Consider the following 144,179-nt stretch of genomic DNA (forward strand, 5'->3'; position numbering starts at 1 on the left):
TCACTTATCAAAACATGTGTAAGTAAATTGCATCCTTTTTGATCAAAATGTAACCAAACCTTTCAAAAATAATTAATTATTTATGTCTTCTAAAATATATCAAAAACAAACAGAAACTGAAATCATTTAGAGTTAGATGTCTTGCTTCTCCTCAATTATATATCCGATTTATATGAATTAAAGTTGTCAGAATATTAGGAACACCTTTCAGTATAACCAAGTACAGTTCGCACAACAGCACCACAAATTACAGCCTCCAAAACTGATTAAAAATAACTCAACAACTCTGTCAAACAATTTCAATAAAAACTGAACATTATAATCCTCATGAAGGGAGGATTTATTGAAGATTTATCGCACTGTTGTACTATACCACTTTAGGTTTATCTAGGTGTTCCTAATGAATTGGCAAGTGAGTGTTAAATAATTTAATCACAGCGTGTCATAGTAACCCTTTCCCTTAATTGGGGAGTCAGTATTTTTACTGAAGAACTTCACTAAAAACTTAAATGGGTATGACATGGATTTATGTCATCACTGGAATAATATGCAGTTTATATATATATATAATATAAAGCTATGGTGCCTTCTAATTAACTAATTAATGAGAAACAATAGAGAACAAAACCATCGAAATGTTTAAAGTAACATTAGTTTCAGACAAACATGCTAACCTATGAGTAACTTACCAACTTAATGATGAAGAATGACATATAATGTCCATCATGTTTATTCATGCACAAAGAAAGAATGTGCGGTGTTGAAGGAAAAGTGTGTGTTCATTTTCAACTTATTCACTGAAAGAAATGAATGCTTACACTAAAGACAATGTCACTCATTGAAAAGGAGGTTTTTTTTATCAATAATAAGTGAAAATAGCAGCAGCAATAAAAAAAAACATAAAAATACTAATACTAATATACTAATATTAGGTTTACATTACATAGCCCTAACGCTCATATCATCCAGTATGTCATAGTAAGAAAAGCACAGGTGTAAATAATGAGATTAATGATGGCTGAATTTCATTTAGCTACATCAGTTTTAGGGTCCTGGTTTTGTGCATGTTGGGTGATTGTCACACTGTCACATGGCTTAAATGAATATACCCATGTAGTGAGGGCATATACCCTATTTTTACATTCCACTGAGAGATAAGGTAGGTGAATAAAGTTTACAGACTCCCTGGACCCACCAAATGGCCTTCTTACCTTCTAAAATAAAACTTTTTAGACACGCTTAGGATTTTTCAAATGCCCTTCCTATCCTCAATAGAAGTGTCAGAATAAACATTAGCCAGACATGGAACCACCTTTCTTCAACCCAAAGAGGCCGATCTTCTGATATGATAACAAAATTAACAGCAGGACGTGAAATTACTTTACGACGTTTTGATGTTTTGGCCCTGTTGATACCTGCTATTAACATGCATCTTGGGTGATCCGATTACTATTGGACAGCCCTAAGCATGGGTGTGAATGCACCCAAGACGCATTGAGGATGCATTGAGATCTAATCGCTCAGACCACATTCAGATGTGATCTGAATTCTTTTAGGAGTGTGAACGCAAATGTGCCCTTGCCTACTCAACTGACATCCTCTGCGTAAGTGGATTTATGTACTCATTTGCAAACAAATAAGTTTTACAAATTGTGTAAGCTGGCTATGTCCAAAACGTCTTAAAATTTAGAAAATCCCATAGAAATATATTACGAGTGTGTCAAATATCTTGGGTGATTTGGTTTATCTGGAACACGCCAAAGAATAGACCCAGTGTACATTGTTTTGATTTCTTCTTCTTTTAATTTCTAGTAGACCACGCATGGGAAGTGCATTGCTGCCTCCATTAGTTTAAATAAAAACAATGCTTTTGGTATTTGCAAACAGAATTGATGTACGTATTTATTTGCATATGGAGTGGAGAAGTGAGATCTGATCACATATGGTCCCTCAAGTTACATGTGGAGACGCTTTCTAATGCCGGGTGTGAACTTAGAGCTGTCCATTTCTGATCGGAACGCCCAAGACGCACGTTAATGCCAGGTATGAACAGAGCCTTTGGCTTTTAAAAAAGGGAGACACAAAATAAAATGCCCAAGGAGCATAGACAAATGCTTCATTCAACAAACGGGAAATCCTCACTAATTAAATCATATAATAATCAGCAGTCTCTCCCTCTCTCCCTCTCTGTCTTACATACCATGAGTGCATTCCGGAACTGACATACCACTGAAATTCTCTCCTTGGCTAAGTCCATGTCTGAATTAACACGAATCGGCTGTTCAGCTATTCAGTAATCCAGTTAATATTACTCAGCAATTTTTTTTTTTTTTTAATGAAAATTAGTCCAACTCTCATGATTTTTGTGACGTGAAATGGCCGAGTTACGAAATACAAAATGTAATGCGTATCATGTGACCAAACCACCACTCAGTGAGTATGGATAGGTATGTCTCTGTAACCCTTCTGTCACCTCTAATGTGCAGTAGAGCTGTGTAATTTTGGTAATTTGGAATGCATAGATATTATACTGGACAGCAGGACTTTATTATACTGTTGTTGTCGTCTAATTCTTGCTAATCTATCAGCAGTATGGAAACTCATCTTGACAGTTAATCAGTCCTATATATCACTTAAATATTTCCTTAATGTGCTGCACTGTGAGTATTGTCAAACCATATGCTTTTAATCATATTCTACGCAATATGCTCTTACAGTACATAGCCTACAATTTATATTTAGAATCACTGTTGATTGAACATCGTGAATAAGCTGAAGTGTGTGATGTTTGCGCGTAAAACCTCAATTAAATTAATCACCCTGGAGTAAAGAAATTTCCAAATCGACTGCTCCTCCCCGTCTCTTGAAACAAAGAAGTGAATGCTCATTGGATGCGAGTTACAGTTCGGGTAAAAAAGGCTAGTTCTCCACCCAGAATACACGGTTGATAAAATGAGACATGCCCTTTGTTCAGGGCACCTTGACACCTTTGTTACTTTAACTCTCCTACTTTTTTCAGTTCGGCCCTCATTTTACTTCACTTTTGGATTTTCTTCAGTTTTTCACCTTTTAATTTTTGTCCCCTCAAGATTTTTTGTAACTGCTCATCAAGCCTCTTCTCCAGTCTTATTTCACCTCATTTAGACTGGCATTCCTGTTAAGCCTTTGTTAAGCTGCACAAATTTTGATCTTTATCTGAAACGAGCCTCAGTTTGTAGCTCAATACCAAACTGAATGGAACAAGCCATTCAGCAGTCCCACTATCAGACCCTGCTTGACTGCCATTGCGTCTCAGAGAGCACCGCCTCGCTGGGGAGCTGTGAGTGAAGTCAGCACCGAACCACTTCAGATCCAGCTGAAAGGGGCCAATTCTGAGACGACTCTGCAAAAAGTACGCTAAACATTACTTCTGCTGTCTGTGATAAGAGTTGATGTTGGATAGTGCTCTGAATAATCAATTTTAAGTCTTATACAAGTTGATTGTTCCCCTAGCGATCGTCGTTCTCTCTTAACCCTGATCCATATTTCATTTTACTATTTCTAAGCTAAGTGATCCTTCATTTTGCCATTCAAAGATCAACTTTATTCATCTGTTGAAATTCGACCTCTTTATGAGTTCATTATTAATGCCTCATTTATTCAGTTACTTACAGACTTTTAGCTATAATACATATCCCTCCATTTATCGTCAAGTTGTGGTTGTGCATTCCCTCAAAGTAGAGACAGAGATGCCTAAATTGAGAGTTTACTGCTTCTGATTATAAGACTGATTCATTTGGTTGATCTGTTTCCCTTCAACAGAATGTTGTGCCCCAATTTCCAATTACTGCAAAATTTAAATCCAGAGTGTAGTGTCTGCTCCACCAGAGCCACTGGTAATGTTATCACTTGTACTTTTTCTGCTATGACAAGTCAACATGTCTGCTGCAAAAAGACCTACATAGGCTTCATATAATGCGAACATCGAATGTTCCTTTCCATGCTGACTTTGAATCCACTCAAATTAATTTTTGAAAACATTGAACCTCCCACACAAATCACATTGGCTGTTCTCATTTAGGTCAACATTTTAGTATAAAATAGCTTCTTCAAAGCTTTATCACAAAATAGTGGATGTTGACCAGAATTTATTCACTCAGGTTCCAAGAAAACAAAAAAGTTACAATGTAGATCAGTACATTAAAATGCAAAGCAGAGCCTACACATTTTCAAAAAACAAGAAACATCAGAACACTTTGATTATATAAATACATGTAGATAAAGATTATACATACCTTGAGGCTGTAGCTGTCATGCCAAATCCATCATCTGGCAGATGTCAGCAAGACAAACCAAATCCTGTCAAAAACATCAGAGAATGGGGAAAAAATAAAGATTATGGTGTTTCTACACTGTATGCAGTGACTGCTCATACATTTTCCATAACTTATGGATGGAACTAAATCTGACTTTTATAAAGGTAATCGGAAAAAAAATTGGACGCTGACTATTTTACACAGCTGATCACCCATTCCTGCATTCCCTGACATTGGTTTTGTGAAGACAACCATCCCAAGTTGCAAGGAACCTTTTGAAGAAAAGGAACTGGAATAGTTGAGCAATTTTTAACTGTTACAAATTCTTTAAAAACAGATTAAATAAAACAAAATAAATACACACAATTCAAGCAAAGTAAGAACCAAAAGAAGCACAGAAGAGGTAAAGGACAATTCAAAGAAAGATTGTTAGCATAAAAAATCTGTCAGTGTTACATATTTTATATTTAATAACTCACACAGCCTAAGTAGATTGATCTAGCAGCCCTGATGGTAAAAGCTCACCATGGCCTAGGATACTATTTCAACATTTATTGTGTCATTAAAATTTATTTGCTCAGAGGAAGGTCGCTCCTTTTTAAAATTCTTCAGGATGGGTCATGAAAACGTCTAACTGAAGGTAGGGTCATTAAAATTCAATCAAGTCTCAATTAATACAGGTATTGCAAACATTTTATTAACAACCCCATACCCTCAGATGTTTTATATATCACAAATAGCAGCAAATAGCTTAAGGTAATGTGATGCGGTGATGTAACTGATTCAAACCATATATACTGTATCTGTTGTGAAGGGAGACTCCTCATTTCTGTATGTCGTTCACAAACATGAGCCTGGTGCAGGGCTGTGCCTCTATAATGAGCCTATCATCAGCAGAAAAAATTACAGCATTGCTTGTTCATCCAAATGCTTTAAATTAAAAGCAGCCTTTTGCATTCTTATGAGTAATTGCTCTCATTAGCAATGATGGAAGAAGCATGACATTGTTACACTGATAAATTCCTAGGGAGGAGGTTGGAGTGGATGGTTGGGGGCACAAGGTGTGTGGCTTTGACTCTAGAGACCCTGGTTTATGTCTTGTCAAATAAAGTATGTACAGTCAGTGTTGATTTAACTCACCATAAACATGATTTTTCTCTAACCTAACTGAGCAGTTTTATTTTCCAACTTTGCAGTGCTGGCAGGAAGTGCACAGTGGGTCTATCAGAGCTTTTTCACTAAAAACAGATGTCTACTGCAGCTGACAATTATGGTGATTAGAGCGGTGACAACGAACCCATAAAGAGGGTTGTAGATTGTAAACCAAAACAATGAGCTAAAAGATGCTAAAACGCTCTCTGCAGCTGACAGAAACTGTAGACTCTGGGGATAATTCTCTGTGGGTTTATTGCTACAAGTGAACTCTTTCACATCACACTAAGTCATTTGATCCATTATGTTATAAAATACGGGTCAGAGCAGCTTCAGCCAATCCTTAACCATAAGCTAACAGGTCAGAAAACGATCCTATGAGTCATTTTCACAACAGTCAATTAGGTTGTACTACAACAACCTACTACTAAAATCAACCTTCTTTGTTGTTTAGATATGAGGACTAACTATAGCAGAATCTAGGCCACAATGTTAATTAATAGTTTTAGTTGATACACAGGACAAATCATCTTCATCTAAGTTTATATGATAATATTACATTTAACTGTCTGTATTTACCTGTATAAACATATACACAGTACAGTGTAGACTCATATTTAAATGTGTATACCTGTGTATATAAAAATCTGGGACTTGCAATCAGTATGTGTCACAATATTGACTTTGGAAGACAAATTCGAAAAAGCTCAAAGCAGAAATTTTGTGCTGCTGGTCAGAGTAAATATTAACTGTCTGCCTGATATGCACAAGTGAGGCTTGAGCTCACTTTTGTATGTTTTTTCTCAGGTCTAATTGGTTTAATTAATCTCACTGCAGATCCAGAGCATAATAAGATTAAACATTATCAATGGTAGTGGACTTTTCCAGCCCATCAGATTTACAATCCAGTCCCAGGGGATCTGTTTATTTTCAATTAGGTCTGAAAATGATCTGGCAGAGTGCGGAGGAGGAGCAGCACCTCTCTGAAAGTCTGCCATGGCCTGCTGCTCATGTTCACACTCATCTTCTGTGGCAACTCCTACTTCCTAAACCTTTCTCCCAAATACAAGCACCTACATGATCAGCCACAAAAATAAAGCCAGTTATCGGTTTTAATGTTGTGGCTGATCAGTATATAGTGACAAAGTCCGTGTTAGGAAGAGGTTAGGTTGGATGGATTGATGGGTTCAACCACAACTTTAACTGTGTGTTTATTATTGTAACAATGCCAACAAAAGTCCTCTAACTTTAATGAATTACTTATTTTTACCCAAAACAAAATCTTTTCCTAAACGCAACCAAGTTTTTTTTGTGCATAAACCTAACAAAACTGTGAATTTTTCATAAGCTTAACCACATGTTTGTTATTGTAAGTATGAGGACAATGGTCAGGTGTGCAGCTGCTGTAGGGGTGTTCTTTTCAGGAAACTCTCCAGTTGGTCGTACGGGGTTGGGTAGAGGGTAGGGAATGAATTGCTGGGTATTTCTAAATCTTCGTGCCCCTAAAATGTACTATTTGGAAGGAAAAATCTATTCCAACCTGTGATAAGCAGTCAAAAGCAACTGTCTTGTGAGGGGTTGCAAGCTAAAAAGGTTAGGAAACACTGTTTTATACAAAAAATTATACTAAACATTGGACTCTAGAGAATCTGGCTCAAAAACAAAAAAAAATAGCACAAAACGACGGCATTTCTTGAGTACTATTATCTTTTTTTGTTTGTTTAATATTTACAATTAAAATCTAAAATAAATGAAAATACCACAACCATTGGTGCTTACGCATCAGATGTGTTACCTTTTGTTAATATGGCTCTACCTCACAAGACTTATCTCGCTTGTGAGACAATCCACCTTAATATAATTGACATTCTGCTTCAGTAGAAATACTGAAGATGATTGAATGTATCGCACCCCAACATTCAAACCCACAGTCTGCCAGTTGCCAGTCTTTGGTCTTTTGTGCAAAGGGTTTAGCCCCACTATATCCAGCTGCCTTTTTAGATGTTTTATGTTTATGGTGTGTAAATCTTTATTATTTGCCACGATTTCTGAGATGTAGTAAGTCCTCATCAGAAGAAAATTGAACACACAAACACACACTATTCAGTTCTAGTCCATACTTAACAGGTTCAATACAAGCGCAAACTCAATACACCAATCTAAACTGAATGGGTGTATATGACAGGGAGAGTGCAGAGTAAATGGGGACCTCCGCTGATTTATCGCTTCTGTTCTCACAATGAGTGGCCAGGTGTTTGGATGGCGGTAATCCTTGTCTCTCTGTCTCTCTATCAGCCAAAAGCAGAGGAGCTCTGCTGCAAAGATGGCCTCTTAGCCCCAGTAGGCCTCCATTGGATTACTGTTGCTTTTAAAAAGAATTACTGGTGTTATTGGGCCCTGTGCCTGCATTGGTTAGTAATTCATTTTCTTGTACCTGTGACAACTGAAGTTTTATCCTTTGTCTTACCAGAAACTCTGAACTGAAATAGACTTTCTTCATGGAATTCAGTTCTTTTTAAAGTGTTGGTTGACACATAAAATACACCCTGGCAATTTACATAGAACAGAATGAAGTCCATACCAGGGGTGACCCTGAATAGACGACTATTCAGTGAGTCGATCTAAGGACTCCAATTCAACTGCCAATCTCACAGACAAATTGTTGCAAAATGTGGTTATGAAGCAAGGATCCATTCTTGCTATATGAGGGTGCTGAATGTCTGATACATAGAATTGCTTGGTTTCTCCAAATAAATCATCATTTATAGACTATTTTGGTGTCAATATCAGCCTATTAATAATACTGTTAATAAATATTTGAAAATAATTCATGTGCATGAATAAATCACCATAGTAGACTAAGTTGCACCATCCAATTTTGCAGGACCAATGGTGTAGTACTTTAGCTGGGCTTTAAATCTTAGCTACCTAATTGTACACGATGTCTGGGAAAAAAAACTTCAAAAGTGTGGGAGCACTTTGACCAGGCCAAAGATGATCCAAAAAAGTCAAATGCAGATTGTGGCAACAGCTTCCACCATACCACTCAACAACAAGTAATGCGGCCTACCAAAAATGGGAAAGTAGCCCATAGGTTTGCCGAGAAGATCATTGGGCTAAAAAAAGACTGTTTGTTGCTCTCTTGTTATTGTTAATGTAGGCATATCATATGATGTAGTGTCTCATAGGATACATTATTCTTTCTAGATGCACTCGCAGTATCGGCTTATCAAGTACAGCGACGGCCCCAATATTAACTAAGAAGAAACTTGATGTGAGACCACCACTCTCTGTGAAGAGGAAAAGAGAAATTACCGACAAATTGCTGAGTTGGTTGCACTTGACATGAGGCCAGTGAACATTGTTGAAGGTGAAGGTTTTAAAGAATTTATGTGGGCACTTGAGCCAGGGTACACCATTCCCAAAAGAGAGACGGTCATGCATGCGGTGAATGCAAAATACACGTCCACAAGGGCAGAGATTTACGACTTAATAAAGAAATGTGAAGCAGTCAGCTTTACCACAGATATCTGGACCTCGCTGCAAATGGAGGCATATCTAACAGTTACAGCACACCTCATTACTGGAGACTGGCAACTGGAAAGTTTTGTATTATAAAGAAAAAAAAATTGCACCAATCAACTGGCCTAGGACCCATCATGGTGAAACACTGTGGGGGGGCACCCTCTGCAGCTGTGCATTAACAGTGTGTGAAAGCAAGATCCTGTGTGTTGCACTGTGCTACTGCAAGGTGCATTGTTTCTCACTCTCAAAAAGGGCAAAGGCCACCACAGCACTTGCAGTAAAACAGAGTAGTACCATCAATAGAAACTGATCTCAGTGAAACCTTTATGGAGGCCCACCCTTTCAATAGATGAACTACTTTACACCGATCAGCCACGACATTAAAACCGGTTCCTGGTTTTAATATATTAATGTTGTGGCTGAACAGTGTATATTTATTATTTCGGATTCAAATTCAACTCATACTCATAGAACTCTCTTTGGTTTAGACTTTAAGAGTAAACAAAAGATCCAAATCTTGCAACCCACTAATGCAAATGCAATGTAAAAAGGTTTAAGACAGTATCATTTATGGCTGTTCTGAAAGAAAACAATGTTTATGCAAAAATGTAATCAATATATTTGCAAAGGCAAAGTCAGTAATCCTGTCAAATGCTGATTGGTTTGGATGCATTTGAATGACAGCGATCACCTCATCAGGTATAAGTTCATGTTTGTGTGCACTCCACTCGTGTCTGAGTTACATTCTAACAAAAGCTTGATGCTCACATTAGCATCCCCTGTGGAGCCCAGGCAGAGACATCCTGGTCATTTGCATGCAGCACTCACACTTGCCTCCCTGTGCTCAAACTGACTGACAAATATAAACAGCAAGTAATTTTCCATTGACACAACAATGTATACAGATTTACTTCCAATGTCTTCAGTAACTCTATCTTTAGGTAACACACAGCACTCAGAGCCATTAGCTGGAGCAGTTTAATAAACTACTGCAAACTAGTGTCCTGCAATTAAAAAAAACAAAAAAATTTCACAAAATAGAAACTTATATCGATGTAAGTGCCTAGCAAGGCAGTGCTTCTGACGGCATCATCACTGTCACAAACATTTATTAATGTTTCTTAAGCAATGAAAAAAAAGACAATTACTACTGAAAGTCATGCACCGACCAAACACAGGCCCACACACACATATGCACATGTAATTGCATAAGTTGCTAGCTAGCATCTGTACAGTGCATCGGTTGTTTGGAGGATAAAAACACAGACTCCAAAAACCGTCAAGTGGTTAAATTCACACAAATAATATGAAGGGAAAATTCACTCACCAACGGCAGCTCACAATAACCTCCTGTTTAACAAGGGGTGATGTCATCATCCTTGGTGTTGGCAATAATTTTGTTCACTGAGTTGAGGACAACTTTGATCTTTGATCTCTTCTCTCCACATTCTTTATTTGTCTTTGAACATCATGAACATGATGTAATTTGTTATTTATATATACATATACATATTCATACTCAGCAGTCAAGGTTTCATGATTAATTGAAAATAAGGAATACGGTTACGCTGTATGACTATTTCACTCTTAACTGGGGCTCATTAACCAGTTAATTAGTACAGAGTGCATTGCACGGGGGCTTTACTTGTGTTTGGATTTGTGGTCAGTGTGTTGTAATCATTATTCCTGTTAGCCTTTAACTGTTATCTATTATGTTTTCTACAAAATTATCAAGGCTTGTGCAATATCTTTGGATGTAAGGAAGCAAATTTAATGGAAACTGTTTATTAGTGATTTGATTATGTTGCTTTATATCTATAATATCTTGGAGCTCATAGTTGCTCAGCACTGTAATAGACTAATTGATGACTGTGTTTAACTATGGTTAATGTAGCTTTATACTAAGGAGACAGTGGGCCAAATTGGGCACTGGGTAATGATAAATAGTTTCAGTTGTATAAGGATTGAAATTGCACTGTAACTTGGCCTTGTTAGGTTAATTCACATATTTTCTTACAGACCACATAAATATGTTGCATTTTACTCACATTTGCATTTTTCACTTGGGTGTCATCTTTGACCCAATTCTCTGACTAGAATCACATCTGTTGACACATGTTGACACAGAACTGTTATATTTCTAAAGTTTTGTAGTCCTTAATATACTGTCAAGTGGACCGATTTTCCCTTACTATAAAACAACAATGTATGGTTTTAGGGCAACAACGACAGAAATTGCTACTGCTCTTGAACACTTGTCACTGTTAATTACTTGTAAATGAGTTGTCATCACTATTGATAAATACATTTAGGACCCTAAGTATTTGGACAGTGACACGATTTTTGTAATTTTGCCTCTGTACACCACCACGAGGAATTGAATGAAAGCCATCAACATATGTGTAGACTTTCAACCGTTTAAGAATTACAACCCATTATAGTGCCCTGAGATAACCTCTGTTATGATATGGTGCTATATAAATAAAATTGAATTTAATTGAATTGACAGCCATTTTTATACACAGTCCCTCATTTTCAGAGGCTCAAATTAATTGGACAATTGACAGCTGATCAGTTTCATGGGGGTGGCCTGTTCCCTCGTTATTTCATAACAAATTAAGCAGATAGAAGGTCTGGACTTGATTCCAAATGTTTAATTTTTATTTGGTAGCTGCTCATTGAAACTCTCAATATGTGGTCCAAAGAGGTGTCAATGCAAATGAAGGAGGCCATCATTAGGCTGAAAAAATAAAACAAACCTATCAGACAGATAGTAGAAACTTTAGGATTGGTTCCAATCAACAATTTGGTACATTCTTAAAAAGAAGGAATGCACCGGTGAGCTCAACAACACAAAAAGGCCTGGAAGACCACAGAAGACAACTAAAGTGGATGATCACAGAATTTTTTTCTTTGTGAAGAAAAGCCCCTTCAGAACATCTAGCCAGGTCAAGAACACTCTCGACAAGGTAGGCGTATCACTGTCGAAGTCTCCAATCAAGAGAAGCCTTCATGAATGTAAATACAGAGGGTTTATTACAAGGTGCAAACCACTGGTAACACTTGAGAACAGAAAGACCAGATCAGAAAAAACATCTAAAAAAAAGCCTGCCCAGTGCTGGAACAAGATTCTTTGGACACATGAAACCAAGATTAACTTGTAACGGAATGATAGGAAGAGAAGAGTATGGAGAAGGAAAGGAACGGCTCATGATCCAAAGCGTACCACATCATCTGTCAAACATGGTGGAGGCAGCGTTTTGGCATGGGCATGTATGGCTGCCAATGAAACTGGGTCACTGGTGTTTATTGATGATGTGACTGCTTATTGAAGTAGCAGGATGAATTCCAAAGTGTATAGGGCTATACAATCTGTTCAGATTCAGCCAAATGCTGCAAAATTGATAGGACGGTACTTCACAGTACAGGTAGATAATGACTCAAAACATAATGTGAAAGCAACCTAAGAGCTTCTCAAGGCAAAGAAATGGAATATTCTTCAATGGCCAAGTCAGTCACCTGACCTGAGTTTAGCATGCTTATCACTTACTGGCGAAGAAACTGAGAGCAGAAAAACCCACAAACAAACAGCAACTGAAAGCGGCCACTATAAAGGCCTGGCAAAGCATCTCAAGGGAGGAAACTCAGCATTTAGTGATGTACATTGGTTCCAGACTTCAGCCAGTCATTGACTGTAAAGGATTTTCATCCAAGTATTAAAAGTAATCCTTATATTTATAATTGTGTTGGTTTGTCCAGTTACTTTTGAACCTCTGAAAATGAGGGACTGTGTATAAAAATGACAGTAATTCCTAAAACGCTAAAGTGATATTTTAATTAAACTTCTTGAATTAAAGTTGAAACTCAATATTCTAATCACATCTGGATGGCCTCGTTTCATGTCCATTGTGCTGGTGTACAGATGCAAAATTACTAAAATTGTGTCACTGTCCAAATACTCATGGACCTATGCCATCATTTTATTATATATGTAAGCAATAGGGGTATATAATATTAATATTCATTTTTACAAAAAACATTATAGACATTATGCATATTGTATACAAAAATATTCTTTTCTATATATGTAACATGAACTGTATATTTTGATCAGTTTTTCATCCAGATACAGAGTTAGATTGTGTCTCTTGCATCACCAAATATACGTCTTTGGAAACAAATAAGTAAAAGTAAATTGCCATCAGTCTTCTCATCTAACTGTCTGCTAATAAACCTATTTCCAAAAATGTTAAACTATTTATTTAAAAATGAGAGGGAGATGCTGAAATTGGCTTGTAAAAATGCCCAACCAGAGCAGACTATTTCCAAAAACAATTGAGTATTTATTTGCTCAAATAAACTACAACGTGTGATACATTAAATGTAAATTTAAAAAAAAAAGTATAATGTATATGCAGCACACTCACTGAGCAATTTAATAGGAACACCTGTACACCTGCTTATTCGTGCAAATATCCAATCAGCCAGTCATGTGGCAGCAGCAGTGGAACTGACAAAAAGGCTATGGTAACCTCATATAACTACTGTTTACAACTGTGGTGAGCAGAAAAATATCTCAGAATGCACAACTGGTTGAGACCGATGGGCTACAACAGCAGATGACCATGTCAGGTCCCACTCCTGTCAGCAAAGAACAGAAATCTGAAGCTGCAGTGGCCACAGGCTCACCAAAACTGGACAGTTGAAGACTAGAGAAGCTGAGCCCATTCTGATAAATCTGGGTTTCTGTGGAGGCAGCAGATGGCTGGGTCAGAATTTGGCATCAACAGCATGAATCCATGGACCTAACCTGCCTTATGTCATCAGTCCAGGCTGGTGGTGGTGGTGTAATGGTGTGGGGAATGTTTCTTGGCAAACTTTGGGCCCCTTAATACCAATCAATGAATCAATGTTTGAATGCCATAGCCTATCTGAGTACTGTTTGTCACCATGTGCATCCCTTTATGCCCACAATTTACCATCTTCTAATGGTTACTTCCAGCATGATAATGCACTATGTCAGAAAGCAAAAGTTGTCTCAAACTGATTTCATGAACATGACAATGAGTTGTTTCTGTGGTAGAATTTATCTGTAAAGATTGGGGAAATAACTAAATATGTGTGTATGATACTTTATTTAAAAAATGTTCATGTTTGATAATTATACCATTATGTACAGATTGTATTGCAAGCCTCTGGGAGTTGGCTTCTGAGACAGTCTAGTACATGAATAAATATAACTATTGACATTTGTAACAATGTTAGTGTATGTTAATGCACTTACATGACACAGAAGATGTCATTAGCATATAGATGTTCCTAACACTTTAGATTGCTAACACATTCACCACAAGAGAAAGGCACTTGAAATTAATCAAAATGTTCTTTATTACTGCTCAGATGAAAAACTGAATGCATTATCCTCTGCACCAAAAGGCTTCCAACATAAACAAGAGCAAACAGCTGAGAGGCTCCCTCATCCTCACTTCTTTACCTACATACATTATAGAATATGGAAATAATCAGCAATTAGCATGACAAGATCACAATTATACATTACATCATTTGACCTGTGTGAATATACTGTTTGTATCTTTTTGTAGTCACATTTTATTTGTAATTTTTAGTTTATCTGTAACATTTAAAAGTAGTAGTAGTTCATGCAGATGGTCCATTTAGTGTTGGCTTCCCATAATATAAACAGATTAATAGCATAATATTGTAAGCAATATGTGGTTATTTAAAGAATAGAATGAAGAATATTTCGGTTCCAACTAAGTAAGTCAAACGTCCAATTAAGATATTTTGTCATAGTATTGCCTAAATGACTAAATTTCTGGTTTCGCTACATATATATAACATAAAAAACTACAGGGTTGCTTTTTAGAAGTATGACCAAAGTAATAGTAAAACTACAGCGGGAATGCCTGGGATGGAAATAGCAAAAATGGACATAAATTGATCAAACTACAAATTATAAAAGTGATAAAAAGTGATTTGTTGTCTGGTTAATTATGTTGTGTTGTTAAAGGTGTGTGGGCAGGTAGGCACAAAGAAGCAGCTGCCTCTTTGTAGACATTTTGTGCGTTTCCCTCTGCAAAATGCTGGGCAGTGGAATAGATTTTTCTTTCCTGGAACTTTTTGCAGGGTTTTTGGAAAGAGCTGGAAATGTTAATTGGAAAAATTGGTTGAGGTGGAAGGTACCAAAAAAAGCAGCACCACCAAGTTCCATGGAGGTATTAAAGCTTAACACTGGCATAATTTTGCTTTTGGCTCATTGCCATTGTTGGCTTACAACAACTGAAAAACACTGGTAACTTTCACATACACACCTGCACTCAACACCTTCTGCATGTGTTGCTCCTTGCTGAGACACTGTTGTTGTATGAGATGCATATTCCATTACAGCAAAAAAGAGGCAAATTCCTTTTATTATTGAAATTGGAACTATTTACAGGTACTATTGGCAACAGTGCTCTCCACTTATGTTCGGTTTTAGATGATTAACAAAATTGATCTATATGTTTATGTGTAACTGTTTTAACTTAGAGGAACATATACAGACATCACTACCAGCCCCTCCTCTATCAACAACCCCCCCCCCCCCCTTAAATTAATCCACTGAGCTTGTGCATGACCTGAATCACAACATTGTACAACGTGCCTTTATTAAACAGCTTGTTACTCAGTCAAAACAATTAGGGCTGAGCATTACAGAAGTGGTATCCAGGCAACTGGGTATGGCAATGCAGAAATAGAAAGAGACAGAGAGAGAGAGAGGCCTCTACATGCTGCCATAACTGATCTGTTCAATTTGACTTCATGATTGTTGATCTACTTGTTTATTTTTTATTGATATTGTCTGCAATAAGATAAGGATGTAGTAAGTTTGTGGTGAGACTGAGACTGATGGTTTGTCCAAGTTGCAAGCAAAGCCACTGGACTCAACTGTGAGTCCAACCCACAGGCTCTTGATAGAGCCAAGCTGTGCTACAGGGACTTGCTACAGAAGATAATTTTGAGAGTGGCTGGAGGGCTTTTCACTACTGTTATTTAGTATTCCCACCACACACACACACACACACACACACACGTGTGCATGTGAATGTGCACTCCCTACTTTTTTCTATTTCTCTCTTTCCCACACAAACACACACACACACACACACACACACACACACACACACACACACACACACACACACACACACACACACACACACACACACAAACAAATCCTTGTTTCGCTAAATTCATGGAGATCCTTCGTTGACATAATGCATTCCCTAGCCCCTTACCCTAACCCTAACGTAAACCTATCTCCAACCCTAAACCGAACCCTAAAACCAAGTCTTAACCCTCAAACAGCCATTTAAACTTGTTGGGTCCAGCATTTTAATCCCCACAAAGCTGCTAACCTTAACCATAACTACTACCTGCCTAACACTAACCCTAACCTTAACCTAAATCTAACCATATCCTCACCTTAAATTCACCTTACATTTAATGATGTTATGGGGACTTGCTTTTTGTCCCCATAAGGTGACTGTGTAAATAGATTTAGGTCCCCACAACATAAGCAATACTGGACCACACACACACATACACACAAAAACACTTACAGACACACATGCATCTGTGCAAATAACACACAGACTCAAAGTGACACACCACCTATCATCTCTCTGTGCTTTCCAGGAGAAGAGATTTGTTTCTTTTTGATCTGGAGTGTGCCCCTGACAATGAAGTGCAATTAGGCTGCACACTTTACACTACCATTTGGATTTTGCTGTGTAGCTAGAGGTTTAGAAAACACATTTGCTTGCAGATTACAATAGAACATAGACACGCGCAAAAAAAATCTTTTTGGAAATAATTTGGTAACTGACAAGAAGAAACACTACATCTAGTTCAAGACACAGGAAATGGAGAGCAACTGCACCAATCTTTTGACTGCCTACTGTTACACTTCACAATCAGAGAACTTTTAAAAATCTTAACATCTCATGAAACATACAAAACACTTACTCCTTTAGGCTAAAGAACTCTGTTTGTTCACCATGACCTTGTAATCTAATATGATATATAAATGGGTGGCATGTTCATGAAATGGAAGAAGAAATGCATGCTAAACAACATTATTTGGCCATTATTTAGATTATTCTTGTGTTCTGACCTTTACCAAAGGGTTAAAATAGATTAAATTTATATTAGTAGGTTAATGGACAATGTCTTTATTGCTAAACTAAATGAAAACACATTAAAAACAACACCCACATATGTAATGGTGCACAAGCACTCAACATGTGCACGCACACACATATAAACTCACATACACGCCACTTTTAGGTACACATCATTAGCCACAGCAGGTTTTAAAGTGGCAGTTTAGGATGACTTGTCACTCACTCTACTGCCTCCACCTTGCTACACTCAAGGCTGGAAGGCCAGTAACAACAGGAGCGCCGGCACCCAGCACACTATGCCAACAGCTAAGCAGAACATAAGGTGACATTGACACAGTCATTGCACGAGCACTGGTTCTACCCATGACGTCAGTGTCCTTCAACAGGGAGCGCACAGGATGTGGGCTAGCTGAATCATGTGATTAGCCATCCCTTCCTCTATTTGTCAGAGTCTCAGCTGTAGCGCTCCTACCTGTATACTGGGGGGGGTTGATGCAGGAGAGCTGCTTACGACAAGTACCGTCCTGAGAGAGAATGAGAGACACAGACAGACAGACGGAAAGAGAGGGAGAGAGCTGTTGTCTAGTTGGAGCACCTGGAAAAGAGTACTGAGGCTTTATGCCATCAGCCATGAAGCATCCATAAAGCATGCAGAGATAAGGTTAAACAGCATTTAAAGCACATGGTTATAAATGGTTGACCATGACCTTAAAGTCTCAAGGGAAGAGAGGGAAAAAACAAAAAGGGGGAAGTAGGGAGAAAGAAATGAGAAGTAGAAAGCTGACGCAATGAATATTAAAAGATATAAAGGACAAGAAAAGGACAGAAATGAGAGAATGTAAAAGTGTGATATAAAAGGATGTTAAAGACATACTGTCCAGAGTGAGGTTCAGTGATAAACAGAGAGTGTCAAATTGATGATACCATATATAAAGAGTTTGATAGAGCAAGGATAGGAAAAGGTAAATGAAAAGGCTGTTGACTATGTATCTTTGCTTTGTTGTTGGGTTACTTGTCTTGTATTTCCTCTACAAAGGATTATTTTAGGATGATATCGAATGAATATAAAAAGAATGTGACTCTTTGGCCTTAAACTTCTCATCTATTAAACAAAATCATGTACATCATTGAAATAATCAAAGTAAAAATTATGGATATCATATGATGCTTTGCAGAAAAGAATAGGGAAATGATCCTCTAAAAAACTTTGAGCCTTGAGAACTTCCTCTGCTCTCTTGTGCCTGTTAAGGTTATAAGCAAGAGCAATTATTTTTAATGTACGTTACCATATAAAATTTTATTTGTGTCATTTTGTTAACATTCTTTTTACACCTCAATTATGATTCATTACAAACAAACGAATTGATCAGCATTGCAGCATATTACTGTTCCCCATTTTTACCTGTATGTGTTGTCACGGACTCAAATACAATGTCAAATCTAATTGAGTCGCAAAGCTGTTTTCACAAACAGTTACAACTGGGGGCGAAGGCTGAGCTGCTACCGTGCTTGTCAATAAAACCCCATTAAAATGAACACATCATAATTACTGCCTCTATTATCCTTCAAGATCTAGGACAGAGGCGCCTGCTTGTAATTGGCTGACTAACTACCCCATATGTGCATGGCCAATAGAAATAATTGTCCTTGTGTGTAGCAATGACATGTTAACAGAGTCATATCAGAGTTTGTGACTAAAACAATCAATTTGAAGGTGCTCCCGACCAACACATTCCTATTGGCAATTATTGGTTGAGTCCACAGAATGGTGCAAAGATCATTAACAAATCGCCGCATTATAGAAACAACACAGCCATTTTTATAGATTTACTCCAGCTAAGATGGGTTTAAAGACTGAAATAAAAATAGCCTCTCAGGATTCATTTTATTTATTTATTTTATTTTATTTTATTCTCTTTGATTTGGTAAAAGCAAGAAGTCGCACCTGTTGTTTGCCATGTGTGTAAGAAGGTTTATCATTACACTAACAGCCTAGAATTCAGTAAACAATGGCAGTTGTTTGGGTTGTTCAAAACAAATTATGTACAATATCTATAAAACCAGATCCTTGATGGGACACACACTTGATAAACAAGCAAAGTGGACTCTTTCAGATATGGCATGCGCTGCAATCTTTCCACATCTATAAGCTGCTTGAGCGGATTTGATTTATTCACCATCTTAACTTGTGAGCGGTTGTGGCTTAGTTGCACCACTCCTCTTGCTACACAAAAAAAAAAGAAGAGATTAAGAGACTAATGCTTTTAGAACAAAGTGGAGCTGCCAGTCTGTTGTGAGCTTTGACACTATGCTGTTTTAAATCTGCAGAAATGAAGAGCTTACAGAGGTATGGATGTAGTAATGCTCTCATCTCCTAAAGGAATTATCAGTCCTCATGATGAAGGGGAAAATGAATCTTTGATTAATAGTTAGGATAGGGGTATGCACAGATGTAGATAGCATCTTTCTAATCTCTTCTTCTGATGTGTTACCACATACACAAACACACACACACTTTTTCCTTCGAATGTGTACAGAATAGCATGAAGAGGCAAGATGGATTGTCTGGTGTTTGAGGATAGATTGTTTTGGAGGCCAGCTGTGAAACTGGGATGATGTCCTGCATAAGTTACATACTAAGATCAGACCCCAAAGCCTGCCAAAAATATGTGGTCCAATCCAACTTCTTTTGCTTCCAAAAGGATCAGATTAGGGTTTCTTGATATTGAGTGCTCTTTCTTTTCTTTGCTTTAAACAAAATCTTACTTTAATGTTTTATCTTCAGACATTGACCTTTCAACCGCAGATTTTTCTTGTTATTCATTATCACTCGCATTGACCTAGCCTTTGTCATCAGTGTTTTCAGACGTTAATGTGACATAAATGTTAAAACTTTGTTCAGCATTCCTTCCACCTATACATGCTTTGGATAATCTTTTGATAGAATCAAATAAAAAGGAATCTGACATTTCAGGGAAAAAAAAAACACAATTTCCTTTTCAAACAGACTTTCAAATGCACAGAAGTATTTGCAAGAATTTCTCGTCGTGCTGAGGAATTACTATAATTGTGTCACACTGGTGCCAGCCAAAGGAGGTTCCAGTTGTCTGCTTTAAACTTTAATTTTGTTCAGTTATGATGCTCCACTTTCCTGAAAATTTCCACAATGTAGCAAGGACTGAAAATGTTTTCTTACTCCTCGCTGCTATTTTAATTATTGATTAGGCTTAGTTTGATTAAACATGGTTTGAAGGGTGGCCAAACTGGTGTAAACAGAAAGACTCATCAATAGTCACTCATCATCAATAACTTAATAACTCTCAAAGGCTGCATGGTTGATGCATTCTATGCTTCCTACACTTCTTTTGTTATTCACTGTGCTCTCTCTCTCTCTCTCTCACCCTCTAGGCACTATTCAGTACACAAATACTGCGCAGACTGTAGATATTATGCTGTGAGCAGCTAAACACTCCCGTAAGTTAGGTTTTGGGTAATGATCAAATTAATTGGCTAAAAAAAACAAAAACATCACAATTATTTGCAGATAAAAATGTGGAAAGCACAATATTTCTGCTATATGCGGTTGTCTGTTGGTTTCTGGTGAAGGTCATTCGTTTGCAGGTACATTTGCTGTACATTTACTATTGATCATCCAGACACCGGCTTAAACTGAATGTTTTCAACACTCTGTGTGCTGTTTATAATTGGTGTTCAAAGAAAAGGCAGAGTAAGGCCGTGCATGTGTTTGTCTATGTTTGTGTAAGTGTGTACATACTGCAGTTCGGTAAATGGGTGGCCGGGTGATGGAAACTCATCAACTGAGTGATAATCTAATTACTGCTCCAGACTAAGATAGATGGGGCCACGTAGCAAAACACACATCTTTGTGAGATTTAATTTGTGCTGTAAAAGCTACACAAATAATTTAGGGCCGTACGAGAGATATGAATTTTGATGCATGTATATTAGTTATCACAGCTCTCAAATGGGGTCTGTTACATAATTCACAGCATGCCAGCTTGTCGAGACAAACTGTGAGTCTGTCGAAACAAACTGAGAGACAAATTGAATGCCGTTACTGCAGGATCTGATTAAAAGCAAAGGAGAGCAACATTTTGAGAGTTATTGATGAGCGGTGACGGATGTGATGGCTGCCAGTGACAGATACCACTCCCCAACCTCTGCTTTTGTGGTTGACTTAAGTTAATTTGTTATCCAGTCTCCTTCTATTCAAAAAGGATGGAACATTAGACAGAGATTTCACAATGACTAAGGGAGATGAATATCGTATTCATATGGCAAGTAGCATGAGTGCATACTGTATGAGCAAATCAATGAAGATTTCGGAGATGCATACAAATGATGATGTTTTCTTCCAGAGCTGACAGTATTTTCATAACATCTGGCCCCTGAAAAGAGATGGCTGTGTGTCTCTTCTCCCAGATATGCATTGCCGAATCGCAATCTGTCAGCTGAAGGCCTCAATGGTCTAGTAATTGGATTTTTTTAAAAATAAATTGTAACCCAGTGAGGTCATTTTAATCAATCCTTGTAATTACAAATTACAAATCGTTGTGTGCCAAGGGAGCTTTGTGACATGGCTGCTGTAAAACGGTTCCAAGGCACTAGATCAGCTCACACACTTTCTCACCATGGAGGAAAAGAAATCCTTTAGAACAGTTTTGAGTCTTGTAATTTATGGACTTCACTTCTTTCCTATTCTTTCTGCCTTCTTTCCTTCTTCCCAGGTCCTTTTGCTCTGATTAATTAAATTAGATGTGGCTTAAATGAGATTGTTAATATGTTGTAATATTCTGATACCATAGTCTTCAGGTCTGAGAGAAGAAGAAAAAGTACAATATAAATGTAATGGTCAAAAGTCTGTTTAACAAGCCCCGACATATCTGAAGCCTTTGATGTAGCAAAACCTTTTTTTATTGCACTGTTATACTCTGTTATTCATGCACTTTTATCTCTGCACTCACTTCTATCTCAAATAAACATGTTTTCACATAATTATTACCAGACAATTTATTTGAAATAAGTCATAATCTCTATTAGATATCACCTTATTATATTAAAAGTCTAATCTTAGGAAAGGTATGAAAACAAAGTTTAAACCTTTACAGTAGAATGTCACTTTAGTATATAGATGTGATCTGTTTTAATGAATTATTAAGAAAATGGAGAGCATAAAGTATATTTAAATTGTAGATGTAATACGTGGATATTTATTTAAAAAACAATTCCACCTTTTAAACAGTTTTCCATATGACTATTGCATATTGTAATGTAGTATTAATTATACAATTGTGCAGATATGAAAAGTTACATAATAACTCCCTCGTACATAGTAAATTATGTATCTGGATACTAAAATGTTACATAATATCTCATGTAGTCCAGTGTACACAAACGCCATTAGGAGTCTTCATGATCAATGAAGTAAAACAAGAAGAAATAAGGCAAATAAAAGAGCAGACTACACTTAAAGTTGTGTTTACAAGTCATACAGACTGGAAAATGGGGTAGTTGCTTTTCAGTACTTTTCAAATGATTTCTGCAGTGCGCAAGATAAAGGTTTAAAAGAGGTCTTGTACAACACCAAGTTTTAGTGAGAGGTACATAGAACCAAAATTCTGTAGACTGAACAGAAGCAAGGAATTGTGCGCACTGTCGATCACTCGTAGTCCTTTTCCTTTCAGTTAGCAGTGCACTGGATAAAAAGAGGCAGTAGCTGTATGTTTGGCTTGTACCCATACACTTTGCAACCTGACCCAGACTGGAGTGTCTCTGTGTTAGAAGAAAACTTGTAAAAAAATGTTTTGTTGCTAGCAAGCATAATTCCGGCTATTGTAGTTTGTGTGTATTGTAGACTACAAGTAGATAGTGACATAACTAAGCACAAAAGGACTGATGTATAGACAGATGGGTAGATAAAAATAATGGATTTTCAGTTTTCAGTTTACATTGGATACATTTTGTCTCATGGTCTGATGCAGAGCAACCAGAAATCTGAAAAGGCTTAAGTTGCTCCCACAAGGTGATTAAAATGGTAAACGCAAACGTTAGTTGAGTCTGGGAGTGAAAGCAGAGTTCAAGGCCAATAGAAATCCATCTTCCAGCTGATTTTCAGTGCGCTCACTCCCTCTGTCTCAGTCTGCAACGGCAGCTGTTATTTCTCCTGTAACAGCTTTTTTCCTCAAATTTTCTTTTTTTTACACTTTGTTTCTCAATTGGCCACCTCCCCGCTGTTTTAATCCTGCCATTGGAATCCACTGTACTCTCCAAGTGTCTCCCTGACAGGCTCAGGGAATATGAATCTGCTGTGGAGACAACTGGTCATCCGCTGTCCTTCGCGTATCCGCTACTCATCTCCCTCTCCCCCTTCTCTTGCTGCTCCATCCCCTCCATTTCTGTGTTGACAGAAGCCCGTGTTAGATGGAGTGTCCTTTTGCGTCACGTACCTTTCTCATCAGTGAGAACGAGTTTTTTTCACATATCCTACAAGGCCCTCTCAACCTCAGATTTATTGTCAGTGTGGGGGCTGAAGTTGACTGCTTCCTCTCTGTGATGTATTTTCATTGATGCCCTGACATTCCGGAGTGTAGAGATGAGCTTTTACCATCAATAAAACACACTTTTGTTGCTGTGGACATAGAGGTCCATGAGTGTGTGAAACAAGATGTTGTTTTGAGATTTGAGTAAAGCGGTAGTGCGGAGCTATATTATTTAAATCTGGAAAGACAGTTTCAGTATTCCTTCCTTCTCATGCAATAGAAGTACATCTGTGATTTACTCTATGGAGTGTGTGTTGTCTACCTTTCAGTTCCACCTGAATGCTTTCCGCACGTTTCTTCTTTTAATATTTTAATACTTTTCTTTCAGTTCCATTTTTTGTCATCTACCACAGATCATCTCCTCCCTCCCCTCCAGCGCCACCCCATCTCTCATCATCTCCTCTACCTCTTCCTCCCAGCCTCCTCGTATCCATTTGATGTCTGTGTCCTTCACCTTGCCCTCATCCGGGGAGCAAATCAATAGAAGTTGAACAAGGCCAAGCATCACGCTTTCAATGATTTTATCCTTCCTTTGGATTTGGTTGCATGTACATGTATAGATTCATGCACACTGAAATATAATATTTGTCTAGCACTGTTCAATGAGCTAATTCAGGCTCAAAACAGTTATTTTTCTGAGTAAAGAAATATTCTGAATTACTGTGATATAATATTGCCATCTTTAAAAAGCAATCACATTCAGTATGAAGTCTTTTTTCTTTCTTTCTATTTTCCATCTAGTTGTGGACTATTTTCATGCTTTGCTTCAGCAGAAACTTTTAATAGAAACTGAACTAAGATTGAAACTAGCTCATAGATCTGCCACGGAAGGGTGTCTGAAACACACTCCAGTGACTCACATCTATTAAGCTCTGTTTTATAGTTTGTTTAGGTAATTATGCAATTTAAATGACTGAATTATCTCTCTGAAAAATGTGTTTGTTATTATTCCTGATAAATGGCCCTGAGTGCTGACATGAGGTCAGACATAGTGTTTCATAACACGTAATGCATGCTACCAAAGGCTAAGCTCTAATCAATTTTAACTAGTGACAGTCCGGCCAAGCTCTTCTGACACAATGCCTCCTGAGTGAACACAATTTATATAGTTATTTTGGACCTCTCAGATGAGTCATTTTGAAACAAGACGAATCCAGTTTACACAAGAAGTGAACTCTACAGCAGCAAGCGGCCACAAAGTAAACTGGCTTTACTAAAATACTGTTAAAATATTCATGAAATGAATTTGTTAGGCTGTTAAGTTACTGTGATATGCAGTGTAGCCTTGTAAAGCCAGGCTACATTTCACAAGTTTAGTTCCTGCTAGATTTAGGTCTGAAAATCAATCACTGAAAACTGATCAAGTGCGGTCAGATACACACTAGACCCATCAGTAAAATATGGTAACTTCGGAACCTTAGGATCAAGTATTACACCAGCCTTGGCGTGACAGATATTATAAAATGAAGCATGACTCAGCTACTGCATGGCCTATTTCTCAAATACACTCAGAAACTGATTTTGGTGGCTAATTTATTTCCAATTCAGTCAGAAGCAAGTCGAGTGAGTGGTGCATTTGTCCATGACCAGAGGAGCAAAACTGTGTGATGGTAAATGTAAGCTTTGTCTGACTGATGTTGGAGCTTTTTACATATCTCTCTTATGCAGAGTAATCCCAAATTTGATCACAACCCTAAAATAGCCCAGGTGTTACATCAGTTTAACTTTAACGTGAAGTGCCAAATATAACCAAGCTGATAATGAGGCTGATATATTAATGTCTACATAAATAATTATTTTATTGCTAATGCTGTGGGTTTATCTCTGAGCGGTAAGCTCGCTCATGGCTTGCAATGTTGAACCAATAGTGTACTAAAATTTCTAGAACAGCTCTGTGTTGATCTTTATTCAAGTTATATATATTCATCATGACACCCATAGACTTTAACCTCTCAGCTGTATAACCTACAGTATGAAGCTCAGTTGAAGTTTATGTTCCTTGTTTCTGTGTGGTATATTATAGTATAGCATGGTATGGTATAGTATAGTATATAGGCAGTGTATGTGGTCAGTGTTTCTCTGTAAATAAACCATTTCCTGCCAAACATTAGTGGATATATATTTGCAAACACTCACATGGTAGCCCTCTTTTCAAAGGGGGTTGTTAGTGTGCTTCTCTGTCAGCTACAACATTAAAATCAGTTTTAACATTGTTGCTGATTGGTGTGTATACTACGTCACCCGACTTCCTCCTTCCCTCCAATATATGTAGCAGACTGTGAAGTATCAGTTATTTTAGTTTAGGTTTAGAACATATCGGAAATATTTTGGTTTGGCTCAGTCAGTGCTGAAACTTTTGTGTATGTATCGTGTATGTTTTTTGCAGAATATGACCATTACAATGTCTTTGGCACTAACCTGAAGGTTTTCCTGTGATTGCTTTTGAGACCATCTGTGCAGAGTATTCCTGGATTTGTGCTCAAAAGCACATGGTACCTCTGGTTCAAGTAGCAGGAAACTTTCACGGAAAAAGGTACCTTAGAGAAATCTTTTTCAACCAGATCTCTGCCTGAATCAGTACTAGAGTTTTATTCAATGAACAGACGCTTTCACACTGATTACCTGGGCCCAACCCAACTTTTCTTCTTTATGGAGATGCCGTTTCTAAAATAAACACAAATTTCCTGTGATGTTTAGGTCGCCTAGTCTTTTCAGGAATATTAATCTGAATAGATAAAAGGAGAAGACAAGGCATAATGAATACAGCGTGGGACTGATGAGCAATAACCCAACACTTGTAGCCAGAGACTCTGACGGACTGACTCACTCTAATGGGAAGTGCCCTTTAATGAGAACTGCTAGTGATTGTAGGTGGTAGTATTAAAAAAGGCAAAGGAGGATTACAAAGTCAAAGGTCACAGTCACTCACCTCCTTGGGCTTTGTTCTCCATTAGCACGGAGGTATACAGTAGTCATGGCACTGCTTGCATTATGCTGCAGCATCAAAGAGAAGACTAATTTTCTGCCTCTTCAGTGGAAGACCTGCGGAAACAGAGATGCTGGGGTGGGAGTATGAGGGGATGGTGCTGTCGAGGGATAATGTGTGGATGTGTGTTTTTGGTTGCTAAGGAACTGTCTGGCAGACCATCAAATTAGTCGCAAGCAGAGAGAAAGATCAACATTTTTTGAAAAAGAAAAACGTTTTAGGATTTTTGCAAAGTCAACGAGGATTCTTAAAACTCCACAAGAGTCTGGTTGCACATGAAAGAAGGGAGTGGGAATGTATTCTCTTACTCTGAAGTTTGTTATTTGAGTTTAATTTTTAGTCTAATTGAAATTCTGAGCAATCACCAAAAATATAAGCTTTTCCAAACTAGATGTAGACATTTTTATGGATTTTTCAAAAAAATAAAAATAATAAAAGTTATATAAGGATCACCAGCAGCATGTGATGATTACATAACTTGTTATTATTATTATCATTATTAGCCCAAAATCGACTAATATTTTCGCACATCAAATTCTTTTCTCCAGAAATGATGTTGACTATTGATTATCAGGAACGCATTTCTCATAATTCTACCTTCTGTTGTAAAGTGGATGTAACTGTTTTTGCACCTTCCTCATTCTGTCATCTGCATTTATTTTGAAGACTAAGAAGTGAGAGGACTGAAAAACCCTGATTACAGCGAACAAGTATTTGAACCAAACGCAAACCACACAAAGTTGAAAATATCCTGTTAGGATCTGGACTTAAAGGTTTGACAATTTCTGTTATTTTTTTCTTTTAAACAATCTCGCTTTTTGCTTTAAAATTGCTACTCTGCTTCTATTGCTAATATTGCTACCTTGAACAGTGCTGCTGTAGGTGTGATAACATGTTATAACAATTCAAGGGGCTTACATCCACAGTGGACCCACAAAAATCCCAGTTAGACTGTTTTCCTAAAAAATGGTGACTCAGAATAATACTCACACAAGCATTTGAACTGCACTATAACATACCGTAGCAAAGCCATTGTATACTGTTGCTACAGTATGTTATAGTACACTTCAAATGCTTGTGTGGGAGCCTTTGTTGTGGGTTCATTGTTGAAAATGAGGGGTTTAACCTTCAGGGCTTGGGTTCATTCTTAAATTTAGGTCTTATAGCACTGAGCCATACAGAAACCTCCAAACCTCCTATTCTCTTTTGTTCTCCCCTCAATTTTCATACTTCCTCAGTACAGCTGGTACAATATCAATTAACATCTTACGTTATTAATGTCACCTTATCACCGGTATTCATCATGACACCAAGATTTATTCAACAGCCAGGGAACAGAAACTCAGATGCATGTTTTTATTTTTCCTGTGGTGGCTAACCGAAAATTAAACAAGTATCTAAAAAAGATTTTTTGACCAATTATATACCCTGACCTCTGCTTTAAGATTTGTTATTGAATTGCCAAAACATAAACACTACAACCAAGAAAGCTACTTAACTACTGTAACTTGTTCTCAGGAATCAGTCAGTCTCTGGCAGAAGCAGGTATGAGAGGTGAACTTAAGACTCAGCAACCAGAAAACACTAACAGTAGTATATCTGTTTTAGGCAACAGGTCAGGACAATGATTAGACATGATAAGTTACTGGCTGGAATTTCCCGCTGGCAACAACCCACTAGTGTGGGCATGGGTGAGAAAGCAGCCAGGATGGCCCCCTAGCCAGTCCCAGCCTCAAGATCAGCATCATAGAGAGTGCTACATTGCGCAGCCTTAATATGATGTCACTGTAAACTTACTGTTAGGCTGTAAACCAAACAGAGAGGATGGCATAATATTAGTATAATAAATAAAATTTGACAAATAGATACATAAATAACCATGGTGAATCATACAGTTTGGTTTATGAAATGTAGGTGTCACTCTAAGCTAGTGTTGAGTATGAAATCATGTATTTTCTTCAGTCAGGTGAATTCCCTTTATCCACCAAGTCTTCCCTGAGTCATTTTGTAAGTTTGAGACCAAGAATTGGTATTAGTGCAATGCGTCAGTGCATTGCGTGGGTATGATGGCTAATACTGAATTTATTTAAACCCACTTGGAGCTACTTCAAAGGTGGTGGTTTTCCCGTTTCTGTCGCATTTGTGATGCAGTTGAAAAAAAAAGTATTTGATGGGTTTCTAATCCAGCAAAACATGTGACTTATTCTCCCTGCTTCATGTGGAAGTAAATAAATAAATAAATAATCAAGGCAGAAGCTACAGCATAATTGATTTATATTGATATGCAGCCACAACATTCAAACCAGTAACTGGTTTGAATGTTATGGCTGATTGGTGTACATTTTCTTTCTTTTTCTCTATCGCTTTGTTGCATACTGTTTCCACGTGGGTCCATAATAAGACCCCAAAAAATATCATGCTGTGATTTCATGCCTCCCTCTTCCTTGTGTCCTAGCAAAAGACTACAATTACATGCAGTGTCCATAAATTACTATGTTTACTCATGCTTCTATCATGACCTTCACCACAGGTGAAGAGCACTGGGGCTGGGAAAAAGGTAGACTAAAAGAAATTTTCAAACACATTTTATATATAAAAATGTTATTCTATCAAAGAAGTTCTCATTCAGTAAGTGCTAATTCAGTGCTAATTCAGTAACATAAACCTTGACCCAATTTCCTATGAATTAAATATTCATTCATATTCAGCCATTTTGTATTAGCAATAATATTTTGGGGGTACATTATGGACGTGGCTGTTAGGGGTTGTAGTCGAAAGGTCGTCGGCACCTGTGGTGGCAGCAGCCTGAGAACCCGCTGGGGGACAGCGTTGGTGAGGAAAGCCGCCAAGCTGAAGAAGGAGGTCTTTCGGACCTGGCTGGCACAGGGGTCTTCTGGTACCGGCAGGTCAGAAGGGCTGCAGCTGTGGTGGTAATGGACGCAACAACCGGGTGTGGGAGGAGTTTGAGGAGGCCATATAGAAGGTCTTTTCTTTTGCTTCTAGGAAGTTCTGGCAAACCATCCAGCATCTCAAAAAGGGACAGCAGTGTTTGGCTCGGGCTGTTTTGACCAGGGGAGGAGAACTACTGACTCAAATATTATTGGGTGGTGTAAGAAGCACTTTGAGGAACTCCTTATCCAGACCAAAATGGCCTCACTTATATCTCTGGTTGAGGTCTCTGAGGTAGTTAAGAAGTTCCTCCGCGACAAGGCACCAGGAGGGGAAGAGATTCGCCCTGAGATGCTGAAGGCTTCAGTGTTGCATGGAGGTCGGGCACAGTGTCTGTGGACTGGCAGACCGGGGTGGTGGTTCCCATTTTTAAAAAGGGGGACCGGAGGGTGTGCTTGAATTATCGGGGTATCACACTGCTCAGCCTCCTGGGAAATGCCAGAGTGCTGGGAAGGAGGCTCCGACTAATTATCAAACCTCAGGTTCAGGAGGACCAATCCGAATTCCTTCCTGGCTTTAGAGCAGTGGACCAGCTCTTTCCCATTTCAAGGCTCCTTGAGGGGTAATGGGAGTTTGACTATCCAGTCTACGTATGCTTTGTGTACTTGGCCTATGACCAGGTTCCTCGGGGGATCTTGTCAGGGGTACTGTGGGAATAAGTGGGTTCTGGGGCTGTTGCTACGAGCTATTCTGTCCCTGTATAACTGGAGTGAGAGTTATGTCTTGATTCTTGGCAGGAAGTTAAACACGTTTTCAATGGTTGTTCGCCAGGGTTGTCCCTTGTCACCAATCCTGTTTGTGATCTTCATGGACAGGATTTCAAGGCACAGCTGGTTTAAGGAGACTGTCTGGTTCGCAGGACTCTGAATTACTTCTCTGCAATTTGCAGATGATGCGTATGTGTTGGCTTCATCAGACTATGAGCCTCAGCATGCACTGGGGTGGTTTGCAGCTGAGTGTGAAGCGGCTGGGATGAGGGTCAGCACCTCCAAGTCTGAGGCCAACGTCCTCTGCCGGAAAAAGTGGATTGCTCCCTTCCTGTTGGAACAAAGTTTCTGCCCCAAGTGAGGGAGTTTAAGTATCTTGGGGTCTTGTTCATGAGTGAGGGTAGGATTGAGTGGGAGATTGATTGGTCATGCTGGAGAGATATATATCTCATCTGGCCTGGGAATGCCTCAGGATCCCCAGGAGGAGCTGGAAAATGCTGCTGGGGAGAGGGACGTCTGGGCTATCTTGCTTAACCTGCTGCAACTGTGACCTGATTTGGGATAAGTGGCAGAAAATGGATGGATGGATAGATTTTGCCGCTGAATTATATTTGTATTGAACAAAACAGTAACTGCATTCGAGTTCACATTCAGTACAACTAAATGTGATCATCATCTGGTGTCTAGAGTCTTTTTCTGGTTTAGAGGTTCACCATGTCTTTGCAACCACATTATTAATACCTTTTAAAAAATGTACAATAAAAAATATGTCTATTTTCATTTTGTATATTAGAAATATGAAGAAAGAGAGAGGAGAAACGCAACTATAGAGGTGGAGGTTAAATGAGACAAATGATGACAAAAGATTTAAAGATGTGATGAAAAATTGGCATTAAAGTTACGAAGAGAAAAAGGGTCAACAAAGACTTCTGATGCAGGCAGCAGCAGAAACTCATAAAGAGAGCATCAACTGATTCCATCAATACAGTCGGTGAGGTCATTCTACTAGTCCACTAAAGCAGCCCCCCACTTCTCCCTCTTCCTAAAATTAACATTACCTGAGAAACCTTGGCCTTGTGAATTAACTCAGTTACATAGCACAAGTTGTTTTAAGTTATCCAGCGTCAAAATAACCAGCAACAACAAGACTATCTCCACGAGTCAAGCTTAGAAAAAGAAATTTGTGTAATGCATTATTTAACCTTTACAAAATGTGTAGTTTTTGCAGGAAAATCTTTAGGCAGCTGTAACACAATACCAGCTTTACCAAAATTATTTAGAGCAGCAACCACAAAAGTTTTTTGCTGATAGTGCAGAAGTGTAACTGTTACAATTAGATTTTCAGCTATAACATAACAGTTACTGGCCTGATTAAAACTAATGTGTTACAAATAAACTCTGAACAGAATGATACCAAGACACAGAGACTGGTGTCAATACTGTAGGCTATCTGTCAAAGAAAAGTTTTTCCTTGGGCTGATTGCACAGAAAACACGTATCCACAGGGGTAAAAAGGGTAAATGAAGGACAAACCTTGATAAGTGAAAATGCTGTTATTATTTTTGAATATACGTCCTGCTTGGATAAGAATATTACAGTAAATTGTAACTTAAATCCTGAGAGCAGCAAGTGCATCTCACACGACATAAAAAAGAGTGGAAGACACTGTCCCACTTCTACAAATACCATACCACCACTGTATATCGTTGACATTTGGTGGCCATTATTTTTATTTGAGGAAAATATTTAAACAATCAAATGTTTAGGTACTTATTCATCTTAAGCTGATGTACAGTATATAATTATCTGATATCTTGAATAATATCAGTAATATGGATTATCCTTGTAAATACAACTGTACACACATTTTCCTCAAAGTTACCAAGCTTCAAAAAAACTGTAGCATCAGTCTTATCATTATGCATTCAACAAGTGTAAATCTTCCATACAATTAGAATCATATCACAATAATTAGCTCTGTTCTGCAAATAAATGGCAAATTATTATTTCAATGTTGACTTATGATCATTTAAATTTGACATGAAGTCTCCTACATTAATTAATAGGTACTTATTTGGCTGTGTTAATTCTTCAAACATTGAAAGTGCAATTAAATGTGGATGCCAGAAGATCAAATACATTTCAGAAGACAGTGGTTTAACATTAGCCTAGACCGCTTCAATATTTACCTTGCTGAATTTCAGTCTACCGCTACCAATGCTGCTCTCACAGCTTCACAACCAAATTATAACTTGGACCTCTCAAATGGAATTAGACTCCCATGTTAGACATGGAAACAAACATCCACACCATTATGAGCGACACAAATCAGAAAGTCCCTACACACCACAGGGTGAGAATACAGTGGCATGTGCACAGAAAGGCTGGTAATGTGCACTGATGCCATTGATTTAGATTGTTTGGAGATGGGTTCGTGACTTTCATGAGCAAGGCTTATTAGTGGTCTCTAAATGCTCCGGCAAAGGGGCTGATCTGTTATTACAACATGAAGCACTTTCACTTTCAAACAGGTAAAGGGGGATTTTAAAAATCTATCTATCAATCCACAAATGTAGATAGATAGATATTTGAATTAATTTTAAAATACTGTACATTCTTTAATCATGTCAAATATGATAGCATATAAACTCATGTGTTCAGGTTTTTAAAACACTGCAGTTATTAGCCCACACATGTAAAAAAACAAAATAAGAACATGTGACATCGTGTTAAGGGACAGAAAGGTTTGTCTAAACTTTCCACTAGATGGTGCTAATGTGTTTCACACACTATTCCTATTGGCAGATGGGTGGTCTGTTTGTAATGCTTGAACAATGTAAGGTTAAACAAAGAAATGGACATTCATTTAAAAAGTCTTAGATGAATTTCCTACTGTACTAAAAAAGAAGAAAAAGATATTTAAAAGGTTCAGCTTAGTATGAGCTGTGCGCATCTTCTACAAGGACTGGAGAGACAGAGAAAAAGAGTGTGTGGTTGCCAAGGACAACCAGACATTAAAGTATGTAATAAAGTATAGAGAATATTTTAAAATTGATGAGGACTGTGAGGACATAGAAATCACTGGGAATGGATAATGGAAACAGTGTATAATGAACACAACATATCACTGTTAATAAGTTATTACTCCTCAGGCATCTTGGAGTGTAAAAGCAGCTATGGCTCTGTTATTTTGAATGTTAAACATCATTGTGTGTAACACCTGTAGGTACTTCACAGAGTCCGGAGGTCGTCTCTTGCTTTTCTGTACATCTACTGACGATGAACACAGCCCATATGCATACTTCAAGGCCTGGAGAGTCTACAAAGACTTGCAGCAGCTCTGAGGGAATCAGGTGCTGCACTTTTACTTTAGCATGATACACATATAAGTGCAGGCACCGCACCGCTCCATGGGATGGGTTGGAGTCTTTGTTTTGCATTCAACCCCTTTGGTACCGCTTGGTGGGAAGGTGGTGACAGAGAAAGAGAGAGCAAAGGAGACAAGGTGGGTGCAGGGCGGGAGATTGATGGGAGGCAAGAAATTTGCTTCCTGCTCCCCTGTTTCGTTTCTGCTGTCCAGGTTCAGAGCACGGAGCCACTGTGGATTACTCAGTACATGTGTTAGCTTGCTATTATTTACATACTGTTCTGTGAATAAGAAACATAGGAGGGTGGCATTATGAATGAAAAGAAAACACAGCCTCACAACATAATAACCTTGAGACCTTGTAATAACATATTTTGAAATGTGATCCTGATGCCTGTATCACAGTAGTTAGCTGTGTATGCTTTTGCTTCAATCTACAGTACCTATTTTTCCATTTGCTACATTGTCACGATGTTGTAAATGTATTACATGCAATGGACCATGCTATATGGCTTTTAAGCTGCTTTAATCGATATTTTTTTATAGTAACAATGGATCAAATGACAATGTGTAATGTGGAGGGGGTCGCTTGTAGTGGTGAACCCACAAACAATGATCACCCTCAGTTTTTAGTGGCTATGTTCACTCTCATCACACTCACCAGCCTTGTTTTAGATGCAGCTAGCAGGTGGCTGTTTTCAGGCAAAAAGCTCACATAAACCCACTGTGTGCTACCACCAAACAGCAGACTAGCTTGTAAACACATTGAGGTATTTAGCAGCTAAATATCCAGATATTTCCCCAAACAGTTGGTGGAGACCAGACCAGAGCTGGCCACAAAACACAGCTCCAAATGAATGCCAATGTTGCCGCATATTTGCTTTGTTTGTAAATAAGCAGTTGTTCGCTAACAAGTTTGCCTTGTGATTTCAGTGAATGCAGGTTTAATTTCAAAATCGTGAAGTTGCCCACCTGATTTGATAAGCAGAAATAAATTCTGCTTTTAAAAATCATTACCTCTTATCCTACTACCATGCTTTATTGTTCAGATCTGTTGTTTAGGACGATTTCAGCTTTGAGTTGATACGTATTAAAGCTTTACCTATTTATACCTGCGATACAATGGGGAATACTTTCTGAGAGTGAACCGAGAATGCAGTCGTTTAGCTGTATATGTAATGGACTTCTCTCTGATTCCTCTTGAGAGCACAGCAGCTTGATGTGTTGAAGGAACCAAGCTGAGTCACTCTGCATTAATCTCCATACAAGTTCACTGAGAAAAAAAAAGAAAAAAAAGAAATGTTCCCCAGATCTGGGAAGCTGGTCACCATGGTACCACACTGCAGTGTCACTCCCATCACCTTTAATGGGTGGGGGAAGGTCACTGTGTTCGGCTGTTTGTCTGTCTGTGTGTCTACACCTTGACATACAAGCTGACCGAAGTGACTGTGGACCAGATGGACCTTGATGTGGATGGCTTGATCAAGTGGAGCGTTATCAGACCACCCACTCTGGCTGACATAAGCTGCGAGGGCTAAGCGTATTAGGAGGCAGGGGGTCCAAGGGGACTATGGAGACACTTCAGAGTAATAAACTCATCAGGAGAGAGACAGATACACCTGTTCACTACGGGGTGACTGAGACAGAGGGCACAGAGAGTGAAGGAGACCGAGAAGATAGAAGGAGGAGTGGTTGTATAGTGCACAGACAGAAAGAAGGAGACAATCACGCGGCGGGGATGGGGTTGGTGGTGGTGGTGGTGGTGTGGGGGGTGCAGAGGGGAAGAGATAGAGATGCTCAGCTACAGAGAGTGAGACTGTAACCATCCCTATAGCCTTAGATAAGACTAACTGAGCTGGCCTAGTTGAGTCCAAGTTATGCCAAACACCAAAGAGGAAATGTCAAATCCTGTTTTAAAATCTGCAGTCTTTTGAAATCAAAATGACAATGCTACTCAGAAGTCTTGTTGAGTAAAATGGAACGAGTTCGTTTTGGGATTCATTGAGATTGATTGTTTGATATCAGACATGGCTGAAAGTCATTATTACCAAAAACAAGACATTATTACTATTATTTTTGATATTATGTCAAAAAATGAGACAAGTGAATGGCCTTCAAAATGCAAATTTACAATTTTTTTGTAGCAGTCTGGCCTTGACAGGCATGGGTAGCTAACACAGACAGGCAGCCATGTGGAGGGAGAGCAAAGACAATAATGTCCTGATAAAGTGAGATGAGATGTGAAATAGAGTAAGAGAGATACAAATCCACTCCCTCCACATACAGTAAGCCCAATGCAAGACAAATATAGACCCTCTAGTAGGTCACCTCTTTAAAATCGGTTGGTAATTTTCAACAATTCTACAACACTCGATCTTTCTGATTTTCCAGAAATAATGCAGTGACCCATATGATTCTATCTCTTCTGTAGAAAATCACTTTGACCTATTTTGATGTTAAGTAGTCCATGTTCTTATTTCTGTCTTTTATCAAATAAGCCAATGAAATCCATGGAACAGAAGAGCATGCTTTGAGGTATGCTTGTACAATATATACATTGTTCAGAGTCATTCCCCAAAATACTATATTCATCTCACTGAAAGCAAGAGTCTGGTGAACCGATACCCTCCTAAAGCATTTTTATTTTTATCATGTATTATGTTAGACTTGGTGGTTAAACGGTGCCTTAAACATAAGACAACTTTGTGTTGCATCTTTATACGTGAAAAGACAGCAGTGTTAAATCATTCGGTCTATGTTTCAGAACAATTTATCAGTCAAGTTATACAAATAACAGGGCACAAGCTGGTTTGTTTGTGGTGTAGTTGCAGGTCGTCTGTTTATTCAGTGATATTGAAAACAGGTGTGCATCACTGTAGCCTAGCAGGCAGTCACAAGTGGTGGAAGTAAGGATAAAATTGTTCTACAGTAGATTACAATTTATTAATGTAGGTCATGTGAGCAGGGGTGCTCACACATAGTTGAGTTTAGATGGCAACAAAACCTATCTTAAGTCCATCTTAAATGACTATTTTGTTTATTATTTAGTATTTTCGGAATGCTTGCAAGCGTTGATCTCACCCCTGTTCTGGTCTGAGAAGATGTAGGTTACAGATTGAGAAGTTATAATGCCTGTCACTTGTCTGTAGTAAGGAATAAGGTCTGTCAGGCTGTGGGTTTCAATAGTGGAGTTTACCTCAGCTTGAATATGTCTTTGTTAAACTTCTCATCATTTGATGACTTCTTTCCGTGATAAAACTCTACCCACATCTGTTGCATTGTTCGTCATCACATTCAAAGGTTTTCAGTGCCAAACAATGCGTTTTGCCCATTGTATGGGCTACCAGCATGACATACAAACATAATTAAATGTCCTTTATTTTTAAGTATGGTGAATTTGGAAACAAGTAAGAGAACATACAAAATAAAGTGAGAATATGGTCAAAAATACACTCATATCTTTCAGATGCTTACTCAGAACTAAAATGGGTCTTTGCACAGCTTCAGCTTTTGACTAGTTTAAGCCAATATCACCTTCTTAAGTCAACACCTTGTAAAATTTCAGGAATTGTTATTTTTGAGACGTTCTCATTCAGTAGATCACGGGTGCAAACATTTGAATCAGGTGTGTTTATATCACTATCAGTATCTTTATTGTTATGCTCAAGAAATTGTGTAAAGCAATAACTTGGTGTGCATAACTCAAATTGCACAATGAACATGGGAAAATGAACTGTTATTAGACTGAGTAGTTTTACATTGCCAGGCTAATAGGAAAAAAAAGACATAATATCCTGCTAATAAGTCTTGATGAAAAGCTATTGCCTGTGTATTGTTTCTCAGGGGGGCTCCTCTGTCACTTTGGTAAGCCCTTTATGCTGCCTAATAAACACTTCTGTTTGTTTCTTAAATTAATCTCTCTAATATCAATAAACAAAGCAAATGCATTGCCGGGGAAGGCATAAATGTTTGATTCTAATACCACTGGCTGCCCAGTTTGATTTCTTCAACAGGTTTTAAAACCGTATGAAAAATAAAATGTTTTGGAACTTTCTGTGAGGCTTTCGTTGGGCTAACATTTGAAAGCCCACCTATACCAAGGGGAGATGTTGGTCTCATTGCTTTGTCTCAGAATGATGCTTGGCTCTGCAGCTGAGAGGAGAAGTAGTTATTTGGACCTCAAGATGAAAAAAGGGGTATTGTAGGTATAACCATAGGCATGCCTCTCATTACCGCGCCAATTTCCTGTGACCTGTCTGAGATGGCCAAATGAGATTTGGCTCTTTATGAGCACTAGGTGATGCTAAGAAGCTATAGGAGGTGATTGCAATTCATCTCTCGCTCGTGTTCTGTCAGAGGAGAAGAGTGTTATTTCACTAAGCGCATGCTGAGAGCACTAATGTATGCTTCCAAGTCAACGACTCCATTTGAGGCATCTAGAAGTACAGGCTGTCTGTGCAATTTGCTTGTGGAAAAACCATGCCTTACAATAATTATTCTTATTTACACTGTAGTATACAAGCCGATCAACTTCAATCAATCTCACAAAAATAAAGCCTTTTCGCAGGGGGAACCCATGATCACGCCCTCCACCTGCAGAAGCTAATTTTGACTCACAATCCATCAGCGAAGAATGTGACGAGGCAGAATCAGTTACACAGTGAGCACTGATCAGGAAATATTTCTTGGAACGTGCGAACAGTGAACATTTGGTTGACACAAACACACACAGGCAAACAAACAGAAGCAAGCATGCAAACAGATGAGGTTGTGCTTGACCATTAAACGCATTCATCCTGTCCAATAAACTCTGAAAAAGAGGCATTAATTACCTGCAGCCCATGTAAGGATAAATTAGAAATCTACACAGAGACACATTTAAAAAGACACGTAGACACATAGCTGGAAGAAAAGAAGAGAGAGGTTAGTTCATTTCAAGCATACTGAAACCTTTATTTACTACTGGAAAAGTGTGAAAATTTGCATTAATAGAGAGACGGCAAGAGAAGAGAGCCAAATGAGCAAGCAACAGAGAGTAAATGGGTGAAAGACAAACTGAAATAAAGCTAAAAGTTAACTTTATTTGGGTCTTTTTTTATGTAATGCCAGTCTTTGCAATTCAGTTTAATTCTGTGGTTTGGCATTGAATTGTGGGAACTACAGCTTTAACAGTCTCTTTTAGATGCTCAGTGATCAACCTGTAAAATATACAGTATATGGGGTCAAATTCGGGGTGGAACTAACTTTCAGTAAAACGTGCGGGCGGTGGGTCTTCCAAGAATGAAAGAGACACATCTCCTTAAAAATATCATCAGTGCTCCTGTCTCAGCTTTTATACTATCATGGGCAAAGACAAAGAGGGAAACTGTGTAGGGAACCAGCTTTTCTCTGAACTACAGCAAAGTGAAGTAAACAATAAGATGCTACACCCCCTCTCCCTCTAACATAGCGAACAGCTGAACAGTGTAAAGAAGAAGAGAGGCACAGATTCAGACAGCAACATAGAAAAATTTATGTGGGAGACAAACAACAGGCAGGTAAAAAGAAGCGCTGAAAGAGATGAAAGTTTTCTGCTGGAAAAGCTCTCCATGTGTAAAAGTCAGCCCTAATTTTTTTTCTTTTTTTTCTGACAAGAGGTTGTAGAAAAAACGCTCACTCTCACATGGTCCACCTTCTTGGCATAAATTTCTTTATGGTGGCAGAGTGTAAGATCTGTGAAAAGGAAGTGAAATCAAAGAGAGTAAGAAAAGGAAGACAAGAGAATACAAAAATGCGATAAATAGTGTAGACAGGAAGAGGCATTCGCTCTCTCATTACCACCTGAAGAAAGGCCATTGCCATTAGATTGAAATTTAATTTACGAAATAGTGTTTTAATGCAGCTGTTCAGCAGCAGTCCATTCCAAATACGCTTTCTGTCAGTGCATTTCCTGAGGGCCTTTAATTGGGCTAATGAAGAAAGCTGCTAATGGCTGGGTTTATCTCTGGCAGCACTGGTGACATTTTATCAAGGCAGGTGATTTTCCAGGTATTGTTTATGCTCAGTGCGTAGCATTTTCATAGTTGGAGAGGGAAAAAAGCAAATGAGTTATTTGGGCAAATTATAAAAACCTGTGGCTGGAACTATGTGGTCTTGACGAAAATGGATAATTCAACTACACCCGAAGGCAGATTGAATTATTTTCAAATTATTTTCCGCGCATGCTGCTAATCATATTTAGAAAATCACCTTAAAAAGACAAACAAACAAAAAACACCAAAAAAAACCAGGTGGACCATTGCAACTCATTACTTTGTCTTGGGCTCTATAATTCCGGGAATGCCCACACAACACTGAGTATATGCATCACATTTTAATAGACACCCAAAGGTACACACACTATGCAGATATAGACAGTGATGTGGCATTTACCTTCATCACTTATCAACATCTTGACATTAGTAGATCAAACCTGCTGTTTCGTAATGAGCTTTAGTCGCCATCTGACTAATGAAGGATTCTGACACTCTTGTCATTCCCTCCTGTCAGAGAAAGGTCAGCAGCAAAGTCAAAGAGGTTGAGACCCATGTTTATACATGGATGGACTACAAGATTAAACTGAACAAGGCTGACATGTTGAAATGGCAATACCAAATGAAGGGCATGGTTAAGCTCTAACAAAACTGCAGCTCTATGACAAAGTAACAGTCAAGTTAAAATCTAGGGCATTGATCCGATATTTTTACGGATATGGAATGAGTCATATTTTTAAATGCTAAATAATACAAATATGGATAACATGGTGTCTCAGTGATTAGCAATACTGTTACAGCAAGAAGGTTAGAAAGCTTTTTAATTGTTTGCTTGTTTTCTTTATTCCTCTGATGAGCCTGATGCACTGGACATCTGTCAAATGTAGTTACGGCTGCCATTGAAAATGATTTTCATTATTGAATAATCTGTTCAGCATTTTCTCTTTTATTTGTGTGATCTATAAAGTGCATGAAAAGGGTTATGAGATCTCAGATGGCAATTTCCTAAGGTCCAAGGTGATGGCTTCAAATTCTCTGTTTTGTTTAACACACAGTTCAAAACACAAAGGTATTAGATTTTCCATAGGGCAAAGAAAAGCAACAAAACCTCACCACTGAGAAACTAGAAATGGGAAATGTTTGGGTGGGGTTTTGTGTTGGGAAAATGAGTAGATTACCAAGACAGTTGCCAAATAATTTTTTGTCCATCCACTAATCATTTCAGCTCCACTTCCAGCGCTGGGAAGAAACTTTTTAATGGACAGTTCTTTTGGTGCTTCTCTTTAGAACCGGAGCTATAATAGACAGACGAGAGGAAATGAAGTTTCCAAACTTTAATTGTGATGAGACTGAAAAAGACGATGAGCTGGGATCTCATTGCCGCTTCAAATACCTGTTGCAAGCAACAGTTCCAAATCTCTCATAATGTTCCATCATATCATTTCCCAGAGATGTAACACTTACAAAATTACATACAATAACGTTTAACGCAACTACTGCTGTTTCTCGAGTGGCGTACCAGACCTGCATAATAAATATAGGGTAGCTTCACAGATCCTGTATCTAGGCACTGGTGCGGGGAATTTTTCTTACTGTAAAACTTTAAAGTTGAGTTCAAATTCCAGTCTGAAGCACACTCCGATTGAGGAATGAAACTGGCAACTCGAGGGACGTGTGGTACATAAAACCATACACTGTTATAATCCTAACGTTAAAGTTCTAAAGTAGGAACAGATATATGTCGAGGAGAACTTTTTACTGTGTGCTCCTCTTTCCTTTGGGCTACTTTTGCCTGAGCTCTGAGTAAAGGGATTTCAGAATAAAAGGTGGAGGACGCACTTTCTGCTAATTAAAGTGAATCCACTTCCGCTGGATTCAAATCTTTTTGTCCGTCTTTTGAAAAACGGCTCAACTGAAATTTCGGGGCCACTTCAGCCCGGCTCCTCCTGTCTCCTGGCAAGCGTGCTCAACGCACCGTTTCCTTTTTTGTAAACAACAATGAAGTGTGAATTTCGAAAAAAAACAGATGCGCCACCGGTGAACTACGAGCCACCAATCATTTGTAGTCTGCATCCAAAGCGGCTTCTGGATCCCTCCTTCTCCTCCCACCTCTTCAAATTCATTGGCTGCCGGAGGAGTAGCGACATTGTTTAATGCACCATGCGGTGTCCGGAGTTCAGTCAGTGAGAGGAAGCGCTCAATGTGCTTAGGCTTGTGTTACGTGCGGAAAATACTAAGTAACGACTGTGCGTATATATTGAAGAAAATCAGCCTTTTCCTGACAGCTACAGAGAGACTTGTGCCAGAATGCGGCGTTTTTGTTGACCAGCTCCTCGGCAGCTGTCTCTCTGTGTGGACTTGGACGGGGACGGCGGACAAGGACAAAATGCCACCACGGGAAACAGTCACTCAGCGATGTTTCGGACACTGATGGCTCTCTAAATGTCCACTCCGGATCTACCTTGCTGCACATCTGGATCCCCCCCCCCCTCCTCGTAGAGTAGCCTGTTCCCTCCGAACAGTTTTCCTTCCTGAAGAACGGTGACTCACTGCGGGCAGAAGGCGAGCCGCTGCATCCTAATCAGACAGCGGAGAGGACTTCAGCTCATTGACATTACAGTCATACTTTTCTGAAGCACTTTTTTTATTTCCACTGCGCTGCACTGTAGCCTGCGTGTGCATCGGAAGCTTGTGGATTTTTTTTCCCCCCTGCACAGAAAAGGGGAAGGAGGATACGGGTGGTACCCACTGAAGTGGTTAGGGGATGAAACTCTCCCTAAACCCTGTTGGAACTGACTGTTTTGATTTTTACAGTTATATTTTCTTGGACTATTACAGCAGTTTCTTTTGGTAAGTTTACATTTTTTTCTTTTGTTCTTTAGGTCTCTTTGTGTGTGTGTGTGTGTCTGTCTGTAATTTCACCACTGGAAGCCCTGTCTGTTGCTCATTTCCAAACGATTCTTATATCTCAACCACCCCAATGCTTGCGGATGCAACAGATTCTTTCAAGGACTGCTGAATGTTGCAGAGAGAAAGAGAGACAGACGGCATCAGTGGAGAGAATTACGCGGCTGTGCTGAGATGTTGGCAGCTCATTTCTGAATTTTTATAAGGCTCATTTTAAATATCCGGATTATGCGGATTTGTTAATGCTTGTAAGAGGCTCATTTTATACACATTTATTCAAATAGCCCCCACAATAGTCCATCTTCAGTTGTACGCCTGCAGTGTTACCATATTATTAAAGTTGCCCTATTACAGTTTCAATCAGCCTTCTGATAATGTGTGAATGGGCCAATTTCATGCCTGGGTCAGGTCGTGCATTGCACATCAGAGATAGATAAAAAACTGCATTCTGAATCTTGTGTTTATAATAATACATGTAGTAAATAAGCTACAGGGGGAGTAATTATTTCCCTGTGTATCAGGGCTGTGCCTAGTGTTTTCCCAAGGTTAACTAATTGACAACCTTCCCTCATAATTATGGAGATGAATTACACATGAGCCCTGTTTCATTCTTTGGCTCAGCGGTGGATCTGATTTCTTCCTGGCAGAATAGCTAGTGTAGCTTAGTCTTTTTTTATTTGGGTGACTAATTGACATGTATACATTATAACAAATATATTTTTTTCTGTTTTCTTTTTAGGTGGTATGAGTGAACACTTACAATGACTATTCTGTTTGGAGACTAGATCGCGACTACTGCTCAGATGGGTCTGGGCACTCAGTTGAATATAAATTAGGTATTCAGCACCACAGATTGCTGGTAGAGGCAGAGGAAGCGAGAGACAGAGCAAAGACAATCCACAAAGACAAATGCCAAGGCCTCACATGATGAACAGAACTCTTTTTTTGATCCCGAATAATAGAAATACCAAATTTGAAAAAAATATCAACAGGTCAAAGGAAGCGTAAACACAACACAGATTATAGCAGCTTTTACAGAGTGGGGATGTATCTTTCTATTTTCTTTTTCCTCCTCTTATGGGCTCAAGCCCTGACATTGAAAAACTTGAATTACTCTGTCCCAGAGGAACAGGGTCCGGGGACAGTGATTGGGAACATTGCCAAAGATGCCAGACTCGGACTCGAACAGATTGGGCAGGGAGGACAGGGGAAGAAAGCCAACTTCAGGGTGCTGGAGAACTCAGCCCCGTATCTCATTGACGTGGATCCCCAAAGTGGACTGCTGTACACAAAGCAGCGCATTGACAGGGAAACATTGTGTAAGAGAAACCCCAAGTGCCAGCTCTCCATGGAGGTGTTTGCCAATGACAAGGAGATCTGCATGATCAAAATAGATATTCAGGACATTAACGACAATTCACCCATTTTCCCCTCAGATCAGATTGATATTGACATTTCTGAAAATGCTGTGCCAGGGACACGCTTTCCCCTGACCAGTGCACATGACCCAGATGCAGGAGAAAATGGCCTGAAAACCTATCAAATAACGCGCGACGACTACAATCTCTTTTCCTTGGAAGTGAAATCCCGTGGGGACGGGACAAAATTCCCAGAACTAGTTATTCAACGACCGTTGGACCGAGAAGAACGAAGCCATCACACCCTTATTTTGTCAGCCAGTGATGGGGGGGAATATCCTAGGTCAGGTACCATGCAGATAAATGTTAAAGTTATTGATTCTAATGATAACAGCCCTGTGTTTGATCAGCCCTCATATATTGTGGAAATTCCTGAAAATTCACCTCCTGGTAAAGTCCTTATTGATTTAAATGCCACTGATCCCGATGAGGGCAACAATGGACAAGTAGTCTATTCTTTTAGTGGCTATGCCCCGGAGAGAATCCGAGAGCTCTTCTCCATAGATTCCAGAACAGGGGTCATAAAGATTCAGGGCGAAATTGACTACGAAGAGAGCCCAGTTATTGAGATTGATGTCCAGGCAAAGGATCTAGGTCCCAATCCAATTCCAGGCCATTGTAAAGTCACTGTTAAAGTGCTTGACAGGAATGATAACTGGCCATCTATAGGCTTTGTGTCTGTGAGACAGGGAGCCATCAGCGAGGCAGCACCTCCAGGAACTGTTATTGCTTTGGTCCGTGTCACGGACAAGGACTCAGGTAGGAATGGGCAGCTTCAGTGCAGGGTGCTGGGCAATGTCCCTTTCAAACTGGAGGAGAACTATGATAACTTCTATACGGTGGTGACAGATAGGCCCTTGGACAGAGAGGTGCAGGATGAGTACAATGTCACCATTGTCGCCAAAGACAATGGCATTCCTCCTCTAAACTCTACCAAATCCTTCACTGTAAAGATTCTGGATGAGAATGACAATGTTCCTCGCTTTACCAAGTCAGTTTACCTTCTTCAGATACCTGAGAACAACATCCCTGGGGAGTACTTAGGTTCAGTTCTGGCACATGACCCAGACCTTGGCCAGAATGGCACAGTGTACTACAGCATAATAAACTCCAACGTGAGCGGGGGTGATGTCAACACCTATGTTAATGTGAACGCTGCTAATGGAGCCATCTACGCTGTGAGATCTTTTAACTATGAGCAAATAAAGTACTTTGACTTTAAGGTTCTTGCTAAAGATGCAGGATCTCCACACCTGGAGAGCAACGCTACAGTGCGCATCAGTGTTCTGGATGTCAATGACAACATCCCGGTCATAGTTCTGCCGCTACTCCAAAATGACACAGCTGAAATCCATGTGCCGCGTAATGTTGGTGTTGGCTACATTGTCACCACAGTGAGAGCGGTGGATAATGACTATGGTGAGAGTGGGAGGCTCACTTATGAGATCTCAGATGGCAATGAGGAGCACCTCTTTGAGGTTGATCCGGTGACTGGGGAAGTGCGAACAGCCCACCCATTCTGGGACGATGTGAGCCCCGTGGTGGAGCTGATCATTCGAGTGTCGGACCACGGCAAGCCAACTCTCACTGCTGCCGCCAGACTCATCATCAAGGCCTCCAACGGACGTCCTCCTGATGGACTGCCACACACAAAGGACAGTCAGAACTGGGACATGTCCCTGCCTCTTATTGTAACTCTAAGCATTGTATCCATAATGCTTTTGGCTGCCATGGTGACCATAGCAATCAAGTGCAAGCGGGAAAACAAGGAGATCCGTACCTATAATTGTCGCATTGCAGAGTACTCGCACCCTCAGCTGGGGAAAGGCAAGAAGAAGAAGATTAACAAGAACGACATCATGCTGGTGCAGAGCGAGGTGGAGGAGCGGGATGCCATGAATGTGATGAATGTGGTAAGCAGCCCTTCCTTGGCCACCTCTCCCATGTACTTTGACTACCAGACACGCCTGCCACTCAGCTCACCAAGGTCAGAGGTCATGTACCTCAAACCCACTGCCAATAACCTCAGCGTGCCCCAAGGCCACGTGGGATGCCACACCAGCTTCACAGGCCCAGTCACCAGCACCACAGACACACCTACTAACCGCATGTCCATCATACAGGTAAGAGAAATTGCACTCTTCTCCTTCACTGTTGTGCCACCGTTTTCACGTCACAGCCTTCAGAAAGCTCCCATTTTCTTTATCAATGTTTGCCCCGTGGTTTGTAAAATGAAAGAAAAAGAAGACAAGGGCAGGGAGAGGCAGAGAAGCCCAGGAGCACAGAGAGAAAAGAATGAAGGGAGGGGTGAGCATTAGAAGGATTAAACAGTCATTCTGGTGCTCTCACAGAACACTGCCAGTGACATAAACACAAATCAGTTCTTAAAATATGTCACGACAGGCTTTGAAATCAGTTTTCCCGTAGAAATCTTTCATAAATCACTCAATCACTGTCATTCCATTCGCCGGAGAGAAAGAGTTCAGCCTGTGGCTGAGTTTTAAGCACTTCCATTTTACACAATTATGCATGCTTAAATCTAATAACTAAATTTTTTAGAAAATATACTTATATGCATAATATATTAATATACCTGTAAATAGTAATAGTTGCAGTTATATGGTCATATCATGACAGTAAAGTTACTCCAAACAATGACAGGTTCTTGTTGTTCTTGTTTCAAGCCACTGTTTATAACATTATATCAGTCACCAAATTCTATAGCTCTTTGTGGTTAATACTAGCGATTTTAATTCCTAGAGATTAGCAGATTGTACTTATTTCCACGGCTACTTTATACGTCTTTGTGTGGAGTACTTGGGTGTATAAGCCTCTAACGTGATAGCTTCTCTGTTTCTTTGGCTTTAAGCCCATTAAAAGACTGTCGTGTCAGACGAGGATTAAGGCCTGGTTAAGATGGTGGTATGTAACACTGGGGATAATGGGCAGTTGTAGCAAAGTAAACTCTTTTTCTGATGTTTACCTATTGTTAACAAATAAAAATCTTATGTTCCTCATCTAATTTGATAAAAATAAGAGGGAGTCCTGAGTGAGTTTTATTGTTTTTATTATTACTTTCTGCCAATGGCCTTGTACATTTTGGTACAATTTGAGAATTCTTTCAGTTACATTCTGATGGACTGTAGCTGCTAGTCTCTCGATTAGGCTCTCTGCTGTCTTCTCTGTCCCACTGTTTGCACTGGACGTGGATGTGACGATGATTGTGATCAGATGTGACGTGTTCCCACCAGGGAGGAAGGCCACTGTCTGTTGTTCCCACTCTCAGTCTCAGCCCTGCTTCTATTATGAGCCAGCTGCATAGGGCAAGGGTCAGCACAAAGACCGTTAAGGCTTCCTAATCAGAGGGACAGAATAATTGCCGGTCCATTCTGCAGGCTGTTTCTCTGCTAATGTAGTGATGATAAATTAGACTGTGTTAGGCTGTTGCACACCCATTTTGTGCACTTCTTTTCTCTCCCCCTTCAGTCTGTCAACGGGAAAACAAGCAGAAGCAGCAACAACGCATTCTTTAGTGTCTTGTTTACAGAGGGTCCCCTGGACGCATCAGGCGTGCAGGGTGCTCTATTGTATTATTCAACAGAAACCTGTGTAGAGGGAGATGGCCTGAGGCATTAAGTTTCCTCAGAAGCTGTACAGAAGCGTATCACTTTCTTCCCTCCTCCCTGCTTCTGCCTCTCCGTTCGTGTGGACAGTAAGTAACCTGAGTCAGAAGAGAGTGGCTATGGGAAAAATGTCAGGAAACAAAGACAGAATTCCCTTTCCATCGATCCAAAGGCCTCTCAATCCATCTGTCACTACAGTTGCCACGGAAGGAGAGGTTGAATAGGAAAAATAAAGGAAGAGATGGATAAAGCAGGAGAGCATTGCCTGCTTAGTCACTTTCACAAGGGCACCTTAGTACTGTCTCTTCATCTTTACCTAGTAGGGCTACTGTAACTGCCTGCAACTCCCAGTCTCTTTCCACACTGCTGCTGGCCTCTAATGATGTTTTATAGTGGTGCACTGGCAGATAGACTGGGCCTAGTCTCTAGCTGGGAGAGGGGAGTTATGTGCACATATCAGCGGAGCTCTGCTGGCCTTATCATTGTCACCACTGTGCCAGCACCCGGCCCAGTGGAGAGCTTCATTTCATTTGTAAAGAGAATTCCTGGGATAAGGAGATGGATGATACGTAATGATGCCTAATTCCGCTTAAGGCGTCGAAGGGAATTACTTAGTGTGGAATCAAGGTTAAAACCAATCTGCTGCAAAATTCCTCAAAGCTGAGGAAGAAGGGATTTCAGTAATTCGCTCCAAAGAGTGAGCCTGCGCCCACTCTGTCTTGAATACATTTAGGATTTTGTCCCATATTATGTTTAGCTTCAGCAGCTGTGCCAGACTATGGCCCACTGATTGGTTCATAAGTTTCTCTGCTGCTTTCTTGTTACCTTTTATGAAAAGCTGTCTTCTTTGTTACCAAACATTCAAAGACTCCTGTGTCATTACTTTTAAATGGCCCATAATTTATCATATTGATTTGTTTTGAGTGTTGTAATTTGATTCACCATGAAACTCTAATTAATCAGAATCTTGTCTCGATGGGACACCATCCATGTCAGTAAGGTGCAGATGGTACAGAGGCAAAGGGGGAGCCGGAAAGGCTATAAAAGTTGCCTTTAGGTGGCGGCATTCTGCCTTGTGAAGGGTGGCATTGAGATGAGGGTGTCAAGGAGAAAAGGGGCTCTGGTCTCTGCTGACTTGACATTGTCACTTGTCACTTGATAAGAAGAATCCTACCGATCTAATGAAAAATGTCAGACATAAATATGTGATAAACACGTGGAATAGAGAATATTTCTCTGGAATCGCCTGCCTGGCAGCGTTTTGTTACATGTTGTTTCGAACGGCAATCAGTGAATTTACCAAGCAAGTACTGACTTCATGATATTTTAAATTTGCTCACAGTTTGACTGCATATAAAGTAGAAAAAACTGTCAGATTTCTCTTGTAAAAATGACTGACAGCCATTAACCTACTCAGTGAATTTAACAATTGTTAAAAGAAAAACAGTTAAGAGGTGCGAGTGTGATCATTTAAGCAGCGTGTATACAATATAGGAGATAAAATGTTCCCTCCTTTGATCTGTTTAGGTTGAGCATATGCATGCCAACAATGTGGCTGGAGCAGATGTTGAAACTGGATGCTTCCAGGAACAGTCTTACTCTGCATAATTTAGGGAGATTGTGTGCGTGTGCGTCTGTGTGTGTGTGTGTGTGTGTGTGTGCGCGCGCGTGTGGGTGGGTGTAACGTCATTGTGTATTCTAGGCATGTGATTTAAGCCTTGAGCTGGCAGGCTCCGTGACAGAGCCCCCTCTTTTATGAGCGTGACAATCTTGCATTTGTCCGAACCTTGAAACACCCTTCCTCCAAGAAACACACGCGCTCATGCACACAAACACACAGATGCATATGCAACTGGGCTTGGGCTGTTTTTACGGATTCTACCGAAAAGTCTTATCAAAGCCTCCACTGTTTATTGTATTGAAATTGCTCCCACACTTCAGTGGCCACTGAGGCAATGAATAGAAAAGCGCTCTTTATTTCATTTCTCTCCCTCTCCCTTCATCTTTAGATAACTTTCCTCTGGAGCTTTATATGGAATGAGTTTGGCAAACCTTTATGTACTGAAGCCCGCTTGCTTACAGGATTGAGCAGCTCAGACGCGAGAACCACAGTCATTTATCGGAATGAGAGACAGTTCAAGAAGCCGTTTGTAATTTGTGTACTTTTGTCCCCCAGTTGAATTCTCCTTGACCACTAGGCCAGATTTGTTTTATTTGAGCTTGTCTGTACATAAAAAAAATTAGCAGCTCGCCTTAGGGTGTATCTTCTTATTTCCTCAAATAAACCTGCTGCTACTGTACATAACACTAGATGGTGAAATTCTGAATTATTAAAAGGCGGTTTTATTTTTCTTCATCTCCCCCGAGCTCATATGATAGATACAACTGAGAGGAAGTGAAGTCAGACCACAGAATGTTGCTCTAGGGAACAACAGTAAATTAAGTCCTCTATATAACCAAAACATAGATATTTTGTCACTGAAAGTTTCATTTATTAGCTGCCATTACTGGTATTTTAGCTGTGTTTGCAGAGGTAGTTCTTGCAGTACCTACTTGTCGGTATGTTTTGAAGCTGTAGCAGCAGTGTAACACCGCACAAAACAGCAGCTATATTTGCATCCTCTTTCATTAATAAATCATAACGTCTAACAAATCAGTGGAAAGCAGAAGATGTCACGATAAACATCAGAGGTCTCTGGTTACATATTTGTGAACATGGGGGAAGCGGAGGGTAGAACACAGGGCAAGTGGGAAACAGAAGCCGCTTATTTTCTGATATAAGCAGAATCTGAGCATTCATTTACTTTTCTTGGGTCTGTTTACAATGTGAGGCAGCATGAGGAAAAGCAGAAATTACTGTAGTAATCTCTCAAATAGCCTATTTTCCTCCACTCTCAACACCTTAGTGGCAATGAAATATTCGAGTTTTAGAAAGAAAGACTGAGGAAATCAGCTCTGGTAGTCATACTCACCACCAATGTCTTTATGTCTTTTTCTTTGGCCGCTATTTCCATGAAAAACATTACACAGTCTCAGGCTGAAAACTCTTCAAATTCTTCAAAGATTTACACAATTAATAGCTCATGTGCAGATATATATTATTAGTGCCCAGAAAATTAGCTTGAGATTGGAGGCAGCTGTAGAAGTCAATGTATTGCAAGTTCTCAAAAATCTAAGTCCCCCTGCTAAATGTAATTGAATATAAACGTAGGCCCCTGACTATGCCCACGAGTGGACACAATTTCCCCTTTATTTATAACAACTCCAGTAAAGTCAAACTGTAGACAGAAGTAGATAGATATACATAGATGGATAAATAATGTATGCATGCAGTATATTGTCCTCTTGGTCAGCCACTTGAAATCCTTTCACCAAGCAGTTGTGCATTCATGTGGACACGGCACTTAACTGTGCTGGATAATTTTATTCTTTTAACAGACCTCCCAACCTGGCAGTGCAGGGCAACAAAGGAATTTAGTTTTTTGCAAGTGTAGAGAAAGAGACAGGATATGAGAACACAAGTTGACCTCCGTGATGGCCAGATTGGCCGGACACATTAAACCAATTTGCTTGGTTCAATAGGAAGCAGTCTATTGGAGATGACATGGGCACGATAATAAGACTGCGGATTGTCAGTGGACATTCACTCTTGACCTATCGTGCGTGTTTGTGTGGTTGAGAGAGTGTGTGTGTGTGCGTGTGAGATAAAGGGAAAGCGACACCCCTCCTGCCTAATTCGCTGACACTGGAGCTTAAAAATATCTTGTCATTTCGTCATGTCATTCTGTTGAGTAGCAAGTGCCATTGTTTAGCTTCGTTTACCTTCCATAGGCAGACTGGCATTTTAAGTAGTTTCAGATCAAGTCCTATCAGACTTAGTAATTAATTTTCAATTCTGTTGTTACAATGCTACCGAGAGCAAGACTGCTGTTGCTTTTGTTTCCAGTCATTTTTATTTATTATGGCTGTTTTCATGTGTGGCAGTGTGTCTTGTTTTCCTGACCCTGCTGATACTGTGAGTTGCCCATATTTCTGTTGCATTGCGAGTGTACGCCTACACCAGATGGATCTGAGCATTTTCTACCTAACAATCCTTTAACTGTAATGTGTTTTCTTTTTATTACATGGTATTTTATATACGAAAACGGAGATTGTGACAAAAAAAGATTCTGAAACATTTACTCCTGTGCCGCTGGCAACAACTCAGACACAAGGAGCCAACCCTAGCATCATCAGAGGTCACAATAACAAGAGAACAAAACATAACCTTCACAGTGGACGAATCTAAGATTCAGCTGTCATGTGTCTATTTGTCTGTGTATGTACGTGCACAGGCACACATGCACCTGTGCCACCACCAGCTGTGCTGTGAAGCACCGGGCTTGCTGGTTCCCCATCAGATTGGAATGGGCTTCCCTGAAGGGGCCGTCTGCCCCCTGAGGGCTCCTAGATCCCTCCTGGGGTCTTTAGACTTAACGTTTCGAGCAGCAGGGTGCTGGAGCTGCAGCAATAGATGGCTATAGATAGGAGTGACCTCACAGTAGTGTGCACTGAGACGCACAGCGCACAGAAGGCTACATAGGCGCACATGGCATGGTGATGTATTCTTTTGAACTGCCAGCAGCTGGGTCTCCTTGCTGTAAATCAAACACTTTCAAAGTCAAACAAAGTGGAACTCACTCTGCTGTGTCTTGGCACCAGTTCAACTTGAAAGACCTTTTATTTCTGCCACATCTTCCTTCACTGTGCCCCCTAGGCATGCGCTGTAGAAACAACACACAGCTCAGAGAATGAGTTATGTGAATCTGTTCTCACCTTCTATCTCATTAGTATAAGAGGAATGATTTATCCCTCTCTCCCGGAATCTCTCTCTCCTTGTCCTTGCCTTCTACTGTTCAGCACTTCTTCAGCTTCATCAGTAATGTAATTAATTGATTGGAGAGATATACCATTAATGCCATCTCATTTGCGCTAATTTCACCTAACTACATGTCAAAACATGCTGCCATAAAATGGGCTTCTTCTCCCTCATACAACCACCAGAGTATATTACAGTTGCCCATCCAGAAACGAGAATTGTAATCCTGCCCGTGATGTCTGCATGTTTATGTCTGTGGTATGAGTGTGTCTGACAAAGTCCAACCCTCTAATAGGAGAGATCCCACTGTCTCTTCTGTTGCTGCTCATATCTGTAGCACAGTTTGAAATCTGACTCCCATGTCTAAAGCCCTGTGTGTGTCTGAAGGGATTGACAGCCACTGTGTTTTGCAGCGGCTGATATGTGTTTGTGGCAACAGAGGCGAATGAGTCGGCACTCTCAGATGTTATTGCCTAAACAAAAGGCCCACTAAGAGTCGGGCACACAAGATTTGTCGTCAAACGTTTGACTGTGTCTGCTCTTCAGGGTTGCAGGGGCGATGCCGAGTGCTAATGGCGCACTGAAAAAGGTATATTTGGCCGCTCTCATCTTTTTCCATTGTACGACACAGTTGTACTCAATAGGCCCCTCACTGGGTTTATGTCGGAGAGAGAAATCTTTTTGGGGCGTGTAGCATTCAGATCAATTGCTGGTTTGCGCCGTTTCTTATTGATTTTTGCTCTGTTTGGTATTGAAATACTGTATTTCATTTTCTATCGCTCTGTGCATTATTTAGCGCTAGCAAAAAACAACTAGTCCCCGCTCTCTCTCTTCCTCAGTTCCCCCGCTTTTGCCCTGACGCTCTCCCTTTTCGGATTCCCTCTCTTTCTCTCTGTTCTTGTCATCTCAGATAAGTGTTGCAATTGCTCATGTTACTGACGACCCAAGCCAAATTCATAATGATGAGATTATCTTGTCAACAGTACAGAGTGTATATGTCTGCTGTATTGATCTGCGCACAGTCCTAATAAATGAAGTACGGCGATGGAAGTGTTGCCTCAGTGATAACTCTGAGCAGATCTTGCTATTTATACACTCCCAACACCGCTGAGATGATGAATGGAACTTGTGTATTCTGCCCTTCTCCTCTCTTTTTCCTCTTCCCACTGTCTCTCCTCCTCTCCATCTCCTCTTTCCAGATTGATGGGTTAAAACAGCCGCTCTCCCCACACACGTTGTCTGAAATGTGTCCTCTTTGAGGTCACATTGACATGCTGAGTCGATGCACTCCCAGGTAGAGAGACATGGGTGCTGCTGTGGGAGGAACCAGTCAGATAGACAACGGGGGAGGGAGAGCGAGGAGGGAAGGAAAAATTACCAGCGCCAGAGCCCGTGCCTGTGTGTGTTTTTAACTGACTGAGGTTTGATAGGGAGTTTATCTGTGTATTTGAAGAGAAGGTCAGCAGGGCTTAGAGCTTGAGATTATGTGTGATTGTTTCTTCTGTGGGCTAGCTGATTAATGCTAAAGCTGTTCTGACAGATTCTTAATGCACCATAGACACACTTAAAAGAGACTGAGATGAACTGGCGCCCAACACTTTGACAGCGGAGCGTTATCCTAAAGCCTTTTCTGTCAGTTTTTACCCAGGTGAAAGGACGGTATCCTTCCTGTCTTCCATTCCTCCTCTTCCCGGCTGCTCCTTTGCTCAGATAACTCATCACCACTGACCCGATACATATACAGTAGATAGGTCACCTTGAAGTGAAACTAGACATAATCCATCTGCTGTGTGTGTGTGTGTGTGTGTGTGTGTGTGTGTGTGTGTGTGTGTGTGTGTGTATGTGTGTGTGCATACAGAGACAGCGGGGGAGAACCCAGGTGTGTTCACTTGTGCATGTGTTGATATTAGTCATATGTGTGCGTGCATTCTGTGTGTCAGGGTTTGTGTGTTTATATATCTGCGGCCTCGACTCTGGGCTTTGGGGAAATATCGAAAATCCTTTGATCTCTGGAACAGCTCTTCCTTTATCAATTCAAACGGAATAATTTGTGCTTTAATGTTTTTGTTCACAAGCTCTCAGCTTCTGTCTTGTTAACCCGCAAACTAGACAACATTTTGTGGATGGTTTGTTCCGGCACCACATTATAAAATACTCTTATCCAGTACATGTATCAAATTTGATACATGTACTGGATAAGAGTATTTAATAATATCAGTTTTTTTTATCAGAAATCATAGTACACGTGTGCTTTTAGCAGCCTGGAAACTAATTCATTTCATTTTTATATTGAAGGCTCCAAATGCATAAGTAAAACACTAGCTTGGTATTTCTATTTCTTTGTATAAATCCCACCATTTAAAGAGGGAAAACATTGTAGCTTGAACAGAAGAACATGTCTTTTTTTTTTACCTTAATTTGGGAAATACACTTATTTCCTTTCTTGCTGAAAGTTAGATGAGAAGATTGACACTCCTCTCCACCGCTCCGTACAGCAAGCGGTTACCTTAGCTTAGCATAAAGACCGGAAAGAGGTGGAAACCGCTAGCCTGGCTCTGTCCGAAGGTAACAAAATCCACCTATCAGCACCTCTAAAGCCTCCCAATCATTTTTATATCTTGTCTGTTTAACCACAGTATGTAAAAACAACACATTTTGGTTTTATGGGATGTTGTGTGTCAAACTATGTCTTTGCCAGAAGCACTGATTTTCTGGAGTCTTGTCATCCCCATGAGGTTCATATTTATTGTGCAGACATGAGAGTGGTACCAATCTTCTCTAATAACTTGGCAAGAAAGCGAACAAGTGTATTTACCAAGCTATCAGAGCTATTGCTTTAATGTGTTGTTTGTAGGCTTCTCGCTCAATAAGTATACTATATCTGTTCTTGTTGTGTTCGGTTGCACGTGTGCCTGTCTTAATATGTGCACTATGATAGGCCTGTTAGCTCTTTAACAGCTTTGGACTTTTGGGCTGAGTTGGCTTTGGGCTAATGAGGGTGAGGCGAGGTCAGCGCTGACTCAAGAATTCACGGAAAAGCTGTTCCAACTATTGATGAGCAAGTACTGAATGATAAGTGGCGTACACACCAAGATCATATACTGCACCCTTTCCTTTTTTGTCTTCATAGTTTCAAAGGCACGTAAATAATTTATCATCAAGTAAAGTCCTCTGTCTCCCATTCCACCTTCACTTTTTTAAGTTATAACATATTTTCATTTATCAATAATCAGACTGTTCCCAGCTGTACGTATACCCAGACCAGCTAGTTAAATGCTTCTTCACAAAACGTCTGAAGTAGAGAGGGAAAACATCACTGCTATTATATGAGAGTTGGCAAACTGCTATGTTAGGGGGGTTTGTGTGTTGGAATAAATATCTATGCCAAAAGCTACATTTATCATTTACTCCTGGGGCTTAACTGCGACAGATGTGGATTGTGTTGATAGGAGTACAAACTCGCCGTCTTGGCGTCGCCCCTCCTCTTCAGAGCAGCAAAGTTTCCTCTGAGCCGGCTTCAGAGATTGCAGCCGAGACTGAAGTGGCTGCTGAATTGTTGTCAGTGTAGTTGAATCTTTAAAGGACAATACTAGTTAGAATTGCAGACGAACAAAAGTGACATTTTGCAATTGCAAATATAACAAGTTCTGTAATTCTTGAGTAAGATTAGAATAAGGAGTGCTTCTTGCCCTTTTCATCTGAGATTAAAAAAACTTTTTGATTTTTGAAAAGTAGAGATGGGGTCAAAACCTGTTCTGGTCAGACTTTCTTTGACTAATTGACTCTTTGGAATCTTTTTTTTTTTTTTTTTCAATGTCATGCCTTGTTCCTCTCAGATGATTTTGGTCTGGTGAAGTGTAGACTGCCAGCACCTGTACAGACTGCCTCATTATATTGCACTGCGCACAGGTGCGACTACACCTCACAATAAGGGCTCAGACACCAGTTCATTCGTGTATGTTTATGTTGATAAATTTGCATGTGTGCTGTGTTCCACCAGTGAAATAGTCTCCTGGTAGGAATTTGGCTTTTTATTTTTTTGGAGTGAAAGGCAGTTCAGTTGACTCAAGTGACAAACTAACTTACTAGTTCACGAATGCATCACTTCGCTGGGACCCCACCTAAATGCGCGCACACACACACACACACACACACACACACACACACACACACACACACACACATCAAGTCCCTAGTCGGGTAGTGGAAGATTATGGCAGACTTTTCTCTAAGTTTCAAAACCCCAGGGCCAGTCATGTTAATTCACTCGATTTGAATTTAGTTTGCAGCTTGTTATAGGAAATGTGCCAATGCCACCCTTGTGAAACCAGAATTAATTTTGCTACTTGAATATCCCACTCACATGGTCTGTTAGTGATCCTCACGTTCAGCTTGCCTAAAGACAAATGTAACTGCAGCTGGTGACCAGGTAGTGTAAATTTACAAAAATACATTCTTCGGGCTCATCACTGCATTACATAACTATTAGTTTTTTTTAATTTTATAAGTCTGATAATTAATTTTTACATATATTTTTGTTAAACTTAATGTGAAGAGATGATTAGAAACAATACTACAAAAATCCAAAAAAAAAAGCAAAGGTATGGGCTCCTTGACTGAAATGCTCATCTTGAATTCCGTTCATCTGATTTCAGACTACAGGTGCGTTGTAAAATGGGTCACAGTCAAATTGGTTTTATTTACTCCCATTTAGTGAAAAAAAGATATTGACAGTTTGCCGTAGTATACAGCCTCAGCTGTGTGTTTCCAACGTGTCAGCTCATTGTAATCTTTACCCAAGGGGATGTTGGTCAATATCATAACGGTTTATGGGTAATGTTCTTTTTAGTTAGATAAGGATGATTCATTCAATAAATGCTTAATCATCCCATTAATAAATCAATTACATGCATAGAAGTTAACAAAAAAGATTATTATATATGTTTTGTAATTTGTGGTAAACAGATTATTCTGTATTACTATATGCTTATTAAGACAGGCCTTCTGAGCCATTTTGTTTATGCAGGATTTATTTTAGCCTATTATTTGATTTTCATGCATCACAAAATAAGCTAGACTGTAAGATCTCCAGCACCTGTATTGGTGTGTGTGTGTGTGTGTGTGTGTGTGTGTGTGTGTGTGTGTGTGTGTGTGTGTGTGTGTGTGGTTCAAGGATTTGCACTCTCAGGAGGTTTGCATTTTCTTATTTTCTATGTGAGTTGATACTCAAGATGATAATGACAGGCTTAAGAACAGAGTTTAACAGTACTTTGTTGACCATCTTTCAGAGCCACGGTCTGTTTATCCTTCAGAGGTTTCTTTTCATGCTCTTTTAAAGCAAGTCTCTTTTTTCCTGCAGACATTTCTGAAATATTCCTTGGCTGTCCAAAAAAAACCCCAAAAAAACAACTGAAACCTTTTCATAATGCCAAGGATGCAATGAAAAGGATGCATTATTGTACATGCATCAAGTCTGTTAAGGGTTTACGCTGCCTTATATCAAACAAACCCAGAGCTTTAAACATAAGTCACATGGAGTGTCAGCTCACTCATTCATGTGACAGTTACCGTAACCTGCCATCCTGTGACAAACATTGTCGTTATGAGAAAAATCAACACAGTTCATCCAGGTGACTCACTGTAGCAAATCATTCTGCACAAAACTCTGCTGCAAGGGCTTATTCATCTTCTGTTGTGGTCTGTCCGTCAAGACTGCAACTGGACTTAATACCTCATAGATAGAAAGCAACAGGAGACGATGCATCCTGTATCTCTACACATTCGGATAATGAGAGTTAACTCCACACAAAGTTGAATACGATCATGGTTTTGGGGTGAGGGTTCAGTTCGTTTTAAGTAGAGTTTGAAAAACAAAACACAGAATTTCTCACAATTTATTTTGAAAAGAGTACATTGGCTTGCGGGTCATAAATCCTGCTGTCAAATTGTAAAAAAAAAAAAAAGCAAAGGTATGGGCTCCTTGACTGAAATGCTCATCTTGAATTCCGTTCATCTGATTTCAGACTACAGGTGCGTTGTAAAATGGGTCACAGTCAAATTGGTTTTATTTACTCCCATTTAGTGAAAAAAAGATATTGACAGTTTGCCGTAGTATACAGCCTCAGCTGTGTGTTTCCAACGTGTCAGCTCATTGTAATCTTTACCCAAGGATGTTGGTCAATATCATAACGGTTTATGGGTAATGTTCTTTTAGTTAGATAAGGATGATTCATTCAATAAATGCTTAATCATCCCATTAATAAATCAATTACATGCATAGAAGTTAACAAAAAAGATTATTATATATGTTTTGTAATTTGTGGTAAACAGATTATTCTGTATTACTATATGCTTATTAAGACAGGCCTTCTGAGCCATTTTGTTTATGCAGGATTTATTTTAGCCTATTATTTGATTTTCATGCATCACAAAATAAGCTAGACTGTAAGATCTCCAGCACCTGTATTGGTGTGTGTGTGTGTGTGTGTGTGTGTGTGTGTGTGTGTGTGTGTGTGTGTGTGTGTGTGTGTGGTTCAAGGATTTGCACTCTCAGGAGGTTTGCATTTTCTTATTTTCTATGTGAGTTGATACTCAAGATGATAATGACAGGCTTAAGAACAGAGTTTAACAGTACTTTGTTGACCATCTTTCAGAGCCACGGTCTGTTTATCCTTCAGAGGTTTCTTTTCATGCTCTTTTAAAGTAATTTAGTTGCCAAAATTAAATGACAAACATCATTCCAAAAGATGTATTTGGTCTACAAAAGCAATTCTTAGAATACTGAAAAAAAGCAAATGCACCTATCCCACTTGTACATAAGGATAATACCTTAGAAATGTGACCAAAGTAGTTGTTTGTAGACAGAAGAGAAAATTATAACTCTGCTTGCTTTGGCGCCTCCTGAAAAGGAATAATAGAGGGGTAGTTACCACACAGGTTAAAGAAAACCAGAGACACAAGCATGACAACCTCAGCACTCCCACCGCCCAGTTCACCACATCTTTTCTCTCTCTCCTTTTTTGCTTTTCACCAATCAATGATTTCAATGATTGTTGAGATTGCGAATGATTGAAAAAAAAAAAAAAACACTTGTGTTACTGAGACAGCTTTATGGTTTACATTGGGCTCCTAATAGGCATCTCTAATGACACTGCACGGTCAACCAAAATAATAGGCAATCAATGTGAGTGGTTGCATATTAATTATGAATTTTGTGTCATTGCTGGTGAGTAATGAATATGCAAGGGAGAGGTCATGATGTTTATTACCAAATGAACATGAACACAAAAAGTAAAGAGACTATTGAGTTGGATCATACCTGCCTGAATCACGATCTTCATAATAAACCAGTAATATTACAAAAAGCCCCATAGTAGTTCTATAAAAAACACAGTCACAAGGCAGTGGCAATGCTTACACATGTAGATGTGGGTGACTTTACTCAGCTAGAGTCGTATAACATTTGTGGCACATTGAAGTTGAGCCTAGTACAATTAGAGATAGGGAAGAGAGGAGAGACTATCAGTAAGTATGAGACTTTAAATGACGGATCACTACAGGTGGGACAAATAATTGATATATTCTGATACAGTTTCAGTGATATGTTATTGTTACACCAGCACTAATTTTACAGCAAGTCTCTTTTTTCCTGCAGACATTTCTGAAATATTCCTTGGCTGTCCAAAAAAAACCCCAAAAAAACAACTGAAACCTTTTCATAATGCCAAGGATGCAATGAAAAGGATGCATTATTGTACATGCATCAAGTCTGTTAAGGGTTTACGCTGCCTTATATCAAACAAACCCAGAGCTTTAAACATAAGTCACATGGAGTGTCAGCTCACTCATTCATGTGACAGTTACCGTAACCTGCCATCCTGTGACAAACATTGTCGTTATGAGAAAAATCAACACAGTTCATCCAGGTGACTCACTGTAGCAAATCATTCTGCACAAAACTCTGCTGCAAGGGCTTATTCATCTTCTGTTGTGGTCTGTCCGTCAAGACTGCAACTGGACTTAATACCTCATAGATAGAAAGCAACAGGAGACGATGCATCCTGTATCTCTACACATTCGGATAATGAGAGTTAACTCCACACAAAGTTGAATACGCATCATGGTTTTGGGGTGAGGGTTCAGTTCGTTTTAAGTAGAGTTTGAAAAACAAAACACAGAATTTCTCACAATTTATTTTGAAAAGAGTACATTGGCTTGCGGGTCATAAATCCTGCTGTCAAATTGTAAAAAAAAAAAAAAAAAATTATATAGATAGCCTAAGATCTCCCACCGAAACTAGCAGAACTAAATGAGTATAGAAGAAGCTATGTGGTTCAGATGAATAATCCAAAAGACTAGGTGTGAATGCTCCCTTGCTGGTGATTCTGTGCATTGCAAAACAAAAAACAACAAAAAGAAACAAAAAAAACCATATACCTTTTTTAGTCTTTTTCTTAACTTTTGCTGAGCATGCATGCTCGATTTCAGCCTTGCCTCAGGTCTCTTTTAGAGTTGCACTTGTTCACATTTGGGAAATGTCCGTTTAACTACTATATGGTACCTTTGTCCACAAACACAGTTCCCCAGGTCACCTTGGAATTATACAAGAGGATGAGTGTGAATGTCGCTGACATGTGGTATAATTACAACCAGCAGTAGAATTCAGAACAGAACTATTACAGAACTCATTTTTCTTTTCATTTTGTTATTCTTAGGTGGACATATTTCAAAATAATTTGTTGGAAGAGTTGGTGCACAGGTTGCAGTATTTGTACCTGCTTTACAGCATCTTTCTTTGCAGAATAATTAGCAAATAGTGTACAAATTACATGGTACAAATACCAATCATCAAAAGTACACATATATTTATCCCATGAATATATCAAAGACTAATTCAGACCAATGGCATTTTTCTAATTATTTTTGGAAATTAAAAGAGACTCAAATGTGTCATCAAAATGACTAAAAGGAATGTTATTTTCCCACAGAGAAACAGCTCCCTCCTAATATAAATACGGAGAGAGCATTCAAAAATACTCTGACTGCGTATGATCAGCCTGCATAATTTACCTACCAATACATAAACTACATTATGTCCAAAAAATGCTGTGTCAGCTTGAAATCCAAACTTGTCTTCAAATGTGTAAGATAACTTCTTTAAAAAGTCTCCTGTATGATTAAGTACGGTCATTAGCAAGGTGTCCATCTGGAGTGATAAGACCTCAATGTGGATGAAATCTTTCCAGCCTCCATTTACCAGCATCAGCGACACTTCCTTACTTGTCTAAATTTAATTTGGACTGGACCTCGCCTAAGTTATTTGGAAGATCGTGGAAGATATTTAGCAGGAAGTAGACTGTGATGGCTTTAAGTTCACTTAAGCGCATTGATTGATTGGTCTGTTATCTCCAGGAAGATGTATAGGAACAGCTAATTAGATTTGATCACTTACAATTGCTCTTCAGCCACTAGGTAATCAATGGAGTCTAATTATTGTTTAGGTTCTCTGCCCCATTTTCTTACTTTCTGTATCATCCTCTCACTTTGCTCTCCTTTCTCTGTTTTCATCTTTAATTCCAGCTTATGCTGCATCCCCCTTCACCACTGTTTTCTTTTTCTCTAACCTCAATTTCTCTCTGTTTTATCCTTTATCCACTCCTCCAATTTTGTTGAGCTACTTTGACAGTTTTCCAAGAGGAGTAAACTACAGTTCCCTTGGTGGTAAAGTCACATACACATACACGCACATAACAGAAACGTAGCTTATTATATTAAAAACTGAAGTCCAGGTCTTTCTGGCCTACTGACAAGGTTATGGTGGATTTGTAAACTCTCATACCATCCGACACGAAGAATCACATGCACCCACACGCATACACACAGAGTGAGTACAATGTGTGTTTTTTGGAAGAGAGCAAAGGACAAATAAACGCATCATACCTAGCAGGGCAGGTAGAGGGAGGTGGTGTGCTCTCATTCCTCTGAATAAAAGAGAGCTATCCAATAATGTGTGAAAAAGAAGCTGCAATTTGTTCTCGTCCAAAACCCCTACCTAAGACATCAAACACACATGCGCACACATACACAGTCAAATACACACAAACTTAGCCCCATAGAAATGAATAGTGCCCCAAAAGGCACCAACAAGACATGATAGTACAATAGCATTCCCAATAGGCTTGTCCCATTTGTCTCAATTGGCCTGCTGTCTGCTTGGTCAGTCTTAGGGTCTCAATGAGAAAACAGAATAGAGTGCAGTTTTTTACACTTACTCAGCCTCACTGTGCTTAGTATCTCTGACCTTTTGTGGCCTTGCTGCATAGTTCCATACAACACATCATTCACTACAATTCAAGAACATGATTTTGCAACCAACCAAACTGTTCCCTGCTGAAATCTATACAAAGTACACTGACCCTGAACTTTTGCATTCATCTTGTACTCAATAGGTTCAGTGCTCCTCTGAACCTTTAAGGTCAAAGACTCATAGTTTAGGTCAATGAACAAGTCATGTTTCGAAATCGTAAAGGCCAAATATGGAGTTTGGGTCAGTCAAATTTAGTTCACTTGAGTTCCGTTCAGTTCATTTCAAGAAGCTCCAGAAGGGGAAATTATAAGGCAAGAAGTACAAGCATGCAACATGAAATACTCAATGATACTTGTGATGCTAAATGGATTTATGTACTGTAGAATATAGTGTCTAATAATAATTAAAATAAAACTGCTGGGCATCAAGCCAGTAATTATCATTCCCCCCTCAAATTATCCTGTATTTATTGTGGGCTCTGACTGGCTAAGCACAAAGCAGCTCATACTGGCTGTTATCGATCCATTAATTGGAAAGCGGCCCATTGTAGTGAAAGGGCTGGGCAGTATAGACAGACAGGAAGAGATGGAGGCTTAAGATCAGCTTGGACTCTAATTGGCAGGAAAGAGGCTTCTATGAAGTGGTGTAATGTGCTTTTTATTGGGTTGTAGGAGGGGTAGCTGGTGGAAGGATTTAGAGCACATGTTCATTTAATGCTTTTTTCCCCCCCTTTTTTTGGTGAGAAAAAACTTCAGTCACGAATATCCTTCTATGGGCTTCAGTTGTGTATTTCCATTTAAAAAACACTATCAAAGCAGTATTTACACTAAAGCACAGTAGACCATTGCCATTTTAAGTTTATTTCATCAATGGTAAACTCTACAGTGGATGACAAAAGAGGAACTTTTTCAGTCTATTGTAACATAGAAAAAAGGTTCTCCACACAAGGGTAAGATTTAAATGTATGCTGTGTGTGCACAGCCGCGGAAAGTAAATTAAAATGAAACCATGTAAAAATCTAGGGAAACCATTTTCTCTTAATGTCCTTTCATCCTGATCAGATTCATTGCTAACAGAGCTGAGGTGATTGTAAGGCATGTCCAAGGATGAGTCCCTGGTCATAAAAGTACAGAAGGGGCACATTAATATAAAGACTTCCATCTCCCCTTATTTATTTATTTTGTTGAAAAACTCAGACTGTTATCATTTCAATGCCAAACGATTTCAAACATTCATTCTTCTCTTACTCTGTGGTCAGATTCCAGCCTTTGATATATTCTGTGGCTGTTTTCTTTTAATCTTGTTGAAGGCTGAGGTGGAATAGAATGTTTAGGTAGAGATAAAGGTGTTGGCAAAAGCATGGAAGGTCAAAGTACTGAGGTGGCCTGTCTGACCTTCACACACTCTTTTTCATACTGAGCCACCGCAGAGCAAGGATGACATTGAAATACTCTATCGACCGTGAGTCAAGCTGTGCATGTGAAAAACCCTGGCACATGGAGACATTACTCACTAAACATGACATTTTACTGCCCTCAATTCAAGATGGAGAGTTGTGCACATAGGGTAATTATTTGTGTTACTGTGATGAATACCTCTAACACAGTACCAAAGCTATTTCTCTTGAAGGTATTTGTTTCCATCCTTCCTACCTCCGTAACTAAGACTTTGAGATATTGCTGTAATCATTTTAACAAAATATAAACTCACTAGTTTCTTTTCTTCCTGTGTTCTTTATAGCCTGCGGTGGAGTTAACACATTTGGTAGCTTTTACATTAGTTGTTTTCATTATTAGTAAGGTTGATAGGTAACTCTGTAAATGCCAGAAAGCGCACTGGGATCTTTGTGACCTTTTTATCTCAATTGACATGATTAAAAACCCTCATATACCCTACGTTGATATAAGTAACAAGAGAGAGACAGACTGGGAGCGAGAAAGAGTACTTTCCACTGCCAATGTGATTGATCTAGTCTGTAATGCACTGCTACATACATACAGTTTGTGCAGTTTACGAAGTATAGGGTTTGTACCAGTATTCCATTATACTACTGTATTTTGTCATACATGTCATACTGTTTCTCAGTGTGCCTGTATATGTAAGACTTGTGTTGGTGTGTCTTTGTGTGCGCGTGTGCACAAGCCTGTGTGCTTTTTCTATCGATCCAAATAACATGGAGCCCCGTGTGTATGATCAGGTAGCTCCACAGCAAATAATCACCACATAATTCAACACATATAAGCCCCAGTTAGACACGAGCAATTTCTCTCTGCGTGTGAAAATGGAAAAAAGAGTTGAGTGTTGAGGCTCAGAAAGTCAACAGTTTCTTACAGAAATGTTGTGAAAGGCACCACTAAATTGTATTTTAATTTGTCCACATCTGTTGCAGTAATTTGGTTATTAGATGTTTGGTTGACACTTAAATGCAATAACTGCAAAGTTTTCTATGCTGAGACTATTATCCTAAAAGCCAGATTGGATGTTCGGCCCTTGCGGTTTACTCTCAAATTGCTAATTTGCCTGCTTTATGTGTTCGATGAAATGCTCAAACCTAAATAACATAGAACGTAAATCCCCAGTTTTCTGTTTGCACCTACACTGTTCTCTACCTCATTTTCTTTGCATAATTCATCATATGTCACAAGGAGCTCTTGTTTCACAGCAGGACTCATTTTTTGTAAAGCCCACTACATACATTATTTTTTCTCTCCTCTCCACAGACGGACAGTTTCCCTACCGAACCTAATTATATGGGTAGCAGACAACAGTTTGTTCAAAGGTAAGAGCTTGGATCTATAACCGTCACTACATCTCAGACCTTTCTTTTCTTTTCTCCAAAAGTCCCGACACAATATTAACAGTAACTAAACTGACAATTAATTGTACTGAGTCGTAGCATGGAGAGGAAGGGCATGTACATTTAGGTTTTAAAAGTGGTCACTAACAGTATTTTCTATAATACATCAAATGTAATCACACACAAGATCCTCTTTTTTATTTCATCTTAAGTCTCCTTTAACAGACAGTACACCTTATTAAATATTTTTAGAAGCATTTTATTACATCCTAACTCCTATTATTATAATTTTTTTGTTTTAAGCATTCAGGGACGCTCATCAATTTTTCACTCTGTCTCTAAACTTCATCTGAGGGTAAAAAAAATAAAAAAGCCTCTCCAAATTCTCAGCCATACACTGTGTACTAATACTCTTTTCTTTTTTGTTTGTTTAGTAGTTCAACATTCAAAGACCCAGAGCGAGCAAGCCTCAGAGACAGCGGTCATGGTGACAGCGACCAGGCTGACAGCGACCAGGATACCAACAAAGGCTCCTGCTGTGATATGTCTGCAAAAGAAGCCCTCAAGTTGAAGGCTACGGGCGTGAAACCACCACCTTTGGAGCAAGGTGAGCCCTCACTGGCAAATTTGACTGCATGCGTAATGAAAGATGCCACGCAAGCCAAACACGCTTCAGCCAAATGACTATCAATCTGTTTTCTGTGCTGCAGTTATTTGTATTAACGACTGAGCTCTTGACTTGCCTGAACGCTCACAATCTGAACTTATACTTGGCTACTTTATTCTCCCCTACTTTGTTCTCTGCACTTTTCTCATTTAATGTGTGTCTGTGGTGTGTGTATGTCTATGTGTGTATTTGAGGGTGTGAGTGAGTGTGCATTCTATACACGTCCTCAGTTTATCAAAGCAGACAAGCCCATTATGTTTTTATAAGCCCAACTACTTCAGTATCTCCATTTAGTCCCCCTTCCCTGAGCACTGTCTCTGAAACTTTGATAATGGAACATGGAAAATGACTTAGTGAGCGGCAGGCGATGTAGCTTCGAAGTGTGGTGATTAAATATGAATAATTATTCTAAGCGCTGTGGGTCGGGCAGATTACACATGACATGTGTAAAACAATAACTCCCCAGATATGAGTTGTTGCAGTCCTCCTTACCCTTGCCACCTCGCATGATTAAAGCAGGGTCAGGGGAGGCAAGAAAGCCAAGATTCTACATAGAAGTAATGGGACAGGAGGTAAGGTAAATTTGTCACTCCATCTTCAACCAGTCATGTACCTTGGTGCGGGCCATTACCTGCTTGGCAACCCAGATATCCCCACAGACGTACAAATTCACTAAAGTCTCTACATGTGAGATGTATGTATCTCACTGACTGGATCCAGAAGTACAGTGCTGTATACTGAACATGGATTCTTTGTAATGATGCTATTAATCCTGGGAACAGAAGGGCTGTTTTACTCTTTGCGGAAGGACAATGACAATTTGTGCAACACTCTGTGCTGCAATATGCATGTCTGACTAGATAGCATTTTTTTTCCTTTTCATTGGTTTTCAGAATGAAAAAAGCCACACACATTGGCAAGAGAAATTGGCCAATTAAAAAGCTCCATATGTTTCTCATTTTGAAAATGTTCCCATTTAATTGTCCATGAGGGACTGAAAGAACCTCATTTATACACACAACACACATGACAAAGGCAGCTAAGAGTGGGTTGGGCAGGAGCATTCAGTAAGAACCATCCCAGTACAACATTGTTTTTGGATGTGTATTGCTACAGTAGGTGCCAACCGAAACCTGTCCACGCATCTTTCTGTGTGTTATCTTTGATCAGTTTCCGTTTGACTGTCTCAAACAAGAGATTGGTGCACCCGTACTGAAACCGACACGCATACTCAAGCCCGGTGGTGATGGAAACTCAGTGAAAGGCTGTAGCCTACCTTTGCCCGTTTCCCACTCATCGCTGCCCTCCCATTTATTCTCACCCTCTACTGTGTTTTCACCCCCACTCCATGACTTTCGTTCCACTCCTCCACCTCTCCTTGTTTGGGGAAATCGATTGATGTGAGATTAGACAGTTAACTGGCTGCAGCTGGCTGTGTTTAGCCAATAACATGTGGGCTGAGCTAAGCTGTGGGGGAGGGCAGGGGCAGGAGGCCAAGTCATGGTGCAAGAGCAGTGATGAGTGAGGCGTGGTGAACATCACTCTGGCAGTGTTTCAGTGCATCTTTATTAAGTTGCAAAGGTTCCAGCAGAATGCTCAAAAGCAGCAAATTGTGCCTCACTAATATTTACATGGGATAACAGTATTATGGTGTGATCTTCTACCTCTCAAACTACAATGTCATCTGCTAAGAAAGGTCTGCTTTTATGTTTTATGTCCTCCCGCTGTTTAAGATGAGTCACAAGATGGTCACCTTGTGCCTTGTAAGCTCAAGAATAGTCCCATCTGCTGCTTTGTCTTAAGCAGACCCACTCATGTACAGGTCATATATTATAGTAATTTTATGGTTAGTTAATGAGGCTTAGTAAAAAGAAAAAGTGAATAGACAAAACTGACACATGAGCAATTAAAAGAAATATGGCTCAATATTCTACACTGCAGTCAGATACTGCTTTCTGAAGCTCCCTGTGTGCACGCACGTACTGTACACAACAAAGCACACATGTATGTCGTTATCAAATGGAGGAAAGGAAAAGGGAGCTTGTCATTGGTCACTGTCCCTGGGGACGTTTCCTGCAGGCTTATTTTCTTCACATCCCAGCACTTAGCATCTACTTCATAGCCCCCCCCCCCGCCCTTCCCTCCTTCATCCCATCTTAAGTCCTCTGTTCTTCTCCAAGCATAGCCCTCCCAATTACTCTCTGTTGCTCTCTCTGCTTGCCTGCCAGGACACTGCAGCCTCATTCACTGGCTCAGTGTAAACAGAACTACAAGTGCAAAAAGCATGTAGTTCAAGTCCCAATCAATCCTCAAGCCTGTTTCAGTTCTTAGCCTTTATAATCATTGTATATACAATCATGTGCCTTTCTCCTTTTTGTTTCTGATTTTGCCATCCTTTTTGCCTTTTTTTTCTTATTGGATGGCATCGGTAGAACAAACATACATCTCCCTATTTCCATGCTTGCAATTCATCTTTTTCTCTGATGTTCAGTACAGTTTCCTTCCAGACAACATAATCTGGACATCTTCGCACAAGGGACCAGTTGCAAATTGATTAATTAGGCCTGCAAAATTGGTAGCAATGTATTAATTAAGCTTAAGTATATCAAATGCATTTTTTTGCCAGTTTTAAACGGCGATTAATTGATGCTCCAACGCGCCTGCAGCAGACGCTGATACCGGCTTGTCTGGCTCCGGCGGAGTGGCTGGCAGCACATTGCTCGCCTCTGCGGAGACAACTGCCATAGTCGCTATCACGAACAGACAGGCGGCAGTGGTGTAGGGAGATGGTACCCACTGATAGGGCTGTCCAAGCAAATGGAGAGAGAGCGATGATGGAAGAGGGGGAGGAAGAGCGTAGAGGGAGGGACACTGTTTGACTATACCAGCTGACCTATCCTAATTAGCTGAGATTGGAGTGTGATAATCAAACCACCTCCTGCCTTGTTTTAAAAGTGAGGCATGAGTGGGACAGAGGAGGGGAGGAGGTGGGAGCAGGATGTAATACTACAAGGAACAAGGACAGCTTGGATACAGTGAGGGACAGCATGCGATATGTTCCTGTGGACAGCACAGTAGTAGACGATGAAATTTACTTTTCCTTGTTATTTGTGGCAGGGTGATAGACCCCCCCCCCCACCCCCCAATCATCCTTCAGTTTGTGAATAGCTTAAACAAGGGAAACGTCATGCTTTGTCAGTTGCTCTCAGACATGCAAACTCTTGGCACATACACACTCAAACAATGATGTAAATACACACATATATTCTGTACACAAATAAATGATAATGTTGGCAGGATGTTTAATTGCTACTCACCAACCCAATATTTATATTGTGCTTGTCCTGTCTGTAGATGTTAGGTAATTTATGGGGCTGAAGGTGTCAGTGAGTCCTCTGAACTCAGATTCATATAATCAAAAGTGTGATTTTAAAGAGAAGTTATTAAAACATGTTATATGTTTCTCAAAAAAAAGACTGAATTCCTTGGTTTAATATGAATCTTTCAGTTGAAGCTATTTAAATTAAGAACTATTTTCTATTTAAATAATTACTATTTAGAAGGATTTTGCAGCAATTGTGGAGTTGTTGAGTGTTTTCTACTTAATCCGTCATTGTCATATTTTCTGCAGCTGAAGTCGACATCTTAGCCATTAGGTATAGGACATTACTGACATCCTTTATCCTGCAAGAATGTGTAATGTCAAATATGAAAGTCGTGTAAGTAAGTGTTTCATATGACTATGCCTCCGGGAACAATGAGAGCCCATAAGAGCCGATTTATTCCTTTGGACATTGGGCTGATGAATTCCACCACTACTGTTATTCTCATCATTAGCACTTTCAGTGAAATACAGTAAGCACAGTAAATATTTTCAGAATCAGAAAAACTTTAATGTTCGCTGAAACGGAAATTGTTACAATTGCTCAGCAGGCGGTTTGGAAAGATTAAGTAATAAGTAAAAAAAGTAAAAACGATTACAAATAGTATTAATAATAAATACACAATAAGTGAATAGAAAAATGTACAGATGCGAAAGTGCAAAAATTTATGTGTGAGGTAGAATCTCCGGGCCTCTTAACATTAACATACAGCAGGTCTGGGGTCCCGTCTTCTCCCGTAGTTCAGTCCATAAACTGAGTGAAAGTGGGGAGAGTCTTGTCTAATTGAAGTCACCGGAGATCATGAAGAAAGCATTGGGTTCCAGAGTCTGGGGTCCAGCGTTAACAGAGTGGATGACGTCACACGCGGTTGCCACGTTAACTGAGAGGTGGATGTGAGCAACAACCAAGATGGCACGTGAGAACACCTGTCTATGGACATAGCCCCACGGCTAACAGTTCAGTGTCTGGGCTGCAGAAACGTTCCTTTTCCTGTTCGCCTGAACCGTCTGAAAGCCGTCAATGGTAGCAGTGAGATCCAGGGTGTCTTCCTGTATCCATGTCACTGTTAAAAACTTAACACTACACTAACAGAAAGTCCCTCCGATTCCTCACTAGGGCTGTTAGCTTGTCCATCTTATTGTCCAGCGATCTCATGTTGCCCATGATGACAGAAGGAGGACACATTCTTTTCCATCAGTCTCTGTTGTTTGGACCCAGCTCTCTTCCCCCATCCCTTCGTTCCTCCTCTACATCCTCTGCATGTCCAGATTTCTGCCGGTATGTCCATTGTTGGACACAATGCTGGCCGGCTTCAGCAACTCAGCTGGTCCCTCGTGTAAACAATGCGACCATGGAGTTGCTGCGCAACGGTAGCATAGCTGAATGATAGCATTCAAAAAGGTAGCTGAATGAAAGAAGTAATTCCATGGTGAAAAAAAAACAGACCAGAACTCTCTTTCAGCAAGCATGTTTAGAGAGGGTGCAGCTTAAATAAGTTGCTAGTAAAAATGTAGACAAGGATGACCATGGAAGAAAGCTCGAGAGTCGGAAAAATAAGAAAGCGAGCAGGAGCAACTGCATCAGGCTGTATGCACATCAGCACAGCACTTGCTCAGAAGCAAGAAGAGGGGGTGGCTTTACATTTGTTCATCTGTAAAACCATGAGAATATTAATTGATTATATTTTGTTTATTTGAAAAAATGTTTTTTTTTTCTACCAGTCCATACTGAGACCAAACAAATTAAATGTTCAGCCTTTAATCCCTGTAGCAGTTTTAGGATTAAGACTCAAGCATTACTGTACTTTTCCAAAGTCTCAAGAGTCTCCGCAATCTCAATCTTTCCTTTTTCCCTTTTATTCACTGCAGATAATTTTGAATCATAAGTGAACCTTTGATAATAAAAAAAAAAAAAAAAAAAAAAAAACGGAATTCCAAGATTAATTGACTGGTCAGAAGTCAGATCAGATGCCCTTTTCACACTTGTAGCCATGGCAACCTCTATCCTGCTCACTCTGGCCTTCAATAAACCTTTATCTGACTGTTGGAAAAGGTCATTTCATTCAACACCATTCATATTTCATGGACAGATAAATGCAGAGACTTTTTTCATGGGGTGGGTAGATGTGAATTACATCTATGATTTGAATGCTTGTGAATTTCTATTCAAAATGCAGCACAATCAGCCTATGATTTCATTATTTCTGTTACAAACCGTGCACTTATGCCAATTATGGTTGCACTTAATAATGCATGTACAGTATATGTAATTTGGAAATTTTTCTATTTATTATTAACTTTAAAATGTTCTGTATGATATATCGAGAGCTTTTATTATGGCTGACCAATTGTACCTTTATAGACTGTGCACCCATGTGACCAAGACAATTTAGTTTATTATTAGTGCATTGAAGTAATTTCAAATGAAAAGTTTTAATGATAGTCTATCACAGTCTGAAGGATGATAAAACTCATTTTTATGTGAGTTCCCTTTTAGAGGTTAATTGTTATTTTTATTCTGAAGTTTTCAGTTGAAGCAGGAGACAGACAGACTGACAAAGAGAGAGAAACACAAAGTTCAGGCACATCCAGAAAACAAATGAACAAAGCAACTCAAAGTCTGGCTGCTGAAAGACGGGCTGCTTGAAGAAGCTCTTCCTCTGAAACATTGCCAGTGGGCAGTGTATCCAAAGTGGAGATGTAACAGAGCCACAGCACAGCCAGAACATGACTCAGCCACATCATTGTGGACAGAGATACTGAATTCTAGACCTTTTTTCATCAAAACAAGGCCAGTATATATGTACAGAACATTTCATACACAAAGGCAATTGAAAGTGTTTTACTCAATGCATTAGAAACATAAAAAAGAAAAACCGCATAAAAACAAAATGGAAATTTAAACAATATAAACATTTTTAAATGAAATTAAAGGGGTAAAAACAGAAACATAAATACAGGACAAGGACAGAAGGGTTTGTGATGAGTATTTAAGGTGCAGTCAATCACCTGGATTTAAATGTGGTCAAAGTTGGTGCAAGTCCAATATCGTCTGGAAATTTGTTCCAGCTCTGTGATGCACAGTAAGTAAAGGCTGCTTGTCTGTGTTTACTTTGGGTACTCTGGGTACAGTTAGCAGAGCACTATCTGATGACCTGGGAGGCCAAAACTGTTCATATGGTAAAAGACAGTCAGAGATGTATTTTGGTCTGATAGGTTTCTAGACAAGCAGTAGTACTTAAACGCTAGATGAAAAAAAAACAAAAAAAAACAACTGTTGCTATGAGGATCTGAAAGTGCTGTCTCAGATACATTAGAAAAGACAAAGTTTCCATTTTTTATTACCATTAATAGATCCTTCTTAGCTGTGATATTTATATACTGTATAGTTAATATTATTGTATATAAAATTGATACCTTTCATACCCTTCGGCCATAGAGACAAGAGGCTTTATTGCATAAATAACTCCCAATCCTTAGTAAATGTCTGTATCATCAGTGACAACAACAAATATAAAAAAATTATCAATGAAAAATGGAATCATTGACAAATATACCTTTATTCCTCCATAAATCAGCGCATAAACAACTTAGTTTTTCAAGGCTCAAAGCACAACATTTATCTTCTTTCTAAACATCTCTTATTAGCAAGTTAGTGCAATAAAGCCGTTCAAAGCTTCCATGAGGGTATAATCTACCAGTGCAGAAATGGCCTTGTTAATGTGTGATCCTTCACATGATGTTAAAGTAATTGTTCTGCAGGTTAATGGACAAACATCTGCTGTGAGAGAGAAGCTTCATTCGGGAGCATTGTAATTACTAAGTTTATAAACATTACTCCAAACAGGTAGCATATGGAGGAGTCATTGTTTCATGTGATGCTATCACATCTGTCGGTTTAAACATGATTAATTAGGGCCGTAAGAGTGTGTTTACACCCGTTGTTCCAGTAGAGACATATATGTGCGTCACTCCAGTGAACTCCGTCAAGGCAGCATGGGCAGGACCTGATGTGTGACAGAGCTCCTCTTTGCCTGCCACCTCACATGGTGCTCTTTTCATCAGTAATCATTTACTGAATAATTGGGATCATTTTTTGTTTCTCTTTATGAAGTTTCTGTCATGTTGTAATCTCCAACCAGCTTAAAGAATCAATCTAAAAGTCTATCGCATGGCCTTGGGGAGAAGATTGGAAAAACAAGCAACATCTGAAAACAGCAGCCAGATGCTCATGTTTCTTCTTACTGTTTGTGTGAGCCTTTGGACAGAGAGGATTTGTCTCTCAGCCTTTCATCTTTTCCTGCTCCTCATCATCTCAGCTCTCCATGGCCTGTCCCTGGCTGGGCTGATAGCCTGATTCATGGCAACATCACCAGCTACTTTCCTGGTGGGGAAAATGAGAACCATCAGCAATCTGGACTTCTCCAGCATGCATCACTCAAAGTCAAATAAGATTTGTGAGTGTGTGTGTGTGTGTGTGTGTGTGTGTGTGTGTGTGTGTGTGTGTGTGTGTGTGTGTGTGTGTGTGCGTGTGTTTGTGTGTGCGTGTGTGTTTGTGTGCCAATACACATGTGCCAGATCGTGTGTTCACCCTATTCTTAGAGGATATGGCGGTATTGCACAGCAGTGAGGCGATTTGCAGCTAAGCTAGTAGAATCCTGTGGAAAGCCTAAAATCTTGTGGGGTGAAGGGAGGGGAAATATCACAGTCTTAGGATTTCTTCTCTCTCATTATGGAAGATTTAAAGGGATTAGTCTATTTTCTTTAATACACGAAGTTTTATTAAATTCCATTGTTATGATTGTGGTTCATGAAGGGCAATGTCCATTCTTATGTCCTTCCTCTTGCGCTGTCTATGTGTGATATTTGGCTGGGCTGGCTGTAGGGTGTGATTTCCACCACTAAATCTCAGCCCGCCCGCATGGTGGCTCACCCCCTGATCCACATTCAGCCAGTGAAGCCTATCTCAAGCACTGTGGCACCACGGTGTTGGAGGGGATTGATGAATATCTCCGACTCTTACCACTTGGGCTATAAATCTCTGACATTATCCCTCCGCCCTGATATCCACAGTGAATAATTATGTCATGTTTATGGATGCAATGAGTAAAAATATGTCTTATTTCACTCAGAGCACCATTACAACCTCTCATCATTACATGATTGGACTTCTTATCTCAGAAAAAAAAAGGAAACACGTTAGATTCTCCTAGACCTTCCAGTAAGGGCTGCTGCCCCTAAATGCTTGTAGCTGCCCAGCCTCCTCTCCTTGCACCGCTCTGTAATGAGAACATTACAGGGTATTAATCCAAGTGTGTGCTCACTCATATTAGACATTGAAAAACACACAAAGCCATTAAATGCTGTGAGAACGTTATTCAAGGCCCATTAAAAAATGTAGGCACACTGAGTATGAGGATTAGTCCGGAGTCATGGAGATTTAAAGTTAATCGCTCTTCAACGGTATTGTTAAAGTTTCATCCACTGTCAAGTCTAGTTAAACCTCAGTGATATTATTATTTTTTGTTGGTATTGGTTTTGTTCAACAATGCCCGCTTGGCTCCTTGAAAAACCGTAAACATTAAACACACCTTTTCAAAACTGAACTGCGGGTGAATAGACCTAGGGTAGAGATGGAACTGTAACTCTGGCTCAAGATGCTTTTGTCATTGTTCTTGTCAGAAGCCTCACCTGCAGATGAATTTGAATTTGTTTGTTTTAATGCCTCATTTGTGTGTAATAGAACTCAGAAACCGAGGCTAGGCGGTTTGATTAGTTTGCATATTTCATGTTTACACTTTATACATGCACACAGACTTGCTTGCTGTAAACACACTAGTAACCTAGATTATCATCCAGAGTGTATGTTTTCACACTAGTGAGACTTAAAAATGGGCCCCTCTGCCAGACTTGTTCTGCCAAACATGTGAGATTTATTCCCTCAAAGCAGCAGCAAGTGAGAAAATCCAGTGTATTTATCAGCTCCGTCATCACAACAGACATGTCTCTGCTCCCAGTTGTTCTCTTTGTAATCACATGACAACAACAACCTTGTAGATGTGGCATCTGTGCTATAAATGACATTAATTAACATTGTGTGGCTGAGCCCCATGGCAGGGCAGCCTACATTTTTTGTTTCCCAAGGGAATTAACATCTCATTGAAAAGCTTAGTTAAAGTTGTAATTACGGTACACACAATAAGCTTGTTATCATATCTTTTGATGCTGATATATTTTAAGATAGAACCTCTGGTGCTGGATGGTACCGAGTGAGCTTGTTCTGAAAACAACAAACAGGCTGAATGATGAATCAGAATCAGTGCTTTGCAGCCTTATGCTTGTGTCTGTGTGTGTTGGATATACACAGAATGACTGACAGTAATAACGCCTGTGAGCAATCTAAGACTGATTTTTAAAAGGCTGAGTGGATGTGTTTTGGAACGTGCTGCTGCCCTCCAAATATTTCCACTGTCCTTATGTACATTTCTTTGCTGCGTTTAGAAAATAATTGTGAAATTTGGAGTTGCGGGCTGTGAAATTACCATTTTCTTCCCCCGGTTTTAACAATACAAGTTAGTTTGTTGTCAAAGTGCCTCTCTAAGAGTATGTGTGACAGAACAGCAGAAGAGCTGTTCCAGTATCAGCTCTCAGTGGGTGAAACATGTTGTCCAGCACAGCAGTAGGGAGGATACTACGGAGCAGATTATAATGATACAGAACATCGTCACTTCCTGGACCAGAGCCACTCCGCGGCCATCTGTCCTCTGTCCATGGACAGCCGGGCGTTCGTGCATGTGTAAGTCCGTGCGTGTTTCAGATGTAATTCTAGACATTAACCACACTCTTTTACATATGCTTCGATAGCCTCTTTTACTTCCTCCCCATAATTTTTCAGTCGTATTCATTATCATCCTCATCTCTTTCAGCACTGATTTATGTGCCTTGAAAACTCCATTTGTTTCAAATTTGATGATTGTTTAAGCAATTTATCAAGTAAAACAGTTGCTGCTTACAAGCTGCAAAAACTGACACAAAATGCAAAGAGCTGCTTGCTTTATTCTTTATAAATTCAAATGAAGAAGAATAAATTAGTTGGTTAATTGATATTTGTCATTATTTGCTGTCTTTTTAAGGCCAAAGCTTAGCTAATTAATGGTTTAAAAAATCTGATAAAAAGTTAGTAGTTGCAGCTTTACTGTCCTTGAAGATTTCTGTGGACATTGTAGCAGTCTATGCGGGGCTGCCATGAGTAGTTTTTGTCTCTTGAGTTTAGAGATGGGTTCCAATAGATAGCCAGTTCCATTTTGGATCCGGTTTCAAGTTGGTAAAATACCCAAATTTGTACTGACTGACTGAACATGGCGAGCCACCTTAGCTTAAATGGTTCAAAGTGGGGTACACCAAAGTCAACAAAACAGCTGCAAATTGCAGTATTAGCGGCAAAGGGTGGAATGAAAAATCCCTTGCTTAAATATCTATCTACCATTCATCATGTTAAAGTAAGTACTTGTGGTATTTTTGATAACTTAAAATGGACAAGTGAACTGCTAATTTCTGCTACAGTTGGCATCTTTGCTATTGACAATGTACATCTTAAAAACCTAGACCCAGCGGAAAAGAGAGCGAGGAGTGCTCCACCTCGGCAACCACTGGTGTTCCACCGTATTCTGTGACCCATCAGATCCTCTGACCTGTAGCTGTGCATTGGGCATACAGAAAAATCATAGATTTTATTTGGTTAATATTTGCTGAATGACAAAGTAGAATTAATATTATTTCCACTGTGTAAATTTTTCTTTTGTCTTCTGCAGCCCCCCACTGAGGAGCAAAGCCCTTCTCCCCTGCAGCAATAGAGAAAAAAGCACAGACAGGGTTAATGAATGCCCTACACCTCCTCAGATCAGTAGAATCTCTGTGGATTAGGCATGATACTGAGTGAAATAAAAACAGTACTTTTTTTTTTTTAAACTAAGATATATTATTTTTTCCTCCAAAAAACTGCCCAAAATCATTCGATAAAGGATTCAAAAGGATTCAGATTCAAGAGTGAATTCAGGTTTGATAAAATATAATCAAACCCCATCCCTGCTTGAATTGGATCTTTTTCAGACCACAAAAAACTAATTTTCCAAGACTCCATATCATAAAATTAATGAAACATTACAGAGACCAAAGATAAATACATGCAACTGTTTAGACTTGAGTTTTTATGTAGTTTTATTGAGCTGAGGTTTATTTTGTGCTTTACTGTAGCTTAACTTTATATCTAAAAATATGATATCAAATCAAGCACCTACAACATTAGACTTTATTATAGAGAAGCAGATGGAGAGACAAAACTTTTCCTTTTCTTTCAACAGGGATGTTTTAAATATTACAAAGTCACACCTGTAGTCTGTTCTCACAATTAGAGGAGTAGAATCTCTTATCAGCTGGTAACAATACTGTGGGAGGTGAAGTCGAGGGGTGATCCTCTTTTTGACATGATTTTGTCTCTGATCTCACTTGCTACTCCACTGCTCAGTTAATGAATTCTTGTCTTGTGTGTATGTGATCTCTTCATTTTACTGCAATTTTTCAATTCCAGAATAGTTCCTTTGAGGTGGCAGACGGGTTGGCACACTTTTCATATGTTGCGTAACTCAGTAGCCGCGCACCAATATCTATCCACAAACACTTGGTAGAAGTGGCATCTTTGCTGCTGACAAAATACAACTTAAAAATCTGTAAACTGCGCTTACTGATGCAGTGGAAAGTAGCATCTGTAAGCGTGTAGTTATATGAATATGTTTTTGTATGGCTTTGGTTTAACAGCCAAAATCAGCTTACCAGTTCATATTTTGCTGAGATTTGAATCATACAATGATGTGGTTTGACTCATATTGTGCTCAGTTATACTGTATTGAATGCAACTAAATTATTAATTAAAAAAACACCAAGTGACATATTGTTTGATCAATCCTGTGCAGGCCGCTACAAACTGGGGACATTGTTCAGCTTTGATTATGTAAAAATGAGATGCATGGTAAAAAATTTCCTTAGACAGTAAATTCAGCACAACTTCCACTGAATCAGTTAGATATAAATGAAGGGCTCTTTTGTCTAGGCTATTTCCGTGGCTGATGTGAATGAATATCTGTGGTGCCCTGGGGCATTGTTTCCCCATGTTACACTGCATCAGGAACCACAGAGATAAATGGGCCTGGCCTGTCCGGGGCATCAGGAATTCTTCTCTGTTCAGCCACAACTAGTAATGTCCTTTCATCCACTGCCTGTAGTGCTATAGATAATGGACTATTTGAAGAAGAGGAAACACTAAAACAAAGATAGGGGTGTGGTTTATGCAATGACAGTGGATGGGATGATCGGAAATATCAGAAAAAAGAAAAACAGGATATATGACGTGCTATATAGAGCAATAGCAGTAGATCTTAAATGTATGAAGTAAATATAAACTTACATAGGTGGATTGAAAGAATAAAAAATCTAAAGGCCGCAATGAAGGAAGCAAGACACACAGCAACCAGCTGAGAAGTTATCAGATGATGAGAAGAAAGAGCTCACGTGTGGATGGATGGATGGATGGATGGATAGATGGATGGAGAGCAGCAGGACAATGGGAGATTGGCTTAAGTAGCATTGTGCTCGGCCTCCTGCGGACACCGAGCCACCAGTTCAAATTCAAAGAAAAACCTGTCAATATAAACACACACCCTGCTAAGACACGCCTGGACCCAGTCCCATGTGCACACACACACTGAGGGACATACTTGCAAGCACTGTGACAGCATAAAAAGACTGTCATTAATCTGACCTCTGCAGCTTTAATAAATATGCATTAAAGCATTTGCACCATAAACAGTGCATTGTGGTATCTGTGCGGATGGCAATAAAAGCAAGCTGTATGAATTTCATCAAATATGTCTGTTACACTTGTGGCACTGTACTATAGCTTTCTCATGCTGACGGAGCTTGAGAGGGAGTATGTGTGTCTTGGTGAGTATGTGAGGATGGTGACTGGGAGTGTTTTTCTCCGATAACCTCAGTTTGTTACTTTTTGATCCTGCTAAATTAAGATAAGGGGCTTGGTTAATTAAACTGTCACATGGCAATACCTTGAGGAATTGCGAGGCCAACACAGCTTTAATTGGGTGGCTGCTATTGTCCCTGCGCTGCCTCCCATCTCCTGGTAGCAGTACCACGAAGGGGAAAAACACTCTCATGGCTACTGGCAACGAATGGAAGAGTTGAAGGAATGACGAACTTGAACATTCAAATGAAGAAGGGTAGGGCAAAAACACTGTGATCTTATTTTAAATGTGTAGGAAACTATGTGCTCCGCTCAAAATAAATGTAATTTAAGCCATATAATGAAGACATTATATACCTAACATGTGACACATACTGTGGCTCTGACAGGGTGAGGAACAGACTTGAGATGAGGACTTTTAATTGCTGCCGCTCGTATGCATGAGTGAGAGTTGTGTACTTCTCTGTACATTGCGGTAATCTCTGCGATGCATTAGTTGCAAGGTAGATCTCCAAAGTCTCTTAGACAATGTCAGCAAGCTTAAGATGCATCTGTAATTACCAGCAGCCAATTAACAGCTGACCTCACCATTCCACCTTAAACCACAACAAAGATCTATTATGGAGATTTACAAGACTTGCATTGTAAACAGCTAAATGTGATGGATGTTCATACAGTCCATATGGGTGTTTACACCTTCTCCCTTGGTTTACACACACACACACACACACACACACACACATCATTGAAATTCTGGCCACAGTGCGGTAGATGGTTGGTGTGTTTGCAGATGTGTAGGTTTCTGTGTCACGGGTTTTAAAGAGACCACCTTTCAATTGATCGACGCATATATGTTACTAGTTAGCACATACATATTTCTGAGGCACTGCACAATATATCATGTTAATTGAAATGTCTGCAGCTGTATCTGTTATAGTTTTACAAAATAACCATTACTTAGATTATTGTGGGATCTGAGAAACATTGTGGGGTTGTTGCTTAACGAAATTTCCTCAAAAGCATAATGCCCATTCTGTGGTGATGTTTTGAAAATAGTTGTCCATCTGTCCCTGAAGGTGATCAAAATCTGCCTTGATTAACAAGTGGGAAATCTGGGTGATGGGCCCCTATGCTGTCTCTCATCCTCTCCCAAGTGGGGATCAAAGAGGATGAAGTTGTGAGCCTAGGGATAATCTAGTCCCCTAGATTTTGATAATGCTGCTCAGGATGATCATGTGGATGAGAGTGGGTTTGGGTGTGCTCATGACTGTGGGTTTGTGCTTGCATGCACTTGTATGCCTGTGTGTTTGTGCTCAAAAGAGAAGAGACAGACAATAGCAGAGCAAACCAGTGAATTATTACACATAGACTGATGGAAAATACACCCTTGCTGTTGCTGTATCCAGGCAACCACATCAGAATTCAAGACATATCGAACAACAGGTTTTTGCCACCATGTTCCCTTTTCAGCTTTGAGCTGCTAAATTATGACCACTTCTACTCAAATTTGAATTAATATGCAACAAGTGGCAGTAAATTCCACTGTATACAGATGTTTATTTCACATAGAATGCCTTTTTTCTCAGAAACACATTTCCAGGGTGAAATATAATCAAAACATTTAAATGCAGAGAATTTCTTGCAAATATCTCTGACTTACCTCTGTTTGTGTTCTTTGTGAATTTCTGTTCTTTGCGACTCACAAACAATTTGTGAAATGACAGTGAGCTTAAGCTCTTCTGAATCTCATTTTAGTTTTAAGTTCCCTGTTGTTCCGCATGTTCTCTTCCCACCCTGATCTGTGTCTGGTGTTGGTGTCCAGCTGTTCCATCAGCACGACAAGTGGTTCAGGAAACTCCCTCATTGTTCACTGACCAATCGTAAACCCACCAGAGTGCTGTCAACGAGCATTTTCCACCCAGTGGTTTGCATTTGCCTGCACCTGTGGTTCTAGCCCAGAGGGCAGGGGATGCAGGGGGTGGCAGAATGGGGAGAGTCTGGGCATTGGGGCAGAAAGACAGTCATAGTTGGGATTAGGCTGTCTTTCTGTCTGTCGAGATTAAACGAAATAGAATCATTGCGAGTTTCCCGCATTTTGTCGTGTTTTCCTCAAAATGCACCACAGGACAGCCGAGCCTTACCACCCAAATTTGCATTTTTGTAATTTGCATGAACTCAATCGGACCTTGGAGGCAACTTACCGTTGAGCGTGCACGAATGCAAGCATGCGTGTGTGTGTGTCTGGGCATGTGCTTCGGAATTTGACAAGCGAAATAAAGAACTTGTCCAAACAATCTAATAGACATGACTGGAATGCACTGCATTCATGGAAATCCTACATTTGAACTTCCTGGACAGTTTAAGCATTTGTTGTCCAAAATGTAATGGGATGATAAGAATTTGAACACTGGCCTTCATTGACTTACAACATGTTGTAAAGCAGTATCATACTGCAGTAGAGAGTCTACTGCGCAGAGTTACTAGAATAGATATACTCTGCACTGCAATGCTTTGCTAGCCTGGGTTGTGAATCTTATCAGGTGGAATTGTGGTAGTGGATTTTGTGCGTGTGTGTGTGTGTGTGTCTAAGTGTTTGTGAGTGTGTGTGCCTGCATGTGTGTGTCCAGGCCCCTCTGGAGTCCATTAATCCCAAATCTAACAGACTTACTGCAGAGGCAGCCTTTGATGTGTGCTGAATCCCTCTCTGGAATATTGGATGCTGCTTCCATAATATTCACTTCCCTTTCTATCATCAGGAACGCATTGTTTTGTTTTTCCCCCCATGTTGCCGGGATTGTCCAGCAGGACAGGTGGCTGCTGAGTTATGAGTTTGTTTACAATTCAGGTGTGTTTTCACCAGTTCTCTGATCTGTAATTTTACATCTCTGAGCTCGTTTAATCCCATTCTTATCTTGTGTAAGCCTTCTAATCTTTGACCCTAATCTTAAACCACCACGTAGCATGGGGCAGCATGGACGAGGAGAGTTGTTTTTCTCACCTTCAAATTCAATGCATACATTTGTCAGAGAGAGCTGGGGCCTTTGGGTTTCCTTTCTCACGAGCCAAGTCCGCGAGGTATTTATTGCTATATATTTCTATTTATTTGTGTTTCATAGCAGTGGCCTAGACTTGAACCCAGCCTATTTTAAAGCCTTTTGCTCATAACCCATCAGTCTCAGGAGTGAAACAGATGGAGAGGCAAAGAAAGTATAAATTAGATAGTGAGATGGAAAACACATTTCAATTTGAAATGATTATCCCCCCTGACGGGTAGCCTAATAGACTGTTATTGCATTTCCGTCAGTTTCTTTTAATCTAATCATACTTATAAACAGACGAGTGAGAGTGTTAGTGTGTGCCTATGTTTATCCATACAGAGACACAAGCAACCGGTGTCTAGACGGCAAACACCAATTTGGCTGGGGCACAGAGGAACATCAATGCTAAAGCAATGTTGCTGTAACACAAGGCATGTTCCTGAGTCTTGCATGCAGAGGAGATTTTTAGTGACAGACAGACGGTGATAGGAGGAGGAGGAGGTGCCGCAGAAATGGAGGAGAGGTTGGCAGAGCTCACTGTGGCTAATACATCCAAAGTGTGTCAGTGTGCTCTCTAAATGTGTTAGGCCCGGGGCTGAAAAAGCCAACACCATCGACTCAACCTACATCTCTGCACCTTTCCACTTAGCCTCTGTTCAACACCCGCCAATATCCTTAGGGGAGCTACACTGCTGTTCATTGGCACAATTGATCAAATGCCTAAATGCTAAAGTGTACAGTTTCCTTATTGCTCATGAGCACATGTGCTAGAAGATGACTTTGGAGTGGTGTGCTGCTATGTGGTACGGCAGGTAGATTTAACAGGTGGTTTGTCTTCACATTTCTTGCCCTCTTTTGGCAGATTTATCCAGTGTTTAGCAAGCAGTCAGGCTGAGGTTGATACTTTTTTATTACAGTGGGTCATGACATTTTATCTGATAATTTGATACTTAAAACAGTATCTGTGTCATGTACAATACAAACAAAAAGTACAGTGAATTGAACTTTACTATTTATATTTTCAGTATTTTTAGGGAATTCTGCTTTATTCGCTAAATTACGTGTAAGTAGTGCATATTTCCATTTGATTTAGTGAACTTGAGGGAACTGTAATCACACACTAATGATAATATACACAGTTAAAATGCCTGACTTTATGTGCTCTAGTGAGTCAATTAGAAGAAAAATGAAAATATCTGCAAACACTAGTAAGTAGGCTCGGTCTGTGAGATCAGGCTGTTTGAAAACATTTGACTAGAGTCATATCAGGTAAATGTGCTTAAGGTAACATGGGTTCTGGTTGTGATATCACATTCTGCAGAATTGATTTTGAATAAAATACATAACGGTGTAGATCACTGGTGTTTCCATCTTATCATTCAACCATAGTCAGACTAGGATTCTAGCACTAACTGGGATTAAGAATTTTGAATGAATGTTTTCGTCTGCGTTATACGTTTAATATGTGTATTTTGGTTCATTATATGAAAACATGCATTTCTGGTATTTTCTTTAACTTTTTTCGATGTCTGAAACACTTCTCATAACCCCAAGTCACCACCAGCCATGACCAATTCATTCTTCTAGGTTTTGGCCACTTCTTGGATTGCATTAGGCTTGATTCTCAAGCCTCTTTACGCATTTCACCTACCTACCCTGTCTTTACTGAGTTTGATCTGTTTCAGCCACTAAGAGGAAGGTATTGCCAATAGCAGCCAGCTGTCAAATAAGCATAAGGCTGACTGAAATTCCCTTTTCCTCCTTTTTTTCATTATTTTTGTTGAATATGGTTGTCTGACTGAATCGCGTCTCAGAACTTCATTCTATCCTTATACAAGGGCTCAAAGCTAAAATGAATCAAGGTCATTTGATACCACAGAACCCTGATGCAATAGTAAGGACAATGCTATGCAACTGTATAGTGTATGTGAGTGTTGTATTACAGTGATGGTTCTGTTAAGACAGAGAATCAGAAGCACTTTCCCTAATCTTGCTAAAGCAGTACGCATGGGAATGACTACTTGCACAAAGCCATGACACCCTGAGTTGTTCAAATCCCTTTGTTCAAAAGAGAGCGTTAAACAGAGAGGCAGACAGAGGGAGAGAGACAATAAAAGAAAGTGATTTAATTCAGAAAATGTGACAGGATTGTAAGATGTCTAGTGGATTTTGTTATTGTATGGATTGTCTGAATGAAGCCGCCACAATGCTTAATGTTTATTCTTGTTGTGTTAGACCATTTATCAGGACCGGACCACATTGCCTCATTTTAGGCTATTTTTGGACTAAACCCAATCAGTTTGAGAAGAGATCCCTCAAATCTAGAGTGTTGAAAATAGCATCATTAAAGTAGCGTGGTTAAAACGTAAAAATATGGTGGAGTGAAGCACTTCAAAAGACGACCCTGTGTGAATTAGCAACAAAAGGTTTCACTTATTCTTTCTTTAATGGGGTGTTTTAAACCTGTTTTCTCCTTGGCTAGAAACAGGATTTCTGTAATGAGTCGGTGACTCATAGATTCTCTCGGCTTAATTTTTTTTAAACCCCCCCCCCTCTATCTCTATCTTTCTTGTTCTCTTTCTCTCTCACTTTCTCACTTTATTTCTTGCTCTCACCATCTCTCTAAATAGGCCAAGGCAAGTTTCCTTGCCGACTACTGGGGGAAGGAAGTAAATTAAGGCCATTAACAGGCAGAAGGATGCTGATCAGCCTTTCTGGTCTCTGGTCTCCTGTCTGTTCCATACTGTGCTCTCTCCTAAGTCTAGTTATAGGCACCCTTCGAGCATAGTGTTTTTGTTTGTTTGGTCTGTGTGGTGAATTAAGTGTTTTTTGACTGAATAGCCCATTTGATTCCCACAAATATACCCAAATACAATATAAGGGTGTCACACAGCGACCAAAGCAGTAAAACAAGAGTACACGCACTCACATCTAAAAACAGTAAGTAGTAGTGAGTAGAAATAAAACATGGTGCAGGCATGCTGTGTCTGTTTATGTTGCTTATGAGTGAACATGCTGCGATACACACACAGTAAAGAAAAGACACGCACAAGCACACTATATTTAGATTACAAACTGCCATAAACCCAGACTAAAGAGGGAAGAAATAAACAAAAGAGAAGAAAAAAAGCAAGGCGGTCCAGAAGCATCCCCTGTCACGGTGCAATCCCCCATGTCCTAATTACACAGGCTTAGAGGAAACGGAGGATTAGCCACTGATTCACCACGCTTCTCGCCTCATCTTCTAATAAGTCCCCTTCTTGTCTCCTTGCCACCCTTTGTGCCACCCTCCATTTCTCTCTCCAGGTAAAGGTAGCAAGATACTATTGACCTGTGGTTTTTTTTTTTTTTATCTCTCTTTGTACCTCGTGGCTAACATGTCTGCCTCAGACAACACCACCCATTGTAAAAGTAGGCTGTGCAGCAGACTTGCTTTTTTAGCTGTTCTCATCATTTTATTTTCAATATTTGGACATAGGACAGTGTTAACATCGGTTATGCAAAGTATCACATTCTTATGTGTACATACTTTGTTTTGTTTGTCTATGTGTGCCTCTTTATTATTGGGTAAATAGGTTTTTTTTCAATTTTTATACTGGTCAGCTTTAGCTAAATATGCCCTATTCATCAGTGAATACAGTACACTGGGCACGTTTTATTTATGGCAAAATAACTTTATTTACATATCACGCACAGACAAGCTGAGATACTGAGAAACTTTAACTGGCGTACATACTTTATACGTAAAAGGAACAAAAAACAAGTAAAGTCACTTCACGTGTCAGTGGACTGTACTAGAGTTAGTATATAGATAGTATTTCTTACGGTTTTTATGCTGTATTTGTTTATATAAAAAGTAAAACAGTGTTTTTTTATATATTTTATAATGATATTTTGAATGGTCATCTGTAACAAAAATCTGGACTTAATGTGAAGATTTAGATCAGCTTTCATATCTTTACACTAAAGTACAGTATATAGATATAGCATGCATGTATTGTTGTGAATTAATGTACATATCTTATGACAGAGTTGTCATACATGCATAGTTTGCAGTGTCTAGCTGTATTGACAAGCTGTTTATATTTTTTTTCTTCCAGGTTATAGCTTTGACATGTTAATTGTTTGGTATAAATAGCTTGATGACAGCAGGAGTCATGTAAGGGTTGTTCCCCTCAGACCTCTATATCTAATCGCTTGCCTGTGGCTGCTCTTCTGCAATTGAAACACCATTAGAACACTTAAGGCATGAGAGACATGCGAGAAAGGGGAGTTGAAGAGTGAGCTATAGCTAGAGGAAATATGAATTATACAAGGTCTTAAGTCACAGGTTGGAAAAGAGGCTCAAGTTTTTTGACTAGCTGAAGCAAGGATCTTCCTTGACTAACCTTGCTAAACAGCGAAAGCTCTAAGCTGCTGTACCCCCCCCCAAAAGAAAAAAGAACGCAAAGACCGATTATTCTAATTGTTACTTTTCTTCCTCTCTGTTTTTCTTTCTCTAGCAATGAAAGCGCTTCAAAGAAGAACACTCAAAACTTGTTGTAACTGGTTGCTCAAACACAGCGGTGGGAATTTTTTAAGAATGTTGTCCCATGTCACAGATAAACATCCGTTCACCTGTTCTCAGCGCTTTTTGGCCGTGGAAAGGTTCCCATGGCCTTTAATTACTGTTGAACCTGTTTGTTGAGGTTTTTGGGTTGTTTTTTTTTTTTCTAGTGTGAGGTCTGATCGTCCGCAGATAACAGAGAAACGGCAAGATGTTTTCCCCCTTTCTTTTTTTCTCACATTTGTCTCAAGGCCGACCTTCACTAACAATTAAAGCTAGAAGAAACCTTTGATAATTGAGATCATAACACATGGCTCAGACAAGTCTTAAGCAAGTAGTGAATACACACAGGATGCAAAGAAAAGCTATTCATATTTTAATGAAGTATCTTTAAATGAGGTCCATTAAAAAAACAATCAATATGCCCTCAAGTTGCAGACACACTGACACTGGCAGAGTCTAAGTGCACATTCCATTCTGCTCTATTCAGACGCAAACGGGCAAACATGTATACACACACACAGACAAACACACACACACGAAAACATGTACTCACATACTGCAGCCTTTATATAACCAGGTAGGTCACTTGCAAGCCAATTTGTATTTATAAGGACCAGATTTTGCATTTTAGGGCCCTCATTGCTGCATTGTGTTTAACGGAAGTGCTGTTTGAGAACATCAACCTGGCTGTCAAGATGCCCCTCATCTCTACAACCCACAGACCTTTCCCACCACCCACAGCACACAGCCCTGCTTGCTCATCACTGATTAGGCTTTGTGCATTTGTTTTTGTTTGAGTATGAGATTATGCTCCTCTTCCTCCTCCTCTTGGGTTTTTTATCCCTCTCTCTCCTATGCATAAATACTCTCTCCTCAGGGTGTTCTTTGAACAACTTACCCAGGCATTAGCTGACGGAGGGGTCTGCGGTTTGTGAGGGACTGTCTGAATCGAGGATGTGTTTGATCCCGAGATACTGTATATGTCCTTGATCCAGTGTCGGCATCGCCAGCCACTGGGCACCCCATTGCTGCTGCCAAGCATTTCCTGCTATGCATCGGTATTCTCTTGCCTCCTACTGTGATAAAAGCTATTACACTGGGGAGACGTATCCAACTCCTTGTGCTAAGCCACAAACTGCACAAAGCAATCCAGATCTATTCCATCAACACACAACTATACTCACAGTAGCACTTTGAATTAATAATTGTACACTTAAAAATAATTTATCAGATAATATCATAAAATAGTTTTAATGTGGATGCAGCTGCATTATTTAGAGATATTATACTGATTGTGTACGCTGATGGCATGAATGTCATAAATTCTTAGATAATGAGAGCTTTACCCGAAAAAAGTGTTTAAAACTGCAGTTTATTCTGAATTACCATCCTGGACACCATTTTACTGCTGTTGAAAGGTTTCAAGCAGAGCAGTGGGCCAGTATAAAATGCAGGTCCCACAGCAAACTGTGATGACTACACCAAAACAGCAGTTTCATGGATATACTATTGCACTGCAGTCTCTTGAAATAATGTTGGCAAAACAGACTGGCCAACTGTAGAGAGCAACCTGCTTTCCCAGAATCACTGTGTTTTAGAATCATAACAATAGTGCAGTAGTGCAGTGTAATACTGCGGATGCATTAATACACTGAAGCAATGCTCTCATTTTTACCATAACGATGCTGTGTAAGAAGAGAGGAATATATAATAACTCGATCTATATCTGAAGTAATGAGAAACATTCTGACCTGTGGGGACCTGTATCGTAATAAAACCAAATTCACAGCAGAATACATAGCAGAGGGACTTTCATGATAAAATGGAGGTACTTTTATAAGATTTGGACTCATTTCCACAAATTCAAAAAGAATACCTTAACAATGTCTTATTCAAGGATTTTTTTTTTTTTTTTTTTTTTTGATATAGCCCCTGGAAAAATCCGCCCTCCAGTTTATGTTGCAAAGTGATTTCTTAGAAAACAAAATCTGAAATTTTCAAAGCACACTGTTCACCATGACCCAGAGTCTGAAATTCTATCTTTAATTGTAGTTTTTTGGTAGATTGGCAACCTGAAATGTCATAAGATATTTATTAAACATTAGGCTCAGTCAGAGACTCTCTCATCTGTGCAGTTCAAATATTTAGTCACCCGGATTGGCTGAGAATGGGGGGGGGCGGGCATGGATCAGCTGGGCTAGATAGCACTAGGCGAGGAGATTAAAAACACACACACATGCGCACATAAACACACACTGTGAGCTCCCTCAGGTGAACAGGTGCAGTCATGGTCTGTCACAGATGCTCTGCACAATTTGTCAGCTGCCATTCCTCCTGTCCACCTTGGGTGGGTCGGGGGATATTCACCGCAACACAACCTCAAAACACAAACACACACGCACATTATCTCAAATCTCTAATCTCACAGGCTACTCTAGTAGCCTGTAGAACTGCCTAATGACTAACCAGGTGTGCGTGATGGTACAATGATTCACCACCACTGTGATCGATGCTAAATTGTAATGAGTTCGTAGCTTCTTACTTACTTGCATCTTATTTTTAAACTGCTGCTGTTGCTTTGCTAGTAGTAGCATGTGTGTGTACAGCTCTCTCCTGGTTCCTACTTCCCTCCCCGGGAACCACAGTGTGTGACAGAGGGACATTAATCACAAGGCTAGGTAATAAAGCGAGGAGGGATGGGCATGTAGGGCCAGGGGGGCAGGCCTCTGGAGGGAGAAAAGGGTGCTTAGGGAAATCACACCATGCTTTATGACACACACTGATACACAGGCACAGTTTTTACACTCATGGGTTTGGGTGCACATCCTTCACGCACCATACTGAAAGCTTCCACCCTGAAAGTTTGAAAATTAAATTGAGAACAGGAGCCAAAACAACTCAGGATTCTAGGAATGGTGTCCATCTAATTTCTATTAGTTTGTGTTGAGGGAGAGCCCTGTGCTTTCTTGTCCACCTATGTGTAATATTACGTGACCCATGGCCCTCATTAATTAAGTGTTAATTTAGTAAAAGCCTTTTTTCTGTAAGGAAAACAGAGGGGCATTTTCGTATATTTTGGAAAGAGATGAGAGGCATTTTATGCCTCAGTAGACGCACCTTCTCTGTTGCTGTGATGCTGAAATGGCTTTGCAAGGTTTTCAGGGGCATGCAACTAATAGAAAGCAGAGAGGACAACGTTGTAAATCAGACTTTTTTTTCGCATGATATGAGATGGTAATAAAATGTGGCTGTTTGTATATGGTTTCTTACTAAATGACAGCATGACACACAATTTAGTAGTCCACTGGGTGTAACTGTATTAAGTTTTGTTTTTCCTTGAACATTTATTTCTGACCTCTTGGGGTTATTGGGGTTTTGTAATATCAATCTCATTCCATCTCAACAGTTTACAGTGGACACTGGGTTGTGAATCATATCAAGCGATGTTGTGATAGTGGATAATGTGTGTGTGTCGGTGTATATGTCCGTATAGGGGTGTACCACCACTCTCAGTTTTTGTTGTTTTTTTTCTTTTGCATATGCACTTGCATGATGCACCTGAAGGAGTATTACAAAAGGGTAGGTTGAAAAATTAGATTCCAATAATAGTTTTCTGTTCTTATAAATCCACCATAACCACACAACAAAGGCTCAGTGCTCTAGATCCTGAAGATTGTGGCATGCAACTAACAGAAAGCAGAGAGGACAACACTGTAAATCAGACTTTAATAAGAAAAACATTATTCTTAAAATTATTAAGAACAATAGAGAATAGTTCAGTGTCCTCATTGTATTGTGTCTTTGTATCACAGATTAATTTACAGTCTGTCAGTAGTTTTTTCTTTGGTTTGGTTTATGTTTATTGATTAGAATTTTTAGTTATGGGTATAAATTAACTCATACATGCACATTTGCGGTCACGCGTTCAGAAACATACATGTACAGACATACATACACAATTTCAATGCACAATAGATCTATTTCTCTTTTGTTTTGTCCTTGCCTTATTCGGTTTTTAATACATCATGCAGTCTTAACGCACTATGTTTTAGATGCTCTACTCTGCTTTTAAAAAGAATTCACACTTGAAATTATTCATTCAAATTATTCATAAATTTTGCCTCTAAAAATGTCCCAGTCACTTTAAAGAGACAGATGTAGGGATTGATTTTTACATTTTAGATGCAGCACCTCATTGGCGCAGAAAGTAATTAAGAAATCCCTCATTCATCTATCTTTTCACTTTGACTGGCCTATCTCACCCTGGGCACTGTTAGGGGGCACGGCAGTATATGATGTTGACAAATACCAGAGTGAGCCAGGATCAGTTACTTCCTTTCCTTCTTTTTGCAATGTTGCTGAATTAAGGGTCTTTCTGAATCGGTAAATGTTTCTTTGACACTCTGGGTCTTTTTGCTATTGCTTAAAGGATTTCTTGGAGCAGCTTTGCTACTTTTATATCTGTTTCATGTCGTCTTAGCAGTAAAGATAACTGGCAGCTACATAGCTGTCCCATCAAGCTCATTGTTACCCAGTTTATTCTGCCTTAAAGCAAGGCAATTAACCCTGCCAGAGGTAGCAAGATAGCTCCGGCTGCTCACAGTTAAAGAAACCCCCACAAGTACAAAAGAGTGCGTGGAGTTAATTAAACTTTTTGTTGGCAATAGATGTGTAATAAACATCTGATTTCGATCAGGGATTCAAGTCAAGTATCTACAAAAGGGCTGCAAAGATACAAACATCAGCTTTGTGTGAACCCTGGCTGGTCAATTCGATCAAAGTTTCAGTGACACTTGTAACTGAAGCCAAATGTAGCCTCTTCTTTTCATTCTGATGTCTAAGATGTTTTGGTCGAGCTTTATACTGAGTAATCTAAAATTCTTGCTGCATGTCATTGCCACGTCCCTTGTCTTTCCAGTTGTACCCATTTGGTTCATGGCCATTCCGGTTATAAGATGTACTGTCCTTTTCAAGGCTTTGATGTAAAATTAGATTTAAGGACACATTTTCTTTAGCCATACAATATCAGTGCCCGAGATTGCAAACTTGATAAAAGAGTGAACACTGAAAGATAAAAATGCCGTGTCCCTGTTTTAAACATATGCTATCTGGAGGTTCAGGCTATCTTGAGGTTTTGATTTTACAACAAATACTTTGAATTTCAGCTGAAACATAAAAGCAATGATATATAAAAAACCAATAATAATCCCGTGATAGATTGAGGACATTTACTTACAGGATACCAACATAAAACATAAAAGTGATTCGACATGTAGTAAATATGGTAATTTGGTAACATGATTCTTTTCCTTAATGATTTACTATATATTCACAAATAATGAATAATGCAGTTTATTAGTGTGTTTCATCATTGCACCATAACAAGTCTGACTGAGACATGAATCAAAATGTGACAAATGATTGCCTTTTTCAGGCAATCATTGATAGTGTATCTATCAGTGTAATTTATCTTGGACCATACACACCACTAACTGGAGAGGAAGCAACTGAGCACACCTCTGGTAGCCACATCATCGCAGGCAAATGTGTCCTTGGTGGAGGCTTCTATTGCCCATCCTAGAGAGCTGGCGGAGCCATGCTGAAGAGAGGAGAGAGAGAGAGAGAGAGATGAATGTCACCCTTGCTCTCATATGTCATATTGTTAGCCATAGATATGAGGAGAACGCCTCAAGGTTGAACGTGCAGCTGAGACATGAATAATCTATCATAGGTTTCCTCCAACTAAATAGAGGGAAATATGTCTGCATGGATTATTTATGATTTAATATGCACACAGTGAATGGACAATCACCTCTGAGAGCATGAAGACATTGTAGGGGCCATGTTAATTGTGTGTGTCTGGAATGCATGCAAGATGGCTGTGTGAAAGGCAGTGGTTGTCTAGCTGTTAAGCTTGGTTACATGTAGGGTTTATATTTTGTGGCTTGGTGATGGATTACATTAATAATGTTTTGTGGTTGGAAAGTGTATTCAGGTTTGTATTATTTATGTACAAGCTTTCGAACAAATAATCGATCTTAGTGCTTTGACATGTTGTTTAGTTGTTTCATGTCAAATGCATTCACTCACTCCCACACCATTTAACTGTAGTCCATCTCAAAATGGACCGGCTTCCGCTGTCCAACTCATCTTATTTCCTCTTCAGATGACTGCCTGTACATGGGTAATATCAGACTCTATTGCCCAGCGCTGTTTGGCTTCATCAGACATTTTAAGCTAATTTCTACATTTTAGGGGAACTGTCTCTTAGGATTCTAGGCTGCTGACCCACAACAAAGCAAAAACAGCCCAGCCAAGTGCACTCAAGCACATCCACTCTGCCCGCTTATTCACATCAACGAAAGATTGTATTAGTCCCAAGTTTGTGGTCTTTTAAGCATCACTCTTGCTATGCGGTAACGGTCCATGCATCAAAAAATTGAACTGACGGGGTGGATTTACAGCTCCTAACAGTAATGTTGTTGTCTTCTCAAATTTGGTTGAGAATGATAGTGGAAATGCTGTGCAGCTCTGAGTAGCCTCATTCTAAATGTTGCCTTCAAAACAAAGCCTACGAGAACATAGAGAACATTTTCAATCCCTGTGTTAACATGTCTCTCAAAATTCCACCTGACTTTGGTTTCAGTCTTTAAACCACAACAGGCTTGTCACAGGAAGATAAATTACACTGATTTAAAATTTATTTTTCGTCCCATACTCAGTATATGACAATGAAGATTAATCATGAGGAATCAAGGTTTAAATCATTGACATTCAGGAAGGCAGGTGGAAGGTGACAACAAGCTGCTTTCTGTTAATTATAAAAGCATGGATTTGAGTGCTTAATTCAAATACTGCTGTATGCCACTTGTGCTACTGACATTTTCATTGGGCTATACAAACATCAATAATGCAGAAATTAAGCTCCTATGAATAGACTTTCGTAATTCCTCTTACAAAGAAGGCCTCAGTTTTTTTGCAGTTTGTTGTGTTGCGAACAATCAAGTGTTTCATTGGTATAATGAAGAAGAAGTGTGGTGTTTGTCTGCAGCGTGTAGCTCTACAGGCAGAGCCGCATCACACATCTCAAAACCAATATGCAAAAATTTGCCTTAGCTGATGCATTTGTTCAGAAACCTGTGCAAGCAACCTTTGGATTTTACTTGGGAGCAGTGTTTAAAAACTGGTGTTATTGCATTCTTGGGTGTGTCTAACCTGTACCTTTTGAAGTTTACACTGCTTTAACTAATGGAATGATTGACGGAGGATTGTGAAGGCAGCATATTGAGATGTGTTATATAGCCTGTGCAAATTGAAACACAATCAATGTTTTTAAGTCCATCCATCAGAGTTTGTTTCAAATTACCATTTACAGTATATTGCATTGTATAATGTGGGGATGAGAAACAAGGAACTAGTTGTACCAAGTTAATTTGTGTAGTCTTACTGATAGGATCCTTTTTGTCTTCTCTTCGTTTCATCCCAACCGGTCGATGGAAAAATGCCATTTGTGGGACAACAGATGCTCTGTGGGTTTTTTTGTTGTTGTTGTTGTTGTTGTTTTTTTTCATATTTTTCACTTCATGCCTAAGAGAAGAAAAAAATGTGCTCTTCCTTTTATTTTATTACTTTTTTTTTTTTTTTAACCAAGTTCTGGATCCATTTGACACAGGCATGAACACTCCCATAATCAGCCAGAGTGTGCATCCTTCTCAATAGAGATGAAAGAGGGGAACACACACTCAGACTTATACACACATGCATGCACACACAACAACAAGGAGCCCACAAATAACCAGGCACAAACACACAGGGAAGAAGCACAAGCCATTTGGCACAGCCTCTCCGTCTAGGGAGGGCTTCAAAGCCCACTGACATGAATTTATGATAACGGCACTATGCCTTTGCCAAACCTCAACTGTTGTTGTTTTTCTCTCGCTCCTCTCCATCCCTTCTGTATGCTCTGCCATCCCCTTGATCAGAGCTTTGGAAAATGCTAGCAGGTGTCCCCCAGTCCCTTGGAAAGGTGTGTGTGTGTGTGTGTGTGTGTGTGTGTGTGTGTGTGTGTGTGTGTGTGTGTGTGTGTGTGTCTGTGTGTGTGTGTCTGTGTGTCTGTGTGTCTGTGTGTGTGTGTGTGTGTGTGTGTGTGTGTGTGTGTGTGTGTATTTGTGTGTGCGTGTATGCGCATGTGCATGCATTTATATGGGCATTTGGAAAGGGACATCCTTAGCTGGCTCTTCCTCTTTTACATCATTACAATTACCCCTTCCTCCGTAACTTTGAGCTCCAACTCTGTGTACAGTTCAGTTTCATAATAGTACTATGACTCTGTTACTCTTTCACTTTGTGGTTTTACTCTATTCTATCCACAATACTGACATAAATTTATATTTTTTTCTCCATCTATCCCCTCCCTTTCTTTCGATCTGCAGATGAAGATTGTGTGAATTGTACGGAGGAGTGCCGAGTACTGGGTCATTCTGACCGCTGCTGGATGCCCCAGTTCCCCGCTGGAGGAAACCAAGCAGAGGGCATTGACTACCGCAACAATATGTTTGTGCCAGCGGGGATGGAGACTGTGCCGGAGACAGAGACCTACGAGACTGTCAACCCCAATGGCAAGAAGACATTCTGTACATTTGGAAAAGAGAGGCGTGACCACACCATTCTGGTCGCCAACGTCAAGCCCTACTTGAAGGCGAAACGTGCCCTCAGCCCACTGCTCCAAGAGGTACCCTCAGCCTCTAGCAGTCCTACCAAGGGCTGCTCCACCACATCTCTGTGCTCCTCATTCAAAAGCCCAGCTGATGGGGCTGAAGGCAAACCTCCCCCTGCCACCTGCTCTGGCCACTACGGGCCTCCTGATGGTCAGTACCTGTCACCAACCAAACAAACCAGAGACCAGGGGGTCTACCCATCTTTGCCTCCCTCAGACCCGGTGGCCAAGGTGCTCGCCGAGGCCCGCTCCAGGATCAGCCAAGAGGCAACAGGTGAAATGGAGTGTGTCCTGGAGCAGGTGGAGCCCGATGCGAACCGTGACGGAATGGATGCTGACCAGGTGGTGAGAGACATCGACAAACTATTGCAGGACTGCAGAGGAAGCGAGGCCAATGGCACACTCAGGAAGTGACACAAAAGGACTGCAATAAAAAGAAGTAGGGAGGTAGAGAGAGGAATAGGATGCTATTCCAAAAACTCTCATACCAAAACTGTCACCAAAACAAATTAAAAAGTTGAATGGCTCTTATGATAGGAGCTCTTTTCACTGTATTTGTTGTTGAAAAAAAGGACCGACACTGGACAGACGATGGGAGCATTTATAATGTCAGTCATTAGGCACCAGTTTTGGTGCTGAGATCCCTACCAACAAAAAAGAACTGGGTAAAAAACATCTGAATTCTGCTGAATTTATAAACTCTTTTTGTTTTGGATTCCTAAGCAAATTGCAGAGGCTGATGCCTCTGGCACCTCGCAAGCTATTATCTAAGTGCCCACCAGCTCATAAGTGTGTTGTTCATGGTCTCTTGTGAAATCCTACATATCTAAATGTGTGTAGATGGATTTCTGTTATGTGTGATGGCCATAGAAACTGAATGGAAAAGGACTATTTATGGTCAGACATGACAATCGATGCGGAAACAGAGAAACAAATTCCAATCTATTCGGGACAGTGAAAGACCAAAATACACAAAACAACCTTATCTTTTCTGACTTTACTATAAGTGTTTAACGTGTGATGGATCCCGTAACTGAGCATGAAGAGATTGGTTAATCAGGGGTATGTTCACAGCGGTTGGTTATGGACTTGGGGTCGGAGGGGCTTAAATGCACTCCTGAAGGAGAATTATTAAACAGTGTAATCATGTTTCACTTGTCATTTGTAACCACATGTGTAAGTTGTGTCTCTCTCACGCTTCTATTTAAACGTTCATGTTGCTGACCGGTGTAGTTGCACACACCAATTTTAGTCATTTGCACTACACTTTTACACACACACACGCAGACACACACACGCATACACACTAATGCTTACACACAACTGGCCATCTGTGTAATTGTCTTATACATGTACATCATCAGCTTTCAGTCCCTTGTGTACAGTGAATAATCATGTGTGTGACTATGCCTGAAGGCAATCACGAGTTGTATAAAAAGGGACATTTTTCCTCAACTGTGAAAAGATGATATCTATATGATTATATAGATGACTATATGTATGAATCCATGTATAGTGTCCAAATATTAACAAAATATTTATACATTTTATAAGAAAAAAGAAATGAGGAATCTCAGCAAAAAGTGTCCTAGAGTTAAGGTGAAGAGCGGGCTATTAAGTCAATGAACTGCGGAGGACACTGCCATTGTTTCGAAGACACAATGGAAATATCCAAAAATATAAATGAACAAGAAAATGTCCCTTCACATTATCACTATACATAATATCATTATATGTGTAAATGTATCCAATTTAGATGTGTTTACATCAAAAAATTGACATATTTTTATTGATTTTACTGCAATTTCTGTGCATTTGAGCCAAATTGTTATGTGTACAAAAGCTATATTGTGTATTTTATTAAATTAATATATAGTTGTGTTGCAATATACATGGGCTTATATTGTATTTGGCAAAAGTTGCCTTAGTAGCTGTCGAACTCTGTGAGTTTGCTTTAGTTTGGGTTTTTGTTGGTCTTTTTTTCCTCTCTATTCTGCATCTTTGCAGGCTGGCTTCAGTGCTTTTGAGATGTCTTCTCTTTTTACCCTGAGATCCAACTGGATCAAATACAATAACTGTTGAAAGCTTAATGAGCCAGCTGATCTAGAATACAATTCAAACCAACGACAAAAAGCAACAACCACACGATAACAGTTTGAATATTTTTACTGAGCAGATTTTTACAGGGCAGCTATTTTCTTTAACAATAACTAGTATGCGTATTTTGTGTTCATTATGTCTTTACTTTCTTTCCAAAAAAGAAACCTGCCATATGGAAAGTGGAGTGGTTTCCTTGGTGATCATAAAACTGCCTTACTGTCTCTGCGGAGAGCTTGTTGTATCTGTGGAGCTTGTGACTGCTTATAAAGCCCTGGTCCACCAGAATGTGCATTTTCTATAAAGGACCAAAAGAGGTTCTTTTCCAGCAGTCTGTGTTGTTTATGTATGTACTCCTTCTCGATACGTGTTAGAGTTCTCATACTTTGCAAAGAAACTTGACATCTAAAGTTTTATCTGAAGTTACTTTGGATTTGATCCGTTAGCTGTTTAGGTAGACGGTTTATATAACCAAGTGTCCTCACATTCAGGCTTTCTTAAAAAAAAATGATACAGACATTTATTTTTGAAAATTTTGGCACATTTCGGCCACTCTCTGAAATAATAATGGGAGGTGCTTTTTCTAATATTCTCTGACGGTAAAATACGCAGAACAGTAGGCTATTAGACTAGATGTGTTTTGGAAAATGTTACCACAATCACCAAATCTGTATGTAAGATGCAGCCATGAGAGGGAACAGTGACTTACATTCATATGGCTCCCGGTGTATTTACTGTATAAAGTGGATCTGAGCTGAGCTGGAATCCTGACAGCTGACATAACACATTCTATCCTGCAGCCATGTCACATCTGAGTATTTTGGGGTTTCTATTCTTGCTCGTTTTTCTTAATTGAGGCACATGCTTGGACATTCTCCTGTCATTCTGCCATTCTGCTGTATCTTTTGTCTACTTGCCATCTTTTATATCACTACTCATTTGCTTACTTTTTTGCTGTTCAGCTGTTTGCGTTCTCACCTCTGAGGAACAAAGCAACTGTTATATTTCCCTACTCTTTCATCTGTAAAGATGTGGTTTGAGTTTACCCTTGCTCTTTTCCTGGGAGATGGCAGAGGCTGTTTTTTAGAGAGGGCTTGGAGGACTTCATGTAGGAGGAAAATATTTATGGTTATTCTGTAATGAGATTTTTTGTTCTCTCTCTCAAATATCTGGATCAAGCAAGCCTGACATTCGCATCATGCAAAGAGTACAAACTGAAAATTTGCTGTTCAAAGTGTGCGCTGCAACTGTGATCATAACAAATTGCTTATATGGGTGTGCGCATGCACACATGCAGACACACAAACACAAACACCCAGACACTTAAGCAACACACTGCCTTTTATTTAAATGCATAGCCTCTTAAAGGCAAAGTAAAGGCTGAAAGAGAGGGCATAACACTACCCAGACAAATGTGACACTTCCACACTTGTCTCCACGGTTTATTTTCTTTTTATCTCATTGTGCTTAGCCTTCATGCTGGATCAAGCATTCTCTACACTGTGCGTGTGTGTGCATGTGCTTGATTCGCTTTCATGCCCTCATTGTTTGACAAAACAATTCCTTTCTTCTTATCTAATTTCTGTTACCTGTGTACTACAGATTTAATTCCAACTCACATTAAAGCTCTATTGCTGTGGTCTCTCTTTCATTTAGTCATTAATTAAAACAAAGTGCACAGGTCACCCCAGGATTCTGTCTTTTACTCAGAGTCTGGCTGCCACAACCAGTAACTGTCACAGTTCAGGCACATTTTAAGTGCTGTCCCCTCTGATGGTGTTCCGCTGGTCCAGCCACTGTAGCTGGGTCCGGTGGATGGAAGGTGTTCTTTAAAGCCATGGCCCCCCTCTCAGGCTATTTGCTGTTTAATAGAGCAGAGGCTGCTGCTGAGGTCAACACATAGTTGGAGATTGAGCATAATGTGAGGCCTCTCATTATTGTATAATTAAACACTGTTGGCAGAGCATTACTCAAAGCTAGAGTGGGTTATTTTTGCCCACTTGAGACTGTTGGTTTTACCAAGTGATTAGGACAGGGCCTTGTTGAATATGGGTAACCGCCTCTGATCTCTGACTCACGCTGATGCAGGTGCACACGGACTCAGACTGCCACTGCTTCACATAGACGTAGAGACGACATGTCATTTTGGTTAGTTAAAACAAGCACCCAATGTTTGTCAGTGTTGTCCCCTCACTCACAAGCCCACACTGATATCATAGGGCTCCACGCTACAATGGGCAACTGGTGAAAAGACCAGGGACATTCATTTGTATGGATTATTTCAACTGCTATTGTCTAAAGGCTGTGTTCATTGTGATCTATCTGAAAAAAAGATGAAAAGATCAAATAAAAAAGCAATTACTAATAATGTTTGCTCTTCTCCTTGTGTGAGTTGGTTGAGGAATAGCTAGTCATGGATTTGATTCAATTTCTCATATCCCGAGAGATAACCTCACACACCCGATACTTTTGTTCTCTCAAGCATCTGTGCGGCCAATTCTGCCTTGTCAAATAGGATTGCATTGTTTACTTTCACATTGCCAGCTTACTTTGGAAAATATAAAAATGGGATTTTTCAATTGCCTTCTTTGGTGTTAAATGCACATATGCAAGTACCCCTTACTCAAGTATACACACACTGACTTCAAATTTTGCTTTGGGCAAAAGATCTTTCATTCATCACATTAGTTCATATTTTCGCCACACAAAAGATTACTGCTCATGCTGTGTTGTTTTTTTTTTTTCCAATTGCTCAGGGGCAAATAAATTGGTGCTTGAAATTATGTGTACTAATTTTTCTCAGATAAGATGTTGCACTCCACCCTTCGGCTAGATTCGTATTCAGAGGCCAATTGCAAGTCTCTTCAACACTGGCCCGTGGTTAGAGAGATATACTGTGTATTTCCCATTTGCTCCGTCAGATGTGGTTAGTTTAATTCATAATTTATGGCTTTTAGGTGGTAGATGCTCAGAGAGGAACAACAACTGACAGTTGCAGATGTGACCACCCTCGTATGGTTTGGTTCCCCAAGAAGAATAGTAAACAAACTTTTAAGAGGTGACTTGTGGTTAAAGTATTAGTGCTTTGGAATGGCTTTTTAATGTCCTTTTACAGTATTTTCCAATACAAAATGACAGACCATGAAAACTAATGATACACCATTACATTTATCTCCGGAAACTATTTCATCATCACTGTTTAGTTGTAGAAGTACATATGACTGTATGCTTTTGTGACTCTACGCATCAAACAGCATTCTGCTGTCTAAGGATTAGTCTTTTTTATAGTCTTGGTCTTTTCCCAGACTGCAGTCTATCTAAATGTTCATTTGGGACTATCCAATTGCACAAAGTCTTCCCGTAACCTGCCAGTGGATATTTTCTTGGTGCTGAAAAGATTAAATACTACGGAAAACCTCTTAAAAATTAAAATATAAAACTAAAATAATTTGATGTATAACTGAACTGCAGTTGTCTCAGGATCCATCTTAATACACCTGGGCTTTGTAAAATTAACTGGGGTGGTGACATTAGTGCTTTGTGTGTACAAATGGAAAAAAAGAACTCATTCAAGTACATCTAGATAAATTATTTGTCGAATTATTCATTATTTGAAGAGGAATACATCAAATTAAATTTAATTTTGACCACAGAGGGAGTGTTTTACCCCATGCTGGAATTGCAGAGCATTGGTATGCACCAAGGCTTTTTTCTGTTTGTATCAAACTAGTCGCCTCAAGGCAGATATTAATTAAAAAGATAGCAGAGGTACTCTCTTAAAAACACCATTCCTAGAACTGCAGTGGCTACATGCAGTGCTGTCTCATTTGGCCCAGTGGTAAGAATTTTCTTTAAACCGACAGCATACCTTCAAGAAAATAACAGCCTGTCCCCCTGTAGGTGTCAATCACCTTCAATCATAGTCTCTCTGTGTGTGTGTGTGTGTGTGTGTGTGTGTGTGTGTGTGTGTGTGTGTGTGTGTGTGTGTGTGTGTGTGTGTGAAATATTAATGGTATGGGAGACGGTGTGATAAAGAGCAGCACCAAATACATAATGTAAACGGACGTGAACTAAAACACATCCTGAACATAATAACAACATGACAACACATTACACAGATTACATTTGACAACGTGCATTCATCAGCAACAGTTGGATGCGATAGAAACAAATGTAATAATCATGACAAATATATGTATATATGTATAATATATGTATGTTAGTTTAGTACACAGAGCAAGAATAAGAAAGAAAGCAGGTAAATTAAGTGAGAGTTTTCAGAGTAACGCTAGATAGGAAAATCATATTTCTGCATTTTAATCAAGGTCCTTGATCCAAATAACTGTGCTAATGGGATTTAATCAAGTACTGTTCTGTAGTGAGCTGGCTAAAAAGGAAAATAGAGAAGAGATCTTTTCAACATGAAGAAGAGAAGGTATTCATCATATTCTATCGTTTAAAGGACAAGGGTCCTCCTTTCATTTGTGGTAGTGTCGGAGAAAGAACGGCAAATTGAAATACGTGTGTGTGTGTGTGTGTGTGTGTGTGTGTGTGTGTGACACTGTGAAAGGGAGAGTGTGTGTATATAGTTGCATAAAAGAGATGTGACAGACACTGAGGGTGGAAATTTGAATGTACGTCTCACATCAGAAACGGTCATGCATGACGATTTTGATTTGATGCCACTGAAAAAAAAAAAAACAGAAACACAGAGGGTATCTATGGGCATGGTACCTGAGTGGGTGTTAAAGAGAATCACTTTTCATCAAACGGAAGAGGAAATGATGGCACGTGCAGTCATGGCAAACAGCATCACTTGCCTCGATAACAATGTATGGCTCTATGAATGTGCCACGATGATAAGAGTTTTTGTGGCGCTTTATGCAAATGTGCATCCAGACTCTATTGAAATTCTTCCTTGTCTGAAACAGAACCACTCTTTAGCCTGTATCAACTGAAAACTGTATATTTTATGCTTTTGAGGACAAATGTCACACAAAGTCAGCTGCTGATACTATAGATACAGTATGTGATATAAACATCCCGTGATGATTACTCGCTATAAGAGAACACTAATGCTTAGAATGTCACCTCTGTTTGGCATCTCCTCCCATCATCTGAGATACTGTTCAATTAAAAATCTGTCAATATTATTTTGGCCCCAAGTTCAAAACTGAAAGAGAAACCCATAGAAAATGAAAACTTTTATACCAAAAAATAGATGTAGCATGAATACAGAATGGAGACACAAAAATGGCAATTAATATATATTCATTACATTCAGTCATTCAAGAAACTCAGACTCCTCTTTCACAATCAAGCCCTCCTCCCTAGTCACCTCCAAGAGAAGCAGTGTGTTAAGTGTTCGAGTGTTTCTCACCTGAAGCATAATAGAAAACAGTGAAATAATGGCTCCAGACAGCTTCTGTGAAAAGGGCCAGCTCACATCAGTGAGGGAAAATGCTAGATGAAAAGGTCAATAAGCAACACAGGAAACTTAATATGAAGTAGACATATGAATTCCATCAAATGGATTAATGCCCCTGGCAAAGTGCAGGACTGACTGACACTGCTGAATCAATTCATAAATATCCAATGTCTGGTGTGTAAGACACTCAAGAGCTAAGAGGACCTTTCACTAAATGTCACCAGGACTTTTAAACCAATTTTATTCACCCTATTTTGTTTCCTGTTGCTGGTAAATTTTTCACTTTTGGTGTTTCTAGTGAAATTGGATACAATCTCTTTCAGGCAAATGTAGTGCTTCATTGAGATTACGTCCTATGATGTTCCAGGGTGCTAGTCATATTTTTAAATTTTATTTACACACATGCATTAGCTTGTAAATTACCAAATGCAAAGGATGCTTGAAAGTTTCATTTTTTCAATATTTGTTCACATAAACCAGAAAATGCAAATGTTGATTGAATGTTAAAGCAAGACAACAAATACCATGTTGAACGCCTATATTATTGCTTCTTATTTGTAAATCTTTGGGTATAAGGAATATTTGAATTTGTTTGCCAAGTATAACATGGTTGAATCAGTTACTTTGATGGTCAATACTCAAGTGATTTTATTGTTAGACTTTGATAATTTGCCATAGAGGCCATCACATAGAGGATGTATTGGATGAAAGAGACGACAGGTATCTAAATGGCTGTACGATAACACCAGGATGTGATTTCGACAGAATGTCAGGGGGGAACAGGAAGGTCAATAATACAGTAACAGAATATGACCTTGGGGACAAACTTCTTACTAGTGAAGCTGTTCTCTTTTGGCAGAGCTGCACCATTGATCCCTTGCTCTAATAGCAATTAGCTATGCCATCATTAACTGCGCTTTACCACAATGTCATTTTGACAGTGTGCTCTGGGCGATATCCTGAGATACCCATTTTGTCTACTCTATATTTAAACATTCTTTGGAAACGAAGCTTTTGAAATGGTGATCATTGTAAAATCAGGGCTACAAGCAGAGTTAGAAATCTTTGCATGACATAATCTCTTAAAATTTTTCCAGGGGAAGAGTCATTATCCAGTCTGAGGTCAGTGCAACCCAATAAACAGAATATGCACAGTGTTGAGTAAAATCGCACTGATTTAAGTATGCATGCAGAAATGTGAAAACACACATACACATACACACAGACATGCACCCCCACATTCACCAATTACTTTTGCTGCATGATAAATCTCATGATAGGAAAAATAAATTAGTGGATAGATAATTAAATTTACCTTAATAGCTTGTGCTGTTCATCTAACATATTGACCCTCTTCGTAAAAATAAGAACATAAATGACATTCCCGAGTAATTATGTGTTTCAGTGTCAGGAGATCTGTCTGTTTGGTATTTCTTATCATCAGCACTGTTGTCCTGAGACAGGTTCTGCCCAACGTGATAGAGAAATACATATCACAACATAAGCAGAGATCCATAGATTATCTAACAAAGAGCAACAGCAACACCATACATATGCTGTATAATCTCAATAAACTATAATATTGTTGTCACTGTCCAAAGAAAACAATGTATTTTCAAATTTGGTGATTTAAAATTTTTCAGAAAAAGTAAATCATCAGGTGTTCCCTCTATTCTCCTACGTCTAACGCTACATTAACCTTTTGAAACCCAATGAATTAGCATAGAAATGTAAGCAAAGAAGGGTGTTTTTCTTAGCTCACTGAAGTTCTAGATATTGAAGAGGAGGTTTCAGCAGGACAGAAATATTGTGTTTAAGTTGAAAAGTGACATGTTCTGCTGTTTTGTTGTCAACTGTGGTGAAGTTATGCAGGCCCCCCAGTGTGTACTTGCATGGAGATGTTAACACAAGGATAATGCTTCACTTTGATGGCTGAAGACTTTGACCTGGACCACACTGAAAATCTGTAAGACATTTGTCTCCTGGCACCTTTTCAGAGACTCAACCTTGGCCAAACGATAGGCTTTTATATGATATACTATGTACAATAACGGAAACTGGCAACTTTTAGTCGGATCAAAGCCTTGTCCCTCTGCTTTCCTCCCTTTGTTTTCAAAGTTTATGTATCTCCAGTATGAACACAGCCATGGGTATCATGCAGGCACGTTGACCCCTCTCTGAACTCAGAGACATGGCTGACAAAGGCAATTAAAGCCTCTGACAGCATGACTGCATATGGTTAGGCCACTTTTTAGAGCTTTGAACCCCCACCCCTAACTATTCCCCAAACTTAGGCTATACACTGAAACACAAGCAAAAAATGAATACGCAGTCCGCATCAATGAGGGGGAAGGAATGGAACGATCAAATAGGAATCAGCAAGGGAAAAGCAAACAAAGAGTTGCTAAATAATCCGGGCGACAGACAGAGGCCTTTTCCTCGGCTAATGGCTAGTGCAAATAGAATGGGCCTTGAGGGATTTAAAGGGCTGCGGCTGACAGTTAAAGCAGTCTAAAGCTGATCCACAACAAAGTGAGAATGTAATGCATCTGCACAGCACCAACCTAGACAGGATGAGAGGGTGTAAATAACAGACACTCCCCAGAGATGTGTGCCACATAACACAAAGACTCCCTGGTTTGATTTGTTTGAATGCTATCTGACATTTACTTAACTAGCTGTGGGGGAAATTATCTTTAAGGATTATCAATTGACTCAACAATGGCACTAGCTTCTGTCTGTCTGTCTTTCTCTATTTGAGGGGCCACTGCACATATCTGTACTACATATATTAAATGAGAATGTACTGCTCATTATACTTTGCTTGTGTTTAGTATGGGACGGTAATGCAACTTTATATAAGAGACAGCGTAACACTGATGCACTACTACAACATGAGCATTTGGATCATGGTAGCCTGAGGTTATCCAGGAAAAAACAGCGTTCTATTTCCATTTATGTCTCTTTCTGTTCTTATCTGGTCCAACATCCCTGCCTTCACATCTCCGTTACCTTAATGGAAAACATAAGAGATGCCCTTCTAATGTTTCCCCCTTCAGATATACTGCTCTTTTTCTGCCTCCCTTTGTCTGTCTCTTCCTCCGGACCACCCAGACTATCACAGCGAGTGATGTGAGCGTGTGTGAGTAAGTGCGTAACTGTGCGTATGTTGTGCATCTGGGCAAGTGTTAGCCTACAGCTCAGATCACAGCCCAGTGAACATCTGAACATCCTGTTATCAAGTGTCAGTTGAGGGGCAGAAGGACAGTGATGGTGCTGTTTGAGATCCGCTGTCAGTGTGACACCACGTGCCTGACACCAGTTTACAGTAAGGTGTCACACTACACATCAAAAGACATGAACTTGGGCAAATTAGTCCGGTCGAATTACCTATTTTGTCTCTGAACATCATCTGTGGGTATTAAATGATTGATTTATCAATTTATTGATCAACTGACAGCTCAACAGATTCAGCTATTGATAAAATAATTGATTCACTTTGCACCAACTTCATGCACCCAAGGTGCCAAGTCCACGTGGGTTAATGAGACACATCTGTATTTTATGTCAGTATTTGTACAGAAACATATTCCAAAAGCACCGTGATGTAGGTTCATTCAAAAAGAAGGACTAGAAAAAGAGCAGCATTGGTCATTTGCTTAAATGCTTAAAATAAGCTTTTTTTCTGATGATAAAAGAGAGCAGAGTCACATTGTTACCCTGCCTCAGACATCTTAGGGAGAAGGTCTGGTTGAATGGTTTGGATGAACTACTTTGTTCGTTTCACACATCATCTCCTACCAATAGTTAGTGTCGGTTTCTCTTAACTATGTATGTGATCTGTCCCATATGCCCATGATCCTACCTTAACCAAGGAGTAGAAAATACTCATTTGATTCATTTTACAATCAGCCATATGGGTTATTCTGGAAGGCACTGACAAACAAAAGGAGACAGGTTAGTTCTCGAAAATTACTCCAGTGACAGTAGGTTATCCCCTTTGTAATAGAAACTCAGTTCTTAAAACTGTTTAGCTTATGGAAAAAGTAATGGACAATGGGATCTACACCAAAATTGCACAGACAAGTTTTATGGTAGAACAAAACACTAGCGTTATGCTCGACCCATTATGTTTTACAGCAATCCAGTCAAATTTCATAAAATAAAAGTGAAAAAATGCATAATGCATGTTTTGCACTTATCAGGTTGTCCATTTCATCACCTCCAAAGGCATTTTTACATGCAAAAAGGCCAGATGGTTCAGCCCTGACGTACATGAACCGTTAAATTTCAAAAGGTTGAGATGGTGCCACGGGTGGCAAAGCTGCATCTGGCATTGGTACTGTGAGGCCTGTGTGGTATCTAGACCACATCCATTCCTGATGGCATAGTCCAGGATGCCCGTTGATGACTGGCAGGGTCATATGAAGAACCGCCCAATGCCTACAAAATGTTCAATAGAGGATAAAGTGATTCTTTATTCACATATTCAACATATGCCAAGAAATTAAAAAAGAACTATTTTGGCTCGATTTTATATTTAAATGTTCTACTTGAGGCAGACTTTTGGCAGGCAAAATTTGTGTTTATCAGTTTGCATTCATGTAATGTTTGAAATATTCAGTATGAACTGATTGCTATAAGTTTGCATTCATGTAAAAAAGCATGCAATACTACCACTGGATAACTCAGTCACAAAAAACCTTCATAAAATAAATGGAGAAGAAGTAGTCATTTTTAAGGGCTGAGGGAAAAAAAAGATCAACTTGACATATTTGGTCTCTCCAGTATTCAACTTTCCCAAATGTGTTGACCTAAATTCAGTCCGAAATCTGTGTTGGATCAAGAGGCCTGTGATGTCATTACTCCTTCTGTTATGGCCCAGTGGATCACAATCACATGTTGCATAGCAGTTGGTCATGAGGTAAGAGAACAGATTCCGTTTTATAGGCTAGAAATATATTAAACCCCTAAATGCATTTAGTGATATTTTTTAAGACACAGAATAATCCAAAAGAATTTTAACATGATATTATTGTTGGTAAAACATGCACTCTCTTAGTATGATCCTTGAGAATATGACAAAGCACTGAAAAATTACATTTGAAAAATTCGAAAGAAATGTCAGACACTATCCCTGCTACTTAGAATAATCCACACTGCCTGGAGAGGAATGCAGTTGTTTAATTTTTATAATTGTAAAACTGTGCTTTGAGCACAACAAAATTCTATTCGCATCCATTGTATTGGGATGGCAGCATAATTTTCACCAGCAGAGATCTCAAAACCTTGGCAAATACAACCGAAACTATTTAAAAGGCCAGCACTTGCAGAAGGTGGGAAAATATGTTTATTTGTGATTTGGGTGAACTGACATGAGATGCAGCTTTCACTGTGCACCTGTGTTCCAAGGAATCAGTTGTTTGGCACATTAAAATGAGTGCAACGTTCTGCCGATGTGTAAGAAAAACAAGACTTTCCCTTGGAGAGCAGACAGCACTCAAAAGACTACTGCTTGTTGTCACACACGGGTTATGTAGGCCAGGATATGTAGACTGGCGAGTACAAAGGAGAGCACTCAGCATTACCCCTCTAAAAATTGTTCATAAATACTGCAGGGTGACGCTTTGTCTTTCTGCTGCACTGAACCTACCTTCGCTTACAAGACAGCTGTGCATTGGCAATGTGCTTCCCAGCTGTACACAGCACACACCCTGACAGATCCCATATATTCTGATGTATTGTTGTTAATGTTTAAATGCTTTTACTGCTACGCCAATAAAAAAAAAACCCAGTAATGTACTTCCCTAGAAGCAGGAGCTGAAGAAATGGAAAAATAGAGTGTATGAAGCTTATTTGCAGATATGAGTTGGAATATGTTTGACCAGACTGCACAGACCTACAAATCTGACATCTTTACTTGTGGAATTGCAGCATTTATTAACATTATTTATCTAGTTTGTACAGCTGACAGTGTAAAGCTTTGCATATACAGTAAGGCTCTACGGTTGAAGTGATGAAGTTGCGCTAAGCTCTTTAAGGTCACAGTTGTTTCAAATAGCAGAGCAGGTGAATCACACACCAGACACACCTGATTAAAAACTGAAACCTCTCTGCAGGAGATGTTGCTTCGTTATAAAAGGTGTAATTCGGGAAAAAAATGTCTGTTTTTGACAGGTGAATGTTGGGGAGGTTTGCATTTCAGCATGAAGCCTGACACTTGTTTACATAGTAAGTTCAAAGCTGTCCAGCTTACAACCTGATATAGCTGCTTATTTGGATGAAAAGTAAGACCCTGTAAAAACCTTTATTTGCATAAAACCTTTGATTTAACACAGATGAATGCTCAGGAGAAACCAACGGCCGCTTTGTTGAGATTAGAAGAGTTTATTTGTCACATTAGTCAGATTTACCTGTGTTGGTGTCAGCTGTGTCGAATAGAAACAGTGAGGGAGGCACGGGGAGAGGAAAGGTGAAAGAGAAGCACAGCGAGGGACAAACACTGTAGGGTAGGTTCAAGGAAAAGAAGAAAGAGATGCATTCATTCGGTACCTCATTGCCTCATAAGGTGCTCCCTCACCCCCTCGTACTGATAATAACTATCTTTGCACACTGTGAGCCACGGGAGAGAGGAAAAGCTCCCTTTGCTCCTGCTTCTTACATCCAGGAGGGCTTGATGTGTTGGAGAGGAACTGAGCAACTCTGTTGGACTGAACCTCTTCTCCCCTCAGTGTGGTGGCTGGAAGGCTGTCTACTATGACAGCTGGAGGTCTGTTGTGATGAAGGAGGGCTGTGGAGTTAGATAAACTGCCAACTGATGTCTGCTTTAGAGGGGACTGGGATCTGTAATACAGGCAAAAAGACTGAACTAGACGGAGAGAGAGGCAAAGAAAGAGATGAAAGGAGAGCGATGTATGGCAGGATTATGATGACCACATGCCCTCTGGTGTAACCTCTGCTTGTCCCTTTTGATTAGCTGGCTTATCTCTCACTTTACCAACATCAGAGGTCACATCATCATAAATGCGCCATGTAAACAAAACAGAGGGGGAGGTAGACAAAGAGGGCAGATAATCAACCAGTCTTCCTCACTGGCGTTTTGTTCATGAACAGATGCTAGAACAGATGAATAACATGACATTGAAAATGCCAAACTATGTTGGCCCTCTCTGTAAAAAACTGAGATAACTTTTGACCAATATGGCCAACTACCAATTTAGTGATTACATTGTAAATAGTGTTCATATCTGTAGACTGGATGTTTATGTTTATGTTTTTGTTTTTGTCTTTGTCTGTAAAAAGAATGAAAAACAGGGACAAAAATCTCTGGATCTGTACCTGGATCAAATCAAACTCCCCTATGTGCTGCTAAAGTCCAATTTTCCCCACCTGGTACTCACTGCTATGCCAGCCATCACTTCTCAGTTCCTACACACAAAACCTTTTCCTGCACCTGGTTTTGTTTGCCCCTTTCTTTCATCAGGGTCAATTGGGTATCCAAGCTCTGATAGGATAACACGAGAGTTTCATGAGCATTCTCTGCTCCTGTTTTTGCTGGATATGTTTTTGTTTGCCTCTGTCTAGACCTCTGTCTGCTGTTGTGTAAAATGAGGCTTGTCCTACACTAGTAAGCTAATAAAGCTATGCACCATACTGCTGACGCTACAAGCTCATACTATATTCCTTCCTTTCCAATACTAGCCCCCCTTCCTCTTGACTTCATATTCTTTTGCGAACTTTTCACTCCTCTCTCATTTCCTTCCCCTCCCTCAACCTTTATATCTCTTCTCTTCACACAACTCTATAACCATGTCTCGATGTGCTTCGGGGATTGCACTGTTTCCCTGAAATTAGAGTCACATGCTGCCTCTTATCCAAATATAAGTATGTGGCAGGCCCACGCATTTAGTTGTCAGTCAGATCTTCAAGCCTCCACTCATCACAGTGTCATAGGTGTTGATGAGAAAAAGACTGTAACCTCTCTCATACGAGCATTCGGGAACAGCTCAGTGGCCCCATCAATCCCGCCTCCATCAGCTTGACAGAGTCGTAATAACACAAATCGCTGTGACTTTCAAATGCAAAATGAAGGTAAATCAGTAGTCAGCTCACATCTTCTGCCATTCTCACAATAATACAAAAATGAGGCAAGGTGATGTTATGAATAATAAAATTTACTTTCATGGTTACAATAAAATTTCCAAGACTGATTTCCAAGAAGGGCTCAGTGTTGTTTTCTTGTTGATGATTTTCTAATGTCGACTAAACAAGGTGAGTCGATGTAGAAGATATTTTTACTTGCATCAACAGCTACAACAGTCAGTTGAAAGCTGGAGAGCCTGACACCCACTCAGGGTTTTACACTTGTCCAGTAACCATTATGGTTTTTTTCTCTGTTGACAACTGTACAGCTCTCCTGGAACCATTGATGGTTCAGTGCCTTGCTCATCTGCACTTTGATGGTAGCGGTTGAGGATAAGAGTGGTATTCAGTCAGCTTTTTGTAGTCAGTCCAGAACTGGCGAATTTTCAGTCAGAATACTGTTTCTCTAACCTCCGGGTTGCTACTGGAGACAAGCATGCACATTCCTAGAAAAGTATCAAATCTTGTTTTGTAAATGTGTCAGTTTGTTTAGAGGTAAAATGCCGAGTGTTGCCAGATTAGGTTACCCACAACGCTGGTGCTGAGCACCCCTGACAATACAGACCTGATAGTTTGCATTGTGTTCATGTTTAATTGGATCTAGTTAGATTCCCCCCCCCCCTCGTTTTTGCTACTATTCCTGTCTCAGTCTTTTCCCACCGCAACATCCTTTCAGACTGTCTTGTTTGGGATGGAGGGCTATTTAAATCACTGAACTTGAACTTGAACAAGGTTAAACCATAAGTAGCTTTCTACAGTTTCCTGATAATTCTAGGTATAGAGTATGAACATATGATAGACAGATCCTGCCCAGGGCTGTTCTTAGCTTATTTTATCAGTGGTGGCCATCACAAGACCACTCTGTCACTGCACTAGGAGCAAGAACTGGCCGATTGTTTCTACAGTTTCAGTCGCACTGGCCATTACTACTGCAATGCTGCAGTGTCTCCAAACAATTATGACCTTGTTTATATTGACTATACATAATATGATTTATTTATGTACTAAGTTCTATACACACTAACAAACATCAGACAGAGAAATCAGAAAGTATCCTATTTTTAAAGTATAATTTTCTACCCCAGTTTCATTTTCCCACTCAAAATCTTGTTCTGTTTCCTGCTGCCAGAGGACAATAACCTCAGAAGTTTATAGGAAATGGGGTTCTCACGAGCCAAGGACAACTTACTCTATACTTTCTATAATAGACAGTGAAAAGATAACTAAGGAATAATGCAAAGGAGCTGCTTTTGTGCTTCAGGTCAAAGGCTAAATAATTTATTTTATAACTAAATTATTTTGAATTATCTTGAGTTTTCAAATGTATTATTTCCCTGTTTATTTTATTCAAAATGCATACGATAAATCCCTGAGTTTTCTCAAAATAATTTGCCTTGCTGCCTTGAGCAATGCACATAATCTGCACTTTGCTCGTCTACAGTAAACTGCTAATAATATGTTCATATCATCAGCTAATATTCTGTCTCTGTATTTGTTCATTTTTTTGTAGAGAAAAGGAAAAGGGTGGGGATATCTAAAATTAGCCTATTGTTTCCAGACTAACAACGGCACATGACTCTCCAAAGTGACTGCATGGGTATGGAGGGTCTACTGCAATCACTGTCAGGCTGGTGGCATTCCTTAACTGGAGTAATGAATCCATTCCTCATTTTTATGGCATGATAATGTCGTATACCAAAGGCTACGGCTTGTCTGGAATGGTCCCACAAACATGACAAAGTCAACATACTGCTACCTTCCCTGTCAGTAGATCACATTAAAGAAGCAGCAGGCTCATTTAAGCAGGGACAGCACCCTTCAACTCGAAGGCCTGGTTTCAGGACGCTGTGACTGCAAGGATCCAACTTGTTTAAATATCTTTGAGCGAGATGCTACACCAATAGTCCATGCTGACTCCAGAGTAGCTGCTCAATAGGAGAACCTCTCAGACCTCCCTGTGAACGCAGGATCACAGAAAAAAAATCTTTTGAGATTAGTGAAATATGGCAAAAACTGAGATGGGATTAGATGGAGATGGAAGAAACATTTCATTTTTGAGATCAGATTTAGTCAACATAACATGACTGTAGGTATAGGAGTCACCATAAACCAGCATGTTCAATATTTTCCTCAACTTTTAACATCTGCACAGCAGTTAAATAAGACTATTTTGAGGGCAAAACAAGGTGCAAGTCAGTGTTAAAAAATGATCCTCTATTTTTGTATCTTTTGAATACATTACACATGTTGCATCATAAAACATCTGCCAGTAATACTAAGGTAATCACTGATGCTAAATATAGATAGACCTGTGCTGCCAGTATCTACCAGCAGAGTACTTTCAGGGGAAAGAGGTGTTTAAGGGAAGCCTGCCAAATGCGATATCAGACAGAAATCCCCTAGGCCAACGGTATGGGTTTAAAGTGTGTACAAAAGGCTGCTGCAGATGAACCAAGTTGCAACAGCTTAATGGAGACACTGAACTGTCCTCTGAACTGTTTTGCAATATTTTTTCTTCATTTTACATCTTGTGTTTTTAAATCTATTATTAATATACTGTATGGCCTGTGTGCCACAATGACCTCTGTTTGGATAGGAAGTACCAGAATAACAGGATGGTCTCCCTTCTGCCATGCATGTAATAAGGAATGCACAGCTGGCCATGGCAATAAGGAGAGTTGTACCGAAAATCTGCGGAAGAGGATAAAGATTTTGGAAGTTTCTGCATTGCAATCATCTGGGGAAGAAAAAGTGTGGACTTCTTTTCTTATTTTTTGTTAAAAAGCAGTTCAGTGGAGTTACGGCCCAGTGACTCAAAATGTAGAGCACAGTTTAGAAAGGCTACTTTATGCCAAACATATTAAAAGTCTAAACCTTTACAGTGTCAGCAACCCTGTTTTATTTTTGGCTGGACTGTAACAGCGAGGCCAGCTCTATAAACGCAAATGTTCGTGACTGACTGAGTGATAAAGTTACACTATTGGTCAGCCAAGTGCCACATGACGGAGAGTTGGAGTTTCGCCATTGGCTGTTGCTCTTTCAAAATGAATAGGCACAAACAGTTTCTATTGCATCATCAGTAGGGAGGTTAACAGGCGCTGTTGCCAATTTAGAGCCTTTGTTACTAGATTTACCGACTTTTCACACCCTTCTGGTGACTTTTCTTCACAAAATCACCTAACGACAAATCTAGCGACTATTTGGGCAAAACCTAGCTACTTTCCATGAAAGAGAGTCGCCAGTATTGCTCTGCGTACATGATGTCGGGCTTTCCCTCTCTACGCGTCTCATTCAATTAACCACACGGCAGCTCACACAGACGTGAATGAGTTTCTAACTCATGGCTCATTCTGAGGGTTCATTTTGCAAGTAAATATAGCAGAAATCACAGCACAGCTGTTGTCTTTAACTTATGTTCATAGTGATTTTGTCAGACGATGTCGCAGTTATAAAATTAGGATTTTAGCAGTGCAGAGCAGCAGCTTGGAAATGACTTGGAAGTGACTGTTGGCTAACATGAAGTCTTAATGGGCTGCGTTTCACTCACTATTTCATATTTGAACCATTGTCTGACAACAGAAAAAGAAAAACATGTAAATGAGAACAGCTTTATGGGATTGAATTGAATTACTGTATATGTGAGCACAGACAGTAGTAGAGAGCAGAATGGATAAAGGGCGGTCCAGCCACATACTAGGTTTTAACTTAGTCTTGTTCTATTATGGTGAATTGAAATTACTTTGTTTTTACTATAACCAACCCATCTCGTCTGTAAATCTGTTTTTTTCCCCCTTTGTTATTGAGGCTTACTCCCAGTGTTCCTATGTTCTACTTTTAGAATTAATGTACAAAGTTGTAGTATAGTACATTACTAACAGTGTGTTTTTGAATAGAAAGAGGACAATGTTCCACATCGCTGTGGGAAAACATTGCAAGTGGCATAGTTATGTTGAGTAAAACCAAACTGTACTGAAATATTTGACAATCTTGGTATGATGATGGGAAATAACTTGCTTTTTTCCTTCCATACCCTCTTCTTTAAAATGTTTTGACAGTTAACTGGAACAGGTCTTACAGAGATCAGTCATTTTGCGCTTTATCACTTTTTTGCTTTTTCTGTGTCATTTCACGCCACGTCACTTCTATAATTACTAACGCCTAACCCCCATCCTCTCCCCAACCCTAACCCTAACCCTAACCAAACCAGCGTTAAATGACACACCAAAAGCTTAAAATGCGTAGACACGACAAGCGAAATGTCATGAAAGTGGCATGCCATTTATACACAATCCCATGAGATCACATTGTACATACATGGAATAATTGGGACTACAAGAGTTGAGTTTTGGAACAGATTTACAGATGATTGTGATCATGTTACTTATTAATGAATGATAACCTGGATACATTTGCTGCATGGATTTAACTTCCAGATTTGCAATTTTTACTAACCTGGCTGACGAACAGAAATGACCTGTGTCATGTATCAGAACAGTGACTGCAAATCTAATCTGATAGTCCATCACATTTGATGGTTGCAGGTCTTTAGATAAAGAAATCTTCCTTTAATCTGGTGGCAAAGCAGATAAGCAGCTGATACAAAAATTGCCCAAATTTGGGAAGTCATTGCTTGGCTTCACCTTTACCCCTCTGGCTTTAGACAGTGGGTTGATATTGACAGGGTGCATTTGCCAAACTGCTTAAAGCAAGAACAGCTGTAAGCAGTTTCAAAGTAATAGGTTTTTGGCTATAGATGGGTAAAGGGGCATATGGTGCAGGTGATGCATGTTTTAAAGTGAATTTCTCTCATTTTTGCAGATAAATGCCACAGCAAAACATCGCCAAATTATGGGTGTCAAAATCCCAAACCAGATTTATACTGTAATTTATGAATAATGGATAATAAACAGCAGAGTATAAAAGAATATTTGCTTAACAAGCATAAAGAAATGTTCATTTTCATTTTCTAAAATAGTATTTCACACTCCCTTTGGATATTTGAAACCCATAAATAGCAACAAACTCAATACTGTGTTTTAGTTCCCTCTTTTATCCACTTCGTATGCATTTCACTTTTTCTGCACTTTATTTGAGGTATGGTAGATGAAGCAGAGCTAAACTGTTATCAGGAAAATAATCATATCCATCTATATATTAAATAACTAGTTTTTATTGCACAGAAAATTAAACTCTTTTAAATTAACTGTATCAAAGACATTTATATTTAATGTTTTAGAATCAGTGTATCCATATGACCAAGAGCAGCTGGAAGTCCACAATAAAGACGCATGAGACAAAGGTAATATGCAGTCTGCCACTTGTGCCTTAATCATCACATCCCACCCCAGCGTAAACGCCCACACCTTCTTCAACTGAGAGCATCCAGCAGCTGTTCAAAGATCCCTGATGCACATAATTGGCTGGAAAATACGCACCACAGGCTCTTTTAACATAAAGGACAAAAAAATACAATATAATGGTTACATAAGTTCAACGCCAAGAATAAATGTAATACATGATAATATTTAGATGATTAAAAATCCCTGTAGATAATTTGATAACATCCCCTGCTTCCCTCGAGTGCAGAGATTATCTGCAAATACTAGTCGTGCAAGTATTTATTCGTACTTGTAGTGCTTCTTCCATAGCATGCAATCAATATTGAGTGCAGAGTAACATACAGTATGTGGATCAATGGCAGGTAAAGGAGCCCATGGTATCTGTTACACTATAGATATTTAATTTGGTGATGCAATAAAAAATGTGAGCAGTGTAAAAATGAAAAATAAATAACAAGCATTCAGATTTTCACAGCAGTGAATCCTCCTATTTGAAAAGGGCAACCAATATCAGCCTTAACCTCATCCCTCCCCACTCTAACTGTAGCCAAACTGGTTATACTCCGCTTCATCAATCCAAACCATCTTAGTCTGTTCCACCTCAGTTATCTAATATATCAGCATATTTTAATATAAGGATCTCCCATGGTCACCTGAGCAGATCATTACTTCAGAATAAATTCCAAGTGTGAATGTTAAGTAATAATCCTTGCGTCTGTTTTCCATAAACAATTTAGGCATTGCAGCCCTTGACAGGCTTCCTCCCACATTAACCTTCCTCTGTATGCCAACAGGCTGCATTCACTATACAGTGGAGGGCTTAAAATCAACAGGCCATCTGTGAATAGATGGAAGGAAGGGCCGGGATGGGGCGGCAATAATTCTCCATTCCAGATGTGACCCTACACCAAGCTTGGCAGGACAAGGGCAGTGATCTAGGGGGGAGGGATGGAGGGAAGGTTATGGGGTTAGGAGGGTGACTGGGTTTGTATGGAGTGGAGAGGGGCAGTTTTTTTATGTGCACATGACAGTGAAGAAGAGGGCATAGAATGGTAGAACGGCTGGTTTTGGGGACAATGTGGCAACACCATAAGGACTCAGAGGCAGCCAATCGTTGGTTGGAAAAACAAACTTTGGGGACTGAGGTGGGAAGGCAGATGGGGCAGGAGCCTGGGCCAGGCGAGGACAGCCATATGTGAGAGGCAGCTGATGTGTGAAGTATTATGCCCAGTAGTCACCCTCTCTACACACTGCTGTGTGTGAGGGCACCTTGCCCCCCTCACAGCCACACAGATAAACACTATCCAAGCCTCCTCATTTATAGCTTCTCATTAGTTAGAGTGGGGAAGAAGAGGGGAAGGAGTGTGAGCCAGCCCATAACCCTGGCAGTCCCACTGGAATGAATTAAAAGGTTTTATATTGTGTTGTGTTTTAAGGTAATACTATATTTTAGAGCTTCCTTGACCTCTAGATTTTCTTGGACAGATGCAGAGGTTTTCAGACTGACTTTTTAATGTCCATCGTTCAGCCTTATTGCAATTCATACTGAAAATTATTGAGGAACATTCAATTTTTTGTCCTTTGTAAAATGTCCTTGCGACTTCCCTCTTCTAAAAACTGCATCTTTGAGGCCAGCTGGGCAAACTTTCATTTTGTTGCTCTCCATTTTAGTTCTATATTTAATGGCCTTTAAAAGAACACTTTAGAAAATTATTTATCTCTACTGTGTGGGGCCATATGTTAGGAATGGGCAACTAACCATTTTAAGAATGACCTCTTATGGCAAAGATTCTCTTTTCTGGGAATTGTGCTAAAAACAAAACATCAACCTGATATCTTCACATTCAGAAACATGCCAGGGGAACGTGGCACCAAACAAATCTTTAGAATACTTATGTGGGAACAGATTTCAATGGTTTTAAGCTTAAGATTTACAAACTCTCACTCTTTGTCAGACAAATGTATAGCCTACAAGAGTAATAAAATTTACAAGCTGTTGTTTTGTAACCAGTAGTTTTAATTTAATTAAAGTATGTTTGAGAGTAAAATCCCAGATTAAAGTTAGTTAAATGGTCAACAATTATGGGTAGTAGAATTGTTCATTATTTTGTTTAGGTAATCTGTTCCCATTATTATAGGTATATTCATCTTATCCTTGAATTCTGAACATAAGACCATTGTATTTATTGTTTTTACTTATTCTGCAGTATAATCTCATTTTGATTCTGCAACTCTTTTTGAGTATTCCTTAGGAATATTGATGTACAATTTATTACAATTAGTTTGGAATGTCTTTTATTACATTTCATTCTCAGTGCAGGATAACCAAAGTCCCAAAAGTTAACAAAGAAATTATTCAAGGACATTGCTGATATGCTTATAAAGAGACTGAACAAAATAACAGAATACCAATATTCCCAGCAACTATCCTGATTATGAAGTGATGCATGTGTGTGGTGTACTTTTTGCCTTGAATCAGTACAATCAGCTTTTAGGATCAGACCAATTATAATCATGAGGAATGTCAAAATAATTTTCTCAATATGATGTAATTTATGTGATACATCTGAAGAGCCTTTTGGGAAGATGGGTGTCCTTTTTTGAATGTATTTGTGATGTGAGGTTTTTCATCATTTTTTTTCTGTTTGATAGATTGATACAGATGTCATGAAACTAACCCAGACCTCATGACTGTGTTTTTTTCTTGGGATCAATGTCTCTCACCAGAATGTCAGACTAATACTGACACTTTAATATTTAAGGTTTAAGCTTAAAATCTTTGGTAAAGTTCTATTTTGTTATCTGAAAAAGCAAATTCTTCATAATGTGTCATTGCACACGGATCATCTTTAAAATATATGAGGAGCACCTATGGCGGTTTGGTGTTTTTTGATACCTTGCTATGAACTCAACCTTGGTTTGGTCCCATGATGCACCAACCCTCATTCACTTCCACTTGCTCAGTGGGCCAGTGCCGATAATTAGTGCCACTTTAATATGTTATACTGTTTCCAAGCCTTCACCTTTCTCATTAATTAAGATGCAGTATATTCACTGTGGGTATGTCTGTATTGTGTTGAGAAAAACGTCTGTGATGGAGCCGCTGTGCTGAATGCACTGCTTTTTATTGGGGATGAAAACGGGTGAATTAATAGGTCAAGACTGATGTCACCTCCTACCATGCCCACTGATGATGCATTCCTCCTAATCCCACCCAGTGTCAAACTGTGCCTTTGGATGTGGAACTAGCACAAACACAGTCTGTGTGCTCTTGCCTGCACAAGTTATTCAGATCAACAGGGCCCTGAGATGTTGGACTCTCAGCGCAGATGCACATTCCAACCAGCCAATCTCTTATTTCCCTTTTTGATCTCATCTGGGTACAGTTCTGAAATATCTCAGGTCCTATGAAGGATGTTCTGTTTCAAAGGACATGCAACCTGTTCTGAAATGAATGAGACTATGCCTATTACCTCATTATTGTTGTTAACTATAACCATGGGTGTGTGGGTGATAATGTCTTTTTGTGATGATGTCTTTTTGTCCTGGGAGTTCAGCCTTTCAGACCTGGATCTATTTTAAAATGAAAAGGGCTCTCTCTCTGCAAGTAAAGGCTCAGTTGGCGTGGACAAGAGATTTTTGGTAATTTGATGACCAGATCCGTAGGCAGAAGAGATGTGCAACGGCGTAGTTGTAAAAGGACTTGGATTAAGAGACATAAATTGTCATTAGGTGTGGTAAGGGCTGTCATCAATCAAGTCCAATTAAATCAGCTCCTCTCCTTCCGTTTAAAAGCAGGACACTCACCAGTACAGTGCAATGACAGTTTTGTAATGAATAGGATATTTCAGAAAGGCTTCACCTTGGGAGAAACTTCTGAAAGAAACTAAAAGTATAAAGTGTAGAACTGCGAGGTGCAATCATGTGAAAACTCCAATTCACTGGCAAAGATGAATTCATGTCTCATTTTGGGCTGAATTAATATTTCTGAAGTTATACTGAAATCTTGGTCACTGTGGGGTTTTTTTGCAGAATGATCACAGTGTGAAAGATGCCAATTCTCATACAAAAATGCATGTGCAGTTACAAATAAACGTGACGAGTCACTGATATTTAGAACATTTAAGAGTGCAGTTACTCCAAGAAAAGACAGAGGCACATTTTCTGTGTCAAGCTTGCAGTTTAACTAACCAGGAGTGCTAGCTGATTGCTCAGGTGCATCATTTAGATAATGCTACTACAGGTCTAAAATGTTTGTAAGAGAGAACATCAGTACATCTTAACAGTCATTGCTCTCAACATTTTTGTAGAAATGAAATCTCCTAAACCTCTAAAAGCAAGATGAGTTGTGGTCCCTAAAATATGGTTATATCTATCACTCACTGGAAAAGCTGGAGAACCAATCCTAAAGCAGTCTTTGTGTTGGGTTCGTCAGCTCACCTGACTGGTTGATTAACCTGTATAAGCTCTGGGTCTTCCCTCTCCCTTGTATTTGGTTTGTTGTAATTTCTTCTTTTTAAAAAAAAAACAACTTTGTTTAGTTAAGTCAAATGAACCTATTTTAACTCATGTGTGGTCTCCCCTTTTTTTTCAAGTAACTACTCAGAGCCACTTAACTAACTGGTTTAATATCAGTTTATCAGTATTCTTTATTTTGTTGAATGCCTGTAATTATTACATTCAATATTTAAGTTTAGATGAGCACAAAAAATGGCACTTTTACGAATCTGTCTGATTATTTATCTATTAAAGGCATACTAAGATTACTTTTTCTAACTGAGAAAAAAACTGCCAGAAGGATTTCCAAATGCTTTTTAAAATTATCCTTCTTCACAAGTGTCAACATACACAAATGCATATATAGTGTACAGGGGTCAAATATCCAATTCCAAAGCATTTAGTGAGCATTAAGTTCTTGTAATTAATTGGCTTTTGTTGGATAGCTGACACTAAATCTGATCTAAATTGCAAACAGGTGCTGTTTGTACTTCTAGAATTTTTTGCCTCATGTCTCTACTGTTTAATCAGTGATTTCTGATAAGCTGTACATGAATAAACTTCATTATTATCTATTATATTATAGTACTGAAAAGCAACTTGAAACACAGGGAGAGGAATGGCATGCAACAAAAATCCCTGACCACATTTGCAGTTGTGATTATATTTTATTTGGCTTTGTCTGCATACCAAAAGGACACTCCACCTGAAATGCTGCCTTTTATAGTTTTGCGCTATAAATTCTACACATATATGTAAGAAAATACTTGATCAATATTATGTTAGGTCATTTGATATGTCTCAAGGTAGAGGTAATTTTATTTTGAATTGAAATTTACGTGAAGATTCACAAGTAGTTAATCAATTCAACCTTGACTTTGAGAGTAAAAAGTAGGCCTATAGCACATTTTGATAGAATGTGACAAGGCTTCATTTATTACTGTTATAACATTTTATAATATACCTCAGATATAATTGTCTCTCATCATCCCCACCATTACCATTGCTGCTAGCCCTTACAGCAGTACATTGGATACGGCCTTCATGTTGTTCCCTGACTCAGTTTCCAATCCATCATTTTTAAATATGGTGCTCATTCATGCAGCTCATGTATGAATTGCTGGCGACTCAGAATGAAACATCTGATTGGTTTAACTTTATAATTCTACTTTTATCAATCGATTATGTGTCAGACGCATAAACCATAAAACAGCTCTGTGGGAGGTCACTTCATTGATTAGCTTAAGACTCATGCTGTGTGCTGTTACCACAATGCCAGGCTACTGGCAGAAAAACCATGCCTTTCTATTGTGAATTAAATGTGTGCCTTATGAAAATGGACGTTTGTCATATTCATTGAATTGCAAGAATTCAAATGCTACACAATAAAACAGCATCTGCGATACTCGTGGCAGATCAAATTATTCCCGTGAGTCTAGCCTGACGCATCTATTGCTGAAGCGATTTACATACTTACCCTTTGACACTTATGGACACTATGTCCACAAATGATGAATAATCTCTGCATTACATTAAATGCCAGATGTTGCGTTAAATATCACCACAGCATTTTGAAGAGTGTCATGGGACATGCTACATATTAAAATTATGGATGCATAATATATGCATCTATATGAGTAGTTGTGTTAGTGTATACACACTTGTGTCCTTACATACACAGTCCACATAGACCTCCAGCTTTCCTCCTTGTCTTGCCGTTCAAACACACGTACATGATTGTATTTCACTTCTGAGGACACCCACTGACATTCATTATCTAAATCCTAACCTTAATACAAAGCCATGTAATTTTACCTTTAATACTAAAAACTAAGTGTGCTTTCCATGTTTGGTTCAATCCAAATGACCTCTGGTGCATTTTGCATTCAGTTGGTTCAGTTCATTTAGGCTGCTGTGAAAACTGTCAGTTGAATTCTGGTGCAAACTATACAACCAGCTTGTATGTCACAGGATTTTATTTCTTTGAGGGGTTTTTGTGAAACCAAAGAACATAAATAAATAATGACATTAGGTTCTGTAAGTGCTGCATGACTTGCCTTCTGGAATTTCATTTCATCAGATGGGTCGATGTAGCATTGTTGATGCAGAATTACAGCCATCAAAGCTGTCCATATGACTCCATATTTGCATAAAATGGACCAGAACAATGGACCGGAATAAAAAGGAAAATTGTCTTTTTTTTTTTTTACTTAGTCCAGTACAGATTAAACAGGTGCAGGTATGAGAGTGACTACTTTTGAAGAGCTAACACACAAACAGACACACACACACACACACACACACAGACGCATATATATATATGTATATATTCACATACAGATTGCAATATCAGAGTCTTTCCTTCTGGAACTGCATCCACATATTGTCCTTGTTGCAACTGTATTCCCAGAACTATGCTGCTGATTGCACCAGACAGCTGGGTTTAGATGTACGTGCAGATGCATTTTAAACAGAGCCAATAGATCTATATCAGCTGCTTTCTGGGGCCCTCAAGTGTGTCTTAAAAACATATATGTATCTCCTCTTGTCAGAGCCTTGAGTAATCTACTTTGGTCCAGTCGGGCAGTGCAATGTGTCATTTCACTGAAAGTGCATTGCTTGTTTATTTTTCCTTAGAATGGACCTGAGATTTTTTTTTTTTTTTTGAGAAATCAAATATGCAGATACATCTATTTGTAATAAAGCTCATTCCACAGCACCCTTGAAATCCTGTCTTTAGCTTAGTGTAAGAACGATTTCACATTCATGTGAAATATCTTGATTCTTTTAAACAATCAGTTGCAGCTGTATGTTAAATATAAAATGCTGTAGATATATCATGTCTTTTAAATGATACAATGGCTAGTAGACTGAAAGATTTTTTATAATACATTGGATTGTGCATCTCAAGTAGGTCATTCATTTACATCTACAGGGGAACTTAAGTAAAATAATACTGTGTGGTCTGTACCACAGACATAATTTAAGTCGTTTTTCCTCTTGACAAATTCTGTTGAGATGGCCAGTCTTAGAACACTGGAGATCATTTGTTATTATTTGAAGTTCCTGACCAATTGTCAGTACTATAATGAAGTAAGGGTAGACAATCCAGTGTTTTAGTTTAGTGTTCCAAGTGAGCAAAGTTCCCAAATCCCTACATAGTCACCGAGTACATTTCCTGATTTGTCCTGACACACACAGTGGAGAGTGGGCAGCTGCATTCTTTTCCCTTACTTCATCTTGTTGTTTCACCTCAGTAAAGGTTTTGTAGAGCTCCTGAATGTTTCCACCAGTTTGATCATTGCCATTTCTCGCCTTCTGTCATTCAAGCTTCGCTCCTAAACGATTAATCTTAGATCATTCACACCTGCAAATAATCATGGCCAACATCATTAACCTGCTTGACCCCTTGTTCCCCGTCCAACTCATTTTCTACTGCTGAGCCTGTTCTTCTGCCATTCATCACTCCATCCTGACATGATCTCCAAACACCGAAAGAGGAGAACAGGATGTCTTATTGATCTCCTGTCAATGCTTGAAATTGACCAAGAAGAAAGTAATATAATGCTCTCAGTTTGGTATTTTAAGTGTAAAGGAGGAAAAGGGAGACAACTAAGTTTCTCTAGGTAGAGGTAACAATTTAGATTATCTTTGTTGCTTAAAATACTGTTTGGCCCATTTAAATAGCTGAACCTATATTACATTTCTTTGGAATTTGCCTTAGTATACTTATCTTTTCTACCATTATCTTTTCAAATAATAACTTATCTAGAATCATTGCTTTCATGTGTTGGTAATATGATTATGGGGCAGTGAGTATATGAAAGCATAGGTATCTTCATTTTCTTTGACCATTTGCAGCAGTATCAATCTGCACAACGTAAGCAAATGTGACTTCATACAACATTTAATTGCAAGAAAATATATAAAAAAAGAAAAAAATGGAAACATGTTCTGTCATACTTTACTGTTGTTGTTGCCTAACTGTACTGACACCTAAGAATAACACATAGAAATCTCGGTACCAGAGAGTTCTATGATGAACAAAGCCTGAAAGAGGAACTCATCTGCCCCTGGCAGCATTTGTATCTTTGTCCCTTGTTTGCTTGGATATATTTCACAAGAAGCCGGCCTAGACTCTTCTTCCTGTCCATTAGAAAATTGTGTGCTGCTTTGAAAGTGAATAAAAGGAGCTGATGTGATGCCTCATTACTGAACTATTCCAACTCTATGTGCAGTTAATATATTTCTAATCTAACAGTGTATTCACTCTTATACAGGCTTTTTTCCAGTTTAACCACTCTGTACCCAGTTGCGGTTGGGTTGCCCAAATTCCAAATCTGACCACACCCACAAGCACTTGTAAATTACCAACTATGTAGTGGAAAGTGGGGCCCAACCTAACATTTTGGTGTTTGCAAAATAATTTCAAAAATATTTAAGTTGCTGCTACAAGCACCTACCATTTGTGTACAATTCAACCGAAAATGGCAGGAAGTGCATTGTTACAAGTTACCACATGGGTGGGATTAATTGTAACAGAGAGGGTTAATTGTAGCACTTGCTAGGAAAGTCGGATAAATTAGTGCAAACAAAGCTAATTCAATATAATTCTATGTCGAATTAAACAAATATATTTCCAACCATACTGCATTATATATTATCTATCCATATGACAGACAGATCAATCGACAGATACACACACACACACACACACACACACACACACACACACACACACACACACACACACACACACACACACACACACATCAAATGATATATGAATATTGACATGACATCTCTCTACTCATTCCCCTATTGGTTTTTCTTGTTTGATGTCTCACTGATGTGAATAAAAGTTCCATGAAATTAGTTGTTCTCATTTTTATATGAGAGGAATAGCTTCTTGTCATTGTTTCTGACAGGCTGCTTAGTTGTAAAGCTGTGTAAAAACTAACCCCACAGTATGGAGGCTGTACTCAAGCTTAGCTAGAACTTGCTGTCGGCTCGTCAAAATGGTGCTACGCTTTAAGCAACAAGATGTTGATTAAAGTACTATAAGGTTGGATTTTGTGATTTACATGCACAACTCAGTAACTGAAATACATTTATGATTGAAAAAAAAAAAAAAAAAAATATGCCCTGAAAACACTCTCTGGCACAGATTTCTTCAAAACGTTAACGAATCTCTGAATTTTCGCAAAAGCCGTGGCTAGGAAATGTGGAAATGCAGATCATGATTTGGGTTAAAATGAGTACTTTCTTAAGGTTGGAGGACCTCTGATGCCATGGTTACTTTAATAGTTTAAGGTTGTAGAACCGTCATGGATGAAAGAAACAACACCAACTATCAGTTTCACATAGGGAACAAACAGCAGTCTCCTGTGTGAAAGTGCTGTGTTTTGTCAACACATCCATCCACCCCAACCTCCTCCTAACATGGACTTTGGCACTCTTTGTACTTTGCCGCCTTATTTCCTCCTTTGCTCCCATCATGATTACTATGGCCAACAATACTCCAGACAGAACCAGAGTGGGAACGATTGTTTGATATTGGGGACTGGAGATCTTGTCATCAAGACATCAGACTGGGTAGCGAGAACTGCTGTCAGACATCAGTATCTTGCGCTTAATCAGAATGGGTTTGGTGGCAGAGGCACTGAGTGATACTGTTACATCAATTACTTACTACTTACAGCCATCTACAATCATGACACCCTTATGTAATCCTTTTCTGAATACTGTATGTCAGTATGAGTTGCTATACCAAAGTAGGATTTCTTCTTTAGTTCAAAATGAGGAGGATTGCATGTATTTACAGGAATATATTAGCATATATGAGCATATATTTATGTTCTTAGAGTTTGTCTGGATGTCTTAGAGATTACCCTTTGTCTGAGGTGATGAATGCATACTGCACTTGCTGTGCCCACAAATTTCACTCTCTCCATTTCTTGGTCTGTTTGCATTTTGGCTTTCTTTGAGCTGACCACCTTCTGGGTCTTTCATGTGCCAGATGTCAGCCAGATGAACGTGCTGGTATTCGCACACTAATTTACTACATAAAATAGGCACAAACAAATCATGACCCCTTCCACTGTGTCCAGTTGTTATGTGCATGTATATAAGTCTTTGCTTATAAGATTTTTTTCAACTGGAGTAACTGACAAAGATACTAAAGTTCCCCTCCTGTCCTGAGTTTGACACTAGAAGGTTGCTTCCGTATTCATATGTTAAAGGGGGAAGGTTTCTCTTTTCTCACCTCAAATCTGAGTTTAATGTACGTATGAGCATGATTTTGTGATATCACAACAAGCCAATCATGATCCAGTATGCAACAAGGAACTGCTTGATTTAAGTGGTATTTCCTCTGCTCAACCATGTATACTGTAGGATTTTTTCATTACAAAACAGAAATGAAATATTTTATGTTTTATGCTGAAAAAGTTGAATCAGTTTCTTTCCAGTGTCATTTATCCTGCTAAATGAAACTTTGCTGGTCCTGACTCTCTACAAGGGTCCATACTGAGGTCAAAAGCTTTAATCTCTGCAAGGTTCCCATATGGATTACTACCAGTCTCTACGGAAACTGATACAATTACTTTGAGTTTTATTACTAACCTCAGCCACATTGTGCTGGCCTGCGTCTGTGCACAGTGTCTCCCCTGGCACACTTAAAATAATTACATCAATTGTAGTGATGGAAATGTAACCATTCAACCTAGCAGATGTAACCCATCTCACCTCACTAAAGCAAAAGAAGTTGTTGAGGGTCTCTTATACTTAAGGGCATCCAACATAATGAATTCAAATACATAAATAAATAAAATCCATCCCAAAACGTGTCAAGTATCACCCAACCTTAACAATTTCATTGTATGTGCAGGATGTAGCTGTTGGTTCCATCCTGTTAATCAATATACCAACACTCTCCAGACAAGTACTTAGGTGGATTGGTAATTTTAAACAGTGTATGTCATCCATAACTGCTTGGAGGCTGTAAGAAGATGTTACCTTACAGTAAAATGAATTGATATCATTTGAAGGAAACAGAAGTCTTTACTTTGAGGGAGACACTGTGCATTTCCAAAGCATTTATCCCTACTAATATGTCATTTGACTGTAATAAATCAATTGTACTACAGAGGCAGTAACTGCAAAAATAATTATTGTGTTAAAATATTATTATGGATTATTGAATTTCTCAGAAAAAAACTACACACAACACCAGATGGCCAGAGACCTTTTTTTAATAAATAACAAACCAACAAAAGGCACACCAACTAATGTTTTGTTGTTGTATATTATTTATTCTTTTTTTACTAGTTGGAGAAGACAGTCTGGATTATTTTTAGCAATAGTAGCGGCATGGCTCTATGGATAGCAATGTCAGTCTGTGGCCTCTTGGGTGGTAAGCCACTTTGGTCCAGATTGAAATATATCAACTACTGGACGAATTTCCATGAAGTTTTGGAAGAATAATAATTTTTTTAAATAACTTTTCATGTCAACATCATCAGGTAAAATTTCAGTTTGTGGCCTTGTGTTTAGTTCTAATTTGCAAATGTTAGCATGCTAACAAACTAAACTAAGATGGTGACAATGGTAACCTTTCCAGCATGCTAAAGATCAGCATGTTAACATTGTCATTGTGAGTACAATATGCTGATTTGCATTTAGCACAAAGAACCACTGTGCATAAGTACAGCACAGCACAGCTGAAGCACCGCACCTTGTATCGGTGAAAATACATGCATACGTGCATTTGGATACAATCTTATTATATTAAGTCCATGAAATCACCTCATTTTATTTAAAGGAATGGTTTTGTGGCAGAATGTATGGTCTGTGTGTCGGGACTCCACTTTTCTTGGTCAATGAAAGAGAAGAATTGTTCTGGTGGGTTTTTTTCCCCTTCTTCTTATGGAGTGGGTGGTACTAATAAAGTTGGTGATGGGTCTCATTGCTTTCGTGATTGCAATATGAGCATGCTTTGCCTTGCATGTCTTAGAGGTCTGAGGGTAGAGGGATTACGGCATTGAGGAATTGAGTATACCTATCAATTTTCAAAAGGTCACCATGTTATTGAATCAAAGTGCTATTCTCCAAACTGGATTGTGCATGACAATTATAGATTTGAACATGGTAAATCAGTTTTTTTCAGTGTTTTTAACTGGAATCACATCTGTATCAAAAGAGGAAAGGCAGAAAGGGTGTTAAGAAGGAGCCTGTGTGTCATTTTATTTGTTCAGCTCCTTGCATAATTTGTCCATTGTCCTGAGAGCAGCTCAGGTCTGTGACATGCTGGCAGAGGTCACTGTTGGCAGCCACTGGAGTGTCCAAGAGTGACGGAAGCACACACAGGGCACAAAAACAGCCCTACATGGTTCACAAACAGTTCACGAGGGCTTAGGGTCAATGACTCCCTACTATTCAACAGACATGCCTGGTGTCTGCACAGTGTGTGCTACAGGGAAATCCAATACTATTACATGTTCTAGTACATCAGACAGTGTTTTCTGGGCCTGTTGTGCCTGAATGTAACATGTCTGCAATTGGGAGAATTACTATTTGGTATGGGTAAGGTTTTCGCTATCCTACCTCTACCTCTCATACTAGTGTAATTGAAATCACTAATGTAAAACTGAACAAAACAATTATCTGTTTGATTAGGGTTTGTTTCTTATTAATGAATCACAAGAAAAACATATAATGTCACGCTGTGATCCAGAAGTCAAGTCTCTAGGTAATTCTCATCTACTATATTATTAAGATTACTTCAGAATTTTCTAATGTCATTGCAGTTACAAACTGAACCTAAACAGTGTGGATATGTTCTTTCAGGATCCTATGTCCCCAACAAACAACTCAGTGCTGGCTGGCAACTAACCACTGTCAAGAAGGCAGTATACTGTGCAAATTTGCATCATTACTCACCTAAAGACATCTAAAAACAATAAAAATTTAAAAAAAAGTGTGAGAACAAGAGTTTGCCAGGGGACATCTGATGGGGATTATGCTCTTGACAATTTAAAGTGCATATATAAATACTGAATACATTTTTAAAAATACATATAAATATACTAAATGCCACTACTATCAATATGTTAAATAACTGTGAGTCAGCGACTGCACTTCTATAAAGACAAGAATAAACTAATTTTATTTTAAGTTTTAGGTGTGTAGTTGCCAACTCATAAAATTGGAGGTAGGTTTTGAGTTAACTGCCCAAACTGCAGAGCTGCACCCTGTCTTCTTAATGTCTAAGTTTTCACATCAGTCAACGGGAAGATACGCATAAAATACTGTGTATTGTCACTCACTTGATGTAAACCTGAAAAATGTGATATAATTTCACGTAACTCATGCCCACCAGTGCCACATACTGCATTAGATATATCTGCACAATTAATTCTTATAGGACTTGTTACGCTGTGCCAGCACTTGTCCATAGGATTTGTTTTTTTTAAAGTTTGATTCTCTGACAGTTTGATGAATACTACCCTACATTTTCCCCTAACTACTTCTTGCATTTGGAGATTAAAATAAGTCAAAATGGGCTGGTGATGCTCCATGATGTTAGTGGTATTTAATCTAACGTAGAAGTTATGCAGCTGTGTGAGGATCTTATCATCATAACTCTTTTGGCACCAGATTGTCTGCACATTCAGACAAAATGATTTTTCTTCCACAATAGTAAGCATTCCATCTGAGGGAAAAATTCTCATACTTTGTGATGGTTCCTGGCCAATGACAATGGGACAATTTTTCCGTATGTTATGTTTAATTATGCTAATTCACTGGTGCGCTTCATGTTTGAGTCTGTTTTTATTTTGAAGAACATGTGCATTCTGTAAGAGTAAAAAATTTGTTTGGGTTAATGTTAATTGACATGAATATGTGGGTACATGTAAGCAGATTTCACTATGGTACAACCTATATACTGAACACATGCAACTTAATGTTTAGTGATTTAATAAGACGTCCATCTCTATGTCTATGTTGTAATTCTAATTAGGATGTAGGGAAAGCACTTTTAAATCTATTATTGAAACTAGTGATATTGAGTGCACTGGGGTCAGGCCAAAATGATAATTGGATGATAAAATTGATTCCCACTTCTGTTTTATTTGCTTCAGGCCTAGCTTGTCCTATTTCTATTTCTTTTTCTATCCATCCAATTTCCTTCCATCTGTAGTAGAAGCTGGCCACCATCAGAGTGTGGAGGAGGTTATTCAGCAATGGTGCACCCACTCAGACGTGAGGGAATAAGCGGGGCGGAACACAAAGCTATTTTGGTTGAGCTCCTCAGTATTTAGCTCTCTTAAAACTTTGTTTTAAGCCCATATTTTTCTCAATGAAGATGTATTTATATAGTTGTTTGACATGCTCTCACTGACTCCTACCAAACTGAGACACATAACAATTTTCACTCATGGAAAGAATGTTTTCTTTTTGATTTTTCCTGTCCTCATTTTGGCTTTTTTTTCTTGGATATCACTTTTTTAACCCTCTACTAGCTATTTATAAGTAGTTTTTTTTAACACTTCATGAATGGTTTCAAACACATTTGAACGTGTTTCTGCAAGCAGGAATTTTTAGGTGTCTATTAATCAATTTTTCAATAAACGTAACTACTCCAACAACGTCTCCATAAGTGGTGTATCAACACTTAATGAAAGATTGATAACACAGGGTAGCTGTTATTATATTCAATGACATGTCATTACACACATGAACAAGTACTCATGAACAAATCCAATTTTTAACTTTTTATAAATGTATTTAAAAACTCATTACGACACATCTATCTATCTATCTATATATCTGCTCACTGTAACAGTGAGAAATTATTATTTGCTCTACAGTGTGCCTCTTTCGTTTTTCAGCAGGTACCCAATGCATAGTACAACTAACCCAAATCCTTCTTTTAACTTGAAAAATGGCTCACTGTGCTAACCGCAAGGGACAGAAAAGAGGAATGCCTTGTCTGCCTACCACTGCTGTATTAGGTTACTTATTGACTGTAAAATCTCTCTTCATTCTGCCTTACTTCATTTTCCTTGTCTCACTCCCTTAGCACTTCCTCCTCAACCCCTTCCATTTCAACCACCTTACAGTCCCCGAGGCCAGAGCACCATACAGGCAGGCAAGTTTCAGCTCCATGGCCTTTTGCTTTCCCCAGTCAACACGGTGAAGAGGTTTTTTATATAGGCCCAGTTAAGGCAATGAGCACATGAGCAAAGCCTAGTGGGGCTGGGCTGAACGGATGAGCTGTCAGGCAGCCAGTTCTGTGATGAGAGACCCAGACTTTATACAGGCTCAGATGGGGATGATATCGGTTCTTGTCAACCCCACAATAAAAGAGGCTCCCATGTCAGAACTACTCCGAGGATGGGTGTGAAAGAAGGAGGGGAAAGAGTCTAGGGAAGCAGCGAGGGGTTGTTTGGGGAATATGGACTTATTCTTTGCTTTATCAAATCCATCTGTGGAACACATATTTTAAATGCACAGACGTACAAAAAGACAAACATAACCATACATAAACACATTCCTCATTGGCTACTTCACTATGTTTTAATTAGAGGAGTATTGGAGACACATCCCTGTACATACTGCTGAAACACTTCATTGTCAATGCAATGTTCTCGATCCTCCAGTGTCTACATTCCCTTTAACTCTGTCCATATTACATTGCGGTTTCTGGGTTGTTTGTTTCAAGATGTACCACTGGGAGCACAGGAAGTGACAGGAGACTCCTGGGGAAGAAAGAGAAAGTAGGAGGGGGAGGATAGTAGAGGAGGATGTAGAAGGAATAAGGAGACATACAGGGTTCCCAAGAGAGTATGAACAGATAAGACAGTGATGGTGTCTGATAGTAGGATGTGGAGTGACAACACAGAGAAGAATTAGTAGAAAGACAGAAATGTGGAAGGGGACAGAAGTTGAAAATAAGGAGAGGAACTGTCAGTAAAGACCAAAGATTCTGCAATTTCTGTCCCTTTCCGTGACCGTAAAACTCTCAGACAGTTTTGTCACTGCACAAGTGAGGAATGTAATTTATGGATTCATTATATTCTGCTGCTTTTAGCTTCATAATGACTGTAAGTCTGCAGCAAATATTTTGCTTTTAAAAGCATAATCGTTCATTTAAAATCCATCCTTTCCCAAGATAAACAAATTTTCTTTATCTTTTCTTTCCTAGATGATACAATTCATTCAGTTGGAGCTGGCAATAGCTTTGATTTGGTTGTAAGAACTGTAGATTTTTAAAGAAACATGAGTGTTGAATCCTTTCAGAAAATTGCATCAAGCATTTAACATATTCGAGATTTAACTTTCACTGGCAGCACCTGCTACAAGGTCTTAGCATTACATTATTGGTTACATCGTATAACAATACAGTGAGTGAGATTGTTGACTAGCTGCATTAAATGATGGACCACGGATGAACATGGTTGTAAGAAAAGTGGAGTTTATACACAAAAACAAATTGATAAATCAAATAAAAGATCCAGGATCAATAGAAGGGAAAAAAAAAATCCTTCATGGATCACAGGTTGAGGAGGGTAGTGACAAAGTATATCACTGAATACTGGATAATGAGTAAATAGCCAGGAGTAACTGATATGTTTGTCAAAGATTTGTTCGAAAATGATGGCATGGTGTTACATGAATCTGTATTTGGTAAAAAGAATACATGATTTTTATTTGTTTTTTTTGTCTGAGTCATGACAATTATATTTGAGATTGCACAAAGGTTATTTTGTAACCATACAGTACTCAATGATAACAAGTCATGCTTTTGTATGCCTACATTTAAAATTATTTGTTTTTTTCATTCAAAATATAAGCCTGTATGTAAATGCATCTACTTGAATTGGAAGTGTTAGTGCAAACTTTGGGGAAAAAAAAAAAATGAAGAACAAAAAAGGAAATACTGCTCTAGTGTATTTTTACATGGGCAGATCAGAAGGTGACACCTTAAAACCTGATACCTTTATTAATAGCCCACCTGAAAATGTAAAGTGATTCAATTTTCCATTTTGACTGCAGTTTTTGATACAATTTGCATCCATATTTAGAGTTTGGTCACAGGAATTGTTAGATAAGATGCAGAATAGTAAGAAAGGATGTGAACACCTGCATGCACACACACACACACACACACACACACACACACACACACACACACACACACACACACACACACACACACGCACACACACACATGCACAAGAAGAAAATGTCCAAAAAGTGTGCATATAAATTCAACAAAAGGATAGAAAAAAGAAGTACAAAAGTACTAGACATATTGAGAAAGTGACTACACCGTGGTTGAAGACAGGCGGGAGAGAAAAGTAGAACTGGCAGAGTTGAGAGGACCGAGAGCAGGAAAACATGAGTGGAGAACTCATCACAATGCAGCACAGCAGAGCAGCTCCCGGCCTGCACCACAGGAATCCCATCTTCAGGGCTCAGAGCAGGTAATAGGAATGCTCCAGCCATTAATGCTTGGAGAAGAGGAACAGGAAAAACTCTGTGTCCTCTGTCGAAGCCTTAACCTTTCTATTGCCCACCTCTGATTCAGTGACAATCCACACCAGAACACCTAAAAGAAATGGATTAAAAGCAGCTCACGACTTGTATTTAAGCCAACATACATAAAGTGATGTTTGAAAAAGAGCCTGAATAGAAGGAAACATGACTGTGAAAACGGGAGTCATTGTTTTTGTTTGAAAATCACATTTCTCATCCAATTATAAGCGCAGACATGGGAGCTCTGTTTACTCACTGCGTTCTGCATATCCATTTGTTTTTAATGCTAATTCTTGAAGCCGTAGCTACAGATTGCCTAGAGAAGCCTATTTTTACATTATCTCTGATTATGATCTAAATACTTTCAGGTTGACATCATAATAGAGTTTTAAGAAAGCAACACAAAATACCATTATACTTCTCAGCAGTGTTTTCCACAAAGGCATTGCCACCAAACAATATCATAAAGCTAAATGTCCAGATCATTTACATTTAGGAAGCGCTGGCAACAGGATCTCTTTTCAGTACTCTATAACCTGGGAAACTAATACATTTAAAAGCTTTTTCAGAAACTCACTCATGGGTGAACTGTACCAACTGTGTGTGTGCATTTTTGGATGAAAAATATATTTAACGGGTTTTTCTAGTTGTCTTAATCTACTGCCAATCTGTAATGTAGGTGATGAGGAGATAAGAAAAGCTGTTAGTCTGCTTGAAAACATTCTCTGTAGCAGATTTAGTTCCTCATCAAAGGAAGGTCTGATTACAACAGTGAGTACAGTACCACAAAAGCCTAGCTGATGTAAATGATTGAATCCGTCATACAAAAAAACACTGGTTGACACCAGATGACATTTCTTTTTATTTATTTATTTATTTATTACTAAATTGAGATCTTTCATACTTTTTGTGCCTTTAATGTTTTCCAGTATGAAAAAGCCTTATGAAGCAAATTCAAAATTTTCCTTTTTGAAAAAAAAAAAGCATGCTTATAAAATGTTTTCACCCAAAAAGCAAACCAGTATTTGTCAGGTTTCAAATCAGTCATACTAAGACACCAAACTGAACTGATCATGGCAGCCCAGTGCTTAATCCTGAAATTGATATCTTGGGTCTTTAGGGACCTAGCACCATATCAAAACCTGTCTATTTCCCTCATTTTATTCAGTTAAACCCTCAAGTAATTTATGTTCCTCAAACATTTTGTTTTGTCCAGTTTCAAAATTGCTGTAAATCCTTGTTTTTTAATGTTTCTAATGTAAAGTGTGTTTTTTTTTTTCTTTTCTTTTTTTTTTCTTCTACAGTATGCAGTTTATAGCACTTTCCTGTTTGGCCTCATTTCCTGTAACTGATTCTATAAATTAATACGCATACAAGGATGAAGAGGTTTCTTTATTCTACTCCACTGCATCACAGAAACACGAGGGTGCATCACTGGTGGGTCAGGTACAGTGCAAGTCAGAACTTTCTGTGATATAGTTTCGGATGATAATAACTCAAGAATATGAGCCTAGAGCATCTGATGATTAGGATTATATTATTGTGCTAAGTGATCACTCAGATGATTTAGAAGCAGAACTGTACGACAATAAAGGGGCATGAATTTGACACAAAAACAGAGCACACAGCCATGCTGCAATGTCAAGATGTGTATATGTTTATGTGTAACATATACCAGTATATAAACTTAAAATATAACAGGATTCATTGGAAGATATCAATGAATTATTATTAAAGCTGGAGAGCGGGACTTGTACATATAAATGAATGTCTGTCATATCCAAGCACTTGCCAAGTGAGTTCACACAGTGCTGATTTAGCCTATCAGAACCAGGTAAATCTCTATGTGTTTCGCAGTACACCGGATTTTTAAATCTGGTGTCTGTGGCCGACGTCGCTGCGCTGCACACCGGTAGCGATGCGCTTTATGTCAATCAGCAAGTTTGCCACAGCTGAAGAGGCGAACAACCATAGCAACAGTGACGGAGTATGCTAAAGCAACGAGGAGTATGGCGGAGCATATTGTGGGAAAACCTAGAAAGCATCCAAGAACATTTCTGATGCTCGTGGTAGAAAAGAAACTCAGCATTCAGAGGAAGGATTACAGTGGAAATTTCTCTGTATCCTAAAGTGTTTGTGCAATTACTCTCACTCCCAGAAGGGGGACACAAAAGTTCCGTACTGTCGGTTTAAGTAATCATGGATAATGTTATATTCAATACTATGTTCAAAAACGTTTACAAGCTGTGTTATCTTAATTTCTAGCTCAGTATACGTAAATAATGGGTCTCCAAAGATTCATTACAAGGTACAGTATGAAGGGATGTTCGGCAAAGCACTCTTCTCTCCATTATTTTGCATAAATAAATATTTTTTTAAAAATTACATCAACAAAGTGCCTGATTTAGATTCCATTACATTTTGAGATGTTATGTAAGAATAAAACCCCACTATGAGCCCAGAAGTGTTTTTAAGTCAAACCATTAAAATAAGCAGCTTACGTCAACTTAATAGTTCTATCTACTTGCATGTCCACCAAATAAGTCAGTTGTTCATTAAGAAGGAGGGGCACTCCTCCTCCATTGCTATCAGTGCTTTCTTACTGCCAACATAATCAGGAGCATAATCAGCTCAATCTGTTTCACAATCTCGTTCTACCCGTAGAATTGAAGCCAGGCTTGTCAGCTTTTCGTGACGGCGAGCGCCATCACATTGCATCCAGATCAATCGGTATTCACCCAGCATATCACATTGCCCTCATGCATTTGTCATTGGCATGGATTCAGGTTACGCATGCCTCCGGTCATTTGGTCTTCATCTAAGTCCAAGATCATAATCAGATTTTTAATATCTGTTTCATTCTTGAAAATTAGCTCAGTGAACAGGTTAATATTTCCTTCTATCTCTAAAACATTTCTGTTCTTTTGTTTTTGTTAACTTTAACTAAATATGTGCAACCCTGATCCTGACACCATCTGTTTGTCTCCACTCTCTGCTTTGCCTCCTCCACTCACCGCCACCAATACCTAACAACCATGTCCCTGCCAATAAAGAACAATCATAGCATGGCTAAACAAGATTTCACAGAGGCAATAGTTTTTTGGCCACATCACCAGCTAAAAATCGACAGCAACCACCAGTTTCTTCTCTTAAGCAAATGCTGCAATCTGCTGCACTGTCCATTACAACTAACAACTTTTGGGTTATGGATAAATATTCATCTGGAGCTTCCCAAAGATTAGGAAGCCAAGTGCTTTGCTATGTCTTATGATAATGAAGGGTTGTTTTTAATAAGCTGCCTGTTCTCTCTCACAGAAATGAGAGACTAATATCTCAGCCTAAGTAGGAGGGTCACTCGGGTCAAATCCAGATGAAATTGCTGCTCACTTTTAATTCAGAAATCTTCAGTATCTATTGAAACATAAAAGAAAAAAAGAGATTTAAATATTAAGATCTATTCTGTGGAATTACATTGCCAAGATAATGGCTATATTATGAAACACTCTTTTTTAAAATTAAACTTGCATCTAGTTTAAATATTTGCTTTTACCGCTATGCAAAGAGTTGCCCGGTTGTTTTTTTTATAAGAGCGATAAGGCAGAAGACCATGCAAACATGAAAGTGGAAGAGAAAACATAACCACAGACCGTAGGTTTAATGTTTTTTGCATAGTAGCACTATCAGATTAGACGTGGGATCAATCTCCTCTACCTGAGAAATAAGAGCTCATCAAACACTACGTTAATTATCAGATGTGACAATGAATGTTATATGACAATTAATCTGATGTGACAAATATGGCTAAGACTATTAAAACATAATTTCATATTTTAATAGATCAAAGTTCACTAAATTGAAGGTTATTCTTAAAGTGTTCATGCGATATCTTGATAAGTTTTATTTCACCCATGCTTAGCCCTCTAACCGACTGCAGTTACAAAAATGCCTAGGTAGTTTGAAGTGAACCTAGGCCCACTAGTGGGACTATTTCAAACTCGAAGGGCCGCTCCAAAGCTCTTATACCACTCACATTTTGAGTGTTGTGCTTAGCATAGAGGAGAGAAGTCACATCTGCCCCAGAGTTTCTCTCCTCACCCTTCAGAGGGCCATCCCCTCCATTTCCAAAACCAAGCAAGTGTGCAAGAGGGACCCCAGATCGATGAACACTCATCAGCCTCACCATCTGTCCCTGGTTTGTTTTCTTAGCAAATGAAGCTGATTATTGAGCAGGGTGGCTCATGGCACTGAAATCTACTGGGTTGCTCCTGGTTTACTTGGCCATCTGAACTTTGCAGAGAAATCTGTATAATAGGTTTTGAAATAGCCTCAGATGCAACCCATTAGTACACAAGTGCACTAACATAATAACTAACAATGTATGCAGATGTTTTTAAACAGCTTTTAATGGCTTTGACATCACTGATTGACGGAGTGTCCAGAAGTGCAGCCTGGCTGAACATATCCAACCCTGTCTCCTGGAAATTATGTCTCTATACACCTAAACTGCAACACCAAATACGTTTTCTAGAAAATGTCATCGCTGGCCAGATTATGTTCTGAGGCAATGTATTTTTTGAATAAAGTACTACATTTATCAATGTCAGTGAAGTGACCAGGAGGTGGTAGGGGTGGATGGTGGGCATACATAACACACGACTGTCACAGCACAGATCCGGTCACGCATTCACAGTCCTGTCTGTGTTTGGGTTTAGGCAACAAAACTTAATTGGTTAAGGTTAGGGGAAGATCAAGGTTTTGGTTCAATATAAAGACACATGGTGTGTCTGAAGTCACTGTGAACTTTTTCTGTATTAAACCAGACCACGATCTTTCCCTAACCTCAACCAGGTTCTGTGAGTGCCTAAACATAACCATACAAAGTTTTAATAATGCTGCAGACACTACAAGTGGATTTTGTACCGGATGATCTGATGCAGTTTTCTGTTCTTGATCATTCAAAATTATCATCTTTTATCTTTCTTAACATTACTGTAGGCACTGGGGCTGCAGACATTTTGGAGCAAATATGTTTTATGGTGAGAATAATAATATATGATGAAACTATTAAATTAAAGAACATCTTTAGGCTAACAGGTGTATATGCAGGTTTACATGCATTGGTATTTCAATCCATATGCACCATTTCCAGGTGAGACCAGCACCTAAAAGCAACCCATAAATTCCAGGCATGCACTCTGCAGCCCGTGCATGCAACTGATAATTTCAGGTCTATGGACACCACGGCGGGTGTGCATAGGTTTTATGTAGCAATATCAAGCTATATAAATCAAATAGCCTTCCACTTCTTATAGAACTAACAGCAGAATTAAGCAGCAGAAAAGGCAGAGATGTATAAACAACATAATCTCCACAGCACGACAAAAACAGACAAAAGACTCCGTTGCTAGGCAACGCGTTAGTTGTCAATGCTCTCCTCAGTTCAGTGAGTTACAACGATCAGTCAGTCAGTAATGTTCATAGCTGTACGTGCTCATACCTGAACATTACTCTGCGGGTCTGGCGCACCGTGAAGATCTTCACAATCTGCTTTAAATACAATTTCTCTGCCAGTTCGTTCTTAATGCAAAATATAACCTGTCCACTCAGCCTCTCTGGACTCACTGCGTTCCACTAAGTTGAATGAGCTCTCCAGTCTAAACACAGATTATCAGAAACAGCAGAACGTTGTTCTATCCTTCTAACGTTGTTGGAAGTGAATATAGAAGTGACAGCTGAACGATTCAAACATCAGCATGTCAGTATTTAGCAGGACCCTGCATGCACCTGTTGCTCACGCAACATGGCAGGTGTGTTTGATATGGGACACTTGCCGTGGGCGCTGGATGGTGCATTAAATCAGCAGCGTCTTCAGTGCTGCAGCTGCGGTATTTGGCTCTTTTAATTTGTTGCCTTCTCACACGGTTAACCATAACATCATAAGGTGACTTTTGTTTTGATTCTGTAAGGATTTCGACGCTAAAGTTAAAATACTTTAGTTACAAAAACCTAAGTAAGAGTGAAATGACTGATTATTGAAAGTACTCCAAAAAGTGAAAGTACCCAAAAAAACAACTTTGTTACAGTAATGAGAGTAAATGCAACTCATTACTTCCACCCTTGGTCATTAGTGCTACTGTTCTGTTCTGTTTCTACAATGTTTCTAGTAGTCTACAGTTTGCTGTTGTGCAAAATGTAGACTACTAGAAAATGTGCATTTTGCACCACGAAAACCAAAACCAAATTCTGTTTATGTGAGTGCTAGCCATCTTGCTTGTTAGTGTGATAAAATACTAAAACAATACAAAAAACTCAAAATATATCATTCAGTGCATACTGGGATATGCTCGACCCCCTGTAACCCTGAAGACAACCCTGAAAGGAGTCGAGCGAATGAATGATAATAAATGTTTGATATGCAATACTAATATACCAAACATCACTTACACTGTAAAAGAAAAGCCCAAGAATACACATACTTAGCACCTACTCAGACTATTGATGTTTGTGAAAAGAATTTTTCAGCACTCTTTTTTTTCCCACTATACCTTGCTACTGGTATAGTGGGAAATCAGGCCATGGACTTTTCTCCTGTTTGTGTCTGTACTAGAAGACTGGCTTTAGATACCATACCTATAATTCAGTTATTCACAAAGATTTAATTGGCAACATGCCCTTGAGTCATTAGTGGGAAGCAAAAATAATATCTTAGATGAGTTAATTTATTCCACATTTTGGAATACCTCACCCAATGTGGGTACTTTGATTATTAATTTTGCAACTGGCCCCAGACTGTTACAAAACAAAATATGACTCAGTATGCTACACAGTGCTGCCAACTGCTTCTTTTCACCTGCCAGCAAAAGCCTCCACCTTGAGGGCATAACACGCTCTGATATTCACCCTATTCCACCCATAAAACCGAATCCACTTTCAAAAGAGGCACCTAAAACAACCAGTCACTACAGCAGCAACAAGGACACGATTTCTCTCTAGTTTCCCTCTAGTTGGGTTTGATGAAACCAGGATCGAGCCAGGAAGTGAACACATTTCACTATTTTGGTGGACAAGTATTTTGCCCTAGTGTTACCCCTGCACACCTTCTCCAGACATTTTATATATAATTTCCTCCAAGACCTTCAGGCAGAGGGAACTTCTTGAAAATTCTAGGGAGCATGGGGGCATGGTGGCTCTGGGCTCCTCAAAATCATTTAGGCCCCTCTTCAGAACTTCTGCCCTCAGGACTGCACATTCCTGCATAAACATCTCTATATGTTCTTCCAAAAGACTGTTAGTGGGTGTAATTGACTGTCTGCATAGACCAGAATTATGGCTATATTAAAAAAAATTCAAGCAGTCCATGCTAAAATCTATAACTCCAATCTTGCATTACTCTCAGGGTCCCTGAGAAATTTACAGACACAACGGGGCTTCATTATTTGTCTGCTTATAGGATGTTGTGAGGTAAGTCTGGTTCAGTTGCCTTGGCCTAGCCTAACACAACTCCTGTGGAATGGTACTAGACTGAGTATAAGTACAAACAGAGCCTTGTAACTAGTTGTCCCCACGGTGGGTATGACAGCCATTCATATGGCCAGTAGGGAAGGTTTGGCACGTCCATCCCAATTCTTTAAACCCACACATTCAAATTTCTGAATGCTTCTCTGCGAACTTCAAACTCACTAACAAACAATATAATTAAAGGACCCGAAAAACCACATTTTCAAATCAGCATCTTACTATGAAAGATTTTATCTTACATGAACACAAAGTTTTCTGAGAAAGCTACAATGGTTTTGGTAATTTAATTAAGCCTGTTCAGATCAAGTTGGCCCCTAGACTTTACATGGTGATGACATAATGAAAATAACTATCTTACTAATTGACTTTTCTACACTCTGGGCATGTTTTACAAATATGAAACTTCCATGGATGAAAAGCTCATAATTGAAAGAGCAAAAACCAATCTTGTTTGCAGTCAAGTGTCATGTCAACAGTTTTACTGAAGTCTATTTTATAATGGTGGTCTGTGGGGAGAAATCTTTTTTGGGCCACTGGGGATTTTTTTCGTTGCAGTACCACGAGTGGCCACTGGGACAAATTGGCAGCAAGACTGATACGTGCACAAGAAAAAAGGTTGATGTCACTTCTGAGCACCAATCAGGATTTGGCATTATTTGAATTAAAATGTGATGACAGCTGGTGGGTCTTTTACTTGTGTTGACAGGTCACTGAAAATCAAATTGGATTTGCTTTTTTGAGTGTTTCATTCTTATAAATAATATAATACCAGACCTTATGATTTTTTTTCCCAAATTTGAACTTGATTGTGGCATTTTTAGTCTTGAATGAGAAATACTTTTTAAAAATGAAGTTTATGTTAGGTTTTTTATTTATAGGGTTGCTCTCTGTTTCTCACTCACTCACACACACAAACACACACACACACACACACACACACATGTTTGTACCTCTATCTTTGCAAGGACACTCATTGACATGATGCATTCCCTAGCGCCTTACCCTAACCTTTACCATCACAGCTGAGTGCCTAACCCCAACCCTTACCCTAACTCTAAATCTAAACCTCATTCTAACCCTAACCCTAAACCAAGACTTAACCCTCAAACAGCCTTTTAAAGGTGTGTCAGAAAGTGAGGACCGGCCAAAATGTCCTCACTTTTGCAAAATGTCCGCACTCCAGTGGTTTAATCCTCAAACTGGTCCTCACAATGAATAGCCATAGAAGTACACACACACACACACACACACACACACACACACACACACACACACACACACACACACACACACACACGCATAAGGTCAACATATAAGGTGAAGTAGCACAAAGTTTGTGCTGTGATTAAACTGCCCAGCAGTAATTTTTCACTTTTACTGCTGAGATAAATCTATTTATGATAAATACAAAAGGTTGATTGTTTTCTCCCAAAACCGTGGTGGTACCCTAATTCCACTGTTCACATTCTGGTTCCAAAATGTTCTCAACTCACATCTGTCAGTTCCCAATGACAAAACTTTCCCTTCGACCAACGGAAATAAATGCCTTTTCCTTAAATGACCTCTCAACACACAACTCCCTCCTTT

General features: G+C 39.3%; 1 protein-coding gene across 4 annotated transcripts; it reads left to right on the top strand.

The window, feature by feature from the left end:
* The first annotated feature begins 42,411 nt into the window (after positions 1–42,411).
* pcdh17 (protocadherin 17) lies at positions 42,412–100,612 on the top strand. Of its 4 annotated transcripts, none has more exons than XM_040135689.1 (5): positions 42,412–42,588; positions 43,385–46,186; positions 65,571–65,629; positions 66,082–66,254; positions 95,746–100,612. In XM_040135689.1, exons 2-5 carry the CDS (start codon positions 43,691–43,693, stop codon positions 96,441–96,443), a joined length of 3,426 nt encoding a protein of 1,141 aa, XP_039991623.1. In that variant the 5' UTR covers positions 42,412–42,588; positions 43,385–43,690; the 3' UTR covers positions 96,444–100,612. The 4 variants fall into 4 exon arrangements, with proteins under 4 accessions (XP_039991623.1, XP_039991634.1, XP_039991642.1 ...); XM_040135700.1 differs by having other exon boundaries at positions 66,085–66,254; XM_040135708.1 differs by having other exon boundaries at positions 43,385–45,976.
* The last annotated feature ends 43,567 nt before the right edge of the window (positions 100,613–144,179 follow it).

The sequence above is a fragment of the Xiphias gladius genome, chromosome 1 (assembly GCF_016859285.1).
Source record: "Xiphias gladius isolate SHS-SW01 ecotype Sanya breed wild chromosome 1, ASM1685928v1, whole genome shotgun sequence".
NCBI classification, from domain to species: domain Eukaryota; kingdom Metazoa; phylum Chordata; class Actinopteri; order Istiophoriformes; family Xiphiidae; genus Xiphias; species Xiphias gladius.

Bases quoted from the DNA above. Each gene is read 5' to 3' on its own strand.
- pcdh17 (XM_040135689.1), top strand. From the start codon at position 43,691: ATGTATCTTTCTATTTTCTTTTTCCTCCTCTTATGGGCTCAAGCCCTG. The intron at 65,630-66,081 runs GTAAGAGCTTGG...TTGTTTGTTTAG, and splicing joins AGACAACAGTTTGTTCAAAG to TAGTTCAACATTCAAAGACC. The intron at 66,255-95,745 runs GTGAGCCCTCAC...TTCGATCTGCAG, and splicing joins ACCACCACCTTTGGAGCAAG to ATGAAGATTGTGTGAATTGT.